This window comes from Loxodonta africana, chromosome 23 (genome assembly GCF_030014295.1).
Source record: "Loxodonta africana isolate mLoxAfr1 chromosome 23, mLoxAfr1.hap2, whole genome shotgun sequence".
Taxonomy (NCBI): domain Eukaryota; kingdom Metazoa; phylum Chordata; class Mammalia; order Proboscidea; family Elephantidae; genus Loxodonta; species Loxodonta africana.
The window spans coordinates 53,539,061-53,683,239 of record NC_087364.1 but is presented as its reverse complement, the minus strand read 5'-3'; the positions used below and the strand labels follow the sequence as shown (position 1 = coordinate 53,683,239).

At 37.4% G+C, this 144,179-nt stretch overlaps 1 protein-coding gene across 1 annotated transcript; it reads right to left on the bottom strand.

Moving 5' to 3' along the window:
• Positions 1-60,443: 60,443 nt before the first annotated feature.
• Positions 60,444-128,522, bottom strand: LOC135228573 (inactive N-acetylated-alpha-linked acidic dipeptidase-like protein 2). The gene is made up of 3 exons (XM_064275489.1): positions 128,433-128,522; positions 109,645-109,846; positions 60,444-61,511 (listed from the first exon to the last, which is right to left on the bottom strand). The coding sequence occupies exons 2-3, from the start codon at positions 109,809-109,811 to the stop codon at positions 61,313-61,315; spliced, it is 366 nt and encodes a 121-aa protein (XP_064131559.1). The 5' UTR covers positions 109,812-109,846; positions 128,433-128,522; the 3' UTR covers positions 60,444-61,312.
• Positions 128,523-144,179: the final 15,657 nt, after the last annotated feature.

Below are 144,179 nucleotides of genomic sequence, written 5' to 3'. Positions count from 1 at the left end.
CTGCAGTTTCCTTTTCTGATGGTGTCATTGTCTGATTTGGATATCAGGGTTATGTTTGCTTCATAGAATGAATTAGGGAGTATTCCTTCCTTCTCTATCCTTTGGCGAGTTTAAACAGTATTAGTGTCGATTCTTTCCTAAATGTTTGATAGAATTCTCCAGTAATTGCTTCTGTTTTTGTTTTAACACAGCCTTGTTGGTTATTTTCAATAGGAGTGTTTTTCAGGATATCAAATTTGCCATGATTCTAGGGAAGATATTAAACAAAAATATTAAGTGACTCAGGAGCCATCGAAAGATGGAAGGAATACACAGAGTCACTATACCAAAAAGAATTTATCGACGTTCAACTATTTCAGAAGGTACCGTATGAGCAGGAACCGATGGTACATAAGGAAGAAGTCCAAACCACACTGAAGACACTGGCAAAAACAAGGGTCCAGGAATTGACAGAATACCAGTTGAGATGTTTCAACAAACAGATGTGGCGTGGAAGTACTTACTCATCTATGCCAAAAAATTTGGAAGATAGCTTACCTGGCCAACCAACTGGAAGAGATCTATACTTCTCCCTGTTCCCAAGAAAGGTGATCCCACTGAATGTGGAAATTATCAAACAATATCATTAATATCACACAGAAGTAAAATTTTGCTGAAGATCGTTCAAAAGCGGCTGTAGCAGGACTTCAAAAGGGAACTGCCAGGAATTCAAGCCGAATTCAGAAAAGGATGCAGAAAAAAAAACAAGGATATTATTGCTAATGTCAGATGGGTTCTGGCTGAAATCAGAGAATACCAGAGAAATGTTTACCTGTGTTTTACAGACTATGCAAGGGTGTTCTACTGTGTGGATCATAACAAATTAAGGATAACATTGTGAAGAATGGAAATCCCAGAACACTTAATGGTGCTCATGAGGAACCTATACATAGATCAAGAGGCAGTTGTTTCAACAGAACAAGAGGATACTACATGGTTTAAAATCAGAAAGAGTCTGTATCAGGGTTGTATCTTTTCACCATACTTAATCTGTATGCTGAGCAAATAATCCAAGAAGCTGGACTATATGAAGAAGAACGGGGCATCAGGATTGGAGGAAGACTCATTAACAGCTAGCATTATGCAGATGACACAACCTTGCTTGCTGAATGTGAAGAGGACTTGAAGTTCTTACTGATGCAGAACACAGGCCACAGTCTTCAGTATAGATTGCACTTCAACATAAAGAAAACAAAAATCCTCACAACTGGACCAATAAGCAACATCACGATGAATGGAGAAAAGATTGAAGTTGACAAGAATTTCATTTTACTTGGATCCACAGTCAACACCAATGGAAGCAATAGTCAAGAAATCAGACAATGCATTCCATTGTACAAATCTGCTGCAAAAGGCCTCTTTAAAGTGTTGAAAAGCAAAGGTGTCACCTTGAAGACTAAGGTATGCTTAACCCAAGCCACAGTGTTTTCAGTCGCCTCCTATGCATGTGAAAGCTGGATGATGAATAAAGAAGTTGGAAGAAGAGTTGATGCCTTTGAATTGTGGTGTTGGAGAAGAATATTGAATATACCATGGACTGCCAAAAGAATGAACAAATCTGTCTTGGAAGAAGTACAATCAGAATGCTCCTTAGAAGCAAGGATGGGGAGGCTACATCTCACATCTCACATTCTTTGGACGTGTTGTCAGGAAGGATCAGTCACTGGAGAAGGACATTATGCTTCATAAAGTAGAGGGTCCTCAAAAAAGAGGAAGACCTTCAATGAGATGAATTGACACAGTAGCTGCAACAATGGGTTTAAACATAACAATGATTGTGAGGTTGGTACAGGACCAGGCAGTGTTTCTTTCTGTTGTACATAGGGTTGCTGTGAGTTGGAATCGGCTTGATGGCACCTAACAACAATAATTGGGGAAGAAAATCACTTAAGAATAATTTAAGATAATTAAAAAATAATTGCCAGTATATATTCCAGGAAATAATTCTCCAATAACACTCCTGCTGTAATTATGCTTATAAAGCACTAATACTCCAAATTCCCAGGTATATCTTGATTCTGAATGTTTTTTATTACTTCTTCTGAAAGTAGCTGTATATATTCTAATTAACTAACGGCGTTTCAATTAGGTTAAAAAAGTAGTTGCTGTTGAGATGATTTCGACTCATGGCAATCCCATGCGTATAGCAGTGGACAGGATTTTCAGTTGCTGATTTTTTGCAAATAGATTGCCAACACTTTCTTCTGAGATGCCCCTGAGTCGACTTCCACCTATAAATTTTTGGTTAGCAGTTGAGTGCATTAACTGTTTTTTACCAACCAAGAAATCCTTTAACAGAATACGTGCCCTTTCAATCTATGAGATCTTTACTCTGTACCTCACCCTGACTCTTTTTCCAGTGCACAATACTCTCTGTTTATTTGATATGAAAATTACCTGATTTGGGCATTGCTAAGTGGTCTTTAAAAATTCAATTAGCTTTCCTTAATGTTTTTAATATAGTTACAGCATCAAAGAGCCACATTACAGCAAATCAGTTTTAATGAAAGTTTTCTTTACAGCTGTTATTTTTAGGAATGGGAAAAAAGTCTATTTCAACTCAATTTGGTTTTTTATATATTGCAGAAAATATGTTATTCTTAAATTTAAAAAATAAAGAATACATGTTATAGGTATACTCTAAATGAAGACGAGCAAGTGAAATGGATTTAGTACTATTTAGAAATGTTTTGTTGCCATTTAATAATGCAAACATAGTATTTCTATTCCATTTAGCATTAAAAATACTGTAACATTTATGAATGACAATGACACTAATGACATATGCTGTCTGTCAAGATTTTATAGAAAATACTGTAACATTTATGAATGACAATGACACTAATGACATATGCTGTCTGTCAAGATTTTATAGGAATTTGATCCTAAATATATGCATTATGGTTGAAATATGGGGGGGGAGATCAAATTATATCTATAGAACATAGGACTGCATTCTCCCCTACCAAATAAAACGGTGCATATAACCATCTGTGAACTCTTCAATTTTTAAGGACAGGCAGAGTAGGGGATCTCATTTGCCATACGGTTGGAAAGGAGAGTCACATTGGGGGATTTTAAGAAGATATTAGAATGATTGGAAATATGAATTTGTGGACCTCAATTTCCATTAACAAAACTATGTTATGAGCATCAGTATGTTGTAAGGTGCCATTGAGTTGGTTCTGACTCCTAGCAACCCTTTGTAAAACAGAATGAAATACTGCCCTGTCCTGTGCCATCCTCACAATCGTTGTTATGAATGAGCCCGTTGTTGCACCCACTGTACCAATCCATCTTGTTGAGGGTCTACCTCTTTTTTGCTGACCGTCTTTTACCAGCGTGATGTTCTTCTCCGGGGACTGGTCCCTCCTGATAACATGTCCGACGTACATGAGACAAAGTCTCGCCATTCTCATTTCTGAGTAGCGTTCCTGCTGTTCTTTTTCCAAGACAGATTTGTTTGTTCTTCTGGTAGTCCATGGTTTATTCAATATTCTTCACCAACACCATAATCCAAAGGTGTGAATTCTCCTTTGGTTTTCCTTATTAATTGTCCAGCTTTTGCATGTATATGAGGCAACTGAAAATACCATGACTTGGGTCAGGCACACTTTTGTTCTCAAAGTGACATCTTTGCTTTTTATCACTTTAAAAAGATCTTTTGCAGGAGATTTGCCCAATGCAATACTTCGTTTGATTTCTTGACTGCGAGTAAATGAAATTCTTGTCAACTTCAATCTTTTCTCCATTTATCATACTGTTGTGGGGATTTTTGTTTTCTTTATGTTGAGGTGTAATCCATAATGAAGGCTGTACTATTTCATCTTCCTCAGTAAGTGCTTCAAGTCCTCTTCACTTTCAGCAAGCAAGGTTATGACATCTGCACATCACAGGTTGTTAACGAGTCTTTCTCCAATCCTGATGTGGCATTCTCCTTCATATAGTTCAGCTTCTTGGATTATTTGCTCAGCATACAGATTGAATAATTATGGTGAAAAGATACAACCCTGACACACACCTTTCCTGATTTTAAACCATGCAGTATCCTCCTGTTCTATTTGAACAACTGTCTCTTGTTCTGTGTACAGGTTCTGCAGGAGCACAATTAAGTGCTCATTCTTCACAATATTATCCATAATTTGTTATGATCCACAAAGCTGAATGCCTTTGCATAGTCCATAAAACATCTGTCTGGTTTTTGCTGCTTTCAATCAAGATCTGACAGCAGCAACTTACTCTTGAATATAGAGTACCTAAACAAAATGAAGAAATGGTGAAGTAAAACAGCTGAACAGATTTCAAAGTGAGACTCAAGAAGACAAAGTAAAGTATTACAATGAAATGTACAAAGGCCTGGAGTTAGAAAATCAAAAGGAAATTACACACTTGACATTTCTTATGCTAAAATAACTGAAGAAAAAATGCAAGCCTCGAGTTGCTATATTAAAGGATTCTACTGGAAAAATATTGACAGAAGCAGGAAGCCTCAAAAAAAAAAAAAAAAAAAAGATGGCAGGAATACACAAAGATGCTCTCTCAAAAAGAATTGGTCAATGTTCAACCGTTTCAGGAGGTAGCATATGACCAGGAACTGATAGTATTGAAGGAAGAAGTCCAAGCGGCACTGAAGGCATTGGGGGAAAAACAAGGCTCCAGGAACTGATGGATACTAATTGAGATATTTCAACCAATGGATGCAATGCTAGAGGTGCTCACTCTTCTATGTCAAGAAATTTGGAAGACAGCTGCCTGGCCAACTGACTGAAAGAGATCCAAATGTGTGCCCATTGCAAACAAAGATGCAGAAATTATTGAACAATATCATTAATATTACACACAAGTAAAATTATCCTGAAGATCATTCAGAATCGGTTGCAGCAGTACATTGACAAGGAACTGCCAGAAATTCAAGCTGGACTCAGACAAGGATGATTATCAACATAGAAAAGACCAATTCCCTAGTGGTCCCATGCCCTTGAGTTCCAGAAATATATATGTTGATTTTTCCAGAATTCTGAGCTAGAGTAACCTTGTTCTTTTGGGATTGTGGATGTTTAGCAAAGAACAAGAGAGTTCTTTGCTCTGTCTCCTCCAAGGTTATTTCATCAAACCAAACAGAGAGGAGGAGAATAGGGAGAGGGGGCTGGAATCCACTTCAGTACTTGGACTTGGGGTCAAAGTCCACTGGATCTGGAGCAGACGGCTGTTATACATGAATTGTTGGTCTTTGACCAATTTAAATGTTTGCCTTGTGGGGAGATTAAGGATACAATGAGGAATGGGTAGAATAAAATTTGGTAACAGTGACTAAATACATGAGTGCTTTATCATCTCAGCTACATCTCACAATTGTGCTTGAGACAGTGAGTCCCGAAGGCATTATGGGCTTGCTAGGTGAAGAGCTAGGAATGACTGCAATCTTGACGGCAATAAGTTAGCAGCTAATGCAAAACTTTGTGGAATTTTCTAATTTTCTTTAAAAAGGAGAGACAGTAAGAAATAATAACTTAAAAAAAGACAGTTATAATGGAGAGAAATGTATATGAATTTTGTATTCTTACACAAATGCATATGCATTTTTTTGCACTTTTAATAAACATCCGTAGAATGATTTTAGCAAAATCCAATTTAGGGTATTTGACTTCTTTTGTTTTAACTATACATTGGATACATCTATGACCTCCTTTTCCACCTTCCTTCCTTACCAATTATCCTACTTTAAATAGAGTTGATTTCAGTCAATTACATGCCTTAGAAGATATTTTGCAGGAGTTCACATGTCTGCATGCATGGTCTATGTCTAACTCATCTCACATGAACAGTTCTTTCCATTGTTTATTAAGTTTTTTTTTTTTTTTTCCCTTTTAAATAAACTTTATTTTGTAGGGCAGTTTTATATTTAAAGAAAACACAAACTGCAGACAGTTCTCATATACCCTACACCCAGGGCCTCCTATCATTAATATTTTACATTCGACTAGACGGCACTGGGTTTTTGTATAGGGCCTGTGTTATAATTAATGAACTAATATTTATGCATTGCTATTTTTTTTATTAACTAAGTTCCATACTTTATTCAGCTTTTTTTAATTATTACTTTATGTATTTCCCTTATGTGTATATTTCTTTGAAATTGTTCCACAGTTGAAATTAGCATCTCTCATTAGGGAAAAGGATGGATATATATGACATCTAATTAATTATGGGAGAGCCACCATTTCATTTCACTCTTCTCATTCAACCTGAATCTTTCTTTTGTTATTATTATTTTGCTTTAGATGAAGGTTTACTGAGCAAATTAGTTTTTCATTACACAATTAGTCTACATATTGTTTTGTGATGTTGGTTGCCAATTCCATGACGTGTCAACACTTTATCCTTCTTGGCTTTGGTTTCCCTATTTCCATTCCAGCTTTCCTGCCCCATCCTGCCTTCTGAACCTTTGCCTTCCTCAATCATTTTCATTTATTTGATAAAACACTTGATCAAATTTCCACCTCTTTCATGCTTGAGTCTGGTAATCATGCTACTAAAGCACATTTGAGTAGTTTCAACTGAGAAGGTAAGGTTCTAAAGCCTAAAATATTTGTTACCTCGTTCCTACGTTAGAAGTTTGCTGACCCTTACATTAGACCAAAAGTAGCTTTGTTCATATTAATATGCCAATGGCACTGAAGAAAAGAGAAAGAGAATGACAGAGAGTGCTGGGTATGCAGGTGTGTTGTACTTAATTGTTCTCACTGTCTCCATATCTACTAATGGACATAATAGCTACTAGTACACACAAAGTATGTGCCTTAGCAGGAGAGGATTGCCCTCTTAGAGACCTGAAACTATCTTAGTGGAATAAAGGAGGAAGGGCTGTTCACTGATGCCAGTAAGTCTAGATCAGGAGATGGTCACCTACTCTGAACAAGGGACAATCAGTAATGCCTATTGCCCACAGGGGGCCTCCGCTTTTACTACCCCTTTCCCTTTTTTTTTTTTTTTTTTTGCCCCTTTCCCGTTGTATTACTCTCTTCCCCTATTCTCTTTTGGCGCATAATCATTGAAGCCTGTTAGTATATTCTCCACAGGACAGAGGGACTTCATGGTTCCTCGCCTATGATGTGAAGTGGAGCACACTTGGATGTGATTGTAACAGTCTCATCAAGGAGCCTAACTTCAGGGAAACTTGGCTGCTGATGATGTTTGCTGTTCTACTCATTTCTGACCTGTTTATTCTATGAGTAATAAATGCCTATTGATCATACCATTAGAATAGTGTCTCGTCTATGTTCTGCTTCAAACGGTCCTACCCACTAAAAATTTGTGAACTCAGTACATTGCAGAGACAGAGACAGAGATTGACTGTGGATTGAAACACATTGCCACAGTATTTTGCAGCTCCTCCCATTCATCAAGAGATGGAATCTAATTTCCCACCCCTTGAATCTGGACAGAATTTGTGACCTGTTCTGACTAATATAACTTGCAAGTGATATTGTGTGAGTTCTAATCACTATACCTCAAAATATGCCCCAGTTTCCTCCTTTGTTCTATTAGAATGCTCCTTTCACAATGCCTAGACTAGAATCCTGAATGATGACCATATATACAGATAGAGAGAAAGAGCAAAGATGACAGCTGCCATTATGCAGTATCCAGTTGAGATCATAAGAAGAACCACCCACCTAAGCACCCACCAAACCCACAGCCATTAAACAAATAATAAATCATTGTTGTTTTAAGCCACTAAGTTTTGGGTTGGTTTGCAATAGACAACTGAGATAGAGAATAAACCAAGATTGTATGGATGCAATTTTTTTTTAGAAGTTGTCCTAGTGTGAAACGCATTAACCATTTCGTGGTTCTGAAATGAACACAGGTATCTTCCCAGGTCTGTGCAAGAGTTTGCATTCCTCAGGGAGGTGAAAGTTTCCATTTTCTTCTCTTATCAATTATAAGTCTGACACGTCATTCTTTCGAGAAGCTCAGCAAATTATTTAAAATGATACTGCATAACGCTAATGTTTGTGCTTTATAAAGTAGGAACTCTAGTGGTTTATAAAAATTGCTGTTGAGTTCATTTCAACTCATAGCAATCCTACGGGACTGAGTAGAACTGCCCCATAGGGTTTCCAAGGAGTGGATTTGAACTGCCAAGCTTTGTGTTAGCAGCCAAACTCTTAACTACTGCAACCACCAGAGCTCCTGATGGTTTATGAAAATTTGTTTAAGTGTAGCATGATCTGTGTAAAATAATAAAACTCACTATCTAATGTTTATGCTAAGTGATTTGTATTGTAACCCAACACTTTTCTTTTAACATAGTCTTTGTAATCAAAAGTGCAACTAGGGGGGAAGGAGGACTCAATGTTTTGGGGACACTGAGCTTCTGTTAAGGGTGATGGTATAATTTGGGAACAGATAAGGGAGATAGTTGTACAACATAAGGAACATAACGATAATGAACTGTACCTGTGAAGACTGTTGAAATACAACATGTTTTGTTACATATATATTTATCACGATGGGAAAAACAAAGTGCAATGTGGGCACCACAGCACTATATGTATTTCTGTATACAGAAACTTAAAAACTCCCACCAATATGCTGTCAGAATAAAGAACAGATAACATATGCTTTACTCAATGTGGAGGATTTCTACATTTCAAAGGAATGAGGAATTTCATTGGAACTGAATTGGAATTCATTTCAATGAGGAATGCTGCATTTCAACAAATATTTCATTAAAAAGAGCTGAATCTCATAATTTTTCAATAAAGAACATGACCTACATACCACCTCCCAAGACACAGATTTAACTAAAAATATTTACAGAAACTACCACTATTTAGTTGTTATTATTCTTTCTGCCTTCGTGTGGAAGATTTTTGTAGAAGCTATTTTTACTGATGAATTGTCTTTTGTATGTTTGTGTTTTCTTTTCTTTTTTTTTAAGCAGATGGTAGTTGGACTATTTTTATTGAATATACCATACGGGACACTAACTACAAACATAAAATATATGTTCTTAAATTAAACATAGAAGGCTTTCCCACTTGTGTTGAAGATAGGATATATCACAGCAATGGCCCTGCTTGAGACAACTAGAGAGTTATTATGACCTAATAAAGACAAAAGATACAGCAGATGTGAAACCTTCTAATTCAGAAATAAGTCAATGCTGTTGATTTTAGGTGTATGAAAACATTTTAAGTATCCACAGAGGGAAGGAGGGGAGTGAAATGAATCTCTTCTGTGCCAGCCCTGATAGCACTTTTAAAGTCAACACTTGCTAAGCCAAACGAATCATTAATGTTGATACTGAGAACAAAAGAAGAGCTACAATTTGCAAGTGCCGATCTCTGGAACATACTGGGTAACACTCCCTTAGCAGCTTTCATGTCTGGTTTTGTATTTTTCTCATTTTATGTGCACATACCATATTTTTCCACTTCATTGCAAACTTGTTTTTTAGGTAATATTAAAGATAAAATGAAGAGATAGGCCGATCTCTTATTAGAGTAAAGCTATCCTAGATAATCCTACCCTAAATCTTAACAGTACTCAACTACAAGAAATTGACTGGAACGGATTACTAATAAAACGTTATCTAATTACAGTGAATTTAGAAAGAACAGAGCACTAACATTAAACTATGGAGCTCTCTTGTATACATATCTACTCTACGGCCCCCCAACTGGTATTTTTTAATTATTTAATTTAATAGTAGGTAACCAATATATGATTAAAAAAAAAAACTCACCACCGAGTTGATTCATAACGACCCTATAGGAGAGAGTAGAACTGTCCCATAGGGTTTCTAAGGAGGGCTGGTGGATTCAAACTGCTGACCTTTTGGTTAGCAGCCATAGCTTGCTGTAGCTCTTAACCACTGTGCCACCAGGACTCCCCAGTATATGATACAGTCAGGTTAAGGAATTGCATTTTAGTGGTTACTTTTTTTTTGTTGTTGTCATGGGAAAGGGTAAATCTGTAGGATTTGTACCTGAAAAACAGTACCTACTATAGATATCTCTGTCATTCTGTGTTTCCAGGTTACACTGGAAGTAGCATACCCACTATGAATCAAATAGCATCACTACAATGATTCATCTATTCTCTGAATCTTGCATATTACAGGTTATAAGACTTTTGGTCTGGATTGTTAAAAAAATTCTTCCTTACATTTTGTATTAATGATTACTTATTTTTAACTCATTCTTTTCTCAGCACTATTTCATTTACCTCACATTCTTTTTCTTGAGTCCATTTCATTTTGCTGGAGTACATCCTGGAGTTATTATTTCTGAATGAATTGTGAAGACATAGTTCTCATCAGCTCTGAGAATTTTTCTTTGATACTGTCATGAACTCAGTGCCACTTTTTTTCCATTCTCAGCCAATGTGGTCAGGGCACAACTCATATAAACAACATAGACTTGTCTACATAAACATACTAGTTTTGCTGATGTTTGGATAAGATTGAACTTATCTCCACATTAAGAAGTGGGTTCTGATAGACCTAAGCCAAACAGAGTATTTCATCCACTGTCACAATGACTGGTTCATAGATGAACTTGCAAAACAATCAAAGCCAATAAGATATAAGTTTTCCTGAGATTTCTGAAGGAAATAAACTCTCTTTTTTCTCATGGAAGTATATGACTTGAAAGCTGCCAAAGGTCTCCAAAAAGAGCCAGAAAAGGAGAATACATCGAGGATATAGAGTGAGAAAAATATAAATGCATTGGTTTGGGCCTGAATCAATGGTACTGGAATGTGCTATGTTGGTTTAGTTAAGCCAGGTATTACATTTCCCAGAATTCTCTTCCTTTATAATTTTGAGTTAGAGTTAGGCAAAAAAGAAACTTCTACCACATTTGGGAGGCAAAGTTGAAACAGCTCTATTACTCCCAGAAAGTCATTGTGATCAGATATGATGCTAGACAGCCTCAGAGGTGTTTGTGTCCATCCCAGCTTGTTCTTCCTCTCCTTCATTCTGTGTACAGCTAGTCTTCCTGACTTTTAGTCCTGCTGACCAGTAGGATCCCTGAACATACCACTGGATGTTTGGATGCAGACCCGCAGAGTGGTGGCTATCTAAAGGCAACAGTTTCTCATAGACCCTTTCATTGCTCATTCTCAAGGACCCAATTGGTGCTAGCCATTCTTGGTTTATTAGTTTTCCTGAAAGCTCTGATTTATCCACCTATACCAGTGCTTCAGGAGAAATGGTCAGTGACTGTTTACTCCTTCTAATTCCCCTTCAGACCACCATTTCCCCATCTTGTCCCACATTTATGTAAGGTTTAAATTTACAATAATCCCTTTATTCCTATAATACTTATAGTGGCTCTGCTTTTTTTTTTTTTTTTTTTTTTCTGCTTACCTGACTGATTCAAGTGTTGGTACAATTGGGATTGGTTGGTTTTTTCTGGAGAACTTGAAGGGTGAAAAAAAAAAAAATGAGTTCAGTGTTTTAAATGTCATGTCAAGGTCTGTGTAGGGATTCAGAAAACTCAAGACTTCTAAAAAGTAATACCATCCGTAAACATAAGTAACTGCATCTTGGGGTCCCTCAAATTTGGAGTGGCTTACTTGAAACTTTCTAGGTTTCTCAAATATGGAAGTCCCCTACATAGGTCCTAAGTGCCAGATGTGCCTTCTTTCTAAATTCCATTCCAGTGTCTGGAACTGACTGGGACTGGCAGGGCTGTCTAGGTGGAGCACCCCCAAACTGGACTGGGACCTTCATGGGCCTTGGTCCTCATTTCTACAATTTGGGATGATCTCCAACACTCTACCCCATGTGTGGAATTAACCAGATGGCCATGCGGTTGTCCTGGAACTCTGGGACCAGGCTTCTGTTCCCAAGTTGTCCTGATGAGTTGATTGCTTCCATTGCCTGGAATAGTAGTTCTTTCATGATTTTGTGTGAAATTGGCATTGACATTCCTATTTTGTGTGACTCTCTTTTACATTGAACACAGGACAAGTTTAGGGTTCTGGGCTACCGATAGTTCTTTACTAACTGTTGGGTTTGAGTCTCTTGTCTGAGCTGTGCATTGGTTCTCATAAATGTATGTTTGGCCATAGTTCTGCCTCAGGTCTGTACCATCTAAGGGTGGCATGGGTGGTAGCAGGTGTCTTTTACCCTTTGCACTTCCACCACTAGCATTCAACATGGTCATCCTACCCCTTCCACTGATTCCATCCACACCATGTGTAAAGCAGTTTCCTAGGAGTGGTCATGCCTATCACCCCCAAAGATTATCAAGATGATTTTTCCTCAATATCAATGGGCCCTTATGATCAATATCCTCTCTTGCCTCCAGTCAATGTGGTTATGCTTTGCTTTCTCAGGTCAGCCTTAAGACCTAACAAATAAAAGACAAAAACTTCTTGTGTGAATAGAAACTTTCTCTTCACTCCACCAAAGGTCCCTTGACGATCTTCCTTGCTAGCAGCAGTATGGGGAAAGCAAGAAATTATATTGTAGAAATGTAATGATTATGGCCCAAAAAGTACAAAAGAAGGCAGACTGGAAGATGAGCTGTTCTCTGTTTTCACTATAAAACTACAAATGGAAAATTCAACAAGACAAGATAATAAATTATCATTCGCATTTTCCTACATACTCTGGGTAAGACTCGCTTTTGTGGTCATAACAGACAAAGCCCAGTTACTGCTTTTGAGCCAGCCAATGGAATCCAGTATACTGCATTTTTATGCAAATAACATGCATCTTCTATGTTTGTTTGCTAACTCCTCCCTCCCCCACAAGGTATTTCTTAAGTGCATTATGCTAATTTTTTTCTTTAACAGAAACATATAAAAAACAATTAGCATTAGCAGTGCTTATGAAAATACCTTGTGCGGGGAGGGGGTGGTTGGCAAACAAATGTAGAAAGTGCATGTGATTTGAATAAAAATACCATAAATACGGTACATGGGCAGTGCTATGGACTATATAGCATCATGAGTATTGATCCAACCAGCATTAAATAAATGGTATTAGGAATAAATACGAGATAGTAGGATAGGAAAATTCAGAAGCAAAAAGTTCTATATTGTTTCAATGAGAACAGTTTGGAAGCATTATGACATTTAGCATTTTTTTTTTAATCTTGATGATAATAATTGTAATTTCCAATTCCAATTCCATGACGTGTCAACACTTTATCCTTCTTGGCTTTGGTTTCCCTATTTCCATTCCAGCTTTCCTGCCCCATCCTGCCTTCTGAACCTTTGCCTTCCTCAATCATTTTCATTTATTTGATAAAACACTTGATCAAATTTCCACGCTGAATACTCCTATAGCAGCCTATTTTTTTTATGATGAGAATATTAATTATATCCGTTTTGTTATTCATGTTTGTTTGCCTTATGGAATCTATCCTCTTGTATACTAATTCTCTTTACTGAATTTCTTGGTTTCAGGACTCCCCTTCATATTTATCATACCCATGACAAGAGTATAAATGGATGTCCATAACATATATACCATAGCATATACCATACATACCATATATCTAAATATTTAAAGTTATACATCAATCTAACAAACCCTTAAATAAAATGTTTCATATGCCTTCCTAACCAAGCACTGCTTCAGAATGACATAATAGAAAAAAATGTTTAACAATAGGTTTTTATGACTAAAGGTTAGTAAAACATCAAAGATTACTTCATATTTAGTTAGTATTATGCGTATCCTTGTCTGGGGTTCTGTTTTTGAGTCAGCAATGTATAGACTGGTAATAAACATAGATATTATATGTCATAAATTTATTATACATTTTCCCAAACAGCATATTTGTCTTGTCTTCAACAAAACCACTAATTTTTTTTCCACACAATTTGCATTCTACTCATAGTAATGATCTAAAGCAGACAACAGCAAACTATGGTTATTAGGCCAAATCTGGCCCATAGCCTGTGTTTGTACTTCCTGTGAGCTAAGAATGATTTTTGACATTTTAAAAGTATTATAAGAAACATAAAAAGAACATTCAACAGAGACCAGATGTGATTCACAAAACCAAAAATATTTAATGTGTTCTCTTATAGAAAGTTTGCTGATCCCTGACTTAAATGATTAAAAGTTAAAACAAAGTTGTGTTTTAAGTATAAAATATTAAATATGTACTCATCAAACTGTAAATTAAAATAAACATAATAATTAACTTTAAATTTTTTTCTATATATTTCCAAAAAGTCATTTTCAATCTGAAAAATGTAAAATTATATCTTAAAGCTGTAAGGCCAAAAAGCAAACTATTATTATTTAAGATCAAGAACTTAAATAAAAATTATTTAATACAAAAGATATTTTTATTTTATTTATTAAAAAATTAATTAAATATTTATCAGTTTTATAAAAATAAAACAAGAAGTTTGGCCCTAAATGCCTAGCAAGTTGCCAATGTAAAGAAGTAGTATTGGACCTCACACACATTGAAGCTAGAATAAATGTATACAGATTTAAGAGGAACATGAATTGTTTTGTATCAAAAAAATTCCTCAGCTACAAATATTGCACACATCCCAATAATCTGTGATTACTTCCGGAGCCACACATTGAAACACAAAGAGAAAAAAAAAGACGGCTTGGCAATACAGTTCATTATGCAAGATTCTATTACATTCACCAAATCTGAGAGAAAGGAATTACATCATAAATTATTATTTTCTTTTCTATTATCTAATTGGTTCTTGTCATGGATTGAATTGTGTCTCCCAAAAATATATGTCAACTTGGCTAGGCCATGATTCCCAGTATTGTGTGACTGTCCACCATTTTGCCATCTGATGTGATTTTCCTGTGTGTTGTAAAGCCTACCTCTATGATGTTAATGAGAGAGGGTTAGAGGCAGTTATGTTAATAAGGCAGGACTCAATCTACAAGATTAGGTTGTGTCTTGAGTCAATCTCATTTGAGACATAAAAGAGAGAAGCAACTTGGGGACCCTATACCACCAAGAAACAAGGGCCAAGAGAATAGTGTGCCCTTTGGAGCCAGGGTGCTATGATGAGAAGCTCTTCAATTGGGGAAGATTGATTATAAGGACTTTCCTCCAGAGCCTACAGAGAAAGAAAGCCTTCCCCTGGAGCTGACATCCTGAATTTGGACTTCCAGCTTACTAGACTGTGAGAGAATAAACTTCTGTTTGTTGAAACCACCCACTTGTGCTTTTTCTGTTATAGCAGCACTAGAAAACTAAAACAGAATTTGGTATTGGGAGTGGGGTGCTGCTCTAATAGATACCAAAAATGTGGAAGTAGTTTTGAAACTGTGAATGGATAGAGGACTCAGAAGGAAATGAGGAGAGCTGTGACACTAGAGTTGGCACAGACAGTGAGAAACAGCAGCAGAGAAATGGCAGCAGCAGAACCACGACAGCAGTGCAAGACAGAGCAAGAACTGACCTAGGGAGTGAGAGAGCTAAGTGCCTTTTAGCAAGAGGCTTCCTGGCAGAGTGGGGTGCCTCTGGGTACTTATCAGTGGAGCTAGGCTTGCCGACCCATGAAGCAAGACAGCTGAGTGCTTTCTGGCCGAAGTTTACTAGTGTAGTAGGGTGCCTTCTGGTACTTAGCAGTGGAGCTAAAGAGCTTTGGAACCTTTGCCCCAGAATAGCAGATGCGGGCGACAAGGCCCCTGAGGGGCAGAGAGTCCAAGGAATTAGGAAGCAGAAGCTAAAGAGAAAAGGAACACAGGAATCAGAGTTGCCTCAGTCTCAATGGGTGGGGTCATCACTCAGATGGACTAGGAGAATGGTGCACCTAAAGCTGAGGGAGCAGAGCTGCTGTCCCAATGGGCCTGGAAGGTAGAGCTGAACCCTTGGGCCAAGGAGCCTCCTCTGAGAAGCTGGAGAGTATGCCCAACACCTAGTCTGGAGGGCAGGGCCATTGTCTAAATGGTCTCAGAGAATAGAGGATAATTTTCAAGCCTTGAAGTCTAATGTAATACACTCTGCTGACTTACTTGGTGCCTGTTATCCCTTCTTTGCCTCCAATTTCTCCCATTTGTAATAGAAATGTCTAGTTTGTGCCTGCCTGTTCCACCACTGTACTTTTGAAGTAGATAATTTATAATCTAGATTTCACAGATGAAGAGGAATTTTTGGATTTTGGACTTGGAGTTGATTTAAGACTTTTGCTATGATATGATGGGGTGAATATGCTTTACATACGGCAAGGACATGAATTTTGGGGGCCAAAGTGTGAAATATCATGGACTGAATCATGTCCTCCAAAAATATGTGTCAAGTTGACTAGGCCATGATTGCCAATATTTTGTGATTGTCTACCATTTTGTGATCTGATGTGATTTTCCTATGTGTTGTAAATCTTACCTCTATGATGTTAGTGAGGCAGAATTAGAGGTAGTTTTTTTTTTATGTTAATGAGGCAGAACTCAGTCTACAAGATTGAGTTGTATCTTAAGCCCATCTCTTTTGAGTTATAGAAGAGAAAAGCAAGCAGAGGGACATGGGGACTTTATGCCACCAAGAAACAAGAGCCTGGAGAATAACTCACCCTTTGGACCCAGGGTCCCTGCACTGAGAAGCTCCTCAACCAGGGAAGATTGATGACAAGAGCCTTCGTCCAGAGCCTACAGAGAAAGAAACCTTCTCCTGGAGCTGACGCCCTGAATTTGAACTTCTAGCCTACTAGGCTGTGAGAGAAGCCATCCGCTTGTGTTTTTTCTGTTACAGCAGCACTAGATAACTAAGACAGTTCTATAGATCAAAACTTCTCTACATTTAGAAAAAGTGCCTGTTGCTGTCATTGGCAGCAGGACCCACAAAATTTCACTATGTTTAGGCATTCAGACATAGTACATTGTACTTTGAGGACATAGGACAAATGATGTGTAGAAGTTTTCTAGGACCTAAAAGGTAATATTTAGCAGGATAGATGGGGCAATCTAAAGCATAAAAAAACATGGAAACCAAACCTGTTGCCATTGAGTCAATTCCAACTCATAGCAACCCTATAGGACAGAGTAGAACTAACCCACAGGGTTTCCAAGGAGCAGCTGGTGGATTTGAATTGCCAACCTTTGGGTTAGCAGCAGTAGCTCTTAACCATTACACCTCCAGGGTTTCTTCCAGTGTGATAGGTCCTGGATCCAACTCTAAGAGTTAGCCCTCTTCATAGTTTTAGTTTTCCTGAAACACCTGGTGTTTGTAGATTATCTGGACATGCTTGAAGGTGGGACATTGTAGACTTAATGGTGCTATTCCACAGCACAAATTGGCATCTCAGGTTCACTCTGCCAATTTTTATAGGCAATATGTGAATTTATATGAGTTAGTATCTTTCCAATTCAAACTCCATTTCTCTTAGCTCTTCAGAATTTGTGAAGGGGAAGAGGGGAGAAGGGGAGGGGTTAATCGGCATAATTATTCTGATATCTTTTAGAATACTACATATCATTACCATTGACCCAGGGCCCCTCTTTTCTTTACTCTTACTGTGCTATTTCTCTGGAATTGTTCTAATAACTTTGTCTCTTTTTGTTTTAGTTCTTTTGTAGTGATTCCTTCCAGTCTGTATTTCAGCTATTGGTTTTGTTTTTCTTATTTATCTTTTGAACCATGTCCATGTCTTTATGTCTCTAGAAATTTTTCAAAATGGTACATTTTCCAAGGTGTTTTATTGATATATGCTCACACTAAATAGACAGATAAATAGATATACAGCAGGTTGGTAGATAGATGGATGGATGGATGATAGATGTACAAGTATACCCATACATGTATATAAATATACACATTTCTGTCATTGCAAAGCGTTTGTACTGAGAGAGGATTAAATACGGCAATTGCAGGTTGCAATCTGATCCAATTCTTTTCATCTGCTTATATAATCAGCCTATCATATGAAAGGTTTCATTTGAAGAAAGGGTTTTGATGCTGTGAAAAATGCTAGAAAGCAAGATATCTATTTTGTGGGTGTGCTGTTTACCCTGCTGAGAATGTTTTTATTGTTTTATGGAAAGGATTCTCCACTGGAGTCTCCTCTTTTAGCTTTTGAAAGTTTGTAGTGGAGTCTTACTATCTACAACTTTTCCCAGTCTTGGTTAGGCTAAGATGTTTTCCTGGAGGCTTTATCACAAATGCTGCATAAAAGGCTATTTTACAATTTGGCTAGTTACAGTAAGGAGACACAGCAAGTTACAGAGCAGGGAAGTAGCAGTGCTCACTCTGGGCTGTGAAATCCATATGCGAAGTTCAGGTCTTTGACAAAGTCTCTCAGTGTCCTGATTTTAGATGGCATATTGTTGTTAGCTGCCATTGAGTCAGTCCCCAACTAATAGGGTCTGTGAGAAATATTTTGAGCCATTCATGAGCACCCGTCAATGCAACGTACATTTACTGAGACCAGACTTCAACTTCAGGATTGAACGTCATCCTTTCAATATTTGAAGCCATAAAATTGATATCAAGCTTTTCAAAATGCTGGAAGAAGCTAATATAAGCAGAAAGCTTGATCGCTTTTTAAGCTAGAATCTGTATTTAGTTGTTTTATCTATACAAACTATTTGAAACATGTGATATCCTGCCTAGTTGTGCCATTTTCCATGCACTAACTACACATTTACAAACACAGTTGTTAAAAACATGAGATGATGAGATAATTCACGTCAACTACACACAGCTACTCAGTGTTTGGCCTACAGTAAACATTCAATATACAATAGCTGTAATTATCAGATTGAATTCTCACACAACCCTAGGAAGTATTATTCTCATCTTATTGCAAGGATATAAAGATATAAAAAGTAAAGTGCCTCGTGACACACAGATAATAAAAGGAACAACTAGAATTCAACCCAAATCTGTTTGATTTCAAAGCCATGCTCTTCCCCCAGTATTATTATGCTGTCTTTCCCAGAAAGTGAGCACCCTCTGGACAGATATCACAATTTGTGTTTTACTTTGTTTCACTGGCATCTAGATCAATGCTCTAGCAAATCACGGGTACCCATTTGGTCCTTTGTTGAAGAAAAAAAAGGGATGAAAGAATGAAGAATTCCGAAGGCAAAAAAGCTTATTGTCTCAAAAGTCATTTAATTCCACTTTCACACAATTCTAAATGTTCAAAATTTTCTGTCATTGGATGATGAACTAAAGTTAATGTCTACCATGGAATTTCTCTTTAGCTCCATGAAGGTGGGAATCATGTCTTATTTCACTTTTTTTTCTCCAGCATATATCACAGTAGCCAGATTTTTAAAAAATATTTCTTGAGGGAATGAGTAGGTTTATATTGTAGGTCAAATATAAAGCCCAGTATCCATAGTGATGTATTGTGTATTTGGACACTATAAATATTTGTTGGATACAAATGTATAGGATATGTTTCTATTTGTAAGTCAGAAAGTCTTTAGCATAATCGTGTACTGTTGTTATCTGCCATAAAGTCCTCCCTGATTCATGGCGACCCCCATGCACAATAGAGTGAATTACTGTTTAGTCCTGTGCCGTCCCGTAATTCATGTAGATTAGACCTTTGGGTTCCACAGGGTTTTCATTGGCTGATTTTTGGAAGTAGATTCACAGGACTTTCTTCCTAGTTCATCTTAGTCTAGCAGCTCCGCCGAAGCCTGTTCAGCATCATGGCAACAATATGCCTCCACTGAAAACTGAACCCAGGTCTCTGACATAGAAGGTAAGACTTCTACCACTGAATCACCACGCTTACTGCTTCCCCATTGTGTACCAATGACTGCTAATAAACAGAGGCAAAAGTTATATAGTGCTTAATGCCCATTAGTTAAAATAAAATAATGTATCATGTCTCTATGTACACCTAGTAATATATTCAGATAATACTGCCATCAACATAAGTTATTTGTCATGTCTAAAGTGTGTTTAAGTTATTAAAGAATTAAACTAAGGAAGAGGTACAGGAATACATAGGCAATTTATCTCTTTATTAAGATGATTAAAATCACTAATTTGATGTGATACACAGCCTTAATAAAACTAGCGGCCAGTAGTTAAATAATGATGTGTTTAGATTGTTGCTGTTGTTGTTAGGTGCTGTTGAGTCAGTTCCAACTCATAGTGACCCTACGCACAACAGAACGAAACAGTGCCCTGTCCTGAGCCATCCTTGCAATCCTTGTTATGCTTGAGCTCATTATTGCAGCCACTGTGTCAGTCCACCTCGTTGAGGGTCTTCCTCTTTTCCACTGACCCTGAACTCTGCCAAACATAATGTCCTTCTCCAGGGACTGATCCCTCCTGACAACATGTCCAAAGTATGTAAGATGCAGTCTAGCCATCCTTGCTTCTAAGGAGCGTGCTGGTTGTACTACTTCCAAGACAGATCTGTTCGTTCTTTTGGCAGTCCATGGTATATTCAATATTCTTTGCCAATACCACAATTCAAAGGTGTCAACTCTTCTTCAGTCTTCTTTATTCATTGTCCAGCTTTTGCATGCATATGATGTGATTGAAAATACCATGGCTTGGGTCAGGCGCACCTTAGTCTTCAAAGGTGACATCTTTGCTCTTCAACACTTTAAAGAGGTCCTCTGCAGCAGGTTTACTCAACGCAATGTGTCTTTTGATTCCTTGACTGCTGCTTCCATGGCTGTTGATTGTGGATCCAAGTAAAATGAAATCCTTGACAACTTCAATCTTTTCTCCGTTTATCATGATGTTGCTCATTGGTTCAGTTGTGAGGATTTTTGTCTTCTTTATGTTGAGTTGCAATCCATACTGAAGGCTGTGGTCTTTGATCTTCATTAGTAAGTGCTTCAAGTCCTCTTCACTTTCAGCAAGCAAGGTTGTGTCATCTGTATAATGCAGGTTGTTAATGAGTCTTCCTCTAATCCTGATGCCCCATTTGTCTTCATATAGTCCAGCTTCTTGTATTATTTGCTCAGCATGCAGATTGAATAGGTAAAGTGAAAGAATACAACCCTGATGCACACCTTTCCTGACTTTAAGCCAATCAGTATCCCCTTGTTCGGTCTGAACAACTGCCTCTTGATCTATGTAAAGGTCCCTCATGAGCACAATTAAGTGTTTTGGAATTCTCATTCTTTGCAATGTTATCCATAATTTCTTGTGATCTACACAGTTGAATGCCTTTGCATAGTCAATAAAATACAGGTAAACATCCTTCTGGTATTCTCTGCTTTCAGCCAGGATCCACCTGACATCAGTAATGATATCCCTGGTTCCACATCCTCTTCTGAAACCAGCCTGAATTTCTGGCTGTTCCCTGTCGATATACTGCTACAGCCGTTTTTGAATGATCTTCAGCAAAATTTTGCTTGCATGTGATATTAATGATATTGTTCTATAATTTCCACATTCGGTTGGATCACCTTTCTTGGGAATAGGCATAAATATGGATCTCTTCCAGTCAGTTCGCCAGGAAGCTGTCTTCCATATTTCTTGGCATAGACGAGTGAGCACCTCCAGCACTGCATCTGTTTGTTGAAACATCTCAACTGATATTCCATCAATTCCTGGAGCCTTGTTTTTCGCCAATGCCTTCAGAGCAGCTTGGACTTCTTCCTTCAGTACTATCGGTTCCTGATCATATGCCACCTCTTGAAATGGTTGAACATCAACTAATTCTTTTTGGCACAATGACTTTGTGTATTCCTTCCATCTTCTTTTGATGCTTCTTGCATCGTTTAATATTTTCCCCATAGAATCCTTCACTATTTCAACTCGAGGCTTGAATTTTTTCTTCAGTTCTTTCAGCTTGAGAAACGCTGAGCATGTTCTTCCCTTTTGGTTTTCCATCTCCAGCTCTTTGCATATGTCTTTATAATACTTTGTCTTCTCGAGCTGCCCTTTGAAATCTTCTGTTCGGTTCTTTTAATTCATCAATTCTCCCTTTTGCTTTAGCTGCTTGACGTTCGAGAGCATGTTTGAGAGTCTCCTCTGACATCCATCTTGGTCTTTTCTTTCTTTCCTGTCTTTTCAGTGACCTCTTGCTTTCTTCATGGATGATGTCCTTAATGTCATTCCACAACTCATCTGGTCTTCGGTCACTAGAGTTCAGTCCATCAAAGGTATTCTTTAAATGGCCTCTAAATTCAGTTGGGATATACTCAAGGTCATATTTTGGCTCTCATGGACTTGCTCTGATTTTCTTCAGTTTCAGCTTTAACTGGGATATGAGCAATTGATGGTCTGTTCCACAGTCGCCCCCTGGCCTTGTTCTGACTGATGATATTGAGCTTTGCCATCATCTTTTTCCATAGATGTAGTCAATTTGATTTCTGCATGTTCCATCTGGTGAGGTCCATGTGTATAGTTGCTGTTTATGTTGGTGAAAGAAGGTATTTGTAATGAAGAAGTTGTTGGTCTTGCAAAATTCTATCATTTGATCTCCAGCATTGTTTCTATCACAAAGGCCATATTTTCCAACTATTGGTCCTTCTTCTTTGTTTCTTTGTGTTTAGCTTATAAGCAAAAAATGTAAGTATAGGGAAAATCCATAAATGTATTTACTGTTGATAGCCTCCCTCTGTCATTTAGGTTGAACCATATGAAACTGTGATACTTGTTCATTTTTGACCCATTAAGACAGTAATTTCATACGGTTTGATAGAAGAGTTAAGGGCATTTTTAAAAAGTTACTTAATTTCTCTGGTTCAGAGCTGTTAAAATGGAAACTGAGTATCATTGTGGGGATTAAAAGGCTATTAGGAGCACAGTGATAATTCAATAAATAGGAGCTACTATTTTTGTTTATATTCAAACAAAACTTTAGATATGATGTCACCAAAAAAATACTTTTAGTATATTAAGGAACTATCGTCCTAGTATTAAACTTTTTCTAAAATACACATTATGCCTACATTGTTCAGCAGATGTTCTGAATATGAACTAACCCAGGGAAAAAAGAATGTGGACCTTACCAAAGGCTTAGTGTTTGACTTTCATTTCTAAATGTCACATATACCAAGAAAAAGATTTCCTTTAGGAAAACTCTTGAGAGGAAGCCCAAGAGATTTTTTGCTCAATTCTTTGCCAAACAAAGCCTCCAGACCTTTCAAAATTTGTTTCAGGTGTACTCCCAAAGAGTACAATTGTCTGAGCTGCACCTTGAGTGGGTTATAAGCCATGCTGACCTATATTGCTTATGCCGAGCATGGGTCTTTCACAGACGTCAACAGAAGTTTTGTACATAATAGGTTCAGAATGTGCAAGAGAAATCTGCATAGCAGCAAAGTAAACTACATTTTTGATTTAAAATGATGTCAATGCCTCTAATTTTTCAAGTGTCAAGAAAATAAAATAATGAAGGCAGTGTGAAGTACATTTTTGCTAAGGCATTAACCTGAAAATCAGTTATGAAGTCCAATTAGAGCAGAAAAATTCTCAAGTTGGAAATAAGCAAAAATACCCTTGACCCAATTAAACCATCGTCTGTGTACTAATTTAGAAACTTGTTTCTATTTTTCCCTCGTTTTTTGCAACTCTGAAGCAACTCTGAAACTTATCTTCCAAGTACTGACTTACACATATCATGTTTCATGCATCTTCTCCCGTTTCTTTATGAGACAACTGGTTTTCTTTCCTCAGTACCAGGTCCTTTGAGACATGTGAAAGACACGAAACCCCAAACCCCCTTTTGTCATCTGGATGTGCTCTACCAAAGACAATTGTGCTGGAGATTATTTTTAAGGTTTCTCTTTTATAACTCTTCAATTGGTTCTTTCCAGGATGTCAGCATTTTCCCCAAAACCATTTCCTGAAGAGCTGTCAGGTCCTGAAAGGAATGTGGGGAGTGGCAATTACCGCCACACTTACCTGCAAGATCCCCAAGGCCAGACAGAATCAGGCTTCTGTGTCTCAAACTTTCAGCATGGAATGGCAGCTCTGTTGCCTGGGTCACTTGCTAAAGACAGATGAGAAACAAGTTCTTGAACAGTTTCAAGGCACCAGGAAGCAAAGCTGTCAACTACAAACAAAACGGAAAAAGCATTTCACAGAATCAGAAATCACTGCTTGAATATAAGATGCATGACCCTAGGCAGGTGACACAGCTCAGTGGTGAGCTGTTTTCACATTCTAACTGGAATTACCTGTACACGAGACACATTAAGGCCTTGTCACACTCAATCAAAGGGACCTGTGGGAAGTCCAGCTCTCCAGGAACACACAGGTGAAATTCTAGAAGAGTTAAGCCTCATGAAATACCTTAACCATGATAGCATATTAGTTTTTCGAGGAATGTCTACATTTTAACCAAGCTTGTATGTACAACGTAAACCTTAACAGAAGGAGCTCTGCTGGATAAATCCATTATCACGTATTAGCACTAGAGTAGGAATCTGAGGCAGGAGATTTAGTACTATTAAATTAACCTTAAACCAGATTGTCATTTCTGTGAGGTGCAAGCTTCATTTACTTGATCTATGAGAATGATTAAATGTTAGAACAGATGGGGGCCTTAGAGACTGTGAACTCCTTTTTTTTTTTTTTTTAATGAAAAAGTTGAGAACTAGACTTAAAGTGACAGGGTGGGAAAAAATCTTGAATTCCTGACCTTAAGGCTAGTGTGTGCTGTCTCTTTCATACCCGTAATCAAATATTAAACTTCAGCCTTCCAAAACTATTTCTGTTTACTATTGTAAAAATGTTCTGTGGAATAGATAATATAACTAAATAATATTCTATCACTGTATTTTATTTTATAAACATATAATGGTATATATTATCATTAGAAATATTATATAGAATTAATATATTAATATAATATGCTTTGGGTGTCTTTAAGCACCAGTTACTGGAGCTGACAGTCTAAGTAAATGGTTTGGGGGAAAATGCTGACAGATGGAAATAATGAATTAAAATATAAAAGAGAGATAAATAATCCTTCACAAAATTTCCTTTGGAAGCACAGAGCCAGAAGCCAGTCACTGTTTTGGGGTGTCTTTATGATTCAGTTATCAGAATTGTGTCCTGTGGGCCTGTCAGACCCACGGAGTCACAGGAACGTGCTTTTGTATAAATTGCCATGCTTTGGAACTCATAGTACTGATTACCCTCTAAAGTGGATTGAATCAAAGTATGATCCAAGGACATAGGGATCTCTGAGACCCTTTCAGGGAGTCTTATGAGGTCCTTTCTTTTCCAATATCATATTTGTATGAGGCTAGATTTTCTTCGTATCTGTCAATCAAAATAATATATCACAACACATTGATGCAGAAGCAAATATGAGACACAAGACAAAGAGATTTGCAAACATGTAAAACAAGGCCACTTTTATTACAAAATACTTTGTTTTGAAAAAGTATAGTATTTTTTATAGAAATGTATCATTACGTCCACATGCAGTAGATTTTGCTATTATTTTAAAATAAATAAGTTAATAAATATTTTTAAACTTTCTCAGTTTTAATTTTTAGTACAATAAACATCATTAGAGATAACCCACATAGACAAAAGCTTTTGGGGTAGTCAATAATTTTCAAAAATATAGAAAAACCAAACCCACTGCCACCGAGTTGATTCTAACTCATAGTGATCGTATAGAGGGGTCCTGATATCAAATTTTTTGAGAAATTCTGGGCTAAACAATAGCTCATAAAGTGACCTAGAGTAAAAAGTCTTGGCATGAGAGGGTCCTATACTGAATAGTGACTGGATTATCCATCACATCCTCCGTTTTGGAGGGTTCAAGAGAGGCTGACTGGTGGTAGAGAGTACAGAACACAGAGGTATACACAAAGAAGGAATAAACAGAAGCCAGAAGACTATAAATATTGCACATATAAGCCAAGGGCACGAATAGAATTAGATTATTGAGAAACAGAAGCAGCAGCAGTAGAGATAGGTTAGTGAGTGGTGGCCACACCCTTAGGATAACAGGAAGGATGTAAACTGAGTTACAGCATTCCCTCCACAGCAGCTTAATTTTCAGTGAGCCTGACTGTGTGGCCACTGAGACTGTCTTCAATTCTTCCTTATTTACTCATGTATCTGTGATATCCAGCAAGACTCAAAGAATGTAAATCAGTGTCCCACTGTTTTTCATACCTGCTTGGTGAAAATAGCCATCCCTTCATGCTTGCATGGTGCCCTCGTGGCACAACAATTAAGCCTCAGCTGCTAACCAAAAGGTCAGTGGTTTGAATCTACCAGCAGCTCCAAGGGAGAAAAGACCTGACAATCTGCTCCTGTGAAAATTATAGGCTTGGAAATCCTACAGGTCAATTCTACTCTACCCTATAAGGTCAGTATGAGTAGGAATCAACTCGAAGGCATAAAACAACCACTGCCCTTGCATATAAACTTGGGAAGTCACATGACTTTTTTGATCACTCTTAATTAAGAGAAAGTCTTTCAATAACTTTAAGCTTTAAATATAGTTTAAATCAAGGGATAGAAAGTAGAACATGTCCAGTCGCATGTAATAATCAGAACTCCAACTAGATTTAAAGTAAAGTCTTCTCCTCGCCCCTTAACAGCCTGAGTTGGGACCATCTTGGAACTAGCTTCTTGGGGTGAAAAAAAGGTTGTGGCCTTTTCTCTCAACCCACCGTTATAGACTGAATTGTGTTCCCTCAAAATGTGTGTTATAAATCTTAACTCCTAGACTTGAGGTAAGGAGCCCTGGTGGCGCTTGGTTACTAACTGAAAGGTAGGCTGCTCAAACCCATCAGTGGTGCCACAGGAGAAAAGACCTGGTGATCTGCTCCTATAAAGATTACAGCCTAGAAAACCCTAAAGGGCTGTTCTGCTCTGTCATATAGGGTTACGTGAGGAAGTGGCCCAAATGCCCATGGTCCCCCCTCCGGTCACATTATCTTCCTTCTCCCAGTCTGCACCTATGACCTCATGAAGAGTCCCTTATGATTGGTTGTCTGAGGGAGAGAAAACGTGTGCCTCATTTCCAAATGGTTCTGCATGATATGCAGCCACCTCTTTGAAATGGACTGTGGCAGTACTACAGCCCGTTTCAGGGACCTCCCTGAGGGACAGAGGTGAAGGAAAACCCTCCTAGTGGGCAGAACTTCTAGAAGAGCACCTGGTTGTTCATTCTGCTTGGAAAGAGAGATGGCCAGATGTGTGGTTGTATACTGATTCATGGGCTGTGGCTAATGGTTTGGCTGCATGGTCAGAGACTTGGAAAGAACATGATTAGCAAATTGGAGACAAGGAGGTATGGGGAAGAGGTGTATGGATAGACTCTCTGAATGGGCCAAAGAAGTAAAGATATTTGTGTCTCACGTGAATGCTTACCAAAGGGTGACCTCAGCAGGGGAGGAGTTTAACAATCAAGTGGATAAGTTGACAAATACTGTGGATAACAGTTGACATCCTTCCTTAGTTATTCTTGTCATTATGCAATGGGCTCATGAAAAAATGGCCATGGTGACAGGGATGGAGGTTATGCAAAGACTCAGCAACACGGACTTCCACTTGCCAAGGCTGACTTGGCTGCAACCTCTGCTGAGTGCCCAGTCTGCCAGCAACAGAGACCAATGTTGAGTTCCCAATATGGCACCATCCCTTGATGTGATCAGCTGGCAATCTGGTGGTAGGTTGATTACACTGGACCACTTCCATTATAGAAAGGGCAACATTTTGCTCTTACTGTGATAGACACTTACTCTGGGTATGAATTTTCCTTCCCTGCACTCAATGCTTCTGACAAAACTACCATTCATGAACTTATAGAATGCCTTATCCACTGTCATAGTATCCCACATAGCATTGCCTTAGATCCAGGAACTCACTTCAGAGCAAAATAAATGCGGCAGTGAGCCCATGCTCATGGAATTCACTGGTATTACCATATTTCTCATCATCCTGAAGCAGCTGGCTTGACAGAACGGTGGAATGATGCAATGGCCTTCTGAAGATACAATTATAGCACCAGATGGGTGGCAATACCTTGCAGGTTTGGGGCAATGCTCTCCAGGAGGCTGTATATGTTCTAAACCAGCAACTAATATATGGTGCTATTTCTCCCATATCCAGGATTTATGGGTGCTGGAATCAAGGGATGGAAGTGGGAGTGGCACCAGTCACTATTACTGCTAGTGACCCACTCACAAAATTTTTGCTTCCTGTCCCTCCAACCCTATGCTCTGCACTCTAGAGGTCTTAGTTCCAAAGAAAGGAATGCTCCCATCAGGAGACACAACACTGATTTCATTGAACTGGAAGTTAAGAATGCCATCTGGCCACTTTGGGCTCTTCATGCCTTTGGATCATCAGGCAAAGAAGGAAGTTATTGTATTGGCTGATGTGATTGATCCTGATTACCAAGGGGAAATTAGATTGATATTATAAAGTGGAGATAAAGAATATGTCTGGAATACAGGAGATCCCTTAGAATGTCTCTTAATATTACTATGCTCTGTGATTAAAGTCAATGGAAAACTACTAACCATTGCCATCGAGTCAGTTCTAACTCATAGCTACCCTATAGAACAGAGTAGAACTGCCCCAGTAGCGTTCCCAAGGAGCGGCTAGTGGATTTGAACTGTCAACCTTTTGGTTAGCAGCCATAGCTCTTAACCACTGAGTTACCAGGGCAACCAATTCTGACAGGACTACTAATGGCCGATACCCTTTAGAAATGAAGGTTCGGGTCAGCCCACCGACAAAGAACCATGACTAGCTAAAGTGTTGCTGAAGGCAAAGGTAATACAGGGAACACAGAATGGGTTGTAGAAGGTAGTTCTAAATACCAGCTACGACCACATAACCAGTTGCAGAAATGACAACTGTAATTCTTTTTAGTATTTTAGTATTGTTATATGTGTATGTGTGCATATATGTGTGTGTGTGTGTGTGTATACAGCAAATATCTTTGTTTAGTTCCCTGCTTTATTCCACTACTTGCTATAGAATATAAGACATAAAGAGTGCTAGTGTGTTTTTGGTTGTATGCATGTTAATTGTATCATGTTAGGCACAAGTATAACTTTATAATTGTCTTTATTTAGAGAGTATGTGTGGTTTAAGGAGATGTATACAGGTGCCAAGTTGACAAGGGGTGGACTGTGATGGTTAAGGTTACATATCCACTTGGCTAGACCATGATTCTCAGTGGTTTCACAGATGTTACATAACCATCCTACATTTTGTGATTTGATTTGAGTAGCCAATCAGTCGAAAGGGGAGTTTTCTTGGGGCTGTCACCTACATTCAATATATATGGATGTCCTGGCAAAGCTCATGCTCTCTTGATCCTGCATCCAACTGGTAATTCTATGAGCTCTGGTTCTTAGACAGGAGCCAGCAGCCTGCTGTCTGACCTCCTGATTCTGGATTTGTCAGCCCCTGCAACCACGAGTCAGGAGAAGCCTCCAGCCAGATACCCACTTACCATTATTCTTTTTCTCCCACATTATAAATCTCATTTCTGATCCCCTAATTGTTGGGGGCAGAAGTACCAATGTCAAGTAATTTTATTCTCTCTGGGCCTGACAAATATTTAAAGATGAATCTTACATGGGGGCGTATTTTTGGATTTGCTGGAGGCTTCCTAGCTTTTTTTTTTTTTTTTTACTGTAGCCCTCTTCATGTGGGCAAAACTCAAAACAACAACAAACAAACAAATAACTATCGAACCTGTTAGCATGTAGTTGATTCCAATTCATAACGACTCCATGTGTTTAAGGGTAAAAGTGTGCTCCTTTGGGTCTTCATGTACGCAGGACATCTTAGATTAGTCACTACCAATCCCTCTTCAACCTCTGAACCCCAGGGTTTAGCCCATAGCCCACTTGGACTCCCTCAGGCTTTTTAAAAATGACTCCAGACTGCCACTCCTAATACAGGTTTCACATCTATACCCTAGATTTATTTACTCTTGGCCTGTCACCAAAGGGCAATTGTGTTAAGGTATAACCCTCCACCTTGTTATCACAGAACACTTCAGATTTTTCAAACCCATATTTTGGGGTAAGGGGGTTGTCTGAAATCCCAATGGTTCTTTCCAATGAAATTCTCTCTACTTTTTTGAGCCCTTTCTATTACTGCCAACAGTAATGGGGTTTTAAGTCATGTAACCAGCTTCTGGTTATCTATTTCAAAGCTTTGCTTCTTATGAACACCTCCTTTGGAATTAAGTGTCTGTTATAGATTGATGCTGTAGTTGAAATTTTCCAATTTAAGGCCCTGTTTCACATTCTGATAATGAGCTTCCTTTAATTGAAGAAATCTGCTTTCCTTTGCAACCTGAGAGAGCTCTTAAGCATTATATGTCTTATGGTACTAGATATAGAAACACATTTAATATTATGACCCAGTGCACACATATAAGCATAATTATGTTTGCATTTTCCCTCTCTTTGTCTCTCTCTCTTTCACACACAAACATATAAACACAAATACACACCAAAACTTCTTCAATATTATTCTAACCCACACTGTATGTAATGCCCTCTGATTCTCAGGGTTGTTGTGAAGATTGAGAAGTTACTACATGTATGAACCAGTTTAGTAAAATTAGTTATTGAGTTATCTAGGACTAATTCATGGTTACCAAACTATTAAAAAAAACAGTTCAACTCATGGTGACCTTATATGTATCAGAGTAGAACTTTGCTCCATAACCATAGGGTTTTCAATATCTGATTTTTCAGAAGTATATCACCAGGATTTTCTCCCAAGGAACCTCTGGGCAGACCCAAACTTCCAGCCTTCAGGTGAAGAAAAGCTCATTAACCATTTGTACCACCCAGGAACTCCAACAACCTATTAGGCAAAGAAGTATTTGAAGGAATTGGTCTTTCTTTTTTGAGTTAGGAGAGACTTTGAAACCCAGTAGCCAGCCTGAAACAATATTTAAGAGTGGAACTGGGAGGCATTATTTTTATGACTTTAAGGAACCTATGAAATGACAAAATTTGGTTCTTTTTTCAGAGTAGGGAATAATACTTAAGTCATCAAATTCTCTAAGCTATAAATCAATAGCTGTGGTATATTTTAAATATCTAACTTTTTTTAACTTTAAAGAAACATTCTGCTCCTTACATCCAGTCATTTAAGATCTGCTTAGTTATTTGATGATAGGTGATGATATGCTCTCTAGGGAGCAGGACAAGGTATCCTTTGTCCAGTGATACACCAAAATAAATGACCTGTGGATGATAGTATATAAAGATCATCTGCAATGGGGAAAAAAATCAGAAAGGAAGAAAGGACCTACTAAAGATACAATTCAAAATTCATGGTTATCTGTACATCTGATTCTACTGATATGCAAGAATGGATAAACCAGGAATTTATTTATGTTACCCAGGACCCAGGAGCCCTGGTGATGCCATGGTTAAGTACTCAGCTGCTCATTGAAAGGCTGGCAGTTCAAACCCATCAGGCACTCTGCAGGAGAAAGATGTAGCAGTCTACCTCTATAAAGGTTAAAGCCTAGGAAACCCTATGCAAAAGTTTTACTCTATCGTGTAAAGCTACTATGAGTCAGAACTTACTCAATGACGAGGGGTTTGGTTTTACATGTTTTTATCCAGTACCTACTTAGGGTCAAGTGTTGTGTTCTAATATTTTGTCTCATCAGTACCCAAAAAAAAACCCAGTGCCGTTGAGTCGATTCCGACTCATAGCTCATCGTACCTCTTATTCCCTCTTCCTGTTACTGACATCTACTAGCCTCTTGCTCATTCTCCCCAACCTGCATCAAAGACTGGTACCTAGATCATAATCTTTACTTCTCCTGCTAATAACATGAGTGACCTCAAGATTCATCAAGATGATGGTTCCATCCCAGAGACTTTCATTACCACTTCACTTTAGCAATTCACTGCTTAAGCAACCACTGGTTAGTAGCATTCATAGCCATTTCACCACTGTAATTATGCACTCCAGAAACCCACCATCTACCCAAAATCTCCCACCCATCTAATTCTCTCAACCTTAATTCTGGGACACCTTTTCTAAATCTCATGGTGATTATTCCTTTCTCAACTCTCTTTGTTTCTTTATGCAAATCCCCTTCTTTTAGTTCCTTCTGGACTGAGTCATTATTTTGGCTTCAAGACCCACATACCCTGTGCAAACCCCAGGAAAAATAAATCAGAAAGCAATTTCCCATCGCAGCTCCCATATATATAGCCTCTTGGTTATGTGTATTTGTTTTCTATTGTTGTGTAAACAATTGTCAACATCTTAGTGCTTAAAAACAATATAAATGTATTGTCTCTTGGCTTCTGAGAGTCAAGAGTCCAGGTGTGTGTTAGCTAGATCCTCTGCTCAGGATCTCAGCAAGCTGAAATTAAGGTGTTGGCCACAGATCAATCTGATGTGAGGTTCAGAGTCTTCTCTAACCTCACTGGTTGTTACCAGAATTAATCTTCTTGTGGTTATTATTCACAACTGTATGTGAATCCATAATTATGTCTATCTATCTATCTATCTATCTATCTATCTATCTATCTATCTATCTATCTATCTATCTATCTATCTATATTTTTTAATCACACTAAGTTAGTTCTTCCTGACACTGACAGGCAGTAAAGGGATCAAAAGCATAATTCATCAAAATAGTGTGAATAAGGATCTACCTGTAATATGCCAGAATACCAGATGAAAATCATTCGGTAATTTAATAAAGCAGATTTTCAGTGGTGTGACTAGAGTTTTCATGGTATTTTCTGTTATGTGGTAGAAGACCCAAGGACTCTGCCCAAATTACATTTTGGCATTCATTCCTCATCTCCATAAAAAAAAAAGAAAAGAACTACATACGTATAGCAAAAGAGGGCAAAATAACCATTTTACCTAGAAGCAAAGTGCTTGATACCACCCGATTCAAATCTCAGGTAAATATAGGAAGGAGAATATGAATTAGCAGGAAATTTAAGTGGAGCTTCTGTCCTTTAATCCTGAAATCAAGTTCTGACGTCATATCACTCTGGGTAAGCCCTGAAGCAATGATGAGCCTGTCAAAGACAGGTGTGAACTCCTGAAGAGAAGAGCAGGGAGAAGAATATATGTATATATGTATATATATATATATATATATATATATATATATATATATATATATATGTGTATAAAACCCAGTGCCGTCTATCCCATCCCCAGTGCCGTCGAGTTGATTCCGACTCATAGCAATCCTATAGGACAGAGTAGAACTGCCCCATAGAGTTTCCAAGGAGTGCCTGGCGGATTCGAACTGCCAACCCTTTGGTTATCAGCATACTTAACCAGTATGCCAACAGGGTTTCCATATATATATATATATATATATATATATATATATATATACTTTAAATGAGCAGTGGTCCTGCCTCCAGTACGCATGGCTGATACCTGCTTCTCTCATCTAAATAGCCTCTTCTCAGTGGGAGAGAAGCTAGAAATTAGGTAGGGTGAGGGTGCCTAGACTGATGCTTGGTTCTTCACAACTGCATTTGGAGTGATTTTGCTGGAATTTTCACTTATAACGAGTATTTTACATCAACTGGACAACACGATAATGAAAGAATTGAAACATCTGAAACTCAATTGCTCTTCCATTATCCAATTCACTGTAGTGGATTCTTTTAATTTTGGGCTTCTCTGTATCCATATGCCTTCCCATCCCATCTGGGAGTGATGCAAGATGAAGGGGACAATCATATTACTTAAAGCATCTGGATTAAAAAGCCAAATCCAATAGTGCAATGGCAAAAACCCAGAGGTGGGGGAGTTCAAGACCTCAGCAAATGTCCAGTGTAGTGATTCCAAGAAGCAGTGACCTAAAGGGACCTTGCCTGAGCATGCTTTGGCTCTGCCTGTCTCCCTTAGTCCCTGTCCACTCTGATAGTTGGATTACCAGAGCTCCCAATTATTATTATTATTTTACTATCCCGTGATCTCTAAATTTATTTACTTTCTGCATAGGCTAACTAGAGATGATTTCTCTTTTTAATAACCATAAATACTAATTAGTACTGTAAGTACATGACAAGCAACAGACCCCTCAAAAACCTGGAATTGGTTAGCTTGCTTATTTGGGCCTGAAAATAAACAAAATCCTGTTGGTGTTCAGGAATATGATTCTGGCAAACCATAACTTTCAATGATGAGTTTTTAAAGTAAATTATCAGTTGTGTTCCCTTGTAATAAAGTGTCCTCTGAAAGCAAGATCTTGTAAGACTAAGCTGCCTCTGCTTTAGAACAGTCAAAAAGAAAAGAAGAATTCCAGAACAATGGAGTTGGTTGGCTGTTGTTTTAGGACAACTTGTGACTTAAAAAAGAGAACAGTTATCTCAAAATCCTAAATTCTTTATGCGAAATCTGAAATTCCAAAATTCCCTTTGATCATGTTACAGCTATAGTTGTAGACCTCCTGGAGTCCAGAATCAAATGCAAAGTTTGAATGTGTAGTCTGCCAAATTATAACATTGGCTGAAGTATTTACTCATGAAATCGCTTCTGGGAAAGTTAGAGCCTTGATTAGAATGGTGCCTGAGTCCAAGAAGTGGTATTGGGTGTATAGGAAGATTCAGAAGACTGTCTGTCCTGAGCCCTCAAACTCCACAGAACCTCCCTTGCTATTTACAGCAGCCCTTCCTGCCTCCCTTGCCTGATGAAACTATTTCTCCTGACTTTCATATGTTGCAATTGCCTAACCTAAAGAATTTTTTTTTTTAGGAAGACAATTCTCTAAATTCCCTACCTCTTACTTTTCATTGTCTCCATTATTTTTCATCATATCTCATTATTTATTTAGTGTTTAGACATGCCTGGACTTAGAATATTTTGGAATAAGTGGTAGTCCTAATAGCTGGAAATGTTTTAATTTCCAAACAAACCTGAACTCAATGGTAATACTCACTAAATGAAGTTGAAATATGATCATTTTCTTGGAATAATGGAATTCAAGGATTTAGTTATTAGGAATGCTGAAGAACAGCTATCATTCGTGACTTACTCTTTTACTAAGTTCCCCCCAAAAACCAAAACCAAACCCATTGCCATCGAGTCAATTCTAACCCATAGCCACCCTATAGGACAGAGTAGAACTGCCTCATAGTGTTTCCGGGAATCCTGGTGGATTGGAACTGCTAACCTTTTGGTAAGCATCTGTAGCTCTTAACCACTACACCACCAGGGTTTCCATGTTCCCCAAGATAATCCAAAAAAGACAATGAGGTACATGTAAGAATCTTTGAAAAGTGTTATAGCTGTTTTTGTTTATTTTTTTGTATACTCTTGGAAGAAAATGCAGTTGAAAGGAATCAGAGGCAAAGCATTCATGGTTAACCATGAGGTAAAAAATAAAATAAAATAAAGCAGGTAATAAATAAGGGGATCGGTAGATAATTAGAGTGCTCTGAGATCTTTGGTGGTTGCTAATTGGTCATGAAGTTTCTTAGGATTACAATTCATGGGCAGTACATTAAAGTTTATATTAGACACACACACACACACACACACACACACACACACACACGCACACACCCACACCAAAGATATACCCATACATATAGGCAAACACGTACTGGCTAAACACCATAGAAATATATTTCTTGCCCAAATGACAATGCAAGGTGGTTCCCCACCTTCAACATGCAGCTTGCCTGGGAGACTCTGGCCTGACCTGGGAGGGAAAAGAGCATGAAGGAGTCTATGGGAGAGGTTTTGATGAGCCAAGTAACATTCAGCTGACTAGAATTCAGTCATATGGTCATAGGCAGTTATAGGAAAATCTTGGACAGTAATCTTGCTGTGGTCCCAGGGGGAAGAAGGAATTGATTTTAGTAGCTTCTGCCACAGCTCTGGATTAGAGTTACTTAATCGGAAAGTGAGTCCAATTGCAGCTGCTGTTCCAGAGTTTGTTTCCTAATTAATACAACCGTGGGAAATTGTTATTTAGCTTTTGACATGAGTTATTATTTTCTTTTTTTATCCCATTAAATTATAAATACCAAAAGCACTACACGTTTACCTGAGACTTTGCTATACCTTCACCATCTTACCTCAATGTTATTTCAAACCTTTAGCTCTGGAGAAAATGTAATTTCAGACAACCCTAAAGTAGAATATAATAGTTCCTACTCAAACACCTTCGTTCCAATACGAATGATAACACTCATAGCGACCCTATAGGACAGAGAGGAACGGCTCCATGGGGTTTCCAAGGAGTGGCTAGTGGACTCAAACTGCTAAACTTTTGGTTAGCAGCCGAGTAATTAACCACTGTGCCACCAGGGCTCCCAGAGGAGTAATAGAGCAGGTTATAGTAGTATCCTGAATGCCTTGCTATAACCTATATGTTGTGTGCCTTAAGTTTCCTAGGGATGTCATGACAAAACGCCACAAAGTGGGTGGCTTTAAAGAACAGGAATTTATTTTCTCATAGTTCTGGCAGCTAATTGTTCTCCTGCACACGTGGTGTAGTCAAACGCTCGTGAATGTGGCCAGTGTGACTAGAGGATGCTTCTGGTGAGGTTTTGCTGTGCCTTCCTGCTCTCATTCTCTATCTTTGATTCCCAACCACTGTCATCAATTCTGTGAATGTTTTAATACTTTTTAATATATGTATTTTCTATTTAGGTTGGCTAGAGTAAGTTTCTGTTGTTTACCAATACAAAGATCCATTGCTTAAAAAAAAAAAAATCAAGACAAAAAGATTGGTTGAAAAATCTTGGTTGAGGACTAATGTTGTTAAAGAAGATGATCAACTAACCTTGTTGTTGTTTCTAGGTGCCATCAAGTTGATTTTGACTCTTAAAGACCTAACTCCATCTGACAGAGTAGAACTGCCCCGTAGGATTTCCCAGGCTTTCTAATCTTTACAGGAGCAGATGTCAGGTCTTACTCCCAAGGAGCAACTGAGTGGGTTCGAATCATCAGCTTTTATGGTTAGCAGCTTAGTGCTTAACTGCCGAGCCACCAGGGCCCCTTAATTAACTTTAATATAATAAAAAGGAAACATTAAATAATGATGCATGGAGAGATCTAAAGAAAAAGTTTTGAGATTCTAGTTAATAAAATATTATAAAGATACTAAAGGGTAACAACAATCAATTTTTATCTATAGAGATTTTTGGAAAGCCTAGTGATGTAATGGTTAAGTGCGACAGCTGCTAACCGAAAGGTCTGCAGTTCAAATCCACCGGGCACTCCTTGGAAACTCTATGGGGGCAGTTCTACTCTGTCCTTAAGGTCTCTATGAGTCAGAATCAACTCCACAGCAATGGGTGGGTTCATAGAGATTTTTATCTATAGAAATTTTCTTTAATAAATATCTCTACATTTACCTTTTACCCAGTACAATGCTCGATTCCTATGGATAAATCTTGTATAATACTCTTAACAACCATGTGAGATTTTTGTCACCACTATACTAAATAAGAACAAATAATTATCTGAAAGTTTTTGTGAACTTCTTATGACCTGGATGCAATGAAGTCAGGAGCTAATCTGACTTTGGAATCTTGCTTTATTAGATTTATGTTTTTCAGTACAAAATTTTAGAAAACTCTAGCAATGAGACATTTTGCCACAATAACTAATGTGGCAGGTTGATTGCATTGAGGATCTCAAATAACGATCTCCTTGTATCTTTTCCAATAAGACTTCGCAGCAACTCTCATCCAATGATAGAACCTATTTCTCATGCCTTAGAACTGAGCTAAACTTGTAACTTACTTTGGACCCATAAAATATGGCAAAAATGATACTGTATCCGTTCCAAACCTAAGTCAAGAGGTCTTACACATCTTGTTCTCTCTTGGACTTGTGTAACCACAGGAGGAAAAACGTTGACTTCCCATAAGATGAGACAAACCATCTTCTTGCTGTAAGATGAGACAGACCATCTCAGCTGAGGCAATCCTAGACCAGCTAAACTATCCCCCAGCAACCTTCCAGCTGCCCACAAATACATGAATAAGCCCAGCTGAGATCAGCCAAGTTCAATCCAAATCAGACTGAAGCCTCTGCGGAGACTTCTCCCCACTCCGTTGCGGTTCCCCCCTCCCACCACAGCCCGCCAAGCCAGGCCTTGTAACTGTGGTTTGGCCAGACCACACTGCGGCCCTAACCACAGTTTGAATTTGGTGCCAAAATTCCGCATATGTGTGAACCAGGATTTTGGAGCATGCGCAGGACCTGAGGAGCTGTGTCCTCAATCAGTCCTTAGACCTGAACATTACCGACATGATTCAACAGCCAGACCTCCAAATGTGGACGTGGGAAGGCTAAGGGCGGAGAGTTCTAGGCACCAAACTCAACCCCAGGCGCCACTGGAAATAAAAAGCGCCCCAAGCCCCTCAGACAGCGAGCATGTGGCCTTATGGTTGCTAGACCCCGTGTTGCTCCTTGTCTGCACAAATTTCCACTTTCTGTTTCCCATGCAACTGGTGGTGTGGCGTCCATCTTATTTCGATCAGCTAATAGAACAGGACAAGAACCCTCATTCGGTTACAAGACTGTCCAGTCACCCTATAGATGAGTGAGGAAAAATAAATCATGGTTGTTTTAAGCTACTAAGTTTTGGGGTAGATTGTTTCACAACAATAGCTGATTGATACAGCTAATAATATTTAGTCATAAAGATGCTATAAAAGCACTCTGACTATTGAATCATTAAAACAAGTTTATGGCCTGTACAATTTTAAAGTTGTGAATTAAAAACCTCAAGTTTTGTCATTCTGTATAAAATATCTATACATCCATAATATTGCAATTAATCAAAACTAAATTAAATAACCTGACTAAACCTGACTACTTTGGATAATTAGGATGTTTTTGTTTTATAGGATTGTATTATAGGATGTATGTATCTAAGATTTAGGTTTAAAAAAATCTGTGTAGTATAGGTTTCCTTGTGTTGGGATTAAAGAAAGACTAAAAGCAGTCCATCTAACAATAGAAATATCATTAATGGCTAATATTTATTGAGTGCTTTCTCTGTGCCAGGCTCTAAGATAAGTACTTAGTTTTCATTTTCATTTTCCACCCTGGGTGACACCTAATCTGTACTTTCTACAGGGAATCCATACATCCTCACGGTCTAGTCTGACTAAAGAGAAACCCGCAGAGCACGGGCTGTCACACCTCATCAGTGTCAGTTTGAAGACTGCCGATACCCAGCGCCATTCTAGGATTGAGCAGCGGCAGCTGCAGCGGCACCTGTCAAACAGAAATTGAGAGAGCATCTGGGGTCAGAGTCAATCAAATGAAGCCTCTGCAGTGACTTGTGCATGAAGGAAGTAGTACAGAAGTCTTGGGCTCCACTGGAAGGAACCAGCCTCGGGAGATATACCCAAATGAGGCCAGTCTTTTAGGGTCTGAGGGAGCTGAACCAGTACTTAATGAATTCTCAAGCTGAGACAAATGACCACTGGAGGAAGTAATTGCTCAATTGCTCCCAAACAGATGGAAAAGCCTTTTTTCCCCTCAGTTCATACAACTCTACTCTGAAACACAGAGAGTCACCATGAGTCAGAACGGACTCAATGGCAACTTTTTTTTTTTTCTATATTAATCTTACTTACCTTCTTCAGAATCACCTGGGAAATGTGTCTAAAGATACAGGCTCCTGAGCCCATTCTCTGGAGTTTCCTATTCAACAGGTGTGAGGCTGGGCTCAAGAATTTGCATTTTTAGTAATAAGCTTTATGGCTAAGCAAGTTTGGGAAACACTGCCTAGGTGGTATTGCAGTTAGAGCAGCAGATAGCAGGGGAGGCCATAACTAAGTAGCAAGTGTGTAAGACAGCACAACCATATGCAAGACTGAACAGACTGGAAAGAGGGTATTGTGTGAAAGAAGGATCAGTATTTCCAGAGCCAAGGAGTATGGAGAAATAACTGGTCTCATACTTCTCTGTCTGGCCTACATTAATGCTCCATTCATTCATTCACTCATTCTCCATGTACTGTTACTGTGTGTCAGACACCCATCTAGTTTTGCCAAATTCAGAGGTAAGTTAGAATGACTCTTGTCCTTAAGGGAATCACAGTATAGTAGGAGATAGAGGCACATACCTAAGTAATTGTAAAATTCATGGCTTACGTACTGTGATAGGAGTATGAACAAAATGGGATGGAAATAGAGAAGGGAGTAGTTAACTCTACTGGGAGAAAGAAGAGGTCAGAAAAGACTTCAGTGGGACTTGGTCTTGAAGGATGAATAATAATAAAAAAAAAGACTTCAGTGGGACTTGGTCTTGAAGGATGAATAATACAAAGGGATAAAGGGAATCTCGGGCAAAGGGAACAGTATGTACAACAGCATTGAAAGAAACTCACATTTGAGTAAAGGGTAAGAAAACACATTGAATGAAAAACCAGAGGAAGAGATTGTAGAAGCCAAGTAAATTGGGGCCAGGTTGTAAACATATCTTGTATTCTTGTGCTATGAAATTTGAAAATTATCCCGAATTCCATGAAAAATCAATGCAGCCTTCTAAGCATTTTGTAGCAGAAAAATAATTATCAGATTTATTTTTAGTAACACTGTCTACATTTAATACAACACATATTCCCTATGACTGTGGGTATACAAGTCTACTGTGTTTCTGTCTGTTTGAAATAGGTAGAGAAAGTGGGTGGCGGACCAGAAGAAGAAGAATCGAGAAATCCAGAGTGCCCTGACCCAGGCAGTCAGGGTTAGAAACCTATTGCTGCTGCCTGTCTGAATATCATCTAGTGGTGGCATAATATGGAGAGATTTAAAACATATTACATTTCCCCCCACTTCCCACTCTGCTAATTCAAGCTAAACCCCATTTCAGGAATGAGAATCAGGCATATGTAAAAAAAAATAGGGTGCCCCAGGGCAAGGAGGTTGGGGAGAAATAAAACTGTAAAGGGCACAGAACTAATACTGGAAGAAATACTGAAAATAAATACTGATAATTACAGGCAAATTACATGCTAGGTGAATCAGATTGTCCCATTGTGAGGACCAGGATAGCTGGGACGCATTTATTGCATTGTCATTGTTGAGACTCCCACTCTTTATTTTCAGTCTTAAACAGACTTTTCCCTTGGGAAGGCCATCTAAAAGGGCTATTTCTATTCTTACAGTACTCCCAGTGTCAAGATTCATGAGGTCAGATGTGAAGATGAATTTGTTGGTTATGCTGTTTTCTCCTAAGGGCAAGAAGCTTAATCATTTTTTTTTTTTTTTTGTACTGACCTTGTCTTGTCTGGAGATGAATCAATGAATCAAGTTAGAAATGGTAAATCATGAATAAATGATTTATTCTTGTCTTGATCAAATATGATAGATTGCTTGAGTTTCTATTACTGTGTATAAAGGTTTATATAATATACAAGCAGCTAGTTTTTTTCTTTTATAGTTTAGAGAAAGAACTGAGGGTTTTCTCCAAGGATATAGTCCTGTGTAACACAGTAAATGTTATTCCCAGTAAGCTAACCCTTGAAAGGAAAATGAATGGATATGATTAACTCAATATGATATTTTTCAAGTAATTAATATATTCTTCCTCCTTCCCTCCTTTCCTTTCCTTTTAAATGTCTGCACCAGAATTCGATAGATAACCCACAATTCAAAATCCATTTAGTAATAGGTCTTTCTTACTGATTTTCTAACTCATATTTCTGGGAAACTCCCCATGGTCCTTGACTAGCAAGGTAATTCACTGTAGTCACCGACCCCAGCAGAGCTCAGCCAAGAGTTAGACGATGGCATTTCTTCTGGAGAAGCTCTCATAGGCCATGCATTTCTGAAATGGACAGATAGGAATGAAAAGAAGATGTCAAACCAAGAAAGCAAAGCTACTTCAACATGGCAGGTTTAATCCTTCCTAGAGCAGTTCCAACAGATTTTGTCAAACTGTTTTGCAATTTTTCCACTTATGCCTTTTAAAAGAATTGGTGGTGAGAAGATGATTTCCAAAATGATTATTTTAGTCTGGAACTAGGAATGTCACACAGTGTGTTGGAAGTTGAGATTTTAACATGGGAAATGTTTTGCTTTCCTTGGAAATTAAAATAGCTATAATTCCTTACAAACAGTAATATATAATGGAAAGCAAGAGAATGTGAAAACTGTTGTCATCAACAAAGTAGAGGTCATGTCCACAGTTTGAATTATATGCTCAGCAATCTGAGATCCTTGTAAAATCTTTTTTTCTTTTATTCTTGGTCTTTAAAAAATGTGAGCTGTGGTCAGCGTAAGGTAGAAATCCATACACTATGCAATTTCATTTCATTCAATACTATAAAGAAGAAAAAAAATAAATGCGAGTGATTTTAAAAGGTTTAACCACACCTTTGGAAGCTCTGGTGGCGTAGTGGTTAAGAGTTATGGCTGCTAACCAAAAGGTCAGCAGTTCAAATCCACCAGGCATTACTTGGAAACCATATGGGGCAGCTGCACCCTGTCCTATAGGCGTCGGAATCAACTTGATGGCAACGGGTTTAACCACATCTTTATTTTTTAAAGGAGTATGAATTAATTTGACAAGATATGTTCAATTTATTCTGTACTTATACCTGAGGGAATGAAAAAAAAATCCTAGAAAAATTAGATTTAGAATGACTTGAGAAAATATGTTATCTTGATGAAACTCAAAGACTTTGTGAGAAAGAGCACTGGGATGTTTCTAGTCCATCCAAAGGAAAACATTTGACCCCACTTTATATAGATCACAGAAACACCCTTTGCCCTAATGAGTAGCAAAAAATAAAGTTTATTATAATTATTTCAGTCTTTTCTGAGCTTATATATTCCTTCTTGTAATTCTGATACTCCAAGTTGCATTTTGGGCACTTCTGAGGTTCTCCGACTTTGGAGAGCCATTTCACCTTCAAAGCTCTCAGACTCTAACATTTTAATATCAGATTGTTTTAGATTGTCTCTGATATATCTCCTGCATCTTTCTTGCTTTTTGTATCAGAGATAATCTAAAACAATTAACTGGGAGTGGTAAGGCAGAATTCTTGAATGTAAGCAGGACCTGTGAATAAGATGGTTACGTTATACAGGAAAGATGAAGAAATTTTGAAGATGTAATTAAAGTCTCTAAGCAGTTTTAAAGGAGCCCTTGTAGTGCAGTGGTTAAAGCACTCATCTGCCAACTGAAAGGTTAGTGGTTTTAACCCACTTTCTGCTTTTTGAAGACTACTGTCTCAGAAACAGCATGTGGCAGTTCTATTCTCAGGTCACTATGAGTCAGAACTGACTAGACAGCAACAGGATTAGTCAGTTTTACTTTCAGTTAATCAAAAGTGAGATTATCCTGGGTGAGCTTTGCCTAATCAGGCAAGCCCTTTATAAGAAGTTTAGGGTTTCCTTGAGATCAGGAACTCTGCTAGCAACACCATGAGTTCAGAAGACCACAGGTCTCAAATGAGACCTCAGCCCTGGCCGACGCCTTTCATTGCGGTGTTGTGAGACCCTGAGGAGTGGACGCAGCTAAAACTTGCCTGGGCTTCTGACTCACAGAAAAGGTGAGATTAAAAAAAAAATAAGTCGCTGTTGTTTTAAGCTGCTAAATTTGTAGCTTTGTGATGGAACAATAAAAAACTCATACACTAGGAATTAGGGGTAACAAATGAGATAACTATACGCAGATATGAGACCTTCCCTGTGAACCTGCCTTAAGATAATGTACAATCCTTGGCAGAAAATGTGCATATAGTTCTAAAATTCGTTACATGTCCATCTAGCTTCATCTATTCTTTTTTTATATTAATGTTCTCTATTCTTAATATTTCTTAACACTGCATACCCATTTATCCTTTCAAATAAATAAGTTACTGAACAACAAATATGTACTTAAGACTCTGTGAGTCAAAGCAGGATAAGGCACTCAATGGCCCCATTCTTCAAGATATTTAAAATACTGTGTATATAACTTAATGTACATAAACTTGAATACTTACTGTGTGCAAAATAATGTTCTAATTGGATAAAGAAAATAAAGAACACTTAGGTTGAGTCTTTATTCCCAAGGAGCTTCTTATCTAGTGGGAACAGAACAGACACACATACAATAACACAAATAGAGTAGAATAAAATCTTAATGAAATTCTGTGAGACGTCAGGAGAGACAGAGATCAGTTCTGTGCAGGGAGATCAGTTATTATGGGGGGTTGTAGATTCTAGGGGAAAGGGAATATTTAAAATCAACACTGAAGCAGGTAGAGGACTTTGAAATGTGGAGATATGGAAAATTTGTATTATGTTGATAGATAAAGACCATGGCTGAGTCATGTTGGTTGTAAATAATTTTCAAGACAAGGAGGACTATAAAATGATAAGCATTTGCACTTGGAAATACTTGCACTAGATCTTGTAATTTTCTGATATTACCTGAGACCTACACCTCCTGAGTTCTGTGAGCAATCTCCATGCCTGGTCTCTCTTCTTCCCCCATTGCAGCTGAGCTCACAACACAAACTTCCCAGGATGGATCTTTCTACTCTTTTAGGGTGTGAATATTTTCCAAAGATTTCTGAGATCTTCCATTTATTGGGCCCCTTTGCAGCCCACTTATTCCCCATACTATCATTTTAACTTCCTATGTGGGCCTCCCACTAGCCTCTGACTTTCTTAAGTGCTGATTTTCCTCAGTCTCCAAATTCCAGTATGTTTATTCTTCCTTGCTTTCTCCATTTTTTTTTTTTAAGAAAATGTGGTAACATTCAGCCCTAGGCTGGTACCATGTTCTTACCAGAAGCCTATGTCTTACCTAATTTTTATGATGGCAATATCCCCATATATCTCTCAAATTGTTAACTATATCTAATATGACACTCTAATCTGTTACTTTGGTAGTTCAAATACCTTTTAGACACTGCTGCCTTTAATTTGTGCAAACTGGGGTGCTTGGGGTGGGTAAGAAGGGAAGTGTCTGAGAATGGAAACATGGCATGGTGTGGGTAAAGAAGATTAACTTGGTTACTTCCCATGCCTTCCTGGTGTTGCCAGCCCTCCAGCGCCAAGTCTCTCTGATCCACATCTATTAACCACTGCTCAAATATGGAGGCAGATACCACATTTGGGTCTGCATGGCCAAAGGAATAGTAGTAAATTCAGGTGCTGACCCACCTGGATGCTATTGCTGCTAGTCCCCAGTTTTCACTTTCTGAGTTGCTCCTGGCTCTCCCTCTGCTCCAGTTATTGTCAATGGGGCTATGGTTACCCACTTTTCTGATATTGCTCTTCTCCATGCATTCCTGCACTTGAGGACCATCTCATAGTTTCTGGTATACAAGGGCTTCTATTCCAGTCTAGGATCATTTTTTCTTTTGCTGTTGCCATTGAATCAATTCCGACTCATAGCGACCCTCTAGGACAGAGTAGAACTGCCCCATAGAGTTTCCAAAGAGCACCTGGTGGATTCGAACTGCCTACATTTTGGTTAACAGCCTTAGCACTTAGCTACTATGCCTCCAGGGTTTCCTTTTTTTTTTTCTTTTAGTTGTTATTTTTGTTCATTTTTTCCCCTTTCATTTCTAGGTATAAAAGATAGATTTGGGAGAATATAATGCAGGTACAGATCTATACCTTTAGCTGGCAACTAACATGTTTTCTTCACCTTTCAACATTCTGGTCATGTTCCTCTGGATACAGGCTGGTTTGTCAGTGTTCTTTTAAATTGGTGCACAGTACAGACTAACACATTCTATGAGCTCTGTCATGAGAATAGGTGGGCTATCACCTCCCTTGCAATGTATTATACTCCTATAAATACTATATGTCTTTTGTTATCTAGTGCTGCTATAACAGAAATACCACGAGTGGGTGACTTTAACAAACAAACATCTATTTTCTCACGGTTTAGGAGGCTAGAAATCCAAATTCAGGGTGCCTTCTCTAGGGAATGCTTTATCTCCCTGTAGGCTCTGGGGAATGTCCTTGTCCTCGTTCATATGGTGTGGCATCTGTCTTCCCCCTTCTCTGCTTGCTTACTCTGCTCCTTTTATACAGTTAAAAACATTCAGACTTTGACAATTAAAGAGATTAACTATTTTTTAAGAGTGAGAAAGTAAGAGAGAGGGAAAGAGAAACAGCTGCAACTATGGCAAAGCAGTGTTTTGCTTATATATATCATTTACAGTCTTGTGACAAAAGAAATAATATATAGCTGGTTTTTTGAAGGTTACACAGTAGTGCAGAAGAACAAGTCACATGAAACACACAAAACTTTTGAGACACTGGTCTTGGGAAAAATAAACTTTTAGGCTAAACATCTATCATCTGTTACTTCAAAGTGAGTAAGTTCCTTGAGAAACAAGAAGGAACATTCTTGAGGGATTAATGAGGTTGGTTTGCAAGGCTGTATTTAGTGATAAGACACCTAGAAGTCTTGAAGCATTGTCCAGGCTTCTGGGGAGTAGTTTAATTTTAACAATATCTTGTAAGATATTGACTGAAAACACAGCCTCCACTAATCCTGACTCATTAATGTAACAATGACAACCCATTTCCACATGGGATTATAACCATAGGCGTAGAGGTTAGGACTTACAACACTTATATAGTGGGGTGGGGGGGGTGTTGGGGAGACAAAGTTCAGTCCATAACACCATATAATATTAAATTAATACTTTTTGACAGCCATATCATGTTTGTTCTTTTCAAAATTAAATCAACTACCAATACTTGGTTTCTTTTTTATAGATATGCTAATGCTAATCTGTTGTTAGCTGTTGTCGAGTCAGCATGTTCAACAGAATGAAATATTGTCCTGTCTTGTGCTATCTTCACTTTTGTAAGTATGCTTGAGTCCATCATTGCAGCCTCTGTATAGTTTGAGTCTTCCAACCACTAGAGGGCTCATCTTCCAGCACTATTTCAAACAATATTCTGTTGTGATCTTAGGGTTTTCACGGATTAGTTTTCAGAGTTAGATCACCAGGCCTTTCTTCCTACTCTTAGTCTGGGAGCTGCACTGAAAACAGTCCACCACGGATGACCCCTACTGGTATTTCAAATACCAGTGGCACTGCTTCCAGCATTGTAGTAACACACGAGGCACTGCAGTACAACAAACTGACAGATGGGTGGTATCCTATGTTATATTTGTGCATTGCATTTTTGACCCATTAGTTTTACTCTTTTAGTTCAAGTTTTTTGGACTAAGTTTATTATCTAACTTATTAACTATCACTCTTGCTTTTCATATCAGTTACAACCTACAAGATTAAAGGTAAAAATAATTTTTAAAGGACTGCTGTAATTGCTGAATACACAATTGACTTCTTATATCTGTAAGGGCAGCTTATATTTTGTTATCTTCAGTAACTTTCTGCAGAAACTAAAAGCCTAGTGATTTTATTTGCATTTTACTCATATTTAATATTTAGTAAGCATCAACTAGTTACCAGTCTGGTGGTGCTGTTAACCAAAAGGTCAGCAGTTTGAATCCACCAGCTGCTCCGTGGAAATTCTATGGGGGCAGTTCTACTCTGTCCTATGGGGTCACTATGAGTTGGAATCAACTTGATGGTAACCAATTTAATTACCAATCTAAGTTCGAGGTACTGGAGATAAAGCAGGAAGTCAAATAAGCTCTCATAGTGCTTGCTGGTAAGAGTAGTGAGACGATACACACACACACACACACACACACATTTCAAAGAACAGTATCAGTGAGAGCTTATTATTTTGTAGAGAATGAAAATAACTAGCTTTGATAGACAGTGCCTCAGTGGCTACTTTAGATTTGTTATCTTTGATAAATAATCATCTGATTTCTAAGATAGTATCATTTACTCATAAGAAAGTTTTTATGAGACTTGAGAAAAGTCCCAGAAAAACTTCTGGCTACAACTTCTTATGAACCAGAGAAACCTAAAGAGACTAAGCCTTCGAAATACAGTTGCATCAAGGGTGCCTAGCCAGGGGGGCTCTTAGGTAATCTAGGGAAGTGAGAATTATACTTCCCAAATAATCCAATGTAGTTATGTGCAACATAAATTTATGTACAACATAGGCAAATAGAGACACTATGTTTTATGCTCACTTTGATCATGATCAGAATACCTTCTGATTGTTTTATGTTAGATAATCCAAGTAACTTTATGTTAGATAATCCAAGTAACTTTATTTTAGAGAAATTGAGGCATTATTATGCAGATTGATTTAGGTATATTTTATGTAAATAATTACTTTGCCTTAGCAAAAATTGAAAATAGATTAGAGCTTCAATTATGTTTCCTTTGTACTTACCTTGCATTTCAATGTTGTTTCAGATTATGTAATCCTGGAATTGTGCACAGGTGGTCTTTGCTTTAGATTCCTTAGTTTGCAATAATACTATTCTTCTAACCTGATCATTTTTGTCCCCATTTTAGTCCCCATAATATCTTTTCTCTCACCTAATTTTCATTTACTTCCAAGTCTGAGGAAAAATAAGCCCTCTTATTCACTTTCTGTTGCAGTAAAAATTGGTATTTTATTTGCAAAGCAACGTGAAAACAACTATTGAAATGTAGACTTCATGGAAGTCCTCCATTTCAAGATTGCAGATTAATATAACATTTTTCTCCTCACTACTTTAAGACCTCATTAAAATGATAAAAAGAAGTTAGAAGAAATTGAAAATGCACAGCAACAACTAGAATAGGATGAGAGTTTCTGGATGAGATTTTTCCAAACCTTCTTGGAAGCAGAGTATGGAGAGGTTTCTAAGGAGAGAAGACAGAAGCATGCACCTCTAAGGATTGAGGGGTTATCAGTGACAACTAGAAAGAGGCATAAACACTTCTTTCTCTTACTGTTTACCTGGCACCACCTCTCCTATGAACAGGAGCATAAACATAGTGCTCAGCTAACTGATACTTTCCTGGCCACGTGGGGTAGAACTTGCCCTGGTGTTGCTAGGTGCTGCCAAGTCACTTCTCCAGGGACTGATCCTTCCTGAAAACATAACCAAAGTATGTGCGACATAGTCTTGTCATCCTTGTTTCTAAGGAGTATTCTGGTTGTACTTCTTCCAAGGCAGATTTGTTCACATTTTTGGCAGTCCACTGTATATTTCTCTTCCCTAACATCACAATCCAAAGAAGTTAATTCTTCTTCGGTCTTTTTTATTCATTGTCTAGCTTTCACATGCATATGAAGTGACTGACAACACTATGCCTCAGGTCAGGCACACCTTAGTCTTCAAAGTGACATCTTTGCTTTTCAACATTTAAAGAGGTCCTTTGCAGCAGATTTACCCATGCGATGTTCATTTTGATTTCTTGACTGCTGCTTTCGTGGGTGTTGATTGTGGATCCAAGTAAAATGAAATCCTGGACAACTTCAAACTTTTCTCCATTTATCATGATGTTGCTTATTGGTCCAGTTGTGAGGATTTTTGTCTTCTTTATGTTGAGGTGTGATCCATACTGAAGGCTGTGGTCTTTGATCTTCGCTAGTAAGTGCTTCAAGTTCTCTTCACTTTTAGCAAACAAGGTTGTGTTATCTGCATAATGCAAGTTGTTAATGAGTCTTCTTCCAATCCTGATGCCCTGGTCTTCTTCATACAGTCCAGCTTCGTGGATTATTTGGTCAGCATACAGATTGAATAGGTATGGTGAAAGAATACAACCCTGATGCACACCTTTCCTGACTGACTTTAAACCATGCAGTGTACGCTTGTTATGTTCAAAGTATTGCCTTTGATCTATGTTCAAGTTCCTCATGAGCACAATTAAGTGTTCCAGGATTCCCATTCTTCACAATGTTATCCATAATTTGTTATGACCCATACAGTTGAATGCCTTTGCATAGTGAATAAAACACAGGTGAACATCTTTCTGGTATTCTCTGCTTTTGGCCAGGGTCCATCTTAGCTTTCACTAGGCTTCTTTAAATACTCAAGTGATAAAAATGTTGTTATTCTTTTTCTATTCCCTTCTCAAGGCAGTAGCTAGGATCATCCAGGCTGTTTCAAGCAGCTTCATTTATTCATCTATTAATTCATTGAATAAATATACATTGATGTTTACTCAGTGCTAGATTCAAGAGGTATTTAGGATAAAATGGTGAGTAAATAAGATGTTGGTGCTACCTTCATGGAAGTTACTTTCTAGTGGCAGAGTCAGATATAAAACAAATAATCTCAAGTAAGTTTAAAACTGCAACTAAGTTCAATGACAAAAAAGTGCATTTGCTATGGGACCAAAAAAAAAGAATATTTTATATGTCCTGGTACAACTTCATGAAATTTGGGTACAACTTCATGAAAAGGTCCACTGAAATCTGAAAATGAATAGTAGCTAGGGTCACTATGAGTAGGAATTGACTTGATGGCAATGGGTTTTAGTCAATAGAGAGGGCAAGAGAGAATATACAGTGTGTAAAGCACTATGCCAGGGAGGTGCTGGGAAAGTTCAAGATTATGACAAAATGTCAATAAGACTAGAGCAAAGGAACCTAGAAATGTAGGTAAGCCCAAAATATCTACGGAAACAGCCCATGTTAAGAGTATCTTGTCATCAGCAATAGCAACCAAAAAATATGTATGTGGTCACACAGGTAGACATGTATGTATATATGTGTATAGAGAGGCATATGTGAGTATACGGATGTGCATGTATAGATATATACATGTTTGTATATGCTGCATGTATATTTATATAGATATAATAAAGCACATAGGAGGCACTGTTATGGGTACTTCCTAGGCATAATCAAACACCTCACAGGATTGGTTTACTCGGTTTGAAGGCTTAGGACCATTGACATTACACAGTTCATAAAGTTTATGTTCTACATCCTAGTTTGGAAGGTAGTGTTGAGGGTCTTAAAAGCTTGTGAGTGGCCATCTAAGATATGACTATTGGTCTGTACCTGCCTGGAGAAAGCCAGAGGAAAGAAACTAAAGACTCAAAAAAGAAAACTACTCTATAGGACTAATATCTCACACGAACCACGGCCTCATCTATCCTGAGACCAGAAGAACCAGATAGTGGCCAGCTACCACTACTGACCTCAGAAAATACTAGTACCTCATGTGATGAATTCATACACTGTGAGAGAAATCTGAATAATTTTCCATAGAGAGGAAGTTTGAGGTAACTTCAGTAATAATATTTATTTTGGATAAAATAAATGTGCAGCCTATGTATGTGAATGAGGGATTGTTCCATCGAGGGACTGAAAACAGACATAAAGGTATTGAGACATGAGAGAATGTGGCACCAACAGGGAGCTCCTGTCTTTCAGCTTGGCTAGAGTATAAAAAAAAAAAAAAAAAAAAAATTAAAAAAAAAAAAGAGTATAAGATGTGACTAAAAGATTGGCAATGCTGAAGAAGAAAGATAGGAGTAGGAGCCAACTACAGAGAGCTATAGATCTGATCCTGAGGAATGTGGATTTCATGCTGAAAATGATGGAAAACCACTAAAGCTATGACTTGTGTTACAATGGAAATCTGTTCAGCATGTACTACTGTCTGTAGGTTAGCCACCTTAAATACTTCATAATATTGTCATATCTAAATGGATAAATAAGCAGTCTATAGATTGCTCTTTCCACAAAAACCACAATATAATAATCACAATCTTTGTTGAGGCTGAGGACAAAAAAAAAAAAAAACAGACTCTTCAAAGCAGAAAATTATGGAAATGTTCTAGCTTTTTGGTTTGAACAACTGGTGTATTTACTGAGATAAAGAGTCAGGGAGGAGAAGGATGGGCAAGCAATATAACTGTGCCGAAATTACATTTGTCAGCAGAATGCCTTGTAGGAACTCTGCCTTAAAAAATTAGTATAGTTGAAGAAGGGGAAAGGTAAGGGGCTGTGCATACAGTGCCATTTAGAAAGGCAGATTACTTAAGTGGTTATAAGTGTGGCCTCTAGGATCAGGTCATATTTTTAGGATTTACCCGACTTTAAGGATTTTATTTTTTAATTCAGGAAAACATGTACTCACCATATAAAATTGACAAGGGAGGGAGTAAAGAAATGAGAATAATAATCTCAACTATCCAGTGTTTTATCACTTTCGCTTCAATTCCTTTTCATGTATAAAAGAAATAAAACACGACAGTTAACATCTTAAAGTCTTCCTCTGTATTCTATCCTTAGCACAATCAGATGTTTTTTCAGTCTGCATTTTCATACTTTTGAATACATGTATACATATCTATGAATATGATTGTATATTGTTTTACTTCATATATGAAATTGCGCAGATAGTATTTAAATTTTTTATATCTATATATGTGTACATATGTGTATATATATGTGTGTGTGTATAATAGTGTGTATATGTATCTCAAGTAACTCCATAGGGTTTCCTAAGCTGTAAATCTCTATGCAAGCAGACTGCTACATCTTTCTCCTGAGAAGCCACTAGTGGTTTTGAACAGCCAGCCTTTTGGTTAACAGTTAATTGCTTTAACCACTGCACCACAAGGGCTCCTTATATATATGTATAGTAGTACAATAACTACTGCAAGCTATTAATCTCCCTAGGCCTCAGTTTCACATTCAACAAATGAGAGAACCTGATAACATCTATCTCATTGGCTGTTCTAAAGGTGAAAAGATGTCATCCAAGTTATGCTCAATGATGAGGACCTGATACAATGGTATCCCTGCAAAACCCATTGCTGTTGAGTCGATTCCAACTCATAGCAACGCTACAGGAAAGGGCAGAACTGCCCCATAGTGTTTCCAAGGCTGTAAATCTTTATGGAAGCAGACTGTCACATCTTTCTCCTGCAGAGTGGCTAGGGCATTTGAACCACTGAACTTTTGGTTAGCAGTCAAGCACATAACCACTGCACCACCAGGGCTCTTCAGTACAATGAGTCCCTGGGTGACACAGTGAACACGCTTGCTGCTAATCAAGAAGTTGGAGGTTCACATCTACCCAGAGGCACCTCAGAAGAAAGGCCTGAAGATCTACTTCTGAAAAATCAGCCACTGAAAACCTATGGAGCACTGTTCGATTGTGACACATGTGGGGTCACCATGAGTTGGAATTGACTTTAAAGCAAGTGGTTTTTATTATATAGCTGGGATACTGGAGAAGAAACAATCGTTGTTAGTCTTAGAAAGACTTAAGGAAGGCCCAGTGAGATAGGCATATGGCCTGAGCACATGTTGTCTTTGAACTACTTCTGTTGTTAAATACTCTTGGAATACATACACTACAGTATCTGCGGGTACATCTGAATCTAGCATTGCTGCTGTGAAGTTCTAGAAGGTAAAACTGCTAATCATTGTAGTATTTCTAGCACCTAACACAGTGCCTGGCCTAGAGTAGGCTCTTAGTAAATGTTTATCACACAAATAAATGAATGGAATCTGTTATACTATGGAAATAGAGATCCCTTTCTCGGTGATAAATAACTGATGCCATTTTTTTAGAGCAAATTTGGGGAAATAACTCTTTAGCAGTGGAGATGCAGATGTTGTTAACTGTTAGAACTTAGTGCAGACTACACATAAAAGGCCCAATATGAGAACTGAATGTTCAAGAAATAAATGGAAGACAAAGAGGGAAAAGATGGTAACAGAGAATGTTCCTTGAACGAGGCGTATTCCTCTGTGTGTGATGCACATTACATAAAAAACAATTCATTCATAATACCTACTAACAACTACTGAACTTGGCATATTTAAAATACTATGTATTTTGTCATTAAAAAAACACAGTATAACAATGATTTTCACTTGTATTTACTATTTTTAAATGTCCGTTTTAAACATTACCATTTTGCTGTACATATTCATTGCATTTATAAATCAGTATCTAACATAGGTTTTTAAAAAGATGCCTTCATTTTATAGTACTGTGTTTTCAATTATGTGCAAATATTTAAGCAACTGAAATATACAATATTCACTCATCTTCTTAACGGATGTGGTATCCCAATCCATTTTTGTCACTCTGAATCACAACATACATTCCTAAGTTTCATATTGAGTCATATAAGTAACACTTATAAGGTTATCAAATGAATTGAGATCACACTTGGGCTAAATATAGAAAGCACTAAATTTCTCCTGGACATTCATTTACACATGATAAAAATTAGACATTCAACCTTATGCGGTAATTAGACTGCAGATACAGGCCTCGAAATCAATGCCATTAAAAATCAATTACAACAAAAAGACAATGACAGTAGAAATCTCTGTACAACAACAAGATTTCCAAATCGCAGATGATAATCACCTTATTTTGAACAATACTCAACACTAAAATAGTTCAGTGCAACTTTGTAATCGAGACACCTCTTTAGAGATATTTGTTGCTGATGGAGGCAAATTTACTTGAAGATGTTGTTTTCCAAATTGTACCTCTAGTTAATTCTAAGTCTCCCATTCTTCATTTTTGGGAGATATATATACGTATATATATATGTGTGTATGTATATATATGTGTGTGTGTGTTATATATCTATATAACACACACACATATGTGCTATTGTATACCACTGAGAAATTGTACTTATTGTAAAATTTTATATATCTGTATGTTACTACACTGTAGACATGATTAAACACATGGTTGTTACCAACATACCAAATACATGTATGAAACTATTATCAAATGACCTGCTGATTTTCTAGATGTTTGTTAAAACAAATTAACCTCCAAAGTATCCTAAAAACCAAAAATAAACCCATTGCTATAGAGTGGATTCCAACTCATAGCGACTCTATAGGACAGAGTAGAACTGCCCCATAGAGTTTCCAAGGAGCGCCTAGAGGATTCAAACTGCCAACCTTTTGGCTAGCAGCTGTAGAACTTAACCACTACGCCACCAGGGTTCCCTCAAAGTATTCTAGAGGTTTTTTTTTTTTTTTGAATACAATTCTATTCATACTCTCTGAGTAGCAGGTTAGAATGTGGGCTATATTTGCCCTTAAACCTTTGCATGTCAGTTGTAAACACTAAATCTCAGCGGTTCAATGGGATTATTTATAACATCTTTGGAATATAATTGTGTGAGCTATGCTTAACCATCTGGGCATTTTACTTCCTGCAGACAACTCGCAATGGCCTAGAAAGATATTTTGTTTGCTTGAGTGTTTGTTACATATTAAACAGATACCCTAAAATTGTCTTTATAAAGCCATAGCATTTTTCTTTCAACTTTCAGAGCAAGGTAGTCCATTTGCAGCAGCTTGATATAAAGGTAAACAAATCATTATTATTAATGTTATGAAAATGCTACCACATACCCCAAAAGCATGAATCAAAAGTGGCTAAGAAATTCAAAAGATAAAACACACACTACATGGTAACATATTCAATACAGATTCTCTGAAGAAGTTTCAGAGTTATAACTACTGAGCAGGCTGGGTAATTAAATAATTACACATTTTGATTGAAAAATACATGTAGTTCATTAAAATAGGGACTCTAACTCCACTTCTCTAGTTAAGCTTCTATTCAGATGTCAAGTTTTTACTTTAATTAGAACAAAAGACCGACATTAACTTCAAAGCAACATAATAATTCATAATAATGATTGTATATTAATCTCTTGAGCTAGCAGGAATATAGCACATGACATATGGCATAGAACAGGCACCTGTGTGGTCCTTTGGGGACCGAGGTGGTGAATATTAATTAGCCCCTGGAAAATAAAAATCTGTTTCTCTCTGAGAAAAGCTATCTCTGTGCCTATTGGCTTAAGACATCAAAGGAATTGACTGGGCCTAACAACTGTTAGGCTGTGTCTACACTCATTAAAGCTTTGTCTAGATGTAGGCACTGAATCCACTGCTTCAGAGTTAATTCTTGACTGAATCCTGCATAAGAAATTAGTGTAGCCATGCATTACTTTGGCGTCAATGATTGTTTTTGGCTGAAAACATCAAAAGTACATTTTTGGTTACAGAAAACCATATGACTGTATAATTCAAACACAAAATCATCCAACCAGGAACATATTGCAATTTGCAACAATTTATTTTCCTTGAATGTGACCTGAAATTGCCTCCATTTAATTCTTTGCTTTGTAAATTCAGATACAATCTGAGTGTTAGATTATAAATGTCTTTTAGGAATATGTCATCTTGAAAGGTCTTAGGACTCTTGGCAGTCTCAGGTATCCTAAAGGTTCTTCAGAATATATCTTGGAAGAATAATGGAGAGGTATTAGGGAAATAAAACTCTGGCTGATTAACATAAATTTATGTCGAGATGGATGGATTTTAAAATTACTTCTTAGGAAAAAACAAACAAAAAAAACACCTAAGTCCCATTGCAAGCCTGTATCTAGAAAGAGAAAACAGACAATTCAGTGTACATGATGATCACTAGAAAATACTACAATAAAAAAAACAAAACAACTCTTTTGCTACTATTCTTCTTTCAAATTCATATCAATTGAAATTCTGAATTGCATAAAAAAAACTTACTTAAGTGAAATGTATTTGCACGTAATGGGGGTGTTGAAGACCCTGTGAAGATTTTCAAGGTCTTTCAGACTAGCAGATTCTAATGAGGCTTTTGGAAGTTACCAATTCAAACTCGTGTAATACATGCAAACTCGCTGGCATAGCTGGATAGAATATTTATTTTCTCAAGTATGACATGGTTTGATGGCTTTTTCTGCTGGGCTGTGCCCATGGTCCTGTAATAAAACTTTGTTATGTTGTTGATATATTTATTGAGATAGGTAGGCTCATTTTCTTTCCTCCCAACACATGGATTGACAGTTTAAAATAATTCCTTTCTATTAAGTGGATGTGTGGCTAAGGCACATTGAAATAGCCTATGAAACCAATGAGGTGAAAATGTGTTGCCCTCAAAGGGAAGCTTAATTTTTTGAGTAATTAATCACACATACCACAGAATGTCACATGAGAACATTTTTTGGCTAGGTTTACCAATTTATCATGCAAATAATTTTAGTTTTTCATTTGTGGCAAAGATGCTGAGTCATTATTAGATGGTACCACATGATCATTTTTTTAATTTTATTTTGTAACATTTATCTTTCCACTGTGAACAGATACATACAGCATCTTTCTATACAAATTAAAATTAGGGTTTGCTTATTTATGTATGCTATGAGTCGGAATCAACTTGGCAACAGATTTGGTTTGGTTTATATTTGTATTATGAAATATGTTTACTTCATAAAATAAAGCCAATTAGGTATTCATATTTTCTTAAGAGTGACATAAAACTGTGGTGTTAAATCACAGCGCCTGTTTTTTTTTTTCAGTGAAATTACATAGACGTTTTGAAAAGGAAATTGGGAGGCTTTTGCCTCGTCTCTTTTTAATATTTGTAAATCTAGTTGTCATGATATATTACAATGGTATAATTATTTTCAATGCTCTAATAAATACCTTCAAATTTACCAACATGTATACAACTTTGTTGGGGTGGGTTGCCATCACAAGGAATACTGTCAAATTGGTCTTCAAAGTCCTTCATTACAGCTGTGAAGCTTCTTACTGCACACAGTCTGATCAACTGTGCAGAAATACGTTGAAAATTTCAATTATGTCACTTTCTACAACCCAAAGACCCTTCTGACACTTTCTTCAGGACACAGCATGTAGTGCACAGGCTTGGAAACCAGAGACCCCATCATAAAAATGTACCTTGCCAATTTTTATTACTGTGTCAACTTTGGACAAGTCATTCCACCTTGTTTCCTTATTTTTAAAATAGGTTGTTCTGGGAATTCAATTAAGAAAAATAAAATAAAATAAAACAAACAAAAAACATGAAAAAGTCCAGCACAGTGCCTGCAGGCACAGATGTTAGCCGCATCTTAATCCTTTCCTAAGGGATAAAATGGCTCTTTTCTTAATGGTGCCATTAATAACAAAGCTTTAGGTCTTTCTCGTAGTTGTGACTGTTCAATTTATTTAGATATGTTGCCAACTAATGCTTTCACTGGACCCAGGATTAATGTAGATGACAAATTCTTAAACTTTAGGGTCCATAAGGATCAAGTGGGAATCTTGCTGAAGATTACGATTTCTGGGCCTCACTTCCCTAAATCCACATCTTGAGAAACACTGATTAAACTGCTGATTTAATAGAGAATTAACACGTCCTCTGATCAAAGTATTGTGCTTAATTCCTCCTCCCTGACTTCTGGTGTCATGTAGAAACCCTTTTCACTTCTTCTCAACACTCAGTCTTTGTGTCTTTTGCCTAGACTCCCTGGGGCAATTTTGTTTGTCAGGTATAGTCAGAGAATGAGCTAGTCTTGAATTAAGAGCAGGGCTCCTTAGCCCATGCATCATCTGATAGATAGAATGGCTGGTTACATAGAAGGCACTGGAAAACATCATCTATAATCCTACATCCTCGGGGAGAGAGCAGGATGCCGTATGACAAAGTAGGAAAGCTGGAATCTGATAGTACTTTTGCCACTAAATATATGACTATGTCCAAGTTTCTTAATCACTTTGGCTTCAGTTACTACATCTGATGGGGGTAATAATATCTTCCCTGACTGAAGGCAAGATCTTAGAGCTTGGACGAGAATGTCTCTCGGGCTTCCTTTTGGCTCTAGGATCGATGCTTTTCTGTAAATGGCAGTGCCGCATATATATCCCGCCTGAATCCAACTTTCAGTCCTGAACTTTTGCCACAATTTCCTGGGAGGATAACCATCTGTGATTCTTTATGTCTGGGTACCAGTCTATATATGAAGGGTTGTGAGAGGAGCAAGGTACTCACATGTCTCAGCAATAATTTAAACACACTACTAATTCACAGAAAACACTTACTATTGATTTTCTCAGGGTTTCATTTACTTGATTCTATGAGGAAAAAAATTAAAATGATATAAGTGTGAAGAAATCCTGAGGTAATTGACGACAATGGGTTTTGTGTGTGTTTTGGTTTGAGGTAATTATAGCATAGCAGTAATGCGCCTAGGTAAGAGGTTTGCTGCAGCCTATCATATAGAGCAGCTTCCAGAGAATTGTTGGACATCTGTTTTAATTATAATTTAGTTTCTTCGCATAATCTCTTAAACAGACTACTAAAAACATGTTAGTCCATAGTTAACTGCAGTTTTCAAATACCAAATACCACACAACTTAGGAATGAAAAATACAGGCTGTTAAGATTTTTATCTGCCCAATGGGATTTATTGTAGGTATAACCAAAAAAACCAAACCCACTGCCATCGAGTCAATTCTGACTCATAGCGACCCTATAGGACAGAGTAGAACTACCCCATAGAGTTTCCAAGGAGCGCCTGGTGGATTTGAACTGCCGACCTCTTGGTTAGCAGCTGTAGCACTTAACCACTACGCCACCAGGGTTTCCAATTGTAGGTATACTGTCTGTAAACAAAAAATGAAGAAGAAGAGGAAATATCATCTGCTGTCAATGCTACTGCTGGCGAAGGGAATAAATTTATTGAGAATTTTCCTCCAAAATGTTAAACTACAAACTCGTAGAGTTTGTCTTGGTTTGTTTGTTTTAAATTCATTTCCCGACGAACATGCTGAAATGTAATTAAATATTTCAGATTCTTTGGTATAAGGCATTCTATTATTTGGCCCTTCATGTGTCCGTATGTGTATTTCCACATCTTTTCTGCTACTGATCTCTGCAGAGCAAGATACAGCACTCATGTTAAGGCACGCAGGAACCTGGTCATTTTAGGCCTTTCCTATAGACAGTATTTAACATGGTGAATATTTTCAAATAAGTAGGCTTATTTAAAAAAAAAAAACAAAAAAACGAAATAAAATACTGTAGCCTAATCTCTCCTGTGAAAAATATATGCACACAGGCAATTCAGATGAAAAACGATCTGTGCTTGAATTACCTAGCTAATTGCCTCAATTCTCTGCTTCGCCTTGAGCATATAAACACTGCTGTGGAAGGAACAGCTGACCCTTATAAATCAATTAATCAATAGTGATTAATTCTCTCCCCTCAATGTTAGCTTTCCTTTAAACTAAGATTCATTCTATGCTCATCCGTAAAGAGTATAGGGACTGTTGTAATGTCATTCTAGCTGTGTGTTACGGGGAAGTGTGTTAGAGTGTAGAAGAAAATTCGTATGAAATATTCTGAGCATACATTTCCTAAAAGGAATTGCCTTACCTAATACCAGAAGAAAAATTTTGAAATTAATTTCTAAAGTAAGCTAAAAGTTTAAACTTTTACTTAACAGCCAGGATTTTGGGGTTGGAGAAAACAGTAAAGGCTAGGCCCATCTAACGATATTGTCAGTATGAAAACTCCGTTTTTCACATGAGAGAAAAATTGAGGCATGGAAAAGACACATAGTCATGCTGAATTTTCTGTGTAACATCAGAAGCATGGTTATTTTCTACATTTTAATCTCAGTCACCACTTAGGGTTCAAGAAGGAAAAAAATATCAAGAGTTTCTTCATAAAATTAAGAGCTTTCCCTTGATCAAAACAGCTATTTCTTTCATAGTAAATCCTTTTCGTCAGTGGTGGAAATAGCAGTCTGATGCTTTTTAATATATTTTGAGTTTTCAAAGGAAACTTTGCTACTTTCCTGTGAAAATTATGTATTATTCTGTGAAAAGTGCCTTATGGCTAGACGTTGCAGAAGAGATACAAGAAGGAAAAGTAATGTGAGATGCTTTCATTTTAGAGTAACCTCTGTTTCAGTGGTTCCAACAGAAAAAAAAAGGAAATATTTTCTCCCTCATAAGGCATACATCAGTCCTGAAATTTGTACAAAATCAACGGAGGCAAATTAGGGGTTTCAAAGCTAGTCACCTTGTAAGTTGTTAGGAAAAAGAATTTGCATTTAAATTGCTCTGTGCAGCTAACTTGAGATTCTTCCCTGGAATGTTTTATGGCTCTTTGTTTTTTTTTTTTTAAATACTTCAAAAATATAATTTCATAACCAGTGTATTACTACATCTAGTTGTGTTCAGAACAGGCACTTCATTTCATAAAACAAAGACATTCAAAGTGGCTTTGGTCAACCAATCGCTCAGTCAGAATACTTGAATTCTTCATATTAAACACTTAATAGTGAAGTTAACCTGAAACCATATCCACTCTCCATTTCTATTACAGAAACTAGGTCATTAATAGCTCTAACGTAGGGGTTAAGTTTTGTTCCTGTGTGTTTTGTCCATAGGAGCAAAGATTGTCCAGAACTTCTTGGGATCTTTTCCCCCAAAACATTTGGAATATAAATACAGCAGATTTCTTCTGAATAGATAAATCTTTAGTATTATTTCTATAACTTGATTTTATATATACAGATATATAGACATAAGAGAAATATTAAATGTGCAAAATATATGTACATTAAAAAAATACAATGTAATAATTCATTAGAGCTGTCAAAAAAGCCACTGGGTCGGGGGGAATTCTTCAATGTCAGAAATTCTGGTCAGATTAGAGCTTTTGCTTGTGGAATTGTAAACAAACTTCTTACAATGCTGGGAGTTTTCTCAGTTCTTTCCAACCAAGACACTCTCAAACATATCAAGTCCTGCTCTAAAGTAAACCTGAGCTGAATTAATGCTGTTCAACACCTCTGACAGGGCTTCTTGAAGGGTCTCATTTGATGGAAGTGATTTGCAGTGCTCCCAAGCCTCCAGGATTATAGAAAACTGGCTTGTCTTCTCATCCAGGTGGTACAGGATGTTTCTAAAAGAAATATATAGAATGTGTCAATGTTTTCTGCACAATGCCATTTCCACCTCAAACATTTTGATATTTCCAAGAAACAGTAATGACTGTATTACATGAAGAAGTAGTAAAGATACAATATCACCATTTTCAACCCTTAACGAGTGAATGCATAGAGACACTGATCATCAGTGTTTCCATGTTGATGAGAGAAAGAGATAATCAGATGTTATGTGCCTCCTGATAGAAGTACACAACACTGCTTATGAAGCAGCATAGCTTTGCTAAAACGTTTTTTAATTAAAAAATAATTAATCTGAACCCAATGAAGCCTTTAGAGCTAACTGTTCATAAATATAGAGGAAAAAGAAATATATTAAATGACAACCCAGTATGTCACAGCAAAATACAGACTGTGGGACACTATAGGGCAAATGACACAATTTATTCAACAAATAAATGGCAATGAAAAAAACAACAGGTGAAGGTGCAACCTCTAGACCAAGGTTTCTCAGTCTCAGCACTATTGGTATTTAGGCCTGGAAAATTCTTTTTTTGTGGGGACTGTCCAATGCATTGAAGAATGTTAATATCATCCCTGGCCTCTACCCCCTAGACGTAGCACCCATTCCTTAATTGTGAAAACCAAAAATATCTCTAGACATTGTCAAAAATGTCCCTTATGGAGTAAAATTACACCTAGTGGAGAACCACTGGTCTAGACTAAAAGAAACTATCAATTAGTTGGAAAATATAGACCTTACTAGATCTTGACTCAAACTATGTAAAAAATGAAAGGTACTATAAATACTAATTGAATATTTAATGATACTAGGAAACTATTAATATTTTAGGTGTGATAATGGCATCATGTTTTTTTTAAAAGTGCTTTTATCTTCTAGAAATAAATATAGCAATATTTGCAGATGAGATGTTATCATGTCTGGAATTCGATTAAAAATATTTGGAGGAAAGAAAGAAGAGTGGGGCTATAGACAATATAGATAGGACAAGATTGACCACTGGTTAATAATTTTTGAAACTGGGTATGGAATTCATTGTACTATTCTCTCTCCTATTGTATGTGTTTGACATTTAGAAAACCATCTTCTCACAAGTATCAGTGTGTAATAACATGGTGCCCTGTACAATTTTTTTTTTTCTCTGTACCTTAGCCAAATTGCTGAGAAGGAAGAATTTGGCCTTGGGCAAGTCTAAAACAATCCCCATTATTTACTGATAGAAAGAGATTCATTTTTGCAGAAAGCTGTGATTATTGCACTTGACTTTCTCCCAACCCAAACTAGCTGAAATTCCATAATTTGATATGAGATGCAGATGTGTAAATAATTGAGCTACAGTTGCCCAACTGTTAGAGTGGAACTGTAAGTTCTAGCGATAACAGATGATGGAGTACTGCTAAGAAAGGTCAGAAAAAGGTTCGTAATGGAGGATTCTTGAATTTCATCTAGAAGCATGATGGGAGTTACCAATTACAAAGGTTTGGGAAGGATACAAGCTAGAAGCAGTAGAGACAACATCCTTTGCAGGTGTTCTCAGTGAGATCAATGCATGTGTTTCTGTATGATCAAATTATTGGACCAGGGTGGGCAAGTGTAGGAGAAGAGGTGAGAGAATAAGTCATGGCTATATCATATATGAATGTAACACCATTCCTCTTCGAGTTGTCATTCCCACCATAGTAGACTATATGATTGTCTGATTCAAAATGGCCAATACCAGTCCATTTCAGCTCACTAATGCCTAGGATATCAATGTTTACGCATTCCATTTCATTTTTGACGATTTCCAATTTTCCTAGATTCATACTTCGTACTTTCCAGGTTCCGATTATTAATGGATGTTTGCAGCTGTTTCTTCTCATTTGGAATTGTGCCACATCAGCAAATGAAGGTCCAGAAAGCCTTGCTCCATTCACGTCATTACGGTTGACTCTACTTTGAGGAGTCAGCTCTTCCCCAGTCATCTTTTGAGTGCCTTCCAACCTGGGGGGCTCATCTTCCAGCACTATATCAGACAATGTTCCTCTGCTATTCATAAGGTTTTCACTGGCTAATGCTTTTCAGAAGTAGACTGCCGGGTCCTTCTTCCTAGTCTGTCTTAGTCTGGAAGCTCAGCTGAAGCCTGTCCTCCATGGGCGACCCTGCTGGTATCTGAGTACCAGTGGCATAGCTTCCAGCATCACAGCAACACACAAGCCCCCACAGTACGACAAACTGACAGACACGTGGGATCATTGCTTATGTCAGATGGATCCTGACATCTTTTGCAACGAGTTTGCCCAATGCAATGCGTTGTTTATTTCTTGACTGCTGCTTCCATGGGTATTGACTGTGGATCCAAATAAAATGAAATCCTTGACAAACCCAATGTTTTCTCTGTTCATCATGATGTTGCTTATTGGCCCAGTCGTGAGGATTTTTGTTCTCTTTATGTTGAGGTGCAATTCATACCAAAGGCTGTAGTCTTTGATCTTCATCAGTAAATGCTTCAAGTCCTGTTCGTTTTCAGCAAGCAAGGTTGTGTTATTTGCATATCTCAGGTTGCTAAAGAGTCTTCCACCAAACCTGATGATGTGTTCTTCATATAGTTCAGCTTCTCAGATTATCTGCTCAGCATACAGATTAGATAAGTATGGTGTAAGAATACAACCCTGATGCTCACCTTTCCTGACTTTTAACCATGAAGTGTCCCCTTGTTCTTACCATGTTAAGGAAATAATAGGAAACCAGTGAAATATTTTGAGCAATAAAGTGTTCAGATTTTTATTTTTGAATAATTAATTTGTTTGTAATATAAAGCCTGAAGAACAGAAGACCATTTAATCCAGATGAAAGGTGACAAAGGCCTGAATTAGTGATAATGGAGTTAGAGAAGATGGAATGCATTTAAGGGTGAGGATAGGAGAGCCACAACACCAGGCTTAATTGTTTTACAATTTTCCTTAGAGCTAACCTCAGTTTTATATAACATTCTAGATCATTGTTTCCCACTCCACCAGCACTCCTCTATCTTAGCCTTTCTTGGATTTACCACCCATATCTCTTTATTATTTGTACTGTGTAGATCCCTGGGTGGTGCAAACAGTTTATGCTTGAATGCTAACCTAACACTTGGTGGTTCTAACTTACCCAGTGGTGCCGCCAAAGAAAGGCCTGATGTTCTGCTTCCAGAAAGACTATAGCCAAGAAAACCCTATGGAGCAGTTCTTCTCTGTAGCATGTGGGGTCTCCATAGTCAGAACTGACCTAATGGCAATGGCCATGGGTAGTGGTTAGTGGACACTGAAATCCACCTAATCACTCAAGCCTGAACCCTGCAAGTCATCTTTTTTTTAACTTGAATATCCAACTGGTCTTGAATATTCACCTCTCCATCTTTTCAATGCCTTTTATTTTCTATCATGGTGCCTTAATCCCTATACATATATATATATATGCTTTGCACTTCAAGGTAGAGAAACACGCTATTTATCAGGTCTAATTCAGTGCTACAAACATTGGAGGTCTTCAATCATGGTGATTTAATCTATTTGAAATTTTATCAGGCTTAGTTTGATGCTGGCAACATAGTAGACTCAATAAAGCTTGTTTAAATTATTTCAATTCAGGCTATTTGACATTTTAAGCCCTTGTTAATTTAAGAACAGAATTTGTATCTCTGGAGAGAAATTTTAGTTGACAACAAGTACGTGGTGGGTGGCAGTAAGGGCAGGAGACCCTTGAACTCGGAGGTTCTTTCAATTTTTTTTTTTTTCAAAATAGATCATTTGAAATAGGAGCTACCCCTAATAATCCAATATCCTTGATGTTTGTGCCTACGAGTAAACTTAACGCTGTATGAATTAAATAGAGCCAATCAAGAAACACTGACTATATTCCAAATACTGACGAATTCAGGTTTAAACTTTGTATTAAGAAAGACATATTCTCTAGATATGGGAGAGGGAAAAACCTTCTAAGAGCAGTGGCAAATAAGTCATGAGCAGTATTTTGGCTGTATGCCTGCCTAGAGCATTGGAGTTCTGTAGCCCGCAGAAGCACAAAACCCAAAAAAACCAAACCCATTGCCGTCGAGTCGATTCCGACTCATAGTGACCTTATAGGACAGAGTAGAACTGCCCCATAGGGTTTCCAAGGAGCGCCTGGTGGATTTGAACTGCCAACCTTTAGGTTAGCAGCCATAGCACTTAACCAGTATACCACCAGGGTTTCCAGAATGCAGAAGGACAAACAGCAGGGCAAAACCACCTCTGGCATTGGAGTCATCTCCTTATCTCCAGCTGGCTCAGTCCCAGATCTACTGGTTTGGCCCCTGTTGGGGTTGCCTGGCCTAGGAAATGCACAATCCATGTCCATACGTACAACTGCTCCTCCTAGGCTTCTGTTTCAGATGGAAAACATGCCAATTTGGAAATGTAGAATTATTTCAGTAAATATGATTGACTCATTTATCCAGCAATAGAAAATGTCAGGCTCCCTGAACTCTGAGAAAAATCTGGATCTACTAACAGAAGCAGGACACTTTTCAAAATAGGAGTTTCCCTCCTGCTATTCCAAAAGTATTCATGAAATGAGATTTTCAGAAGAAGCCATTCAATCATGCTAAAGTAATTCATATAAACGCATACATACACCATACTTTTACACAAATAACACAAGTCTCCTACATTTATCTACCAATCATAATCTACCCCCATGAGGTATTTTCATAAGTACGCTGTTTTTTTCTTTTTTTAAAGCAACACGTAAAAAAAATTGGCATAGCAACTCTTACAAAAATACCTATGTTTGCCAATGAAAATATGCGGTTGGCAAACAAACATAGAAGGCGCACATTATTTGCATGAAAATACAATACGGTATAATAGTATAATAAGCCCTGGTGGCGCAACGGTTAAGAGCTCAACTTCTAACTGAAAGCTTGGTGGTTTGGAAGCTTGGTGGTTTGAACCCACCATCAACTCTGCCAGAGAAAAGACCTGGAGATATGGTTCTGTAAAAATTACAGCCTTAAAAACCCTACAGGACAGTTCTACCTTATCATGCAGAGTTGCTGAGTCAGAATTGACCCGACGACATACAACAACATATAGCAGTGTATATTTATCTTTACCTATACAATTTTCAACTTAAAGGTGTCTTGATATCAAATTTTTTTTTAAAAAACAATAGAAAGAATGAGTTAAAACTATGAAATATTCCCCAAGTATTAGTTTTAATTCATAAAACTAAAATATTATTAAAGGGCAAAAAAAAAAAAAAAAAAAAAAAGACCTTAAACAATCCAAGAATAATTTTGACCCAAACACAAATAATTCCACAATGAAGATAATATTGTCTAGGATATTTTCATGTATTCTCCTAGAAGACAGAATCTATACAAAAGTCTCTTTTTTTTTTTTTCCATGTTAACATAAGCTTGACATTTAAGGAGGAGGAGCGTTTTTTTGTTGTTGTTGTGCTGTTGTTTTTTGTTTTAGTATCAGGATATAATTCATCGTAAACCACTGAAATAAAGACGTTTCTGTTTTTAGGTGCTGTGGAGTCAATTCTGGCCCATAGCAACCCTATGCACAACAGAACAACACTACCTGGTCCTGCACCATCCTCAAAAAACTTGCTACGTTTGAGCCCATTGTTGCAGCCACTGTGTCAATCCATCTCGTTGAGGGTCTTCCTTTTTTTTTGCTGACCCTCTACTTTACCAAGCATGATGTCCTTCTCCAGGATGGGTCCCTCCTGTCAACATGTCGAAACTTTATAAGGTGAATTCCAGACATCCTCACTTCTCAGGAGCATTCTGGCTCTACTTCTTCCATGATAGATTTGGTTGTTCTTCTGGACATCCATGGTATATTCAATATTCTTCACCAACACCATAATCCAAAGACATAAACTCTTCTTTGGTTTCCCTTATTCATTGTCCAGCTTTTGTGTGCACATGAGGCAATTGAAAACATCATGCCTTGGGTCAGGTGCACCTTAGTCCTCAAAGTGACATCTTTGCTTTTTAACACTTTAAAAAGAGTTTTTTTTTTTTTTTCCCCCAGCAGATTTGCCCAATGCAATACGTCCTTTGACTTTTTAACTGCTGCTTCCATGGGTGTTGACTGTGGATTCAAGTAAAATGAAATCCTTGACAACTTCAGTGTTTTCTCTGTTTATCATGATGCTGCTTATTGGCCCAGTTGTGAGGATTTTTGTTTTCTTTATGTTGAAGTGTAATCTGTACCGAGGTCTGTAGTCTTTGGTCTTCATTAGTAAGTCCTTCGAATCCTCTTCACTTTCAGCAAGCAAGGTTGTGTTATTTGCATATCATAGATTGTTAATGAGTGTTCTCTAATCCTGACCGTGTTCTTCTTCATATAGTGCAGCTTTCTGGGATTATTTGCTTAGCATACAGACTGAATAAGTATGGTAAAGGATACAACCTTGATGCACACCTCTCCTGATTTTAAACCACGCAGTATCTTCTTGTTCTATTTGAACAACTGCCTCTTGGTCTATGTACAGGTTTCACATGAGCACAATTAAGCGTTCTGGAATTCCCATTCTTTGCAATGTTATCCATATTTTGTTGTGATCCACACAATCGAAACCTTTGCATAATCTATAAAACACAGCTAAACAGCTTTCTGGTATTCTCTGCTTTCAACCAAGATCCATCTTATGTCAGCAATGATATCCCTCATTCCACGTCCTCTTCTGAATCAGGCTTGAATTTCTGGCAGTCCCATCGATATACTGCTTCAATTGTTTTTTAATTGTCTTCAGCAAAATTTTACTTGCATGTGATATTAATGATATTGTTTGACTATTTCTACATACTTGTTGCATCACCTTTCTTTGGAATGGGCCCAAATGTGGATCTCTTCTGGTGGGTTGGCCAGGCAGCTGTTTTCTGAATTTCTTGGCATAGGTAAGTGCTTCCAGCATTGCATTTGTTTGTTGAAACATCACAATTGGTATTCCACCGATTCTTGAAGCCTTGTTTTTTGCCAGATATCTTGGACCTCTTCCTTCAATACCATCAGTTCTTGATCGTATGCTACCTCCTGAAATGGTTAAATGCTGACCAATTCTTTTTGGTACAGTGACTCTGAATACTCCTTCCATGCTCTTTTAATGCTTCCTGTGTTGTTCAATTTTTTTATCCATAGAATCTTCAATATTACAAGTCTAGGCTTGGATTTTTTCTTCAGTTCTTTTGGCTTGAGAAATGCTGAGCATGCTCTTCTCCTTTGGTTTTCTAACTCCAGGTCTTTGCTCGTTTCATTATATTTTACTTTGTCTCCTGAAGCTGTCCTTTGAAATCTTCTGTTCAGCTTTTTTATTACTTCATCATTTCTTTCTTTTATCTACTCGACGTACAAGAGCAAGTTTCAGAGTCTTTTCTGACATCTAATTTGATCTTTTCTTTGTTTCCTGTCTTTTTAATGGCCTTTTGCTTTCTTCATGTATGATGTTCTCGATGCCATTTCGCAACTCATCTGGTCTTCAGTCATTAGCGTTCAATGTGTCAAATCTATTCTTGAGATGGTTTTTAAATTCAGGTGGGATATTCTCAAGGATGTACTTTGGTTCCCGTGGACTCGTTTTAATTTTCTTCAGCTTCGACATGAACTTGCATGTGAGCAATTGATGGTCTGTTCCAGAGTCAGCCCCTGGCCTTGTTCCAACTGATGATATTGAGCTTCTCCACGGTCTTTTTTCACAGATGTAGTCAATTTGATTTTCATGTATTCCATCTGGAGACATCTACATGTCTACATGTATAGTCACTGTTTATGTTGTTGAAAAAAAAAAAAATTTGCGGTGAATTAGTCATTGGTCTAGCAAAATTCTATCATGTGATCTGCTGCATCATTTCTAATCACCAAAGCTGCACTTTCCAACTACTGATCCTTCCTTGTTTCCAACTTTCCCATTGAAATCACTAGTGATTATCAATGCATCTTGATTACATGTTTGATCAATTTCAGACTGTTGAAGTCAGTAAAAATCTTCAATTTCTTCACATTTGGCATTAGTTGTGAATAAATTTGAATATTAACTGGTCTCCCTTGTAGGTGTGTGGATATTATCCTATCACTGACAGCATTGTATTTTAAGACAGATCTTGAAATGTTCTTTTTGACAATGAATGTGACATCATTACTCTTCAATTTTTTATTACTGGAATATTAAACTATATGATAAAAAAAAAAAACTATAGATAAGATATATAGACAAATAGAGAGAGATATGTTGATAATGATGATGAAGTTGTTAGCTGCTGTGGAGTCAACTGTGACTTATGGTGAGCATATGTACAACAGAACAAAACATTGCCCAGTCCCGTGTCACCCTCACAATCGTCAGTATGTTCGTGTCCATTCTTCCAGCTATCATGCCAATCTATCTCACTGAGGGTCTCCCACATGCTCTTTGGCCCCCTACTTCACCAAATATGATGTCCTCCTACGGCCATTGATCTCTCCTAATGATGTGGCCAACTGGATGGCAATGGGTTTGGTTTTTTGGTTTTAATGACGTGGCCAAAGCAAGCAACTTGGACAATATCCTGTTACAACCTATACGGTTTGCATTGTCTAATTTTGGAAGTAGATTACAAACATTTCTTCCCTACTCTGTCTTAGTCTAGAAGCTCCACTGAAACCTGTCTACCATGGATGATCCTGCTGGAATTTAAAATAGCAGTGCCATAGCCTCCAGCATCATTGCGACTCACAAGCCACCATAAAGTACAACAAACTGACAGATGGATGGTGAATATGAAGAAACGTGGTTTATTATTTAAGATATTTTGAGGATAAATACAGTTTAAAATATATTTTAATTACTTGGTAATTTAAAAAGTACTTACTTGTAGACAATTTACATTCCTTTTTGAATAAAAATAAGTTAGCATAATCAAAGTATTTAATCATCCTTCATAATATTTATAGCTTTGAATTCTTTCCCTCCACTTTGTCAGTTTCATGTTTAATTATAAGTCATTCCATGGAAAATATATTTCAGCAATTTAAGAGCTCAAGAGATATTTTCAAAAACTGTATTAAATACTTCTATTCCTTGAGGACATATTGCTCAGCACAGTGACCAACAAAATTGTTATAATCCTTGTCATCGAGATCTATCCTTTAAATGAACTGTAACACTGCAATTAGTATATTATAGAAAACATGTTTAATAAATTCCAAGCTATGACAGTGACTTTTCCACATTTTCAAAACCCATTGGCATAAAGTGCAGTCCTACCTATACATTCTATGGTTATTAAATGTTAAATATTATTAATATTCAATTTAATGACAAGATGATATTAATAAAACATGCTCATAAAGGTTACAGGATTAATCCCTCAATGGCAATTCATTTAAGCATGAGCCCAGTCCCTAATATATTTATATAAGTTTTCAGCCATAACTGCTAAAGATCTAGAAGAGAGATAATGTGGAAGAATAAAAATACACTGTAGAAAGGTTTAAAGCACAAGAAAGAGACCTTTTTTTTTTTTTTTTTCAAACTGGAAAGCAATACATATATCCTTAAAGACCAACGCAATGGAGTCTGGAGTATGCCAACACTTGTTTTTTCTAACTAGTAAGCAATAGAGTAACATGCTTTTGTAATGACTGTAAACAAGCCATGTGAATAGAAATGGATCTTTTTTTGATTTGTGAAATTCTACAAGGAGCTAAGCACATTTTCCATATGTTACATGATTCGAGTAGCAGGCTCGTGACAAGCTATTATGTAAGATAAACACTCACATCCATTTCTTGCCAAATTGGATACAAATCGGCATAAAACTACAGATACTGAGCTTCTAATTGACTCTAAGTGGCTAGGATTCTTTCATCATAATTTAGGAGGAAACCTTCATTTTGAGTAGCTGCTGACATAAGTTAGTGAATCTTTATTATATAGTGAAAATACATTTTTTACTCTTGTAGATTATATTACCTTAAAAACAAATTGAGAATATCTTCTTTAAATTTTCATGAGAGGGATAATTTCTCCTACTGATTTTCAAAAGGAATTCATCTTTTCCAATTTCTCTTTCTGTACTAAAAATAATTTAGATCCATGCATGCATAAAATAAATTCTTATATTTGTAGTTCTTTCTAAAAAAAATAGCATATTATCTTGTTTTTAATATTTGAATGGAAGGCTAAAACAAAACTTATCCACTGTTTTTACATTTCTTCACGTATATTTCCATATATATCTTTGTTCTGAAAACTGTCTTACATGTTTAACCATTAACTCTAAGTACTCCAGGATCTTCCCTGGGGAGCAAACTGCTGTCGTACCATTTTTCAGTGTGCAAATGCCTTTTGCCTTTGAAAATATTTCAGTTAGATCAATGCTTCTGATGGAAATTTCTCACCAAATACCTTTTGTATCCGCATGCAATTTCTTCAAAATTGAGCCTTAGTCAAATGCTGTAAAAAAATTTCAACAATATATACTGTATCAGAGTACCCAGGCGTGCCCCACTTCCCCTATATGTTGTTGTTGTTAGGTTCCGACTCATAGTGACCCTATAGGACAGAGAAGAACTGCCCCATAGGTTTCCAACGAGCGGCTGGTGGATTTGAAGTACCGACCTTCTGGTTAGCAGCCAAGCTCTTAACCACTGAGCAACAAGGGCTCCAGATTCCCCTATATACATTTTTTTTCTTTTCCTTTTAGATTAGGACAGACTGGGAATCCGACCAATAGCCAGTCAAAACACACATGGCCAGCAAGAAAATAGGATGGGAAGAAAAATGACCAAACATACTTGAAGAGTCTTCATGCCAATACTCTGTTCTTTACAAACACTCTAACTTACACAGTCCTTAGTGAGCCATTCCTGCTCTTACATATACCTGTCTTCCTCCAATTCAGAAGGAAGAATGGACTATGTTAGCATCGCTTTAATTCAATAAATCACCATCCTATTTGCATACATACAACATGTATCTCAGCATGGCATGTAGAGACATCAGACTTAATTAAAATATTATTTAATTGAAATCATTTTAGTAGTTATCATGTTTAAAATAACATTCATTCCACCCTCGTGCCTATCTTCTCATCTGTAACAATCTGCATCTTATGAATGTAATTCATACAGTCATCCTGACCCACACACAACACCGAAAGAGACTACTAAAAGGAAAGCATAACACATTACTGACGACACTAATGAAATTACAACACACATCAGGCATTGTAATGGGTCTGTTTCGATGACACATCACGGTGACCAGGAAAGAGCAGAGCCAAAATCAGAAACCTAATTAATAACTCCCAGCAGCATCAGTGAAGGAGATGAAGGATCCTTGCTCAACTGACAAATCCTTCCCACTCTTATAAAGCAAAAGAAAACTGAAAAAAAAAAAAAAGAATCTTGAAACAAAGTCTTTATGAGTCATTTCCATGTGTGTGAATTAGCAAATTAATTATGGAAATAATGACTCTCCTCATATTTGTGAATGGGCAGAGGACGCCATCCGTTCTAAATTTGAATTAACATTCATTATACCCCATGCTGAGAAAACTCCTAAATGAAATCACACTAAATAATAAGTCATGTCTTTCAAAACTGACCAAGTTGAATTCAAAGAAAAAGTCCAGCTCAAATTGTTACTAACTCTTTTAGGGATGACACTAACTCCACTCCACCATTAACAGTAGATTAGTACATTTATATTGGCATTGGAAATGATTCTTTGACTTGGACACTACATCCATGAAAATTCACAAAATACAAGGTTGTATGACTTATAGCGCAAATATCCTTTCAGCTAAATTTGAATATGGTCTATACTAGCAAAAGCAGAATAAGAGTTAAGTTGATTGTTGAGACTGTCAAGCTATGAATTCACTCTACAGACAACCGAGACAGAAAGACATGTGATAAATTCCTTGCAAAACTGGTTACAATTATCTCCATTCCTGAATGCTGGCCCCTTTCAAAATATGACTTTGTAGCTCCTTTCATCAAGGGGTAGAATCTATTTCCCCATCTCTTGAATCTGGATTTTGGCCTTAAAACTTGTTTTGACCAATAGAATGTGGTAAAAGTAGCAAGCCTATGCTTCGAAAAGTCATGCATGCTTCTTCTTGCTCCTTGTTGGAACCTTGCAAAGCCACCATATGAACAAGCCTGGGTTAGTCCTACCTGAACAAGAGAAAATACATGAATCTTAAGAACTGTTTAGCTGAGACCTTCCTATACTAGCTAGCCCCCAGCCAACTTGGCAGTAGAAACAGTGATTACAGACACAAACCCCGCCAAAGGATACCCAGTCCAGCCCAGACCAGAAGAACAACCTAGCTGAGTCCAACCTAAATCGCCATATTAAAGAATTATGAACAAAATAAATGGTGGCTGTTTTAAGCCACTAAATTTGGAGTGATTTTCAATAGATAATTGTTATAACTTGGTAGTGTTTCCCTCTTTGGTGGTACAGAAGGGCTTGTGTTGGTAAAAATATTAGTTCTCTATTCTCTCTGAATACCATCTACAGAGCAAAATGTGTGGTATGGATTTGACAGCGTCTCAGATGACCAGATGAATGCAGAAAACACTGTTGGACCGTGCCACATGATCCTCATGGGATAAACACTGCAAAGTTAGGCTACTCCTGTTTTAAAATCTGTTTAATGTCTGCATTGAAAAACCAACAATAACAAAAAAACTAGCCATCACAACATATTTTTTTTAATGGATTATCTTGCTAAATTACAGCCCGATACAAATTAAAATTATTTTGTTTCCATTATAATTAAATATTAAACACAGAACAGTAGAAAACAATAAACAACTCTGCCCCCATATAGTTAAACCCAGCAAACCTCATTGCTGTAGAGTTGATTCTGACTCTTAGCAACCATATAGGACAGAGCAGAACTGCCCACAGGGTTTCCAAGGCTGTGATCTTTACAGAAGCAGGCTGCCACATCTTTCTCCTGCAGAGCAGCTTGTGGGCTCAAACTGCCAGCCTTCTGGTTACCAGTTAGGTGCTTGACCACTGCGGCATCAGGGCTCCTCTCATACAGTTACTGTCTCAAAAGTCCTCAGTCCATCTGACTACATTGTTTTCTAAGGGAAGTTTCCTGAGAAAGAGTGCACCTTTTAGAATACTCAAAGTGGACTCCCCTTGCAGGCCAAAGTGTTTGATGGTTTACCAAAAAAAAAAAAAAAAAAATACATATATATATATTTCTGTACTCAAAAACCTACTAATTCAAAAGGGGAGATAGAAATCAGACCTGGGTAAACACAATGCCTAAAGCATTTCTGAATTTAAAGAAGATGATGACACATTTCACCACATTTTTTTCCCCACATTCATGTAATTGTTTTTGTATTTTTATTTCCATTTTCTTTGTTGTTTTCTTTCCATCTTACCTCTAATTGTTGTTGTTGTGTCCCACGGAGTCAATTCCAACATGTAGGGATGCTACGTGACAGAGCAGAACTGCCCCATAGGGCTTCCTGGGCTGTAATCTTTACGAGATCTGATCACCAGGTCTTTTCTCCTGCAGAGCCCCTGGTGGGTTGAACCTCAGGTCTTTCTGTTAACAACCTAGCACTTAACCATTGTGCACCAGGGCTCCTACCTCTAATTGTATGTATGGCCTAAACTTCAATATTTAGATAACTTTTCTTTCTTAACTTACTTAGAACTTATTATCTCTTAGTATTTCAGCTTTGACTTATCAGCAGGACTTGTCATCCTCCAAGGACAATTTCATTTGAATACCCTCCAGGCACTTGCAATTAACACAAGGATGCATTCAACTACACTCCTAATATTTACCTTTGTCCTTTCTCAATTGTTCTTTCCTTTCCTTCATTACCTTTGGTAAACAGTAATGCTGAGGGCACAAAACCACAGACAAGATAATTCAACCATTTTTTTGAAATTTCCTGCTTCCAGTAGTAAGAAGGATGTGAACTATTTATTTTACAAAGTTCATTCAAAAGGCAAAAGTTTATAATTTAGGCAGTGCCTATTTAAACAAAGTGAGTAACTGTTCCAATATTGATATTTTTCCTTGTCTACTACATTTATTAAACATCTACTATAAGTAAATCATTTTATCAAGTGCTCAGGGATATAAAAGAAACGTTTAGAGTCTATGTTGTAAGTCAAGCACATAATGAATAAATTTCTTTTTTTTTTTTTTAACCTATTGTCCATATAATATGTTGTATGGTATAAATTATCTAATTTTATATTTTGCAAAATTTGTCACTTTGTTTTATCTAAGTATTAGACTGTTAGAAACCACTGCTTTGTTACACAAGTTTCTGTGTCTCCTGTCTCTACCTATATCATATACTCTTTATTGGCAAATATTAAAAAGTCTATACATATTCTATGCAGGCTTACTGTATGTCTTACAATTTGGGGGAAAAGTTCCAGGGGTAGATCCCAATGGCATCAACTTAACTTGGCTCAGCTGATTCCAGTTGCCATAATATAGATTCAGAAAACATAGTCTTAATCAAGTCAGCATCACGCATTTCTTTAACCCAAATGGATTATTTCATGAATGGGTGTATGGCCAAATCTTGGCAATGATATTTGAAGGGAGACTTTCTGGAGAATTCTAAAAGGAGTCCAACACCTGTTATCAAAGAGCCAATTTTGACTCATAGTGACCCTATAACCAAAACCAAAAATAAGAGAGGGTAAAACTGCCCCATAGGGCTTCCAAGGCTATAATCTTTACAGAAGTAGGTTGCCACAGTTTTCTCCCGAGGAGCAGCTCATGGGTTCAAACTGTAGACTTTTTGGTTAGCAGCCAAATGCTTTAACCACTGTGTCATTAGTGCTCCTTCTAAGAGGAGTTGTTCCTTGAGTTTCCAGGAGACCCACAGATGCCACCCTTTTTTTGAAATAATGCAGTTTATGAATATGAAATCTGTAAATGCTATACCTCTTTTTTTCTACTAGGAGGAAAATCAGCCTTAAGATGAAGTTAAAACCATAGTAGCCAGAGGTGAGAGAAAGAAACATTATACTTGGTGACATGATCACGACATGACTGAGATGCTAAATCAAACCAACCTAAACCCTGCTTTTCTTTCCAACTTTCAATTATATATATGAGCCAACTGACTTTACTCTTTAGGCCAATTTAGGTTTTTATGTTTCTTTAAACCAAATGCATCCAAATATACAATACTTATTGATTAGCTAGTAGTCATTAAAAACACAAGCATATTTTCCTTAATAACCACATACATGATTTTATGTTGACCTGAAGAAATTAGAGAACTTAGTTGAGACTAGAAAATGGCAACCAAAGAGGTAAATAATGCAAGTTTTCTCTTGAATCATGAATACATTATTTAAGATGATTCAAAAACTTCAAAAAGCAACAGAGCATTATAATTCTTGCTTACTTTTAACTAAAAGGAAAAATAAGTTCAAAGTGGAGTGATTAACTATTAAAGCTATCTATATACGGTGTTCACAAAGTTTCAAGATATTTAATGATGAATACTTTATTACTCTCAGAAATTTCTAGAAAGATTATATTTCATATTTTACAGAATTGTTGCATATGTAAATGTACTGAATATTCACTTTCAAAATGTCACAAACATAATACTTTAAAGGACTTCTCTAGCATGGTTATATAGTTGAACAAATTTGCTCATAATTTGTTGGTACATAACTATTTGTAGGAGCCCTGGTGGCTCAGTGGTTAAGAGCTACAGCTGTTAACCAAAAGGATGGCAGTTTGAATTCACCAGCTGCTCCTTGGAAACCCTGTGGGGAAGTTCTACTCTATCCTACAGGGTCACTACGAGTTGGAATCGACTTGACGGCAACAGGTTTGGTTTTTGGTTTTGGAACAATTTGTGCTAAAATAGGACATAAAAGGCTGTGGTTTATTTTTACAAACAAATGGATGCAAACACAATGTCCTAAATAAATAAAAAAAAAAGCAACCTAGAATCATCTGATTTGGAAGTACTATTAATTTTCTTAAAAGAAAATGTATACTGGATAAGCAGGTTACTATTGATTTTACATAAGTAAGTTGTAAAAAAAAAAAATCCAGATTGTTAGTAAGTAGTAAGAATGTCAATTCTTTGGGAACACTAAAGGAAGATGCATTCATCCACACTCTGAGCCATGGGTTTCAAAGGGTTGAAGAGGGTTCATAGGGAATACAACACAAAGTAAGCGTGCACCTGGTTATACCAGTCAGAAGCTAATCATGCCTAACTTAATTATAAAATTAATTTATTGAAAATAAATATGCTAGCTCAGAGAAATGATGGATACCATTGAGAATTATGTTCAGAAGGGCAATAAACAAGGGAAACTGGGTATCAGAGAACACCACCAAGATTCAACTACAGGAATAGCCAATTTAGGCCACTGCTGCTTGAGACACCGTTACTGCCACCACTGCATTTAAAATTCTCTTCATCTACCATGGCAGCATTTATGACACTCAGCATTTCATCTGCCACTGTTAGACTCTTGATGCACAACTACGATGAACAATTTTGAACTGCCCCTACAACTTTGCCTCACTTCCAAATTTAAAGTCCTGGGAGGGGTCTTCCAATTGGCTGAGCCTAAGCCATACGCCTGTACCCTAGATCAGGTATAAACCATCTGGACCCATTCAGCTTCAGAAGGTGGAGATAGGCCCAGCCTTCTGCCAAGTTCACAGGGCACTTTCCCTATATAGAAAGGAGGTACTGATATCAGGCAGTCAAGAAGAAATTTGAAAATAGAAACTCAGCAAATAGCCACTACAGTGGTGATGAGAAAGGAAGGTGTAGTTCAACAGGATTGTCTTCAACTACCCTCCAGATTGCTGCTCCAATGCATGGCATTTTCCCCCTTGTATTAAATACCATCCAGTGCTCTAGAAGTGAAGGAATACTCTAACAGTGGTTCTCAAATTCAAGTGTATAAGAATCACCGGAAAACTAATAAAAGTGCTCAAAAGATTCAGATGCAATGGGCCTGAGATGCCTCATTACACTGCATTTTTTACTCACGCCCTAAATTATACCTATTGGGTGACACCCGTGCACACTCAACAGTTCCTCCAGTGAGTTTTACATTTATCAAGAATTTCTTGTTTTGTTCCCAAACTGGTTCCTGTCAGTTATATGTGTATAAAATTACATGATTTAATTAACAGTATATTAAAAAAAATTTTTTTATATAAACAATAAAATATTAAGTGTGAGAAGAAGGGTTTATTTCTGTGAAAATGAACCTGAATGCTCTGGAAGGTTTCAACAAAGTTAACTGGTAAAATAAAAATGTTGTTGAATTATGTGTGGAGAGAGAACTGAGAAGAAGACGGGGGGTGTGGAGCAGAGTGGCAGAGTAAGTACAGTGACAATGTGCACTCGGCTCGCTTTCCAAGTGCCTATTTCTTGCTCCAAGGCAAGGAAATGGAAATTGGAAATCTTAGATGATCATCGATGGTGTGGTTTAGCAAGAAAATAAATCTAGAACTTCAATTCTCAGAACAATATTCAAAGAAATACCCTTGTTCCAACATCAAAAGAATGGAGATGAATATTTCAGTTAAACTACTCTTTCAATGATCTGATCATCTACTGGTTCTGACTGTGTCAGATAAAAGGATATTTTACCCTGTGGCCAGTATACAGGCAAAGCTTTATTCTTAGAAACTGGGAAGGCAAACAGACCTCATCATGAGTTACAACTCTTACGGGCTGGTAGTTTTGGTTTGAAGTGTTATGTCGACAATGGATCTGGGACTGTTTGGGAGCCCAGTAGAAAAGAATGATGTCATTTCTTGATTCCTTAAACTCTACTGGCAGACCCTGCTTCATTTAGGATTATCTAGCCCTTTCTCTTGTAATAGCGCATAGGTTTTTTCAGCTAATCACTGGATATATAAATTATCAAAATGAAGGGACAAAATCATAATTATTTGGTTTTGCTAATCCTAGTAATTCCTTCTAAATTTGGCATTCTAATTCTCCTGGATTTCCTGTTTGTGACATTTGAATTAACTGAATAATTATTAAATTTCCCCTTTACCAGGTGCTCTAGACTGTGTGGTCACTGTTTAAGGAATAGCCCTATCTGTTACTAATCGATCAAATTATATTTTAAGACAGCAATATTCATGTCTTCTTTCATTAATAGTTTGTTTTTCACCAGTGTTGAATTATCGCTTTTGCAAGATACCAGTACCACTGCCTGCCTGAAGTACAAACTAGTTTTTGAAGCAATTGGCTTACTTTCTCCAGTGGACTCAGTTTTATTAATCTATATCCACCTTTTTTCTTGAAGCTTAATATTTAAAATATGCAAATGATAATGAATGCAGCTCTTAACTAGATCCTCTGGAACTGTGTCCCTAAGTAAAGAGGAAGAAAAGTAATGGGCTCTTTGCACTGGACATCTGGATACAAGTCACCTTGACATTTTGTTCCAGGCTTAATGAATGTTCTGGCAGACACACTAATCCGATATCCTCAAAACAACTCCACTAAGTGAATTTGGAGCCATGTAAAAGCCAAGACCTCTAGTAGTAGAATATGTTCTCAGTCTAAATTATGTAAATGTCAGGCACACTGTGAGATTATTATTCAATTTCATAAAATACATTAAGGTGAATAAACCATATATGATGGTTAGATTATCGAATTTTGGTATTTTTAACACTTAGAGGATGGTTTTGAATTATGATGTTGATGAAGAATATGGAATGTACCACGGGCTGCCAGAAGAACCAACAAATCTGTCTTGAAAGACGTACAGTCAGAATGCTTCTTAGAAGCGAGGATGGCGAGACTTTGCTTCATATACTTTGGACATGTCATCAGGAGGGACCAGTCCCTGGCGTAGGACATCATGCTTGGTAAAGTAGAGGCTCAATGAAAAAGAGGAAGATCCTCAATGAGATGAATTGACACAGTGGCTGCAACAGTGGGCTCAAACATAGCAATGATTGTAAAGATGGTGCAGGACCGGGCAATATTTTGTTCTGTTGTACACAGGGTCACTATGAGTCAGAACCAACTGAACTGCACCTAACAAAAACACCTAAAAAAGACAGATTCAAAAGAGTTTACATTTAGATACAAATAAAAGAAAGAGGTAACAACCATAGTAATGTCATCATATCCAAGAAAATTTAGAAGCAATTTTTAAAATAGAAGTTGATAAGTATCTAGGAAAGTTGTGGATTGAATTGTGTCCCCCCAAAATATGTGCCAAAGTCTTAGCACCTGTAAATAATGACTATGTTTGGAAATAGGGGTCTTCCTTTGTAATATTAATGAGGCCAACCCAGAGTAGGGTAGGTCCTAAATCTAATCACTTCAGAATGGTGTCTTACAAAAACACCAGGATGGACACAGAAATATACACACAGGGGGAAGCAGATTCCATGTAAGGATCATACCTAAGGAAAGGAATGACAAAGAATGCCAGCAGTCACTCACTATGAGAAAGGCCCACAGATGGAATCAACACTGCTGAGACCCTGATTTGTAATTTTAGCCTCCAGAACACTGAGAAAATTAATTTCTGTTCTTCAAAGTCACACACTTGTGGTATTTCTCTTAGGACCACCTAGTAAAGTAAGACAAGCACCAAGTGCTGTGTGGATACAAAATAATTGGAAAAAAGTGGTCTCAGGCCCAAAGGGATCTTTTGGTTTTGAATTGAGTGGAAAAGAGAGAAGAGTTTAAAGCTATTGTCCCTGTATATGTGGCTACCATACTTACAACAAAATAAAACCCAGAAGCTAAAGGAGTTCATCAGTTGTTCTTCCTCACAAAAAGCTTAAAATGGATCTTAAAATTCTAATTATTTTGTACGCTTTATCTCCCCTCCCCCAGAAAGAGACAATTTAGAGACACTGGAGATCATTTGTCTAAAATATCAAGATATTAAAAAGCGATAGACTGATAAAGATTTAAATGGATATCACATAAAGAAAACAAAAATCCTCACAACTGGACCAATGCACAACATCATGATAAACGGAGAAAAGACTGAAGTTGTCAAGGATTTCATTTTACTTGGATCCACAATCAACAGCCATGGAAGCAGCAGTCAAGAAATCAAAAGACGCGTTGCATTGGGCAAATCTGCTGCAAAGGACCTCTTCAAAGTGTTGAAGAGCAAAGATGTCACCCTGTAGGCTAAGGTACACCTGACCCAAGCCATGGTATTTTCAAATGCATCATATGCATGTGAAAGCTGGACAATGAATAGGAAGACCGAAGAAGAGTTGACGCCTTTGAACTATGGTGTTGGCGAAGAATATTGAATATACCATGGACTGCCAAAAGAAAGAAAAAAATCTGTCTTGGAAGAAGTGTGGCCAGAATGCTCCTTAGAGGCAAGGATGGCGAGACTGCATCTTACATACTTTGGACATGTTGTCAGGAGGGATCAGTCCCTGGAGAAGGTCATCATGCTTGGCAGAGTACAGGGTCAGCGGAAAAGAGGAAGACCCTCAACAAGGTGGATTGACACAGTGGCTGCAACAATGAGATCAAGCATAACAACAATTGTAAGGATGGTGCAGGACTGGGCAGTGTTTTGTTCTTTTGTGCATAAGGTCGCTATGAGTTGGAACCAACTCGACGGCACCTAACAACAACAACAACATATCATATATATATATACATGACAATTTGGAAAAAACGGAACATAGGATGATAAAAATTTCAAATAAGTGCATATTAAATTTTATTTAGATTTTCATTTTTAACTGAATTTTTAATTCCTTAAAAATCAGTTTGACTACAAGTTGAAATTACTCATTTCAGAGTTAAAAATAAAACTTTTCAGAACTAAGTACGCTAGGTACTTGCAATTAGTAATTAGTCAGCTCCAACACTAATCTCAGGTGCCCATTAAAAATAATGAAAATTATGAAACAGTTGAACCCAAATGCAAGGAAAGTACATGGCAAGGAAAGGGCAAACGTGATGATATTTTAATCCTTAAAAATGAAACAAAATAATACAAATAGGGTTATATTGATCCCAGAACGTGTTTCATCTCGCAAAAACTATAGCATATTACATTTTTAAAAAAGGATTTTATTAACTCTCTCCACCTACCCTATACATCAAGGCAAACTTTGCTTTCCCTTTACAATGTATTTTGAAAAATTGTTTACCCCTTTTCAAATGGATAGGAAGTACAGTGATAACAATCGTTATTGCTGCTATTGAACAGATGTGAATAAAGATTTTAAGAATCTCATCTTTGCCCACATAAAACATCAGCTTTATAAACACATAAAACATCAGCTCAGAGAAAAATCTTATGTCTGACATTATTTTGAAACCATTTCTTTTTCATTTTTGCTATTTTGGTACTTATCACTTTTCTTTTTTTTTTTTTTTTAGATAGATGCATATCTGTACATATATGATGGAAACCCTGGTGGCATAGTGGTTAACTGCTACGGCTGCTAACCAAAGGGTTGGCAGTTCAAATCTGCCAGGCGCTCCTTGGAAACTCTATGGGGCAGTTCTACTCTGCCCTATAGGGTTGCTATGAGTTGGAATCAACTTGATGGCGCTGGGCTTTTTTTTTGTGTACATATATGATAGAGCCCTGGTGGCACAGTGATTAAGAACTTGGCTGCTAACCAAAAGGCTGGCAGTTTGAATCCACCAGCCACTTCTTGGAAAGCTTATGGAGCAGTTCTACTCTGTCCTATAGGGTCGCTATGAGATGGAATCTACTTGACGGCAATGGGTTGAGTTTTGTTTTTGTTTTTTTATATGTATGTGTGCGTGTTTGTATTCATATTTATAAAACATAAATACATATAAATTTATATATGTATTTATTGTGTATGAGTATATATATACATGTTGTTGTTAGGTGCCATCGAGTCGATTCCGACTCATAGCGACCCTATGCGCAACAGAAAGAAACACTGCGGTGGACCTGAGCCATCCTTACAATCGTTGTTATGCTTGAGCTCATTGTTGTATATACACATAATGATATGATAACAACTAACTATTTGCATCATCCAGGGAATATATAGATATATAGACAGAGCTCCTGGATGACACAAAGGTTAAGCACTCAACTGTTACCCAAAAGGTTGGTGGTTCAAATTTACTCCAAGATATCTTGGAAGACAGGCCTGGCAATATGCTTTCAAATGGGCACAGCCTTGAAAACCCTGGGGAGCAGTTCTGTTCCGCACACGTGGGGTAACCGGGAGTTGGCACTGACTCTAAAGTAACTGACAACAACGCACACAACGTTCAGAATCTGTCCTAAACAGGAGCATCGGCGAGGACGGTCTAAATCCCACCCCCCGCCCCTCTCAATTACATCTGAAAAGCAAACCGTCTGTTACATGGTAAAAGATTACATTTAGTACTAACAAATCAATGCGAATAAAAGACAATCCAAACTAAACAAATGATGACCTTCTAAGAGAGCACGACTTTCTTTTCTCCATTCCAAGAATTATTCCCAAATCTTAACTTTTATTGTACTTGCTTTATCAATATGGGGGTGCAGATGGTCAGGCTCAGCTGCTGACTGAGAACCTGGAGGTCCGAGTCTGCCGAACGGTGCCTCGGAAGGAAGCTCTGGCGCTCCATTTCTGAACAGAACGGCAGCCAGAAACCCTGCGGGGCACGGTTCCACCTGACACACACCAGGCTGCCGTGAGTTAGGGTCAACTCAACGGCAACTGTGTTTTATAAATCAAAACAGGACTGGATTTACGCAAATGTTAATTATACCACTAATCTTATTACTTTGTTGTGGAAAGTGAGGCTCACCTGTCACATGCGTAATAAATGTCTTTGTTGTTAGCCACCATCAAGTTGGCGGCCCCAGCTCAGGGTGACCGCACGCATAACAGAACAAACACTGCCTGTTCCTCTGCCATCCCCACGATTGGTTGGAGACGGGACAGTTGTCGTCCACAGGGTTTTCACTGGCTGATATTCGGAAGTAGAAAATCAGGCCTTTCTTCCTAGTCTGTCATAGCCTGGAAGCTCCACTAAAACCTGTTCCGAATCACAGCAACATGCAATCCCCAACGGAAGGATAAGTGGCAGCTGAACATGAGATGCACTGGCCAGAAACGGAGCCCCATTCTTCTACGTGGAAGGTGAGAATTCTATCACCAACCACCAATTCTCCCCTTAACATTGTAATGGACCTGCTGTCATCTTTGCCCTACTAAGAGAGGAAAAACTAAATTTTTAAAGACAGAGTTCTTCATGAGCAAAAAGGGTCTCTGGTTTCTAACAAAAAACCCGTTGGCTGTCAAGTCGACTCCAACTCACAATGACCCTATAGGACCGAGTAGAACTGTACCATATGGTTTCCAAGGAGCAGCTGGTGGATTCAAACTGCTGACGTTTTGGCTAGCAGTCGAGCTCTTAACCGCTGTGCTACCAGGGCTCCCTGGTTTCTAGCAAGTACATATTAAATAAATTTGTGTAGATTAATAATAGTTATAATAATGATTGATAATACTTGATGAGCATTTAATATATGCTTGGCAATATTCTAAGCATTTCACATATTTTAACTCATATAATTCTTTTTTTTTTAAATAATTTTTATTGTGCTTTAAGTGAAAGTTTACAAATCAAGTCAGTCTCTCACACATAAACTTATATACACCTTACTACATACTCTCATTTGCTCTCCCCCAATGAGTCAGCCTGCTCCCTCCTTCCAGTCTCTCCTTTCGTGACCATTTTGCCAGTTTCTAACCCTCTCTACCCTCCCATCTCCCCTCCAGACAGGAGATGCCAACACAGTTTTAAGTCTCCACCTGATGCAAGTAGCTCACTCCTCATCAGCGTCTCTCTCCAACCCATTGTCCAGTCCAATCCATGTCTGATGAGTTGTCTTTGGGGACGGTTCCTGTCCTGGGCCAACAGAAGGTTTGGGGACTGTGACCGCCAGGCTTCTTCTAGTCTCAGTCAGACCATTAAGTCTGGTCTTTTTATAAGAATTTGGGGTCTACATGCCACTGTTCTCCTGCTCCCTCAGGGGTTCTCTGTTGTGCTCCCTGTCAGGGCAGTCATCGGTTAACTCATATAATTCTTAACACAATTTAATACAATAGGTACCATTATTATATTTACTTTGTAAAGAAAGACACTGGATAAAGAGATTAGTTTGCCCAAGGTCACACAGCCTTTAAGAAGAAGAGCTGAGATTTAGAAAAGTATTTGGCTGAAAGAATTTTAATTTCAATATCTTAGATTCCATTTTAATTGAATTTCAATAAGTGTTTTGGACTACTGTTAAAACGATCTTTCAATAATTACTAAACTTAAAACTCAGAACTAACAGACAAAAAAGACTTCCAAAGGAAACAACAAAATGAACCTTTTCCAAACTGCTGAGTATAACAAACCCAAAACTTAAAATAATTCATGGCCTCATCAGAAGGAAACGGTAAATCTTCTCCCTTGCCCAAGGACAATGGTTCCCCTTTCAAAGTCAAGTTAGATGGTTAGCGATACTTACCTCAGAATGTTTTCTAATATAAGAAACATTCTGTTACCGACACTAAGCACTTATCCACCACGCTGAACACTTAAAATCTGTGTCTCTTTCAATGTAACAACAAAAGAGTTGAACCAGCAGGTATTTTTAGAGCACAAAATTTTTAGATATTGTTCTAAAAGCAAAAAAAGATACGACCTTTGGATATGTGCGTCATATTCTCTGATTTTATTCCCTTCTTATCCATTGTAACCGTTAAATGCCTGCCTCTTCTGATAGAAGGAAAAAAAAATGTTAGAAAAACCAAGTGATGGGTGCCTTGTCACTGAGAGAATTTTTTATAATATAAAATTTCTGAAATAGTTCATCTGAAACAAAATTGGGAAATATATCCCATCGACAGTCTTTGGGAGAACAGCTTCTACAACAGCTAAATTAAAGGAAAAATCTGCAAAGATAAATGTACACAACTAAAAACAGAATGGAGAAACTGAGGCAACAAAAATTCTATCTCTTCTACTAAAGATGGGGATAAGTAGTTTCCAAAAGAGGGATGGTCAGCACCTACAAAAAAAAAAAATTTTTTTTTTTTTTACCTATAGAGAGGTCCAAAAGAACGAGGACAGAACAAAAAAGATTGTCTTTTCTGTGTGTCAGTCATTGCTCACGGAGTGTACAACAGAATGAGAATGTTGGTTTAGAGAAGGGCAGAAGGCAAAAGCATAAATTAGAAAAAATAATAAATAAAAACAGTTTTTGTGGAATTGATTCTGGCTCATGGCAGCCCCGGAGTAAAGCTGTGCCTCACGGCGTTTTCAAGGCTGTGACCTTTCAGAAGCAGGTCACCAGGTCTTTCTTCCTGGAGGCCTCTGGGTGGGTTCAAACCAATGACCTTTTGGCCAGCTGTCAAGCGCTTAACCATTTGTGCCACGCAGGGACTCCAAAATAATAAACAAGTGATGCAAAACAAATGACAGCCGGGAAGTGGGTCTTCTGGAAAGTATTTTCAATGAACAAGAGCTGAGGAGAGGATGTTTGATTTGTTTTAAGATAGGCCCTCGGGGGCATGCTTTAAAAACAGAAGGTAGAAGTCACTGCAGCAACCAAGACTAATTATGAAAGCACTGACGGAGGGTGGGAGCATTTATGGAAATTAATGGAGCAACGCCAGGAAGTAGGAGAAGAAAGGATCAAGAACAGAGGTGACAAAATTAGTTTGGAAAAGGTCACTTTTTTTTTTTTTTTTTTTAATTTCAGAAGGGAGGAAGGAAAGGACACATACAGTAAAGGATACCTAGGGAATGAGCAAAACTATTGGAAGCAACTGTGCTGGCCCAGTTAAAACACTTTATCACTCAATTGTTGGACTCACTTGCCATTTTTCATCAACACTCAAGCTGTGGTAACATCAGTTTAGCCACTGCTACCCCTCCTTCCAGCCCCTCTTCCAGCCCAGGTGCCTAAGATGACACTGACACATAGTGGGAGCTCAATACGATGTTATTTCTCAGCTCATCTTTGACACATTAGGGTTAAGTTTATGTGATTCTTTCTGATGAGATGTATATTAATTTCCTTCAACTTCAACAAAATACTGCAAACTAGGTGGCTTAAAAGGACAGAAATTTATTTTCTCAGAGTTTTGAAGGCTGGAGGTCCAAATCAACATGCTAGCTTTGACTCTGTGCCCTCTGAAGTCTCCAGGGGAAGATCCTTACTTGTCTCTCCCAGCTTCTGGTAGCCCCAGTCATCCCTTAGCCTTCCTTGGCTTGGAGATACATGTGCACATGGCCGTTCTCCCTCTAGCTGTCTCTCTGTGTCTCTTCTCCTCTTTTCTAAGGACACAACTCACATTTGATTAGGACCACCCTGCTGTAGTATGATTTTATAACCGATAACATCTTCAAAAACCCAGTCTCCAAACCGGGTCACATTCACAGGTACTAGGGTTTAGAGCTTCAATCTATCTTTTTGAGGCACAGGATTCAATTTTTAGCAGCAATTTCATCCATGTTACATACTTAGAAGTATTCTGGCTAATAAAAAAAAAAATTAGCAGAAGAATGTGAATCTTACAAAGATAACTGAAAGTGCTTTATCTTTGCATCATCTAGTTCCAAGCATAACGCCTTAGACAGGATAGGCACATAAACGTTTATTGAATCAATGAATTAATGAAGGAAGCAAATAGCGAGTTTCTTTTATTGAGATGCTAGAGAAATCATATTACATTTCAGAAGTTGAGTGAACGGAAGATGAACTTTGAATAATTTCTTAGCTATTAACAATAATACAATTAACTTATCTTAAAATACATTCTTCAAGAATAAATAAATTATTCTTTCATTCTATCTTATTAAATATCACAGGTGTGCAAATTTACATTCAATTACTACGTGTTGCTAGTGGCTACCATATTGAACAACACAGTTCTAGAGGTTCTGATAACATAATTATCAGATACAGTGAAACTTGTGAGAGCCAGAATTCGACGGGACTGCCTTGTTGTTCTGGTTCTTGCAAGCTTTCCTTCTTTGACAGTGTGCAGTCTTACCACTTTTCTATCATTGATTTTAGTGAAAAATATTTGCATTTTCCTTCTTTGACAGGTTTCTGCCTTACGCAGTTTACGGCTTTCACAGGTGTTACTGTATTTGTAAATTACACACCTGGTTGTTTGAATTTCTTTAAAAAAATATTCAACATATTTTTGTTGGAGCCCTGGTGGTATGCAGTGGTTAAGTGCAACAGCTGCTAACCAAAAGGTCAGCAGTTCGAATCCACCAGCCACTCCATGGAAATGCTATACAGAAATTCTACTCTGTCCTATAGGGTCGCTATGAGTTGGAATCAACTCGACAGCAACAGATATAGGTATATGGTTTAGACTGAATTGTGTCCCCCCAAAACATATGTTGGAATCTTAACCCCTATATCTCTGAATGTAATCCTGTCTGGAAACAAGGTTTTTTTTTTTTTTTTTTTTTTTATATATATATATATTAATGATGCTTTAACAGTGTAGGGTGTGTCCTAAATCTAATCATTTCTGAGTTAAAAGGAGCAGCAAAGACACAGAGACAAGCAAGTACAAATAGTGGGGACAGGAACAATTGCCCACACTAAGCAAGGTATTCACAGGCTTACTGGGCTTACCTATTAATCTGTAGTGCACAATTTCACAATTTCAAAGATGTGGTGAAACCCATGTGAAATTGTACACTACAGATTAGTGAGTAAACCCAATTAAACTCTTACGTACTTTACTTAGTATAAACCTATGCATACCTTACTTGTGGTCAATCTGCCCCCGGGTGGGGGTGGAGGTGGGGGTGAACATAGATGCCATGTGAAGATCATCAAGGAGCCAAGGAATCCCAGGGTGACAGAAACTGAAAGAGAGGAGGATCTTGCCCCAGAAGCAACAGAGAAAGAACCTTCCCCTAGACTCATAGCAACCCTAAAGGCAGAGCAGAACTGCCCCATAGAGTTTCCAAGGAACATCTGGTGGATTCGAACTGCTGACTTTTTGGTTGGCAGCCATAGCACTTAACTACTACACCAGCAGGGTTTCCTTCCGTAGAGCAGATGCCCTGAATTTGGACTTCTAGGCTCAAGAGCTGTGAGAAAATAAATTTTTCTTCTTTAAAGCCACTCACTTGTGGTATTTATGTTACAGCAGCACTAGGCACTAAAATACCTATGAACTAACTAGTGAGTCAAGCTTATTTCTAATTTACAGTATTGTTAGGCTCTATATTTTTTTTATATAGATCCCTGATACGGATGTAGGAAGAAGCTAGGCATTCAGAAAAAATAATGCTTATGAAAATTATTCCTAACCTTTCCTTCTAAAATGAATATAAGTAATAAAGCTGAAAGCTTAAATAATAATTTATTTCTTAACATTCATATAAGTGAAGAATTTTTGGCTTAAAAATACGATACATATGTATCGGTGCTATTTTTGTATTATGAGAATGCTGACAGCTATTTACCCTAATCTTTATTGTTTAGCATTTTAATGGCAAAGAAAACAAATAAATATTTGTGTAGTCTTGTTAGTAGAACTTGAAAATGCCCTCCTATGGTTCTAAGGCCTTGCATCGCATCATTCAAGAAAGAGTAAGGATAAATGACCACATTATCAAACCCTGAAGTGATTGTGTATGTTAGAAATGTTGACAGATCTTTAATTGTAGTAGCACTAAGTATGCTGCCATATGTACCATACATCATTGATAAATGGGAGTTTAGGATGCAGTTTGCTGCCTTGACCTTCAAGCTCCAACTGTGTTTTGACCATCAAGAGTCCATAAATACTGTAATTTACAATCTCTGAAAAGAGATTATATGGACACAATAAAGCACATATGTTATATGTGGGGAGGGAGAAACAATTGTTTCTAGTATGTACAGTTGGCCTCGGAGTCTCAAATTCAGTCAACCCTACTAAAAAAATTTACCCATGTTAACACATTCCTTTCAAATGAGTGTCAAATAGTTAATGTTTATCCTCAGTCCTCTTACCTTTGATCAACTAATGCTGGTTCATTTTAGAGAACCTCAGATATTGGGCTCCTAAGACTAAAATATTTAGGCCACAGAGATCTCTCAGCAAAAATGTTCTGATCATCACTTTAAAATGAACAACCTGAACTACATGGGAAGTTAAAATTGTAATCTTCTGTACTACTGAGGGACAACCAAGACCAATATGGGGATGAGTTTATTTACACTTAGGAACATTCCTACTTTCCTGAGGTCATGCTTCTGGAACACAGTGATCAAGGTAAAATAGCATCTGGAAGGGGAAATAAGTGTCACAAAGCCTGACTGTGCTATTTCTTTAGAGAGGTGGAGTAACACTGAATAGCTGAGGCAGTCACCAGCAGATTCTAGCAGCTAGACACAAGAACTTATCTTTGGGGTCAATCAATGAGAAGAAACCCGTAAAAACAAAGGAATGAACAAGAGAAACAACAAAACACTGAACTATTCATTCAGGTTTTTCCTTCTCAGCAGCAATCTACAGTTATTTCGCTGTAGGGACAAATGACTCAGTAGTCTTTGAGGGCTTTATTTTATATTATTTATATTACAAGAGAATGCATATTTTTATGACCTAAAACAATAAGAGAATATTAAATATTATTCTGTAGATTTTGAGTAATGTAGTTGCTATGATAACTTTTAGAAAGCTTTTCCTGGGAAATGCACTTCCCCTCCCTTATCACCATCTCTTGAGCTAGTTTATAAGACCCAACAGTCATGGATTGAATTGTGTCTCTCCAAAATATGTGTCGACTGGGTGAGGCCATGATTCCAGGTATTGTGTGGTTGTCCTCCATTTTGTCATTGTAATTTTATGTTAAAGAGGATTAGGGTGGAATTATAACACCACCCTTACCCAGGTCACATCCTTGATTCAAGGGATTTTCCCTGGATTAACGCCAAAGAGAGTTTCCCTGGAGTGTGGCCTGCACCACCTTTTATCTCTCAAGAGATGAAAAGGAAAGGGAAGGAAACAGTGAGGGGGGAACCTCATACCACCAAGAAAGCAATGCTGGGAGCTGAGCTCATCCTTTGGACCCAGAGTCCCTGCGCAGAGAAGCTCCTAGCTCGTGGGAACATTGATGAGAAGGCCCACAGAGAGAGAAAGCCTTCCCCTGGAGGTGACATCCTGAATTTGGACTTAAATCGACTTGATGGCAGTGGGAGCCTACTTTACCGTGAGAAAACAAACTTCTCTTTGTTAAAGCCATCCACTTGTGGTATTTCTGTTATAGCAGCACTAAATGACTAAGACACCAACTTAAGTACCACTTCCCATCTGATGTCTGTTCAGTTCCTTCTCCAGCTGAAGAAAAAGGAAAAACAGAAACAAAATTCTCACTCTTTTGACTAACTCTAACTCTTTATCTGCATGTTTCTTAGAATATATTACTTTTAACCTCATTTAGCACTTATTTTTGAAGACAACTTATTTTCCTATCAGATTTTAAGGCACAGAGGAAACACTAAAGTATCACAGAGGTCAAAACAACAGAAAGGGGTGATTATGTCCAGGGCTAGGAAATGGAAGGTTTGGAATTATTAAAACTTGGAAGCTTTAAGGAGGTGCACTGCAAAGCTGAGGTTCAGACCTCTAGAGAGGGATCACTACTTGGCTAATGCTAACATCTCTGAGCTCAGAGATGGAGTCCAGTGAAGCTGGGGACCAGACGTATGAGGAGGAGACTCTGGTCAGTTGATGCTGATGTCTCTAATGGGCATTATGAGTCTGGTTCAGTCATTGCTGGAAAAAGTGCAAATTGGAACTAACTGATGCTACCAGGATTAACCGCTACTACCTGGGCACTGGGTTTTTGGGTTACCTGGGGAAGGATGGCAATGACAGGAAAAGGAAACAAAAATAGGGTCAAACACAAAGGAAGAAGCATCTCTTCTTTCTCATCAAGGCTTCCAGCTTTCCTTTAGTATTCCCCATTACAGACCCTAACAGGGAGTCAGCTGACAAAGTAGAAGTGTGATAGCAGCTGAAAGGCTAGAGCTTAATAACTGGCACGTCTATGACAATAAACCCATTGTCTAATTCATAATCATATTGATTACATAGCCTGGTATAGTGGGCGGAATGGTGGCCCCAAAGAAATGTCCAAGTCCTAATCACTGGAACCTATAAATGTTACTTTATTTGGAAAAAGATTTTTTGTGGGAATGAAAAAGTTAAGAATCTTGAGATGTAGAGATCATTCTGGATTATCCAGATGGGCCCTGATTTTTATCACAAATATCATTACAAAAAAGAGGCAGAAAGAGATTACATAGACACACAAACAAGAAGAAGGTGAAGTGAAGGCAAAGGAGAGACTGGAGAGATACAGCCACAAGCAAGGGATTGCTGGCAGCCACCAAAAACTGGAAGAGGAATAGAGCCGATTCTCCCCTAGAGGCTCAGGAGGAAGTACATCCCTGTCCACACCATGGTTTTAGACTTGTGGGCTCCAGAACTGTGGGAGAATAAATGCCTGCTGCTTTAAGCCACCAAGTTTCTGGTAATTGGTTAAGGCAGCTCTAGGAAACTCATAAATTTGGTTTAGACTTTATAAAAACTTTATAAGAGATCCTCAATAAAATTTTATGGAATAAATAAATAAAATGGTTATTACAAAACTTTTGAATTACTTACACAGAGAAATATTCATGTATTTAGACAGTTTATAAATTTAAAATAACAATGAGCTGAGATAAATAAAATTTGACTAATCATAATCTAAATTATGTGCAAAATGAGTAACTTCAGACTGAAGAAATCTGGTTTTACAGATTATCAAGCCTTTCATTTGTGACTTATATTAACATACATATAAATACATAACATAGAATAGTGAACATTTTCTGAAATAAAATGAAACAAAGGCCTTCATCAACCTCCAGAAATTAATCCAGCAAACTGTTTAACTCTATTTTTTAATTCTTAATTTTCAGCGTTCAGAATGATTTTCCATTCATCCATGTGAAATTCTCTTTTAGAAAAAAAAAACTGGCACTACCAATCAGCTTTGTCTATTCTTTATTTTTTCAAAACTGTCTAGTATCATAGTTAACAGTTAAGAGAAAGAGAGAGAGAATGGAAACAAGGGGAATTAAAACAACTCGAAGGGAGGATACTTAATATTTGTTATATGACTTTCTTTCCTCCTCGACTTTGATGTCTGACAAGGCTCCATTTTACTGGCTTTTGAGTAATATTGTATAAAATTAGATTCAGTTAGCGTATCTTCCAAACTCCCTGGTGGACCATGTGTAAGCTTTGAAGAGAAAATGAGACCCACTATGATTAGCAATTAAAAAAAAAAAAAATTGGAGACACTTTAACTGGCACATTTGAAGGCTATTCCTTCCAAAACTATTTGGCCAGGTTTCCTCCCATTTCACATTATTGCATAAAGAGCCGATTACTATTTGCATGTAATTATTTCTGGATGAGAAAGGAAGGCAAGGTAAATTTTTAATCTACATTAAGATTAGCCAGATACAACCAGATAGATACAATCTGACTTTCTTCCCAAGAGTATTTAGCTGTTTAAAATGCTAAACAAAAAGTAATCTCACCTTGTCAATCATATTATTTAGGCTGAAATCAGCAGAACCTCTATTAGAAAACAGCAGAATACATTCTGTCCATATTGTAATTGTTAGAAAAAGAAACTGAAGTTATTCTTGATCATCCATGCCCTTCTCTACTCCCACATCTGATCCATCACTAAGTTCTATGAATTCTAGCTACAAAATGTTTCAAATTCACCTTGTCCTTTCCATTATCACTTCTATCAATAGATTATTAAAATAACACATCATTTCTAATCTCTCCATTTCTTCTATTGCTTCCAAAATTCCTTCTCCACATAACAGTCAGAAATACATAGATAGGTAGGTAGATAAATAGATAGAAAAAATTATGCTACCTCCTGCTTAAAATCAGATTTCAAATGCACCAAAAATAATATCCAACCCCCTCTCCATGGCCTCTACCAAAACCCAAACCCATTGCCGCTGAGTTGATTCTAACTCATAGTGACAATGTAGGACAGAGTAGGACTGCGCCATAGGATTTCCAAGGAGCAGCTGGTAGATTTGAACTGCCAGCCTTTTAATTAGCAGCCAAGCTCTTAACCACTGTGCCATCAGGGCTGTCTAGACCTTTGCAAACTCTCCAATATCATTCCAAGTTGCTCTCCTCCAATCGTATTGACCATTAAAAAAAAAAATGCTTCTTTCCTTCATTGTACTTTTCTAACATATTTTTTTATTAACACATTTTTATTTGATTGTGTGGTTAATCTCCATTACTTCCTTTAGGAGGGTAAGGTCCAAAAGGGTAGGTTTACTATTTATATTTCTGAGTATTATAGTCTCAGAGTCTGGTGTATTTCAGGCATACGCTGGAAACTAAATATTTCCTGAATTAATAAATACAGTGAACTAGGAGATAGAACAGAAGCACTAAACACGTTATTAAGCAAATTAACTGGGATGTCCCATGAAATCATGACCCTAAACCTCCAAACTAAGACACTATGAACTGTTTGTACATAAGCAGACACAGTAGCTGTTCTTTTTGTTGTTGTAAATATATCTATCACACAACTTCTGCCAATTCAATGTTTTACAGGTACAATTTGTTGACATAAATTACATTAATTGGCTGTGCACCCCTTACTATTAATCAATTCGATATTTCCATCACTGTAAACCAAAGCTCAGTGCTTCATAAGCAATAACACCCCTTTCCCCGCCCCTCCCGTCCCTGATAACCTTTAATATTGGTCTCTATATATCGCCTGTCCTTATCTTTTTATATAAGTGAGGTCATACAATATTTGTCCTTTTATGATTGAGTTATTTAAGTCAAAATAATGTTTGCAAGTTCCATCCAGGTTGTAGCATGTATCGAGACTTCATTTCTCTTTCTGGCTGAGTAGTATTCCATTGTATGTATGTATCACATTTTGTTTATCTATTCATCCATTGATGGGTATTTAGGTTGTTTCAACTTTTTGACTATTGTGAATAGTGCAATGAACACTGGGGTACATATGTCTGTTTACATTTCAAGTCTCCTGTGTATATTCTTAGCAGTGGAATTGCTGGGTCATATGGTAGTTGTATTTTAGTCTTTTGAGGAACCACTTGCAAGTGGCCATCCAAGATACAATAGTTGGTCTCTATTCACCTGGAGCAAAAGAGGATATAGGAAAGTCAGGAATAAGAGGAGGAAATAGAATATATGGCTAATTGTCTCCAATAACAAATGCCTCCTTTTCCATGAGAACAGAACTGGATGGTGCCCTGGTACCATTACTGAATGGTTTGATCAATGATTCTATAGAAGAATCTTGATTAAAAGGTGGAATTGTACAATAGAATTTTAAATTTTCATAGAATTCAGAATTTCTGGAGCCATTGAGGCTGGGTGAACACCCAAAACTGACATAATCCTTAAACTTTAAACCAGAAATATCCCCTGAAGTCTTCTTAAAACCAAACAATAGTTTAACTTAACTAGTAAAGAATGCGTGCCAGTGAGCATTGTGTTTTTTTAAGAACTATCTAGATGGGATCAAACTAACCACAGCAACTCAAAAGATTAGATGGGAAAGTTAGGGGGCAGGGAGTTTATGTTAAGGGAGGAGGAATGACTCAGAAAAGGAAAGTAAGAATGGTTGTACAACTTGAATGTAATCAATGTCACTGAACTGTACATGCAGAAATTGTTGATTTGGTGTACTTCTGCTGTGTATATTCTCAACAACAACAAAAACAAAATAAATTTTTAAAAATATAGTGAAATCAGTAGTAAACATACATAAGTATTTGGAAGAAGTAGCAATAATTTATAACTCACAGATAAGAGAGACAATGGCAACTGAAACCGAATGAGATGAAATGTCAGAAAACAAGTGTCACCCACAGGCATTAGTCTTATAGCCCAGATTGAAGAGGTGGCAAAAGATTAAGTAACCATTTTTTTGTGAGATAAAAATATATTCTTCTCTTTATTGGTTCAAGACATGGTATTATTTAGATTCAATTTATTTATTTATTTTTAGATCTCCTTCTTATCCTTCTCCTGTCTGTGCATTTCAAGTCCCTTGGGTATATTGGGATACATACAGTGGAATACTACTCAGCCTACACTACAAAAATGGTCATGCCCAATAGACCTGAAAGCAGCAATGCAAATAACCTAAAAGACTAAAAAAAAAAAAAAATGGTCATGCCCAATAGACTTGAAAGCAGCAATGCAAATAACCTAAAAGACTACCAACAGATAAATGGATGAACAAAATGTGGTACATACACACAATGGAATACTACTCAGCCAGAAAAAGAAATAAAGCCTTGATATATGCTATGACATAGATGAAACTTGAAGGCATTATGCCGAGTGAAATAAGTCAATCACAAACTTTGGCACAAATATTATATGATCCTATTTATATGAGGAGCCCTGGTGACACAGTGGTTAAAAGCTACAGGTGCTAACCAAAAGGTCAGCAGTTCAAATCCACCAAATGCTCTTAGGAAAATCTACGGGGCAATTCTATTCTGTCCTATAGGGTCACTACGAGTTGCAATCAGCTCGATGGCAATGAGTTTGATTTTTTTATTTATATGAAATATCTAGAATAGGCAGATGTGTAGAGACCAAAGTTTATTAGTGGTTACCAGGGGTGGTAGTTACGGGGAGAGGAAAAGCCACTGTTTAGGAAGCAAACCGTTTCTGTTCACGACGATGGGAAATTTGGCAATGATTAGGTGTGATGGTTGCACTGCATGATTAATGTATTCGATATCACTGAATTGAATACCTGAAAAATGGGAAATTGACAAATTCCATGTTTTTATATATATATTTTATATATATATGGAAACCCTGGTGGCATAGTGGTTAAGTGCTACCACTGCTAACCAAGAGGTTGGCAGTTTGAATCTGCCAGGCGCTCCTTGGAAACTCTATGGGGCAGTTCTACTTTGTCCTATTGGGTCGCTATGAGTCAGAATCAACTCGACGGCAGTGGGTTTGGTTTATATATATATACACACACATATATATATTTAAAACAATTTTAAAAAGTAGTCATATATTTGGTTAAAAAATAAAACTCAGAATGGCTGCAGCCAAGAGCGTTTTGTAACTATCAGAGGGTTAGGAGATACAATTCTTCAAATGCGGAACAAAAAAATGAAACTTAACAGACCCCTATGAAAATTGAACCTGTACAATATTTGGCCAAATTAGCACCAAAATCTAACCAAATGTATTAATGCCTTCTTAGCAAATTAGAGATGCTTGTAGCAAATTAGGGATAACATATGCAGCACTGTTTAGTAGAAACAGCTCTGGTTTTAGAGAAAAAAGCCAGGTTCAGATCCCATTTCTGCCATATATTAACCTTTCTTAGGCCTCAGTTCCTTTACCTGCATAACGAGGCTAATAACACTAATCTAGTAGGGTTGTTAGAATGATAATATATGAAAATGTACAGTAATAGTGCCTAGCACAAGGTAAACTGAGCTTCGTGACAAGGATTGTTATCATTATTATTAGTCTTAATGTTACGAAATGCACCATCAAATCATAGCTCACCCTTAAATTGGCAATGTGTCTTGATTTGCAAATATGACAATACTTTTTTTCTCAACTTAGATTAAAAAAAAAAAACACTAAATGACACATTTTATGAAATCTAAACAGTTGTGCACACAGGAATTTTTGTTTTGATACTAGTAGACTAGACCTCAGACTAATTAGCCTGACAAAGTGATTATTTCCAATTGAACCTTCTAAAAACAAGTGTTTAACTGTCTAATCAAATTGTATTTGAATGTTACCTGCCATAATGGCACCCACTCTTTGGCTTAATATTAACAAAATAAGCTGTTAAAAAAAAAAAAAAAAGAGAGAGAGAGACTTGAATTCCAGTCTATTGATTTGGTTCCTCTTGAAATTTGGGAGCTTTTTTTCCTTCTACTTTTAGAAGTGGGAACTTGAAATATATGAAAGGAATACAAAATTATAAAGCTGATGTGTATGTTTATTCATAAAAGGGTAAAAGGGAATGTATATAATGAACAGTATTATTGGAATTTTGTATACGAGCCAGGTCCTCAACCCTCTTTTGGAAATTATACATTATGTAGATTATAAAACTGCATTCATACATAGATTCTCTTGTGTAAGAGGCAATGCAGACAGAATTAATGACAAGGGAAACAATGGTGGGATTTTAGCTCCATTCAGACCACCCACTCCTCGCTAAAAGGAAAAGTACAACTCGAATAAAGTAGTCATTATTCCAGTCAAATACGGAACGTGAGGTTCTATCAGTACTTATACAACTAACTATAATTAAAACACCCTGAAAACTGTATAATGAGATCACTGTTATTCTGAAATGTTTTAGGGGGATTTGGATTTCAATCTCCTCAAATCCTTAAAATCAAATGTATGTAATGACTATGTAGCTTGAAACTTGATCATGAGACATCTTAGAGAATGTGTTTTTTAGTAGTTCTCTCTAATGTCATTGCTTGCCTAAGTGTAAACTAGTTTTAACATCTTTCAAAAGCAAAGTTTTGGGAGCTTATCTGTTTGAACGTACTTTTAAAGGATTGCTTGCTTTGCTGATTTTTGGCTCAAGGCAGAAGCATCTTGACATTTACATTGCTATTTTCCTGCTTCCAAGGATGCTAACAAAAGATGGCTTGGCATGGCTTGGCTTGAAACCTTCCTTTGAACTTGCACAAGGCTGTACTAGCTATCTCCGGAAGAACTTCCTTTATTATGAACCTGCCTCCACCACAGCTTTCCGTAAGTACACAGAGCCAGAGACACACCCACACATACACAGGCATGTATACATACACATACTGTCTGTCATCTTACAAATGAGTTGTGCTCCCAAAATTCCTGATTATGACTGTTGTGGATTGAATTGTGTCTCCCCAAAATATCTGTCAACTTGGCCAGGCCTGATTCCCGCTATTGTATGATCATCTACCATTTTATCATCTGATGTGATTTCCCTATGTGTTGTAAATCCTGTCACTATGATGTCAATGAGATGGATTAGTGGCAGTTCTCTTGATGAGATCTATAAGATTAGATATCTCTTTTGAGATATAAAAGAGAGAAGCAAGCAGAGAGACAGGTGAACCTCACACCACCAAGAATGCAATGCCTGGAGCAGAATGCATCCTTTGGACCTGAGCTACCTGTGCCGAGATGCTCCCAGACCAAGGGAAAGCTGATGACAAGGACCTTCCTCCAGAGCCGACAGAGAAAGAAAGCCTTCCCCTGGAGCCGACACCCTGAATTCGAACTTCTAGCCTACTGGACTGTGTGAGAATAAACTTCTCTTTGTTAGAGCCATCCACCTGTGGTGTTTCTGTTATAGCAGCACTAGATGACTAAGATCATGACCATTGTTTGGAACTCAAGACGTATCTTCCCACTGAAATAATATATAGTTGCTCAGATAGCCCATAAAAGTCTATTTAACCAAGATCTAGCTGAAATACAATAGAATGAACAATGGGACAATATTGCAGCATTACCAGTAGTTTTCCTTTGAAGAAAATAATTAGCTTTTAATTTATTTTGAATGGTGGTACTTGAGAATGTTCCCTTTCCCTGAAAGTCCCATTTCTACCTCATAGCCAGAGTTAGGGAATGCCCCATATTTGCTTCCTTCTCAAGTCCACCCAGAGGTACCTCGAAAGAAAGTCCTGGCAATCTACTTCTGAAAAATACTCTGACACACATGGGTTGCCATGAGTTGGATCCAACTTGACAGCAACTGGTGGCAAGTCCTCAAACGTTGTGGTATTTCTGTTATAGCAGCACTAGATAATTAAGACAACCAGAAAAGCTAGTAAGGGATTCCCTCTTCCCCATCCTGATATAAAAGTATTCCCCAATTTACAACATATTTGAGTCACAACACACTATTCTCCTGGCTCTTGTTTCTTGGTAGTATGAGGTCCCCAAGTCTCTCTGCTCACTTCTCTTTTATATCTCAAAAGAGATTGACTTAAGACACACTTAATCTTGTAGGTCAAATCTTGTCTCGTTAACATAACTGTCTCCAATCCTGCCTCATTAACATCATAGAAGTAGGATTTATAACACACAGGAAAATTACTTCAGATGACAAAATGGTGGACAATCACACAATACTGGGAATCATGACCTAGACAAGTTTTGACACACATTTTGGGGGAGACACATTTCAATCCATAACAGCAGTTTATCTACTGTCTCTTTCAGTGAGTAGAGCTACTAAACATGAGGCTTTATGCAGATAATCTGTCTAATGTATGAATGTGTTGCCTACTAATAGAAAACCTTTGCTAATCTTTTGCTGAGAGTAGTTTTGAAGTTCTATGTGGTTTCTATTAAAAAGTTTAAAATCAAAGATCTTTCGATGTCTCTGTAGCTTACTTCAGTTACTTCAAATAAAGGAGTTGACGATAAATAGTGCTCTCCTACCGCTAAGCTGATGCAGGCTGGTGTACAAGTGAGTGAAGAAAGAAGATTCTGAGACAGCACAGCATCCTCAACAACGTATGGGCTTAAGCATTGCAAGAATTTATGACAAGGCCAGGAATTTTGCTGAGATTTGCTAAAATAAGCTAGAAAGAATGCATATTCAGAAGACATGAAACTTCAAGCAAAAAATGGTTGGTGCCAAAATCTAAAAAGAGGCTCAATCTTCAAAACTTACTCTACCCCTGAAGAGCACAGTGGTTACAACAGTGTTTGCTGAACACCTAAAGAAAGTGGTTTGAGAGAAGGCTTGCCTACTAGAAAGGGTTTGTTATTTAGAGAGCCCAGATTTATTTTGGAAGCAATGCTATTTAAATCTTTTACTTAGTATTTTTTTTAACTGCATATTTAATTTCGTTTATCTCCAAAACTCTATTTTCTATCCAACCATTGCCAACTCTTCAATTGTTAAGCAAATAACAGATGTTTATTAAGGGACAGGACTGTGTATTGAAAATTAAAAATGAGGGAAAAAAATCTCAATACAGTGACCCCTAGGGAAAGAGAACTTCCTGTATCACTTCATTTTTAAATATTTCTCCCTTTTTTTTTTTTTTTGCTTAAGAGGGATATGGGGAAGAGGCTTTGGATGCCAGAAGGTTACCAAAGACTGAAATAATAATTAAAAAGCAAATGGTTTAAAATTTTTATTTTTAATATTTGTAGTTTTTTAAATTATCTTCTCATATTTTAACTAATTTTATCCCCCTACTAATAATCATGTGAGATGTTCCTTTCTAGAGATGAGAAAATGAGGCTCAGACACACTAATTAGCTTGCTAAAGATCATCCAAGTAGTAAAAGATTTTTTTCTCCTCGAACCCTTTCCTGCTTTTATAAATCCGAAGTATATTGTGTGCTTTTTGTCCTGCAATATCATCATTGCACAGTGTTCTTAACTCTAAAAGCTATTTTACTGTGAAAAGTGAGATGCATGTAGACAAAAATGGTATTAAAAGTGTATTGTGATGGGGAATGCACAGGTTCCCCAGGTCAGACTGCTCACTCTGACCTTGTCTACTCCGTTGATGTTATTGTGGGCCGCTGAGTCAATGCCAACTCACAGCAACCCCGTGTGGCTGAGAGGAATTGCCTCATAGGGTTTTCTAGGCTGTAATCTTCAAGGGAGCGGATCACCAGGTCTTTCTTTCGTGGAGCCACTGGTAGGTTCTAATTGCCAACCTTTCAGTTAGCAGCCAAGGGCTTAACTGTTGAGGCATCAGGGCTTTTTCTTTCTTTTTTTTTTTCCTTACTCTAAGTAGTTAGAGAGAATCCTACAACAAAACAGAGATGTCAAGAGAGCCCATCTCCAGACACACACAGCCTCCAAAAGTATTGGAATCACAGAAATTAATGAGCAAGATTAAAGATTCAGAATTCTTAACAACTCAGACTTTACACTGCTGAATTTTGATAATATTATTATTTGGAGGATGCCTTGTAGTTTTCAACATACTCACATGGTACATGATCATATATATTGTTTTCCTCTCCCCCACCGCCTATTACATTCAGCACCTCCGTAGCACTTTGCAGTTTTCTCATCATATAATCACAGCCTATCATTGTGTTCACCCCATTCCCCTCCCTCAGGATTAGAAGAATTTCTTTTCATTATACAGATTGTGAGACTTAATATAGTTGAGTGTCCACTGAATTAGAGTCCTAGAGCTGAAAGGGCCTTTAGAAATTGTCTTTATCAATAGCTTTCATACAAGTACATGGAGACCCTGAGATACTGAGTACCTTACATAACCGGCTGGAGAAAGAGAACAGAGAAGTGGCTCTTTCCACTACTCAACCCTGTTTCACCCACCTGGCTACAGGTGAATACTACAAACAACCTGAAATGAGATTATCACAGCCACTCAAGCCTGAGGTTCATCAATATTCTTCTTTCACAATGAACATCTCTCATGCCTGCCCTTTGCTCTTCATTGCTGATACATGACAACTCTTGTTCTCAACACCGCATGCCTTCCTTATACAGATGGTCTTTCTGAAGTTCTGTTCTCTCAGCTTCAGTGCACCCTATCTGGAGCTTCAGGTAAAACTCTAACAAAGATTTCTTCATGGCTTCTCTTATGTGAAGAATGAAGCCCAATTCCCTAAACAGAGAATTTAAAGGACTTCATAATCTGATTCTTATTTACCACTTCATAACCATGAAGCCAACTGTCACACAAACATGGACTACTTCTTGACTGCCACCCCCTAGCATACCATACACAATCTCTCCTTTGTGTCTTCCTTCATACTATCCTCCTCTCCTGGTAATGCCCCCTAGCTTAATAGGCGTTCCACCATTCCCTCAAGCCCCAGATAACATCTTTCCTGACTGCCACAAGGTAATAATTTCTCACTTCACTGAATCCCAACAGCATTTATTGCCTTCCATCCATTGGACACTTTGCATAAGTATTCTGCATCTTTGTTTGAGTTACAACATATATTTTACCTTTTGAATTACATTAACCTCCTTGAAGGTAGGGATCTTGAACTGCTGGTTCCCAGCCATATGCTTGCACAGAGCAATGCTCAGTGAGGGTTTATTGATGAGAACAACAGTCAGCTTTAGAGACAACATTACAGGATACAAAAACCTTTGAATGTTCTGATGCAAAATTATGAGGAAAATTCTTCTGCATGTTCCAAAAATAATACATTTTAGTGTCCAGCGATGTGTATCTCCTGGGACATGATCCAAATTCAAAATGCAATATTTGGCTTTATATAGTAAACTTCTGTCAACCCTTTTCTTAAGCAACAAATCATTTTTGACTTCCCCCTTGTATATTTGATGATAATTCTTATAACACCATAGAGATGGAGAATGAGATTCTTATGTGAATACCATCTCTAAAATTGTTTAACATGAAAAAGGATTAACTTTGTTTATCAAATGTTCCTTTTTAAAATGTGGTGAACTCTTTTCTCCATATACTTACAAATAATCCAGTTTTTCATTTTCTTAGATCACCCGTCATCCTGTCACACCCAACTTTTTTATTACGAACATTTCTTTTCCACAAAAAAGCTTACTAGTAGTGACAGTAGAAATGCTATAGTAATTTTGATTTTTTTTACATAAAAAAAATTTAGAAATGTGATCTACCAAACAACAACAGAAAGCAAATATGAATAAGGATTGTTATACCTTTCAGAAATGAAGTATAAATTCATGACAATCCTAGGATAAAGACGAAATGTATATACCAAAATGAAGCTATTTAATCTATTTGCACTATTTGTCAGACATATGAATTAATACAGAGATAAGGAAATAATGGCATACCATGTATTCTTTCAATAGCTTTAGCTGTAGCTTAGAATAATGTTAATATATTGAAGTACAAGTTTCCACTGCTAAAGCTGTTATAATAATAATGAGTAAGAACATTATAATCAACATTTTGTGCCTAGCGCAACAGGATTACAAGCTATGCTGTAATTAGATGACTAACAACAACAACAACAAAAACACTTGCTTCACTATTGTCAACTCAGTTGTTGTTAGGTGCAGTAGAGTCATTCCGACTCATAGAGATCCAATGCAGAACAGAACAAAACACTACCTGGTTCTGTACCATTCTCACAATTGTTGCTGTGGTTAAGCCCATTGTTGCAGCCACTGTGTCAATCCATCTCATCTCAGGTCTTCCTCTTTTTCACTGACCCCCTACTTTACCAAACATCTTGTCGTCCTCCAGGGACTGATCCCACCTGATGACATGTCCAAAGTATGTAAGACCCAGTCTTACCATCCTTGCTTCCAAGGATTCTGGTTGTACTGCTTTCAAGACAGATTTGTTTATTCTTTTTCGCAGTCCATGGTATATTCAATATTCTTCACCAATACCACAATTCAAAGGCATCAGTTCTTCTTCAGACTTCCGTATTCATTGTCCAGCTTTCACATGCATATGAGGCAATTGAAAACACTATGGCTTGGATCAGGTGCCCCTTAGTTCTCAGGGTGACATCTTTGCTTTTTAATACTTTAAAGAGATCTCTTGCAGCTGATTTGCCCAATGCAATGCATCTTTTGATTTTTTGACTGCTGCTTTTTTTTTTTCCACGGGTGTTGACTGTGGATCCAGGTAAACTGAAGTCTTTGGCAACTTCAATCTTTTCTCCATTTATCATGTTTTTGATTATTGTTGCAGTTGTGAGGATTTTTGTTTTCTTTATGTTAAGGTATAATTTATACTGAAGGCTAGGGTCTTTGACCTTCATTAGTAAGTGGTTCAAGTCCTCTTCACTTTCAGTAAGCATGGCTGTGTCATCTGCATAATGCAGGTTGCTAATGAGTCTTCCTCCAATCCTGATGCCCCCTTCTTCATATGGTCCAACTTCTTGATTATTTGTTCAGCATACGGATTGAATAGGTATGGTGAAAGGACACAACCCTGACACACACCTTTCCTGACTTTACTCAATATCCCCTTGTTCTGTTCAAACAACTGCCTCTTGATCCATGTGCAGATTCCTCCTGAGCACAATTAAGTGCTCTGGAATTCCAATTCTCCACAATATTACCCATAATTTGTTATAATCCACACAGTTGAATGCCTTAGCATAGTCAATAAAATATAGGTAAACATCTTTCAGGTATTCTCTGCTTTCAGCCAGGATCCATCTGACATCAGCAATGATATCCCTGGTTCCACATCCTCTTTTAAATCTGGCTTGAATTTCTGGCAGTTTCTTGTTGATATACTGCCACAGCCGCTTTTTAATGATATTCAGTAAAATTTTGCTTGCATGTGATATTAATGATATTTTTCTACAATTTCCACATTCTGTTGGATCACCTCTCTTGGCAATGGGCATAAATATGGATCTCTTCCAGTTGGTTGGCCAGGTATGTCTTCCAAATTTCTTGGCATAGATGAGTTGGCACTTCCAACGCTGCATCCATTTGTTGAAACATCTCAATTAGTATTACGTCTATCCCTAAAGCCTTGTTTTTTGCCAATGCCTTCAGTGCATCTTGGACTTCTTCCTTCAGTACCATCGGGTCCTGATCATATGTTACCTCCTGGAACGTTTTAATGTCAACCAACCCTTTTCTGTATAGTGACTCTGTGTGCTTCTTCAATCTTCAATCTTCTTTTGATGCTTCCTTCAGAATCCTTCAGTATTGCAACTCAAGGGTTGAACTCTTTATTCAGTTCTTTCAGCTTGAGAAATGCTGAGTCTGTTCTTCCCTTTTGATTTTCTATCTCCAGCTCTTTGCACATATCATCATAATACTTTACGTTCTCAAGCCACCCTTTGAAATCTTCTTTTCAGTTCTTTTATGTCATCATTTTTTCCTTGTGCTTTAGCTACTTGATGTTTAAGAGCAAGATTCAGAGTCTCGTCTGACATCCATTTAGGTCTTTTCTTTCTTTCCTGTCTTTTTATTTATCTCTTGCTTTCTTCATGTGTGATGTCCTTGATATCATTTCACAACTCGTCTGGTCTTTTGTCATTCATTGTTAATGCATCAAATCTATTCTTCAGATGGTCTCTAGATTCAGGTGGGATATACTAAAGGTCGTATTTTGGCTCTCATGGACTTGTTCTAATTTTCTTCAGTTTTAACTTGAACTTGCATATGAGTAATTGATGGTCTATTCCACAGTTGGCCTCTGGCCTTGTTCTGACTGATGATATTGAGCAGTTCCATCATCTCTTTTCACAAATGTAGTCAATTTGATTCCTGTGTATTTCATCTGGTGAGGTACATGTGTATAAAAACATAGTCACCATTTACGTTGGTGAAAAAAGGTATTTGCAATGAAGAAGTAGTTGGTTTTGCAAAATTCAATCATACGATCCCTGGCATCGTTTCTATCACCAAGGCTGTATTTTTTCCAACCTCCAATCCCTCTTCTTTGTTTCTGACTTTCGCATTCCAATCACCAGCAATTATTGGTGCATCCTGATTGCATGCTCAATCAATCTCAGACTGCAAAAGTTGGCAAAAATCTTCAATTGCTTCATCTGTGGTTTTAGTGGTTGGTGTGTAAATTTGAATAATGGTCGTATTAACTGGTCTTTCTTGTAGGCAATGGGTATTATCCTATCACTGACACCACTGTAATTCAGGACAGATCTTGATATGTTCTTTTTGAAAATGAATGCGATGCCATTCCTCTTCAAGTTGTCATTCCTGGCGTAGTTGACCATACGACTGTCAGATTCGAAATGACCAAAACTAGTTCATTTCAGCTCATTAATGTCTAGGATATCGATCTTTATGCATTCCATTTCATTTTTGATGATTTTCAATTTTCCTAGATTCATGCTTTGTATGTTCCAGGTTCTGATTATGAATGGGTATTTGCAGCTGTTTCTTCTCATTTTGAGTTGTGCCTCATCAGTAAATGAAGGTCCCAAAGGTTTTACTCCATCCACGTTGTTAAGGTTGACTCTACTTTGAGGAGGCACCCCTTCCTTAATGGTATTTTGAGTGTTTTCCAACCTGAGGGACTCATCTTCCAGCACTATATCAGACAATATTCTGCTGCTATTCATGTTTTCACTGGCTAATTCTTTTCAGAAGTAGACTGCTGGATCCTTCTTTTTAGCCTTCTTAGTCTGGAAGCTCAGCAGAAACCTGGCCACCATGGGTGACCCTGCTGGTATTTGAATACCGGCTGCATACCTTCCAGCATCAAAGCAACACACAGGCCCCTACAGTATGACAAACTGACAGACGTGTGGGCCATTAATATTTACTTTTCTATTCAGACAAAACGCACAATAAAGTGAGCACAAATATATCTTGAAGGAGGTAATAGTGATGATATTTGTGTGTGATGATGGCTTCCTGGATGCACACATTTATAAAATTACTTAATTTTAACACTGTGGTTTAATATATGATTATTATATTTCAATAAAGCCCTTTAAGTGTAAAAAAAACCTTAGATGCATAACTGAGGCCATAAAAAGGTCTTCTGGTATATACTGGAAGTGCTTAGAAATGCAAATGGTAAGACAGTTCACTCAATCATAATATACAAAATCATATTCTAATGTATCATTTTTTATGAATTTTTCATGAATTATGAATGATGAAAATGGAATTAGCTTACGTAATATCTACTGGAAACACAGATACCTCTAGTAAACCCAAAAAAAAACAAACCCATTGCCTTTGAGTCAAATCCAACTCATAGAGACCCTACACGACTGAGCAGAACTGCCCCACTGGATTTCCAAGAAGCAGCCGGTGAATTCGAACTGCTGACCTTTTGGTTAGCAGCCAAACGCTTAACCGCTATCCCACCAGTGCTCCACCTCTAAAAAAGGAGCATAGTAATGCTGGATTTAATTATGTAGTTTGATTTTTCTCTTTAGCATTTATCCCATTTACCAGGTAATATTTTTATATTTCACTTAATTACTTAATTATCATGATTGTCTTTCTCTCCACCACCACTGGTAGAGTATAACCTCACAAGGGCAGGTGCTTTTTTTACCATTAGGTGACTGCTATTTCTCTGGTGTTTAAAAGAATATATGGAGCTACAAGTCGCTTTATATTTACGTATTTGTTGGAATGCATAAATATTTTCCAAAGTCTTATGGTATAGGGCCATAGTGTTAGAAGAAGTCAAATAAAATAAGAATTTGAAATGTGAGATTAAAATCAAAAAAGGAAAATGACCAACTATAAGAAGTAGAAAATATATTTTTATATATTATAAAAGGGTCTCATTGTATCATCTCATGTTTTAGAGAACCTAAGGTATGGAGAGATAAAATGGCTTGTCAGATCACAGAATTTTGGTATTAAAAGGCACCTTACACTTCACGTAGCCCAAATATTCCAACGATGATTCAGGCTACCCAGTTTCTGTTTTAATGCCTCTACTTTATGTTTTATGTTTTCCTCTACTTCAGGAACCTCAAAAATAAAACCATGTTGTACTGGTCTAATCTAAGAACTCAAATTCAAGCCCTCTTCTTGTGAAAATTATGTAAAAATTTTTTTCAGAAAGGTCTCTATCGTGACTTTCCAACCAAACATCCCTAACATACTACCTGTTTTGTGTTCCAACTAAATATAACTCTCTTCTGAATATTCAACTTACTTAATTCACACTTAAAATATAGTGTTTATAATTAAACGCAAGGCTCTAGATATGATCTTCCTAGGAGAAAATAGCATGGACTAATCTCCTGATCCATTCTAGAAAATGTATTTCTCTCAATGCAGCCTACAATTGCATTTGTTTTTTCAGTAGGCATATCACATTTGACGCCTATTAACCTCGATGTAAAAAAAAAAAAAAAAAAAAAACTTAGTAATGTTCTCTATGCTACTGCTAAACCTAGTTTTCTTTATTCTATATTTATGCCATTGGGCTTTAAATTATAAATATCATAACTGCTTTACACTCTCTTTTTAAATAGCGTTATGATCAAAGACAGTATATACTCTGAAAATTAAACACCAACAATTCAATTGAAAGAGCATAAGATATAAACCTTGAAACTCATATCTTACCGATAAAAACCTGGTGGCGCCTGCCTTACCAGGAAGTTTTCCTCCATGTCTTGGAGAACGTCATTCAGCATTCGGACGCGGATGGGATCTCGCTCCTTAGGATCGTTAGCAGGACGCATCTCATCTGACTGAAAGAGTTCCAAGCTCTCCCGCAGGTGTGATGCCATGGCTAGCAGTTGATGAGTGTTGAGTTGATTACCACCTGGTGGAGATAAATGAGCCATCTCAGGAAAGACATTTCCAAAGGAGCAAAATAACCATTCTACAATCATGACTCTATGGGAGCAAGTCAGACAGATCACTGAAGACAGAGGGGTTGTCATTGGCAGTTCTCTTCTGTCTGTCACTTGGAAAAAACAAGGGTATATATATTTGAATAATGCCTGTCACAAGGAAGATTCTATAACAATTAAACTTTGATAATTTATTCATTCAGCTAAAATTATTCTATCTAAACATGTTTTTTATATTCTACTAAATTAGCTATAATAATAATAATAACAACAGTCAAGAGCCACTGATTATTGAGAAAATGCTATGTTCCAGGCACTGTGTTAAACAGTTTACATATTTACCTCATTTACTATTCATCAAACCTTGTATTGTCATGTCCACTTCCTAGAAGCTGAAGATTAATTAACGTAAGCAATCTGTCACGGCTCATCTACCAAGTAAACGACAGGCCAGAATTAGAAGGCTGCCCTTTCTGAAACAAAACTCATGCTTACAATGTAGTATCTTCGATTTCATGGGGGAAAAAAGTGCACGCACACACGCACACGCACACACACATATAAAAGGAACTATTATTTTCCTTTCTGAGAACATGAGATATGTACTATTGCCATCATGTATCTACTGAGCTCTTTTTTCTTTATTAGAAATTTCCCAAAACATGAAGTTGAAATGTATCTCTCATTTGAGAATACACTGAAAACTATCCTATGCATTTTTTGTATCATCCTGTTTGTTTTGAGATAATTTTTGCTTGTCTGCTGTTGTTTCTTCTTCATTTGTCTGTGTGAGTTACTAGAAGTCATCCTGATATAAATGGTCATGGCAATAGGACCATGGGACAGTCCTTTGACTAAGAGAAGGGCAGCATTAGTACAGTGATTAAGTCCACTGAACCTTGGAGACAGACCACCTGAATTCAAATCCCTGTTCTACCACGTAGTAGCTGTGTGACGTTAGGCAAGTTACTGAGATTCAGTGTGCTCATTTGTAAAATGTACTTAGTAAATACACGCTTCACACATTTATTATAACAAACGATTAATACTTGCAAAGCATTTCCCTACAGGTAAGCAGTTCCCAGAGGATGTGATTTGAGGCTGTGGTTAAAAGCCATTCTTCTGTTGTGTTATGAGAGCTGCATTGCCTCATTCTTTTCTTCCAGGTATCCCTGCATTAGCATCTGCCTCTGTGTGAGGCAATAATGACATCATTCTCAGGAGATTTGGTAAAACTAACACAACAAGGTCAGTACATCACTGCAGAGGGTTACTTCAGATCAAGATCCTAAATGAACACGGACCTGGGAAATCTAAGCTGACAGTCCTAAGAGCATGGAATTGAGAATGTTTACAACATTGAGTTTTACTTAAACTTTATGTTCCTGGAAAAGAGCGATGGTTAAAGAAATCCCTCTGTCCTTTGGGTTCCAGAAAATGGTTTACTGCAAAGACCCACCCTTCCCTATTTGACTTAAGACTCATGAATGCTCCCTTGTTTCCCTATGACAAGACCAAATACAGACCCCTAAAACTAGGAAAACTAGGGGAGATGTATTCCTGGTGCATAAAATCTGCCTGGCATAACATTACCAATAATTATTTTCTGAACCGTTTGTCCCCACTGATCAATGAGAGGAATATGCTTGTTAGCCAAACTTAGGTTAGGCCTCTCTCCTTTCTGAAGTCCCTAAACTTTGGCCATCTCTCAGCCTGAGCCAACAAACAACACCATCTAAGGGATCTTTCTGGAGAATAGACTGGTCTCAGCATAAAACATTCTCTGATTTAAGATCCAATCACACCATTCTTTTATCCTACTTCCCCACACCTCATTCTTTCTAGCCTTGTTTATAGTCCTCTCTATTAATGAAAAACCTTTTTTCCCTAATTATCTTACTGATATTATGGCCAGAGCTGTTCTTCCCATTGCAATAGACCTCTCCCCCTACTGAAACAGTCCCCTCAACTTGCAATAATTTTTGTTAGTACAGTCTCTCCTTATTAAGTCCAATTTTTTTTTTTTTTGACTCAGGCATGTGGAGGGATGAAAGGAAGCCTCCTGGCACCTTTAGTACAGGAATCTTGGACAAAAGGAAAAGATCACATAAAAGACTCTTTTCTCCCATTGAAATCCCAAGATCCCTAGTCTTTGTGAAAGTGTATAGTCCCAAACCTATGAATCTCTCTAGGGGTAGGGCCCAGGAATCTCTATTACAACAAGCTCCTCAGATGACTCTATGCATTTTAAAGTTGAAGAACCACTGTAGAAAGTTGATAGGCTAAGAAAAGAAAAAAACTAGGTTAGAAGTATTCCTGATGCATCAAACCTGCCTGTCACAAAGTTTGTCATCATTGTTGTGTATTGTGGAGTCAATTCCAACTTGTAGCAACCCTATAGAGCAGAGGAGACCTCCCCCATGTGGTTTCCTGGCTGTAATCTTTGCAGGAGCAGGTTGCCAAGTCTCCTCTCCCACAGAGTAGCTGGTGGATTTGAACTGACAACCTTCTGATTAGCAACCTAGAGTTTAACCATTGCACCACTAGTGCTCCTTCTCATAGAATTACCAACTTCTAACTTTCTACTCTGTCCCCTGTAGGGTTGGTATGAGTCAGAATTGACTGGATGGAAACGGGTCTGGTTTGGTCTTTTGGTTAACATAATGATCCGGAGCCCTTGGTGGCACAGTGGTTAAGTGTTCGGCTGCTAACCAAAATGCAGGCAGTTTGAATTCACAAGCTGCTCCTTGAAAACCCTGTGGAGCAGTTCTACTCTGTCCTATATGGCAGTTATGAGTCATAATCACCTCAACGTCAATGGGTTAATATAATGATCAAGGAGCCCTGATGGCCCAGCGGTTAAGCATTTGGTTGCTAAACCAAACTGAACCCACCAGTCACTCCACGAAAGAAAAGGCCTGACAATCTGCCCCTGGATTACCGTCTAGAAAACCCTATGGGGCAGTTCTACTCTGTCCTATAGGGCTGCAGTGAGTCGGAATCAACAGCACAGAACAACAACAATATAATGATCTTTATTGTCTCTCACCTTCATTAGATGGAAACGGTTTTACAAGTCATTTTCACAAGAGCCCAACATAGTGGACACTCAACAATTCTTTGCCGAATAAACAAACCCACTGCTGTGGAGTCGATTCTGACTCATAGTGACCCTATAGGACAGAATAGAACTGCCCCATAGGGTTTCCAAGGCTGTAAATCTTTACAGAAGCAGACTGCGACATCTTTCTCCCATAAAGCGGCTGGTGAATTCAAATCACCAACTTTTCAGTCAGCCGAGGGCTGTAAGCACTGTACCACCAGGGCAACTTGAACAAAGTAGATTCAATAAAGTATGTTTATAAAAAATTCAATATTCAAAAAAAGACTATGAAAAGAGCCAAGGGATTAATGAGGGCTACAAAGGAATTCATAGCCAGGCTTCTCTTACATGTAGTGTTCGCAGAGAACATACTGGTTTTTGCCAATTTTATGTTTCCAAAAATCTAGCTAAAAATTACATTAAAAGATGAAATAACACTGGAGCTAATATCTAACTCATTGCTTATTGAAATTAATGGTATGAATACAATCAATTCTACTTTACCAGGTTTTGGAATTTTGATGTTTTCAAAGTGTCTTCCATACTCATTATCTTGTTTGATTTCACAACAAAATTTGAGGTTGCAAGAGGAAGTATTTTTGCTCGCTGAGAAAATCTAACCCCCTAAATACCTTATCAATTCTATTTAATGAAGATAGGATTTATATTAAATTATGATGGTTAGTTATGTATGGCTATCTTAGAAGGGACATCTTTGTACAAGGAAATAATGAGATGGATAAGACACCTTTAGATTACTAAGGAATTGAAAAACTATATATATACATATTCACATATATATATTTTAGTTCAACATCACTGACAGTCTGCCATTTAAAGAAGAAACCTCTGTTCTGATTTAACTATGCACTACAGAATTGAAGATGACATTACCACAGAATCAAATGAGACAAACTGCACCATTTTGCCTTATTTAGCTTTAAATAAATTTGTTTCATAGCAGTGTGGAACTAGAGAATTGACAGTTTCAGGAACTTGCTAGTTCCAGAAAGGTCCCTGATGGTGGAAGCCTACCACCCACAACATACCCTACACATGATTTCAGGTGTGTGAGGTTATAAATTGAAAAGTAGCTCTACTTTCATTGTTCAACATTACTCTAATAAAAAAATAATTGAGACTGACTACAGAAATTATCTTGGTAAACTGTTCATATTGATATATATAACTGATGTTCCAAAGATTCCTAGTAGCCATTTCTGTACCAATTAGAAGTTGTTTGACCCTTTAAATAAGATCTTGGAATGTCACCTCTCTAAGTCAAGTTTTTGTGACCCTGAAAAATTGAACCTTTCCTCCTTCATGCTCCTTAGAATTCCTACCAGCACGCCTGTAAGGAAAGAGATTTTTGCCTGTTTTATTCATTGCCATTTGCCTTGCACCTAAAACCATGCTTGGCATGTCATCTAATGACAAATAATTGAATTATTTACTTTTTTTTTTTTTTATCATAACATTGGAAACCCTGGTGGCATAGTGGTTAAGTGCTACGGCTGCTAACCAAAGGGTTGGCAGTTCAAATCCTCCAGGTGCTCCTTGGGGACTCTATGGGGGCAGTTCTACTCTGTCCTATAGGGTTGCTATGAGTCGGAATCGACTCAACGGCACGGGGTTTGGTTTGGTTTTTTGGTATCATAACATTGTAACATCTGTAATGTTTTTATCCTTGTTTGGCTATGTATCTCTCTCCTCACCTTGACTTAACCCCACAAGATCAGGAAATATGTCTTATCTCTCTTTGCATCCCCAGATGCTAGCACATGGTAGTCATTCACTAAAATTTTGTTGAGCGAATGTTGAATAATAAGATAATGTATTACTTGGATATATATTACATATTTAAACAATGTATACAAAGCCACTCAGAAAGTTGTTTGCTGCATAATGAGCAAACATCAACAAGTATCATTTCCTTTACTTTCTTGCTCAAAATCGATGAGTGGCAAAGGAAAAGTAAAAAAAAAAAATGAAAAGAAGCCATATTAGACTAATCAGAAGTGAAATTATTCTAAATTGAATTAAAATATGCCTCACCAGTGACCCAAAAAAAAACTAATAATATATAAAAATTTACTACAGCATAGTGAAAGTCAGAGAAGAGAGACCTAAATGAGGTTCCTAATAGTTCATGTTTAAAATAATAAGTCTACTTGACCAAAGAAAGTGAAGTGGGAACTAGAAATTTCTCTCAGAGAGGGTTAACACAAGTATCTTTAAGTTATGTACATGAAGTCAGAGGACCAAATATTTACAGTAAAAGATAGTTATGAGCCTGGCCTACTTAATTATCATCAATATAAAAAACAAAAACAAAACCCATTGCAGTCCAGTTGATTCTGACTCACAGCAACCCTATAGGTCAGAGTAGAACTGCCCCATAGAGTTTCCAAGGAGCACTTGGTGAATTCGAACTGCTGACCTTTTGGTTAGCTGCTGTAGCTCTTAACCACTGAGCTACCAGGGTTTCCATTATCGATATAGCCTTGAATAAGTCTTTTAATAGCACTGTTCTTCAATTTTCTTAGAAAAAATGAGGAAAGTGGCCATTTCATTTATTTTCTAAGCATAAAAAGCACTATAGAAATGCAAGTTAAAGTGCAGCAAGTAAAGTTACTACCAACCTATTTTTAAAAGGCATGCAAAAAATACCATTAACAGCTTTACTGATCATTCCCTTTTGGTCCTCCCCAGCTGCATCACCCTCCTCTCCAATACACTTTAATATTTCTCAATTTTATTTGGCAGTGCCTATGAATTTGGAGCTTTTTTTCCCCTAAAAAAATTCAAACCTCTGAAGAACAGGAAAGGAATAACATAAAGGGTAAAGGGATAAAACAGCCAACCTTTAAATACTCTTTTTTTTAATTTCTTTGCTCCTGGTGAAAGCCAACCATTAATAACCTTTTACAGCTTGGTAGAACATACTGATTTGTCATAAATATTGAAAATCAACCTTAATATAACACAAAATAATTGAGATTGCTGATGGAAATTATTTCAATATTATTCAAGAGACAGTTGAAATGTAGTTCTAAATTTCCAACAGAAACAGTTTGCATTTGTTTTATTGCTTTCATTTCAAAGAAGCATACATTTATTTAGTATTTATTGAGTCTTATTTTTCATGTTGTTCTAAAAGTACTAGTAGAGAGGCAAAGACACGTAAGATTCAATCTTCAGTCTTGATAAGTTCCTGATCTAATTAAAAATGTACTGAATACACTTAAGCATGCAATAAATTGTGTCAAATGAAAGGAAAGCTCGTAAGGGTGGCTGAAGAGATCATTATATATAAGAACGTTCTGAGTAGAACCCCAGGAACAAGTGAAAACTGAGAAACAGATCATGAAATTGCCTAGTAATCAAGGGCATCTCAAATAAGCTCTTGAAAGTTCTGGGACTTTATCTACATTGAAGCAGTTAGTGGAAGGTGTTTCATCTAAAATATTGACTAATCTTTCCTTCCTCTTCTCATCTGTTCTCACCCTTCTGGAGAATGAATCTAACTCTAATCTCAACACTTCCATTTTTTTAGCCTCTTATAGAAAGGACAGAGCAAGATATTGTAAGCAGCAGCAACATCAATTGAAGAAAAGGAAGAAGGAAGGAAGGAAAAATGGAAGGAAGGTAGAAAAGAAAGGAAGGAGGGAAGGACAGGCTTTCATACATGTCCTGTCCACTTAAGGCCTCTAAGGCTTCTGGGTAAATAACAGTAATGACAGAACTGACTGGACAGTCTAAAGCTACACATGCTCTAACCTGCTGGGACCTGAAACCTTCACAAACTATCTTCTATCCTTAGGCACTTCTTAACTTGAAGAGTTGCAATTTGGCATGAACTCTTGCGTATTAAGTCTGTTCTGTGGCCTCGCAGATAGGAGGGAGGGAGGCAGGGAAGGGAGGGTTATTATCTATTTTGTCAATGGATATCGAGAGCTAGAAAGTCAATTCAGGAAACGGTCTAAGATATGCCCGAGAAAACACATCCCTACTACTCAGGGAATCTCCTGCATTCAGCCAACCATCATGCTGGCATGTCTTCCCCTCAAAGCAGTCAATGAGGCAGTGTGATGCAGTGGAAAAGACAGGGGCTTTGGAATCTGACAGACCTAGATTCGAACGCTGAACCCACCATTTGTTAAATACATAAACTTGGGTAAGACATACATAGAAAAAACCCCGCTGATGCTCGGCTTCTTAATCTGGACTCCCAGCTCAGCTCATGAGACTACAGTAAGATGTCACAGGCAATTAGCACAGTAAATGGGCTTTCTGAAGTAACCCTTAATACGCCGAAGTGCTTCCTAGAAAACTTATTCCACCTGAGGACCTTGATACAGGATCAAAAAAAAAAAGAAAGAAAGAAAACTTCCAACCATGGAATAGAAGCTCAAAGGCCTTCATACATGTCCTATACATTTAAGGCCTCTAAGACTTCTGGGTAATACCAGTAATGACAGAACTGACTGTAGGCAGTAAATCCACACATGTTCTAACCTGCTGGGACCTGAAACCTTCACAAACCATCCTGTATCCTGAGGCACTTCATAACTTGATGAGTTTCAGTTTGGCATGAGCCCTTATGTACTCTGTTCTGCAACCTCCTGGACACATTATAAATGCCTTGTTTAAAAAAAAAAAATGATTCTATTATAGTCCCTCTATAGAGTTTCACACTCAAAAAAATTTTATATTTTAGGTTATTTCCGTTTTTTCTGTTTCGTTGCTGTGTTTTTAAAGACCCACTCAATTTCATTTTAAATTAAGAGTGAAATGTGCTGTTCATACTCTAAAACTACATTTTTATATCAAACAAACATAGCCTTTTTCTTTAATGGTATTTCACAAAGCCTGTTCTTCCATGGATGAGCTCATCACAGTTTTAAAGGTGCTAAAAATTGTACAATCACAGCTTAGACTTTTCTGATTTATAGTGACAAGAAAAAAGTATGATTTATGTTGCACATAATACAGTGGTTAAAAGCAGAATAGAAGATTATTTTTCAGGGGGGAAATGTGTGTTACTTAACATCATCTTACAAATATCTTGTGGCATCACTAAAAAAGAAGAAAAGAAATTGCCAGTATGATTTCAGCCAGGGGGAAATGACAGTCCTCTATTATCCTACATTTTCTATTCTTCATGCTGCCTGCTTTAGTATGAATCACAATGAATCATCTCAGCTGGTTATTTAAAGATGTTAAACAAACAAAAACTCAGGTAGAGAAAGAAATGTGGGAGTCAGTGCGCTATCGAGACTCAAATAATCTAACATTGATTTTACAGTACACAGATAAAAGGATATTATTTAAAGATACAATATACCAAGGAGACAGTGGATAATTATGGCTAAACAGAATACAATAGAAACCCTTTTGGCAAAGATGCCAAAGCAGCATGTTCAGAAGAATTAGGCCGGCCACTTATTACTATTATTATTTTAGATAGGCAACACATCCCTGTACTGCAAAGATTATTTAATGATCAAGGTAGCCGAACAAAAAAAAAAAGGTAGCCAAGGCAGACACAAATGTAGCAAGACTTTAACACATCACATGGAATGGGTTCTCCCACCAGCATCTGGCCTGTCCATCAGGTGCAAGGACTGGACCACAGGCTCTTTTTATGGCCCACAGGTGCTGCCATCTGTACTGTATTTGTGATTACATAATCTGGCTACTGATTGTTTGGGAAATGTGAGCCACAACTTTCTTGAATGAATTAAATTCAGTGTCATTTATTCTTATCCCTCTTAACCTGAGGCAGTAGAATGGAGTTGTATATTTAACAACACATAGGAGTTTAATTATGCATTGGGAACTGAAAAGAAAAATAAGCAAGTTTAAATAAATTTAATGAAAATGAAGCCGAGGATGCTTTACGCTCTATTATAAGCCAAGATTAAAAATATCTTTAAAAAAAAATTTAATGAAAATAAGGCAATGCTTGTGTTACAATAGTTTGTGGTACTATATTGCCAGTTGTTATGTGGTGCCGTCCAGTCATTTCAGACTCATGTCAACTCTGTGTACAAAAGGACAAAGCACTGCCCGGTCCTGTGCCATCCTCACAATCATTATGCTTGAGCCCACTGTTGTAGCCATTGTGTCAATCCATCTTGTTGAGTGTCTTCCTCTTTTTTGCTGATCTTCTACTTTACCAAGCATGATGTCCTTCTCCAGGGACTGATCTCTCCTGATAAGATGTCCAAAGTACGTGAGATGTAGTCTCGCCATCCTTGCTTCCAAGGAGCATTCTATATTGCCAGAGGCATAGGGTTTTATCCTCAATACATAATTGGGGGGCAGGAGAGATACAATAGACCTTTACTATGATGGGAGAGTAGGAAAAATGACAAAAAATGGCTAATATATTTCATTTGATATGGTGTCACATATAAAATCCAGGTACTGACAACTTCAAAAAAAAAAAAAAAACTGGATGATGTACTCAGAATACTGAAGGAAATGATCACACAGGGAAGCTATACAAATAGCAACAAATTGTGAGACAGGAGATAAACAAAAGAAGGGAAAGTAGAATTCCGAGAACTACAAAAAGAACAAGATGCTTAGAATAATAACTAAGAGACATTATGCAATAAAAATATGAGTTTAAAAAGAAATGGGGAAAAGAAAAACCAGTTTCAGGAAACAAATACTGACAATGTAGAGGCAACCAGATTTCATTGCAGGCCCAGCTGCCTCAAATCCTCTTTTGAATTAGGTGTGGTATATCAATAATAGAAATACCGTTTTAATATACTTGTGTAGTCAGAATCCATATAAAAATATAATGGGGATTAAGACTAAACATATTGTTTTGTGACTTTGCACCCAATGGACAGCCAATCTCTTATGAAATTCTCTTCCAATTTGAATAGACAAGGTACCTCTCAGAGAATGCTTTTGAGCTTAAGCTCTTGTTACACAGAAAGGCCAGTTCCAGAAACACTAGTTTTGGTCAAACCTTTAGAGATCCTTGCAGGATTCAAAACTTCAACGTGGACAAAATCTTCCTTTGAAATTTTTTGAGTTTTAGACGCTCTGTCTGACTTCTTAGGAGTGGGGCATAGGACTGGCTAGCCACCACACTGATGCTTGATAAACGGGTTTCACTATCTATAGGCCCATTCAGAATCAGAATTGGTGGTGGTTCAAACCAAGATTGAATACAGATGAGGTGAGAACTAGAATCATGCAATTTATACAGCACATAACTTAATTTTGCCAATTGGGAAATTCCTCTCACATTATTCTGGAGGAAAAAAAAAAAAAAAAAAGATGGACCTCAATCCATGGTGATTGTAGAGAAGAACCAGAGGGACACTTGAAAATCTGAAAGTTCAAACCCAACAGGACACACAGTGCTGGCCTTCCTGGCATTATCACCTTGAAACGCTATCCCTCCTAAGACGAAGTGATTGACACTAATGAATTATCAGAGCTAATAGAAAAAGAAAAACATCAGATGAAATCAGCATTGTCAGTTACTCAAAGAACAGGAAGAAATGCTGCCAACAACCATTTTACATTTAGTGAGAGGATCAGGAGGTGGCAACAAGCCACACAGTTTAAAATGATGTTTCCTGCTGAGTCTGGCTTGCACTAACTAAATATGTACATAACCAGATCAAATGAAAATGACTTTTACTTAATTTGGTCATTTACAGGTTTTATAATAAAGAACATCCAAAATTCTGACATGGTACCAGATTCTAAACAAAAAGCATGATAGTATATACTTACTAATTATTTTAAAGTGCTGTTTTGTACATGAAGAAGTCGATAAAGTGAGAAAAAGTAAACTGAGTAAGAGTATTAAGTGTTTCCAGTCGGCTTCCAGGTTCAAGGGTGTGGTGGCACTTTATTTCTCCTGGATGTCTGCCTCCCCCTGCCTGCCCCCCACAAACTAGTACCACTGCCTTGTATGTACATTTTCTGACATACTTCTATTTGTCACAAATACATCTCAAGTATATCAGTTATCTTATCAGCCACTGCACATAAATATTCATTCTCTAACTATTATGTGCTTGGCATTGACCAAATATTAAGAATCAAGGTCACTCAGTCAAAATGAGCTTTCAAGAACCATCTAATAAATCAGCTCAAACAAATTATTCACTGGTAAATTATCCTACTTTGTGGTGGTTGTGAGAAAGGTAGAGAACGGTCTGCTGCTACTGTAAACTAGTATAATAAATAAACAAGATGGCCAGTTGTCAAGGGGTAAAAATCACACCACTGAAAATGCAATTGGGTTTCAGAGACCTTCATACTATACCGTTGGCAGTAAGGAGAAACAGTATTTTATAGTTCAGCCTTGAAGGTCACTTTCTTTCTTTTTTTTTTTTTTAACTGTAATTGAGAACATAAGACTAATCATTCTTAAATGTCATAACAAAATAAGAAAATGTATTAATAATTTAAGCTTGTATTAAGCAGTAAAATTACATGTTTCATTTAATATGGTACTCTATTTAGCTAATGAAATCAGCTTGCATTGCAGCTAAAATTGAAACTGAAATATTTATTTAGATGTTGATGTGTGTTGTCCATTATTCACACGCTAGCACTTTAAAGTAGTCTTAAAGAAATAAAGTCATAACCAAAGTCGTCAAAATAGAGGAAGTCCACTAAATTGCTCACAATTTAGCAAACATTTGAATAATCTCTGATGGCAATGCAATGTAAAGAATTTTGAATCATGATGACTGAAATGGAAAAAAATGTAGAGTTCAAGGTTGACAAAGTATATCGCTTTGATCAAATATTTATATCCAGGGTATGATAAAAGAAGCTTCTTTTGTCTTTTGTTTTGTTTCTCTGTTCTTTGTTTTTAATACAGGTACGTCTCAAGTCTGGCCACCTCTTTCTGAGTGGTTGCGACAGTGATGTTTTTGTTGCTCTTAGCTGCCGTTGAGTGGGCTCCAACCCTTAGCAACCCTATCTACAACAGAACAAAACACTGCCTAATCCTGGACCTTACTCACAATCATTGTTATGCTTGAGCTCATTGTTGCAGCCACTGTGACAATTCATGTCATCCAGGGACTTCCCCTTTTTCTTTGACCCTCTACCTTTCCAAGCATGATGTCCTTCTTCAGGGACGGGGATATGCAAGGAGTTTCACATCAGAAGAAAACAAAACACAAAAATAACTAACGGCCAAAAAGAAGAAGAAGAAGACAAAAAGCCTTCACCTATAGCAGGAGCAGCCTGATATAACAGCAAGAAGTCAAGGTGCTTCTGGCTCATCAAAGTGAGAACCTAAGACACCTAAACATAGTGGTGTCTCGCCTCAATGTCAACTCTTTTGTGGAATGACTTTATTTTTGTTTTTTCTCCTCTGATGACATGCTCTTAGATATAACTGTTAAGGAAAGAACTGATATTGTCTTTACCTTCTTGATCTAACAGAAACCTTCCTCTCCCCTAAAGACATTGCTTCCATTACTGCAGCTCTCTCAGGCTGGCTCCATTTTCTCCTACGCCTTTTGTAGCACTGGCCCTGGAAGAATACTATGTGTCTTTTTTTTTTTTTTAATCTCTCTTCACAAAAATTTTATACAGAACCAAAAATCAAACCATTGCTGCCGAATTGACTAGGACCAATGGTGACCCCACGTGTTACAAAGTAAAACTGTTCCGTAGGATTTTCTTGACTGTAAACCCCTTGCTAACCCCTTCTATTAATCTATAGTCACTCCTCATTCTTTGAATATTTTAGCTCCTGGCTCACAGTCACTCTCTCTCATGATGCCTATCTTAATTCTTGGCAATTTCAATATCCACACAGACATATTCTGGCCTCTCCTTTCATTAGCCTCTCTTCCTTTAGTGACCACCTACTATACTCCCATGATCATAGCCTGGCCTGAACATGGTCATTACCAACAGCCACAATCTTTCTATGATCTCATTGTCAAGAATCCCACTTACTGACTACCACCTCCTATCTTTCCAGCTAACTCACTCTTAATTCTTTGACCTCACCAAGGCATAAAATCTATTGATGTTACTTCCTTTCCACTCACCCCCATTCCCTTCATAGCCCCACTTTATACACAGTTTAGATATTTTGGTCCATCATTATAATTGTTCCTTTGCATATACCCTCAGTTTCCTTTGTCTTACTAAGCTACTGTCCTCTCTCAGCAAAATCCTAGCCCTGATCCCTAGCTGAACACTGGAATAAACATGCAATTATGTTGAATTATATCATTTCAAGCAATATTTCTTCTGAGCCCTTAGCACTGCCAAAAAAAACTTACTACATTTTCATAGTTCATTCAAACTTTCCTCTCCCCAGCAATTATTATATTGCTTTTCCAATCCAAAGAGACTTGTCAGGAGCTCTCATTACCACATTTAACCCATCTGCCATATTCTCTACATTCCCTCACATTTTTATAAATGCATATTCCTAACTAAGGCAAAGGAAACCCTTGTGGAGTAGTGGTTAAGTGCTATGGCTGCTAACCAAAGGGTTGGCAGTTCAAACTCACTAGGTGCTCCTTGGAAACTCTATGGGGCAGTTCTACTCTGTCCTATAGGGTCACTATGAGTCGGAATCGACTCGACAGCACTGGGTTTGTTTTCTTTGGGTTTTAACTAAGGCAAAGTCCTGCAGACCTACACTGGATCCCATCCTCTGCCCCTAATGAAGAAAATTAGTCTAGCAATTCTCTCTTACATGATCAAATTTTACCTCTCTACTAGGTCATTCTAATCAAAATAAAAACATACTAAACATTCTCAACTCTATACTTTTTTCAAGGATAATACAAATTTATCATAAAAATTTGGATGCAGTAACTTGTCAATCATTTATAATTCTATCAGAAACTGTTAGTATACTTTTTAAAATTTTGTTATAGTTGTTGAGAATGTATGCAGCAAAACATACACCAATTCAACCATTTCTACATGCACAACTCAGTGACACTGACCATACAATTCTCACCCTCCTTCTCTGAGTTGTTCCTCCCCCACCAACACAAACTCACTGCCCCGTAATGTTCTCACTCCATCCCTCGAGTTGCTGTTGTCACTTTAATCCCAGGCAAATAGTTCTAAAAATAGCATAATGCTCAATTAATTACTCATTAAGCTAAACCATTATTTGGTTTTAAGAAGATAAAAAAAAAAGTGTAGAACTGCCCCATAGAGTTTCCAAGGAGCGCCTGGAGGATTCGAACTGCTGACCCTTTGGTTAGCAGCTGTAGCACTTAACCACCACGCCACCAGGGTTTCCATTAAGAAGATATCAGGGTATATTTTTGGTTTTAGGTTTAAAGATTATCTCAGGGCAATAGTATCAGGGATTCCTCCAGCCTCTATGGTTACAGAAAGTCTGGAATCCATGAGAATTTAAAGTTCTGTTCTGTGTTTTCCCCCTACTGATCACAATTCTTCTAAAGACTCTTTGATCAGAATATTCAGTAATAGTAGCTGGGCACCATCCAGTTTTTCTGGTCTGATGGTTAAGGAAGCAGTTGTTCATGGAGGCAGTTAGCAGCACATTTCACATCCTGCTCTTATTCCTGACTCTCCTTTCTGTATTGTTCCAGGTGCCTTGGACAGCAGCTTGCAAGCTTTTAAGACCCTAGGCATAACATAGTGAACTAGGAAGTAGAACAATAGTACTAAACAGATTATTAGGCCAAGTTAATTGGCATAATTGCTTACACTCCTGGTAACCACTAATAAACTTTGATCTCTATACATTTGCCTGTTCCTGTCTTTTTATGTAAGTGAACAAAAAAAAAAAAACACCCAGAGTTCACATAATATTTGTCCTTTTATAATTGACTTATTTCACTTGACATAATTTCTTCAAGCTCCATTTGTATTGTAGCATGTATCAAGACTTTGTTGCTCCTATTGGCTGAGCAGTAATCCACTGTATGTATGTGCCACATTTTGTTTATCTATTCATCCGCTGACAGGCATTTAGGCTGTTTCTACCTTTCGGCTATTGTGAATAGTGCTGCAATGAACATTGGTATTCAAATCTCTGATTCTTTACTTTCAAGTTTTTGGGGTATATTCCTAGGAGTGGAATTGCTGGGTCATATGGTATTTCTATTTTTAGTTTTTCAAGGAAACATCACACTGTTTTCCACGACAGCTATACCATTTTGCATTCCCAAGAGCAAGAGATAAGAGTTCCGATTTTTCCCAAATCCTTAGCAACGTTTGTTATTTTCTGTTTTCTTTTTTATCTTCACCACCTTAGTGGGAGTGAAATGGAATCTCATTGTGGTTTTGATTTGTATCTATCTGATGGCTAATGACTTTGAGCATCTTTACATGTGTCTGGTGGCCAACTGAATGTACTCTTTGCCTGTTTCATGATTGGGTTGTCTTTTTGTTGTTAAGCTATGAAAGTTTTATACATATTTGGTTATTAGATTCTTAGCAGATATATGGTTTCCAAAGATATTTTCCCAGTCTGTAACTTGTTTTTATCACTTTTTGGTTAAGTCGTCCAATAAACAAAAATTTTAATAAGTCATGTTTATTTATTTTGTCTTGCTGTTCATGCTTTTGTTATTGTATTAGATAATCCATTGTAAAAGCTAGGCCCAACAGAGTTGCCCTTGCATTTTCTTCTAAGAATTTTACGGTTTTAGTTTGCACATTATGTCCTTAAGTCATTTTGAATTTGTTTTTGAGTATAGTGTGAGGCATGGACCCTATTTCATCTTTCTGCATGTGGAAATCCAATTTTTCCAATAAAATTTATTGAAGATACTCTTTCTTTACCCATCAAATGGACTTAACACCCTTGTCAAAAATCGGTTGACTACAGATGTGTGGGTTTATTTTTGGATTCTCAATTCTATTCCATTTGTCCAAGCTATTTTGATTGCTGTAGCTGTATAACTGTTTTAAAATCAGGAAGTGTGAGTCCTCCTACTTTGTTCTTTTTTTGTTTGTTTAACATTGCTTTAGCTATTTGTGGACTCTTGCCATTCCATATAAAGGTTGAGAATTGGTTTGTCCATTTCTTTAAAGGAGGTTGTTAGAATTTTGACCAGGATTATATTGAGTCTATAGATAACTTTGAGTAGTATTGACATTTTAACAGTATTAAGTCCTCCAATCCATGAACATGGAACATCTTTCTTTAATCTTCTTTGCAGTATTTTGTAATTTTTGTTGTATAAATCCTTCATATCCCTGATTAGATTTATTTCTAGGTATTTCATTCTCTTAGATGTTGCTACAAACGGAATTATTTCCCTAATTTCACTTTTGGATTTCTCGTTGTTGGTGTATAGAAACCCAACTAATTTTTGTTTGTTGACCTTATACCCTGCAACATTGCTAAATTTCTCTATTAGCTGTAGAATTTTTCTTGTGGACTCTTTGGGATTTTCTATATATATGATCATATCATCTGCAAATTGAGATAATTGTACTTCTTTTCCAATCTGGACTTTTTTATTTCTTTTTGTTGTCATATTGCTCTTGCTAGGTTGCAGTACACTTTTTGAGTCTCTTTCTTATGCATGACGGTTATTCCTTTCATAGATGAACAAATCTATACGTAATGTGTTTTAGTTACCTAGTGCTACTATAACAGAAACACTACAAGTGGGTTGTTTTAACACAGAGAAATTTATTTTCTCACAGTTTAGGAGACTAGAAGTCTGGATTCAGGGTACCAGCTCTAAGGGAACGTTCTTGTCTCTTTTCAGCTTCTGTTCCTCCCTGTGGCATCTATCTTATCCCACCTCTGCTTGCTCAGATTAAGTACTCTACTCTTTGATATCTTAAAGAGATTGATTTAAGACACATCCTAAACTAATACACTCTCATTAACATAACATAGAAAACTCATTTCCAAATGGGACTACATTCAAGGTATGAGTTAAGATTTACAACACATATTTTGACAGATACAATTCAATCCCTAACATAATGTAAACAAACTCCTCCTTTTGTTCTCTCAAATTTTGAAGTATTATCCTCTATACTAACTGAATTTTCTAGAATATGAAAATGACAACTAAAGAGAAAGCAAAAAAAGGTCAAAGAACAAATAAAACAAATGCAAAAAAATTCTTGTAGAAAAAGATAATATTCATTATTTTTCACAGAAGAACTACTTAGGCCTTTATTTATACTTGCTCTGGTCTTATTTTGAAAAATGTTACTTGCTTGGTTACCCATTTTCTAAGCCAAAATATTTTCGAAATAGCAAGGTAGAAGTGGCAGCCACATTGACAATGGTGAGAATGTTGGTGGAAGCCTGACAATAATTGGTGGAAGCCTGACAACAGGAGAAAGGAAGAAAATGATATAGAAATTAACGTAAATATAGGAAAGGGGGAGCAATATGAGGCAATTTAGTGTGGAAGCAAATACTCCTAAGTAGCTCAATTGCTCCTGAGGTCATGGTTTTACAGCTACTACAATAAAAGTCTTAAGCAACATTGAAATGCAAATGTTGGAATATTCTCTGGGTAAAAAAAAAAAAATCCAGGTAGTCAAAGGAAACAAAACAAAAGAGAAAGTACTAAACTTTCAGTCACTGGAAATATTTCGCTCTTTGGAATGAACTATTTTCCTACAATTACTGCTGAGGTACTAGATTTAAGGTACTGGCTTTTGTGTTGAGAAGTACATGTCTACAAATGACTCATGAAAGATCTGATAGGAAGATGTGTGACTCGAAGAGAAGGAAGGTGTACTCTTTAGTTACAGTACTACTGCCCTTTGTATTTGGTTAACAGAGACAAATTAGCAGCCTAATTGAAAGGTTTTTAAGTAGATAAAAGAGAATAAAGTTAATTATTAGGGTTGGGTCAGAATTCTGCAGAGACGGATATATTAACACAAGAAGGATCTGAAACAAAGAGTGCAGAAATAGTTCCCCTGGTTTCCTCCTTGTTAGCCTTGATCTGGAGCCCTGGTGGTAGAGTAGTTAAGAGATATAGCTGCTAAACGAAAGGTCAGCAGTTCCAATTCACCAGCTATTCCTTGGAAACTCTATGGGGCAGTTCTACTCGGAACATCTCCCAATCAAGCACCCATATCCCATAGTAAATCAACCCCAGAGGAGGAACTTCTGGGCCAGTCTTGTAGCTGCAACATAAAAAAGAAACAAACTTGGACGATACAATTCCATATGGAACTTCTTAGCAATAACAGAAGCTTGGAACTATAAATCTATGATAAAAGAGAGTAGTGGACCATCTGTTAAAAGCTGATACTTTGCCTCATGCTAACATTAACTATACCTCATTCCTTTGGCATGGCAGTTAGAATTTTTCTCATGAAAACCCTCTAGCCACAGGGCAGCACTGTAACACCAGAGCTAGTAAGATAGAAGATGACTTAATTCATTTCTTGTTGAAAATTAGTTGAACAATTTTTACATTTACTAAAATTACTATAATTCAAAGAAAAATTACCTTTAAGGCCGTTTTGAACTTCTAAAGCTATATCGAGAGCATTAAAAGGCAGAACTGGTTGGTTGGCAATTTGCAAAATCACTTCTCCTGAGAGCTGAAAGAAAAGAAAAAAAAAAAAAGTTAGCATTTAATAATTAAGGGAGTTTGTTTTTGTTTTACTTTGCTTTTTCATTATATTGTGTATTCTTGTACATCCGAGGTAGCAAAACCACAGAGGGAGAGAATATAATTTTATAAAATCTCTTCTTCTTTCAAATACTTTTTAAATTTTTTTCTATGAAGAAAAAAACTCAGTATCTTTTCCATGTCTCAGAGTAGCATGACAAAATACAATATTGTATTCCTTTTATTAGCAAAAATACTAAGATATAACTTTCCTTGTAGAATAAGATGTGATATTTAAACTTTAAAATAATTCCTTACAAAAGAGTTCAGAATGTCATATAATAAAACAAACATTAGAGAAGAATAGCTGAAAATCAATGTCTGGTTATTGAACTACATAAAATTCTAGACAAAATTAATAATTCATTTCACTTAAAATATGAATTAACCTTCAAAAAAAAATACCTCCAAAATCACGGGTACTGTTTTTTCCTACTGAATGCTTTACTATATTCTTAACTACTTCTCCAAAATTTATCAAAACTGAAACCATTTATACATGTTTGTGGTCAATGTTTACATTAAATTTAATAAGTACAATTCTTAATGATATCCCCAAAACCTATACCTGGAATATTCATCCATGCATATACTCCCTTACCTCCTGCTCCAAAATTGTGTTTAAAGACCAGCTCATGCACTACAGATGAACCAGCATCTGCTTAATGCACTGAAGAAGTCTCTGTATCCACAGACATCTCAAAGGAAGTCAAGATTTAAAGCAGAGGTCTCCAGGCTGCGGAAAATTCCAGTCTCAAGTAGCTTGCTTGGCCTGCCTCACAACTTTGCGTTAGAATCCTAGCCTCTTTGCTTGGCCTGCCCTGTAAAAATCCTGGCGATGCATGAAGTTACATGTAAGCCCCCTTGCACCTACGTAGTATGATTAAGAACGCTGTTGATGTAACTTGTATGAACTCCCTACTCGTAAACCCCTTTAAAATAACTTTTCCCCTTGCCCTTACGGAGCCGTTTTCACAGCAGCAGCTCTGACTGCCTCCTTTCCTTGTGCAATGAAAAAAAGGTACCTTTTCTTCTCTCCCACCTTGGCCTCTCGTTTACTGACCGATATGAGGCATGCCAAGCAGAACCTTGGGTTTCCAGCCAGTAACAGACCAGTGTCAAATGCCTTTGTCATCTCTTCCTTTCCCTCTCTCTTAAGTGATATTTAATATCTACTTGGTCTTAACAAATGTCCCTTCTTCTTTTGTAACACTGAAGCTGGCTTACAGGGAAACGGGACTGAATTGATGACACTAATGTGTTATGAAATATGGTTAGCGAAGGAAAGTGCGGTCTTGTGAAACTACTCAGGGAAAATTGGCACACTAGTTTGAGACAGTACAGAACCCATGAAAGATATAACTTACAAGGAAAACATGATGTTTAATATTCAAATCTACATATTCAACAAGGGCCAAATTCCATTTAACATTTCAAAGTTGTATTTCTCAATTGTTTGTACAATTTATACCATGAAAAAAAAAATCAATCTGATCTATATTCTTGAGAAAATTTATTCCCTAGAATCAAAAAGGAGAAAGAGTTATCTTTGTTGGCCCTTTATTCTGTTCAGGAATTTTTCTCCCAAATGAAGCAACCACCTCTCCCTCAATGCCTAAGTTTTCTTACAGAGTTTTATCCCCAGCGTGGTGATCAGAAAATGCCGAGGAATGTCTCTTTGCAGAAATTGTTTCTGGTACTGATTATGCTATACTTCAGAAAGAAAGCATTATCTACAATAGGCCAATAGGAATCCCTTTCTACTCTACTCATCCAAATTATGCAAGGAAAACTGAGATTCGGAAATAAGCTATTTGTGAAAAGGCATTTTTAAAAGAAGATGAAGAAGCATGACGGTTTCTTTTTTTCCAATTTGCAATGGATAATAGGAACTACAAAACAAACTTGTTTTGTTTACACTTCTGGAATCTGGAAAACACACATTACAAACAATTAAAATGGAAGAGTAGAGCAGGGGAGAAGAAAGGCTGCTTCTCCGAGTACTGCTGGAGAAAGTTGTTCTTTTGTTTTGTTTTTTAAGAGTGATTTGGCAGCTCCAACAACTGGAATGTCAGCCAGACACCTTGCTATTTCCTTCAAAAAGAACCTGGCAACAAGGATTGGGACTTCCATGGCACCTGGCCCATGATAGAAGTCTTAGACTAAATCAGCTTTATTTGTAGGTTCATAAGCAAAAGGGGGATTTGTGTATGCCTTGCCCAGCAGTGAGAAGAGACAAGCCACACGGCATGCTCTCCTTGCCCACTCTGGAATTCACTCCTCCTCAGGCACGGGAGAACAGTCCCTTATATTTATATAGTGCCTCATTCTTCTCAAAATGCATCATACCTACCTTTCTCACTTTATGAACACTGGTGGCAGAGTGGTTAAGAGCCTGTCTGCTAACCGAAAGGCCAGCAGTCTGAACCCACCAGGTGCTCCACGGGAAGAAAGACATGGCATTCTGCTCCCATAAAGATTACAGCCTTGGATACCCTATTGAGCAGGTCTGTTCTGTCCTATATGCTGCCTGTGAGTTGGGATTGACTTGACAACAATGAGCATCTCACTGCATTAACCTGACAACCCTAGAGGCAGGCAAAACCAAAACCAAACCCATTGCCATAGAGATGATTTCGACTCATAGTGACCAAATAGGACAGAGGAGATCTGCCTCATAGAGTTTCCAAGGAGCACCTGGTGGATTCGAACTGCTGACCTTTTGGTTAGCAGCTGTAGCAGTTAACCACCACGCCACCAGGGTTTCCCAGAGGCAGGCAGTGGGGAGCATCGTCTCACAGATAACACATAACTAGCAATCATAGTAAGTAATAAAATAGCAATAGTTAAAATTTATTGAGCACCTACAAGATATCATATGCTGTCTGGAAGTTTTCAAACATCATTCTCTTCAATTCTCACAATAACCCAGACAGGCAGATCTCCTTATGTTCATAGCATAAAGAAACAGGCTCACAGGGATTAGGTGACTTGCTCAAGTTACATGCCTAAGTCTGACTTGCAGGCTTATGCTCTTTTTTTTTTGCTATAATAGGAAGTTTGAGGCAGGAGCTAGCCAGTCTCTCAACTGGTTATCTGTACAGAGCTAAAACTCAACTGCAAATCTATTTATCTGTTTCCCCTTCCATTCTACTACATTATTGTCCAGTGAGAAATCTGTTTCTTGTAAAGTTAGCCACAACCTACAATCCCTATCTCAAACCCCTGATGGCTATGCTATTTGGATCTCCCTGGCACACAGCGTTAGCAAATAACCTTTCAACTTTTGTGAAATTGCTAAGTTTCTGTGAAATTCCACTACAGTAACCCCACAAGCACACAATTTGTCTCAAGACCCCAGGCCCTTGTGCCTCCATCAATCTTCTCAGACCATCCTACTCCTGACCAGAGGATAAGTGAAAAAAAAAAGGAAAGAAAAAAAAATGTTTTACAAGAATAAAAATGTTCAAAAATATAAAAGGATTATTATAGTGAAAAATGAATTAATGAACACTGCATTGCAAAGACCTTCCTCTTTCCCTAAATAATATTAATGTCCCTAGAGTTAGTTGTCTCAGTGGAGCTAGGCAAGATCAGACTGTCAAAAGTGAATAACTACACACAGAGCCTTCTAGATTTTAAGGGTAATAAAGGCAAATTATGGTTACTACATTTAAAATTTTTCTCTTTCTTCAGACTCAAATAATCTTGGTTTTATTTAAAGGTTCAAAAGAGTATTTTAAGAAACATAATTAAGGGAAAAACTATATGTAAATATATATACAGAATCTCTATAAGTAGGAATCGACTTGATGGCAAACAACACACAAACACACACCTCTTTCTATGTATATACACACACAGACATATACTTCTTTTCTTAAATTTTTAAAATAATAACCTGTTGCCTTGTAGGGAGGTATTCATATTTTCTTATTCTGTCATAATATTTACTTACCAGTATAGAAAAGGGGGAAAAAAAAAAAAGATATACATACATATTTATTAAACTGTAAATATCTAGAAAGTAGGATTTTTTTTCCCCTTAATTATTTGTTGCATCCCCATTGCCCAGTATGGTAACTGTGTCTGCAAAAATACTTTGAGTAAGTATATTAGTTCATGCATGATCAAGGCAGTTGGCCATAAACAGGTTCACTAAAGCAATACCAACACCATTCACTAAAGCAATACCAACACCACAGGTCTATAACCTAATTTCTCTTTAGTTCCAAGCAGACATACTCAGTAAACACTGTGGGGTTTGTTCCACTTTCGTAGTTCCAGATTCAAGTAACTGTAGTTCCCACTTTATACTTAAGCCGTAAGTTAAACTATCATTGTGGGAATATTTTTATGTCCTCAGCCAGATTTAAAATGCTATAGAGCCCTGTTATAGAAGTTGGTGCTAAGAGATAATCACAACACCTGTTTTATAGGTTCATGTGAGAAGAGAAGGTCAAAGAGACTGGGTCATGATGGCATGGTGTGACAGAATATGTCAAACAGTGGACAAAACAAGAACCAACCATTATCTATTGAGCCTTTCCTGTGTGATTATTCCTATGTGATTAGCTGTGGGGGAGAGAAATGTAAGGCAGTTTCTCCCCTTAAAACTTACTTTTCTGTTAGAGACAAGTCATATCACTTTTACTCAAGGGAAAAATGTTAACAGTATAGAATTAGTAAACACGGATCTTGTTTTCTAGAAAGCATCATTTTCTATTCCATTTTAAAACATACCATGTAATTACACTATATGTATATGCTTTTGACTTAAGAATCTCAGAATATAAAAGAGGAAATACATTCTGGACATAAGGTAAAAAGCAAAAACCTTAGGGTAGAAAGGAGCATAAACATTTGTGAAAAACATGAAGAAATCTGAGTAACTGCAGTAGAGTTGTTGGTTGTTCAGAAATAAGTTTGTGTGTGGGAGCTGGGGGATCAGAAAGCCCTGAAACTCAAACAAGGCATATGGCCATGATTCAGAGATGTATAGGGAGTCTTTCCCCTTGTCTTAACTTTCAGAGCAAAGGTATTATGTGATAAATTATGGTCCAGTGAAGGCCTTATGACAAGGTTTTGTGCTATATGCCGCCCTTCAGGGTGTTAATGGCCACCCCGACGTGACCTGGCTCTGATTTATGTCACTTTGTAGTAGAGAAACACCTGATTTAGCAACAAATGTCCTATGGATGACATATCTTCAGGCAGGGTCTCAGGGATTTATATATATACGTATATATATACACACACATATATATGTGTATATATATAGAATTCCCTGTTTTACATTAATATATATTTAACAAATACATATATAACAAATACATATTTAACAAATATATATTTATGTATATCCAAAAATTTCCAAATTGATCTAAATGTCTGTCTCTGACCCATTCTCTAGATTATAACCACAATTATGTAGGTATTTGTTCAAAATATACTTGTTTAGCACCCCAAAAAAACAGAGCTTTTTATGCTACTTTCTTCTTATTGCTCCCCTTTTCCTACAGGAAAACTGATGGTATGCAAAACCCAACACAAAAATTCATGATCTGGCAAGTATATTTATGGACGAGTTACTTACAATCAAAATTCCCTTAGAAAACCAAGAATTTAAGTAACCCACACAACTATCAAAAATATCACTTTAGACCAAACATACATCAAAGAAACCAGTGAGAAAACCTTCAATCCCACACCCAGGCCCCCATGCTTAAGAGGAACTGCTATTTAAAAGTTGCCATGTGGAAACAGAGGCACCTAGCCACCTTGGAACAGAGTTTCTGTTCTCGATAATGAATTACTTGAAGGCTTCTTCCTTCTGGGGAAAAGTGTTGATGGAATAATAGGAGGCCTTTCCAAGGTAGATACTTTTTTCCCATTGCTCCACACACACTTAAGTCTGTGAAGCTCAATAGTTGTGGGAAAAAGAGATGGAGAGACTATTATAGAGCCCCTAAGCTTCCCAGAAAGAAATGGTTAAAGACGCCTTCCTTTCCATCTTTAAGGTTTCACTGGTATTATGATACTTGTAATGGATCAAAGTAGTCTCAGCTGAAGTTACTTGGTATCAAAATATTTCAAAATTCACTGAAATTCATTTGGGAGAGAAATTCATTTTAAAGAGGATAAGACTTATATGAAATGTCTGGCAATATATGAGATGTCTGGTTCCTAAAACTGAATATTAGTAGGAATTCCTGTGACTTACCTGTCTGGCTCATGCGCCTCCTACAGGAAAAGTATAAAACAGAAAAAGTATAAAATAGGTGAACTTAAAGATCAGTATTAGAAAATAGTAATGAACGTGGAAGCCCAATGCCCTTGGCCAGTAGAACACCTACAGTTGAGGATACCTCTGGAGGAGAGAAAGCCCTTCTCTCTCCATTACCTTGAGAAACTGCTGTTTTAGTCACTATCATGCCTCGTACAGCAGCTGTGGGCTGAGCAATGATTCCAGGACATCTGCTTTGCGGGCTGGAGCATACCTTGGTCTATGCAAAGAGGATGCTGCCAACAGACAATGCAAAGGCTTTCTGGCCTCCATGGGGGAAAATGTGAAATTAGTGGGGTGGGGGGGCAAAGAAAGGAGGGTATGACTTCATAGCAATTTAATTTGATTATTAAAGAAATGGGCCCTTTATCTGACCCCTAAATTGATACAGTTGTATTTTTAACAAAGATGTACTAACCACGTAACACAGCCGGACCATTAATGAAGACAATCCTTATCCTCAAGAAGCTAATAACCTAGAAGTACAAATTACCTGATTCTAATCTTCCTTTTCAGTCTCTTTTCCTGCTGAAAGCTACTAACTACTCTCTGTGTTCTCAGCCTAAACTTTGACAGGACAACCTGGGATTACCTTCAGTTTGGGGACCCTAGAACAGACCCTGAGACAAAATTTGAGTACAAATAGTTCATTGGAGGCGAGAGGAGCACAGCAGGAAGAAGAGATAACAAAGGGAACGCACCCAAGAGAAGGCATTTTATCAAACTGGCTACCACTATGGGAGTTTAATCCTGCTGCAATAAACCCAGAGACCTGGATAAAATAGTTGCCTCAGAATTTTCTGGAACTATGGGCAAGAGAGCTAGGTATTGATTTTCCAACTCCCACCGGGCATTTGAGGAAAGCTGCTTACATGGGAGTGTTAAATCGCAGTCCTACGCACTAGCAGCCTCCATGGCTTTGAAGAGAGCCTCAGGCAAAGAGATGAAGTCTAACATTTGGAAATCTATTGCTAAAATAGGACCCTTGCTTTCTATTCCCAGGTCACAGAGAAGTAACCGATACTATTTTTTTCTGTTTTCACATCTTTCCGATTTTGGTGACTGTCATCACTGATCTGTTATACAACTGTAGCCCAGAAAATATATTCACAGAGAAACTTCAAAACAATTACTCAAGTTAGTTGACTGGTATTTTTAAATTACTATTTTATTTGTTAGTGCACGAACTCATAGTTTTTTTTTTTTTTTTTTTTGCCCAACCGAACTCATAGTTTTAAGTGTAACGCAATAGCACCTTCTGCTAGGCACACCACTTCTAGAGGAGAGAACCCAGTAAGTTAGTATTTCTTAGCACTTTAGAAGAAGAAACATCAGGACATCAACTTTATCTTTTTTAAATAGAACTATGTATGTTGTTGAAAACACATGGCCTTCAATTTAGAATGTATAGATTTATCCATTAGACTTCTGTGGGACTGAGTTTCCTTATCTGTAAGACTTTACTTGCTAAAACCAATTTGCAATATTTTCTTGAATTTAAACATTCAAACATGTATTTGGTTACTGAGGAGTGCTGAAAATATCGAGGGGCTCAATCTGTTAACCATAATTTGGGGTTGTTTAAAGAGCTAGATGTGACTATTTTCTAGAACCTGAAGTGAATTTAACCAACTCCTACAGCTCTGACAAACTCTAAGTTTTGTTGGCAGTGCTTCCATAGACGCTGTCAATTGAGCAATCTCTTCTACATCTAGGAGAGCTTTACGTTTAAGGTGTGGGACCCTGCAGAGCCTGCTGCCAGAAGCTGATTAAGAAGCAGAGGAAGGATAATTTTCCACAAGCTCCAGGAGTTCTGTTTCCTTTGCTCTTTGAAGGTTGTGGTTTTTATACTTTCATATCCTCAGAGAAAATAGGAAGATATCCATTGTTGTATCACATGGCTGCCCACTCATTGCAATGAAAGTAGTCAGATAAAGTGGTGCTCTGGTCAATATGTGGCATTTTCAAGTTCCAATGGAATGTAGAGGAAAGGAGCAAATATGAATTGAACACCTACTATGTGCCCGACCTCTAATTGGAATTCTAAATGCATGAATTCATTTAATCCTACTAACAAATCTGAGGTTATATTAAGCAATGTTGGTAATAATGCAGAATGGGGCCAGGCTGTGAAGGGTCTAGTAGGTTACAGTAAAGAGTTTGGGCTTTGTACTGCAGACCAAAATATTTAGCACTTTATCCCTGGGCTCCCTGCATCAGAAACACCGGTCAAACTTTTTAAAATGCTAATTCTCAAGTATGGTTCCTCCACCCCACCTCCTAGGATTCTAACCCAGTTAATTCACATAGGGACACTGGGATTCACTATTTTTAAATAAGCATCCTTGGTGATTCTGTTGCAGGTGGTTCAGGCATAAGACTTTGAGAAACTGCACTATAGACACAAGAATCCAATAGATGATGTACGTTTGTGTCAGGAATTGACATAATTAGATTTACATGTTTCTGTAAGTGTACATATTTTATGAGGAGCCCTGGTGGCTCAGTGATTAAGTGCACAGCTGATAAGCAAAAGGCTGGATGTTCAAACTCACCAGCTGCTCCGTGGGAGAAAGATGTGTCAGTCTGCTCCCATAAAAGATTACAGCCTTGGAAACCCTATGGGGCAGTTCTACTCTGTAGGGTCACCACGAGACAAAATCGACTCAATAGCATTGGTTTTGTTTGGTTTTTATGTATTTTATAATATTGTCAAACTTTTGTGGAGAAAATGTTTAAAATGTAAGTATGAATGAGGTATCATAATTGGTTTATGGCAAAGCATATATAATAAATAAAAGGAGGCATAAGAGGATATTTGGCAAACCTGAGAACAAAGCAAGAACAGCAATTCTGAAAAGCTTACCAAAGCACTCAGGTAATTTTTAGCAATGGAAAAATGTTTCAAGTAATAGAAATATAGCTTCTTCCATCTAAAATATTATTTATTTAGTAGAAAACAACATTGAAAGAGGCTGGATTTAGTAATGTACATGTTTCATTTTTCCTTTCATACATGGTAAGTTGCTAACAATGTATTTTTTTTAAAGGGAACAGTGGAACCGAGTGCCCCTTCATTCAACTTATTTAGAACACTGGGGACACATGCTGAGGTCATGCTCTGGTGAACTAGCTCATTCATTTAGGCAGGTTCAGAGGAGCTCTGGCTTTTATTGTCTCAGACATGCACTATGCCGTTCATGCAATAAATAATCTTATTTGTTCTCATTTCTTAATGGAAAAAAATTACTGGGCAATATACCCTTGTGCAGAACATAATTGAAATATACATTTATAAATAATAAAACTGATTTGCAAAAGGTCAAACATTTTCCATAAATTCATGGAGAAACAAATGATGAAAGAATCTTGGTTGTTTCTTCTAATCACCTCGATTTGGAAATAGAGGTAGAAAATTAAAATGATTTGCTGAATGTCACAGAGCTGTTTAGGGGCAAAATCAGAACTGGGATGAAGGTCTGAATGCTCTCAGTACACTGGTTTTTACACAATAAAATGCTAGAAGTGAATCCAAATGTGTGTGTGTGTATGTGTGTGAGTGTGATGGTTACACAGTGTAACTGATCTCACTGAATTACATATGTGAAAATGTTGAACTGGCAAATGTGTTCCTATATTTTTACAACAATGAAAAATACCACATACACAACAAGAGCACAATCCATAGTGGGCTATGAAATTTATCCCTTGCATTATCATAACACTCTCTATTATAATACATTAAAACTAATTTCTTGAATTCATTATCTTTTCTCTAACTCCTCTGGAAGGAACTCATAGTCCATTTCTAAAGCAGCACCATATCTCATTTAGATAGACTCTCTTATGTGTGCCCTGGCCCTTGCCTTGTCCTACGTCAATTCAACTCTCAGTTTCTCGGTATTCTTGGATCATTTTTTATCTGTCACTTTCTGAGGAAGGTGCATTTAAATCCTACATTATGATTGTGAGTTTACTGACTCTTCCTTATAATGTGATCAGTTCAGGAAAAGGCTGAGACAAGTTTGCCACTTACAGACTTCCACTGAAATAACTATTTCAGGATGTACTTCAGTAAAAAGGAAATTGAAGGGATAGAAAGGATAATTAATCAGGAAGATATTACAATTCTGGTTATGTAGCTACCAACCTTTTGGTACGTGAAAATGTTAAACGGGCAAATGTTGTGTGACCTATATTTTTACAACAGTGCAAAAGGTTGGTGGCTATATAACCAGGATTGTAATATCTTCCTGATTAATTATCCCTTCTATCATTATGAGATAATACTCTAGTTTGATAAGGTTCTAAGTTCAAGTTTTGCCTTAGTCTGTTCTGTCTGAAGCTTGTATTGCTATAACCGCTTTCTTTTCATTAGTATTTTTCTGATATACCATTTCCCCTCTTAACTATTTACATCAGGTTTTCTGTGTCATAATATTTTTATGACATGACATGAGTATATAACTTGAATTTTTAAAATCCAGTTTAAAATATTCTGTTTGAACCATTTTACAAAATTTATATTTACTATAATTACAGATACATTTCGATTTACTTCGATTATCTTACTTTGTGTCTTCTAGACAACAAAATCTATCTTGGCTTCCATTTTTTTCCTTTTTTGAAGTCCATTGGATTGACTGACCTTTTTCTTTTTTCCTCTTTAGATTTGGAATTTGTATATTTATTTTTATATTGTTGATGGGTACATTACATTTTGGACAAGAACAGTTGGTTGCCAAAATGTAAAGTTAATCAATATTTCTACCCTCCTCCCCAAAACACAAGGTCCTTGAAATAATTTACAGCACACCCCTATTTCACCTCTTACATCGCTATTGGATAATATATTTTTTTAATAATTTTTATTGTGCTTTAAGTGAAAGTTTACAAATCAAGTCAGGCTGTCACATATAAGCTTATATACACCTTACTACATACTCCCATTTACTCTCCCCCTAATGAGTCGGCCCGCATCCTTCTTCCAGTCTCTCCTTTCGTGACTGTTTTGCCAGTTTCTAACCCTCTCTACCTTCCCATCTCCCCTCCAGACAGGAGATGCCAATACAGTCTCAAGTGTCCACCTGATACAAGTAGCTCACTCTTCATCAGCATCTCTCTCCAACCCATTGTCCAGTCCCTTCCATGTCTGATGAGTAGTCTTTGGGAATGGTTCATGTCCTGGGCCAACAGAAGGTTCGGGGACCATGACTGCCGGGATTCTTCTAGTCTCAGTCAGACCATTAAGTCTGGTCTTTTTATGAGAATTTGGGGTCTGCATCCCACTGATCTCCTGCTCCCTCAGGGGTTCTCTGTTGTGCTCCCTGTCAGGGCAGTCATCGGTTGTGGCCGGGCACCATCTAGTTCTTCTGGTCTCAGGATGATGTAAGTCTCTAGTTCATGTGTCCCTTTCTCTCTCGGGCTCATAGTTATCGTGTGACCTTGGTGTTCTTCATTCTCCTTTGATCCAGGTGGGCTGAGACCAATTGATGCATCTTAGATGGCTGCTTGTTAGCATTTAAGACCCCAGGCGCCACACTTCAAAGCGGGATGCAGAATGTTTTCATAATAGAGTTTATTTTGCCAATTGACTTAGAAGTCCCCTTAAGCTATAGTCCCCAAACCCACGCCCTTGCTCCGTTGACCTTCAAAGCTTTCAGTTTATCCCGGAAACTTCTTTGCTTTTGTTCCAGTCCAGTTGAGCTGACCTTCGTTGTATTGAGAACTGTCCTTCCCTTCACCTATAGTAGTTCTTATCTACTAACTAATCAGTACATAACACTCTCCCACTCTCCCTCCCTCACCCCTCTTGTAACCACAAAAGTATGTGTTCTTCTCAGTTTATACTATTTCTCAAGAACTTATAATAGTGGTCTTATACAGTATTTGTCCTTTTGCATCTGACTAATTTCACTCAGCATAATGCCTTCCAGGTTCCTCCATGTTATGAAATGTTTCACAGATTCATCACTGTTCTTTATTGATGCATAGTATTACACAGTGTGAATGTACCATAACTTATTTAACCATTCATCTATTGATGGACACCATGGTTGCTTCTAGCTTTTTGCTATTGTAGACAGTGCTACAATAAACATGGGTGTGCATATATCTGTTCCTGTAAAGGCTCTTATTTCTCTAGGGTATATTCCGAGGAGTGGGATTTCTGGGTTGTATGGTAGTTCTATTTCTAACTTTTTAAGAAAATGCCAGATAGATTTCCAAAGTGGTTGTACCATTTTACATTCCCACCAGCAGTGTATAAGAGTTCCAATCTCTCCGCAGCCTCTCCAACATTTATTATTTTGTGTTTTTTGGATTAATGCCAGCCTTGTTGGAGTGAGATGGAATATCATCGTAGTTTTAATTTGCATTTCTCTAATGGCTAATGATCGAGAGCATTTTCTCATGTGTCTGTTAGCTGCCTGAATATCTTCTTTAGTGAAGTGTGTGTTCATATCCTTTGCCCACTTCTTGATTGGGTTGTTTGTCTTTTTGTGGTTGACTTTTAATAGAATCATATAGATTTTAGAGATCAGGTGCTGGTCAGAGATGTCATAGCTGAATTTCTTTTCCCAATGTGTAGGTGGTCTTTTTACTCTTTTGGTGAAGACTTTAGATGAGCATAGGTGTTTGATTTTTAGAACCTCCCAGTTATCTGGTTTCTCTTCGTCATTTTTGGTAATGTTTTGTATTCTGTTTATGCCTTGAATTAGGGCTCCTAACGTTGTCCCTATTTTTTCTTCCATGATCTTTGTCGTTTTAGTCTTTATGTTTAGGTCTTTGATCCACTTGGAGTTAGTTTTTGTGCATGGTGTGAGGTATGGGTCCTGTTTCATTTTTTTGCAAATGGATATCCAGTTATGCCAGCATCATTTGTTAAAAAGACTATCTTTTCCCCAATTAACTGACACTGGGCCTTTGTCAAATATCAGCTGCTCATATGTGGATGGATTTGTATCTGGGTTCTCAATTCTGTTTCATTGGTCTATGTGCCTGTTGTACCAGTACCAGGCTGTTTTGACTACTGTGGCTGTATAATAGGTTCTAAAATCAGGTAGAGTGAGGCCTCCCACTTTCTTCTTCTTTTTCAGTAATGCTTTACTTATCCGGGGCATCTTTCCCTTCCATACGAAGTTGGTGATTTGTTTCTCCATCACTTTAAAAAATGTCATTGGAATTTGGATCGGAAGTGCATGGTACGTATAGATGGCTTTTGGTAGAATAGACATTTTTACTATGTTAAGTCTTCCTATGCATGAGCAAGGTATGTTTTTCCACGTACGTAGGTCCCTTTTAGTTTCTTGCACTAGTACTTTGTAGTTTTCTTTGTATAGGTCTTTTACATCTTTGGTAAGATTTATTCCTAAGTATTTTATCTTCTTGGGGGCTACTGTGAATGGTATGGATTTGGTGATTTCCTCTTCGATGTTCTTTTCATTGATGTAGAGGAATCCAAGTGATTTTTGTATGTTTACCTTGTAACCTGAGACTGCCGAACTCTTCTATTAGTTTCAGTAGTTTTCTGGAGGATTCCGTAGGGTTTTCTGTGTATAAGATCATATCATCTGCAAATAGAGATAATTTTACTTCTTCCTTGCCAATCCAGATGCCCTTTATTTCTTTGTCAAGTCTAATTGCTCTGGCTAGGACCTCTAGCACAATGTTGAATAACAGCAGTGATAAAGGGCATCCTTGTCTGATTCCCGTTCTCAAGGGAAATGCTTTCAGGCTCTCTCCATTTAGAGTGATGTTGGCTGTTGGCTTTGTATAGATGCCCTTTATTATGTTGAGGAATTTTCCTTCAATTCCTATTTTGCTGAGAGTTTTTATCATAAAGGGGTGTTGGACTTTGTCAAATGCCTTTTCTGCATCAACTGATAGGATCATGTGGTTTTTGTCTTTTGTTTTATTTATATGGTGGATTACATTAATGGTTTTTCTAATATTAAACCAGCCTTGCATACCTGGTATAAATCCCACTTGGTCATGGTGGATTATTTTTTTGATATGTTGTTGAATTCTACTGGCTAGAATTTTGTTGAGGATTTTTGCATCTATCTTCATGAGGGATACAGGTCTGTAACTTTCTTTTTTTGTGGTGTCTTTACCTGGTTTTAGTATCAGGGATATGGTGGCTTCATAGAATGAATTAGGCAGTATTCCGTCATTTTCTATGCTTTGAAATACCTTTAGTAGTAGTGGTGTTAACTCTTCTCTGAAAGTTTGGTAGAACTCTGCAGTGATGCCGTCCGGGCCAGGGTTTTTTTTTTGTTGAGAGTTTTTTGATTACCTTTTCAATCTGTTTTTTTTGTTATGGGTCTATTTAGTTGTTCTACTTCTGATTGTGTTAGTTTAGGTAGGTAGTGTTTTTCTAGGAAGTCATCCATTTCTTCTAGGTTTGCAAATTTGTTAGAACACAATTTTTCGTAATAATCTGATATGATTCTTTTAATTTCAGTTGGGTCTGTTGTGATATGGCCCTTCTCGTCTCTTATTTGGGTTATTTGTTTCATTTCCTGTATTTCTTTAGTCAGTCTGGCCAATGGTTTATCAATTCTGCTAATTTTTTCAAAGAACCAGCTTTTGGCTTTGTTAATTCTTTCAATTGTTTTTCTGTTCTCTATTTCATTTAGTTCAGCTCTAATTTTTATTATTTGTTTTCTTCTGGTGCCTGATGGATTCTTTTGTTGCTCGCTTTCTATTTGTTCAAGTTGTAGGGACAGTTCTCTGCTTTTGGCTCTTTCTTCATTTTGTATGTGTGCATTTATCGATATAAATTGGCCTCTGAGCACTGCTTTTGCTGTGTCCCAGAGGTTTTGATAGGAAGTGTTTGCATTCTCGTTGCATTCTATGAATTTCTTTATTGCCTCCTTAATGTCTTCTATACCCCAGTCTTTTTTCAGCAGGCTCTTGTTCAGTTTCCAAGTATTTGATTTCTTTTCCCTGATTTTTCTGTTATTGATTTCCACTTTTATGGCCTTGTGGTCTGAGAAGATGCTTTGTAATATTTTGATGTTTTGGATTCTGCAAAGGTTTGTTTTATGACCTAGTATGTGATCTATTCTAGAGAATGTTCCATGTTCACTAGAAAAAATGGTATACTTTGCAGCAGTTGGGTGGAGTGTTCTGTATAGGTATATGGGGTCAAGTTGGTTGACTGTAGCAATTAGGTCTTCCGTGTCACTATTGCACTTCTTACTGGATGTCCTATCCTCCGAGAGTGGTGTGTTGAAGTCTCCTACTATAATTGTGGAGGTGTCTATCTCACTTTTCAGTTCTGTTAAAGTTTG

What these genes read in the sequence shown, in the direction of transcription:
- LOC135228573 (XM_064275489.1), bottom strand. Translation starts at nt 109,811, where the DNA reads ATGGCATCACACCTGCGGGAGAGCTTGGAACTCTTTCAGTCAGATGAG. An exon ending in GCGCCACCAGGTTTTTATCG is followed by an intron (nt 61,512 to 109,644) that starts GTAAGATATGAG and finishes TATTTCTTTTAG; the next exon opens with AAACATCCTGTACCACCTGG.